This window comes from Oncorhynchus masou, chromosome 21 (assembly GCF_036934945.1).
Source record: "Oncorhynchus masou masou isolate Uvic2021 chromosome 21, UVic_Omas_1.1, whole genome shotgun sequence".
Taxonomy (NCBI): Eukaryota; Metazoa; Chordata; class Actinopteri; order Salmoniformes; family Salmonidae; genus Oncorhynchus; species Oncorhynchus masou.
Genome location: NC_088232.1, coordinates 33,528,348 through 33,672,526, shown reverse-complemented (window position 1 = coordinate 33,672,526; position 144,179 = coordinate 33,528,348). Strand labels below are relative to the sequence as shown.

The 144,179-nt window shown below is 43.7% G+C and overlaps 2 protein-coding genes, 1 long non-coding RNA gene and 2 pseudogenes across 5 annotated transcripts; 3 read left to right on the top strand and 2 right to left on the bottom strand.

Moving 5' to 3' along the window:
- Positions 1–3,759: 3,759 nt before the first annotated feature.
- On the bottom strand, positions 3,760–6,484 carry LOC135507385 (uncharacterized). Of its 2 annotated transcripts, none has more exons than XR_010450659.1 (3): positions 6,194–6,484; positions 5,187–5,711; positions 3,760–5,087 (listed from the first exon to the last, which is right to left on the bottom strand). It is a non-coding gene; the product is annotated as an uncharacterized LOC135507385 (long non-coding RNA). The 2 variants fall into 2 exon arrangements; XR_010450658.1 differs by having other exon boundaries at positions 5,198–5,711.
- A 20,170-nt stretch (positions 6,485–26,654) lies between these two features.
- LOC135507384 (solute carrier family 35 member F4-like) lies at positions 26,655–47,634 on the top strand. The gene is made up of 7 exons (XM_064926934.1): positions 26,655–26,909; positions 44,580–44,880; positions 45,430–45,649; positions 45,782–45,907; positions 46,018–46,210; positions 46,288–46,377; positions 47,393–47,634. The coding sequence occupies exons 1-7, from the start codon at positions 26,684–26,686 to the stop codon at positions 47,632–47,634; spliced, it is 1,398 nt and encodes a 465-aa protein (XP_064783006.1). The 5' UTR covers positions 26,655–26,683.
- A 23,699-nt stretch (positions 47,635–71,333) lies between these two features.
- Positions 71,334–77,564, top strand: LOC135507493 (zinc finger BED domain-containing protein 4-like; annotated as a pseudogene).
- A 5,472-nt stretch (positions 77,565–83,036) lies between these two features.
- On the bottom strand, positions 83,037–85,366 carry LOC135507492 (AP-5 complex subunit mu-1-like; annotated as a pseudogene).
- Positions 85,367–85,688: 322 nt separating this feature from the next.
- On the top strand, positions 85,689–104,073 carry LOC135508190 (exocyst complex component 5). 2 transcript variants are annotated; one of them, XR_010450772.1, is made up of 19 exons: positions 85,689–85,872; positions 87,554–87,648; positions 88,307–88,454; positions 88,599–88,793; positions 91,669–91,733; positions 92,002–92,030; positions 92,134–92,243; positions 92,455–92,499; positions 94,876–95,016; positions 95,130–95,212; positions 95,307–95,516; positions 95,730–95,877; positions 95,988–96,096; positions 96,248–96,368; positions 96,517–96,603; positions 96,717–96,825; positions 97,117–97,332; positions 98,149–99,669; positions 102,713–104,073. XR_010450772.1 is itself a non-coding variant. In XM_064928217.1 (18 exons), the coding sequence occupies exons 1-18, from the start codon at positions 85,846–85,848 to the stop codon at positions 98,335–98,337; spliced, it is 2,127 nt and encodes a 708-aa protein (XP_064784289.1). In that variant the 5' UTR covers positions 85,689–85,845; the 3' UTR covers positions 98,338–102,572. The 2 variants fall into 2 exon arrangements, 1 of the variants encoding a protein (XP_064784289.1); XM_064928217.1 differs by lacking the exon at positions 102,713–104,073 and having other exon boundaries at positions 98,149–102,572.
- The last annotated feature ends 40,106 nt before the right edge of the window (positions 104,074–144,179 follow it).

Below are 144,179 nucleotides of genomic sequence, written 5' to 3'. Positions count from 1 at the left end.
GATTTGTTCAAATCATATTGTTTGTTGCATGACTGATACTTATCCAAAAGAGTAAGGGGACCAGTTGCTGCAGGTGGGCAGGCCTGAGGTGAAGATTAGAGGGGTCATTGACAACTAGTGTCCACCTCAGCACCTATATGACCCCTAACACTTTCTATTCAGATAACTGATCAGGTTAGAAGAGGTCTAATGCTGAAAGCCACAGTCTAAAAGGCCCTGTGATGACAGACAGTCACATTGAGTACCCGAGAATAGGATTTCAATCCGTACAATGTAAACCATTTAAGTTCACCATCCCTTAAGTGAACACCAAAATATGTTTCAACAGACTCTACTGATTGTAATCTTAATGGTAAGTTTTATGTTTTAGATTGAGAGACGAGAGGAGTTCCTAATATTATCCACTTCTTCATCATATTTCAATAACATTTTCGAAATGATCTTGAGATAGAAACCATCCATAAAGTCAAGCATAACTTTCAAGCACATAAACCACGGCTGGCCTGTACAACAAACGTTTTGTTTACTTTGGCAGACTGCTGCAGTATGCAAACCTGGTTCTGGCAAAGCTGGATAATTTTTTTATGGAGTTCAATGGGAGTAAGACCCAAACTACAATCATTTGTTCCCACTGTTGAAGCCAGTTCAAGGCTAGCAGTGCATCAAGTTGCTACTGTTTCCACCATGCTGTTTGCAGTTTACACCATCCTAAGATACTTCCAAGCCATTGTATTCAGTCATAAAATAGTTTTTTAGAATCCATCTAACAAGCTGTGAGCAAGTGTTTAGAGTAGAGAGTGCAGGATCAGCACTTCTCAGTGGCAGCATTGAAATGGCCATTTACACTTTTTGACATGTTGAATGTCATACTACAGTACGTGTAGAGGATATCGGAGTTGGCCATCTCCAGACCACGACCCATTTCTGTATATTACTGAAATCTCCTAATGGGAGCTAAACAGAGGTAAATTAAACCTGTAGTTATGCTTAGTACAATCTATCCCCAAATTTTCACAATTCATAAACTAACAGGCCATTTAATTTTTTTCCCCAACTTGTACTGCATGTATGCTTCATACCATTAGAACTGATATTGATCATTCAGTACAGATTAGTCTCTCCAGTAAGGCCAAGTAATAGCCGTTGAAGTGACTTTATCTATGACAGATGTGAGCTTTGAGAAAGCTGACAAAGGGGTTGTGTTCTGCAAACTACTAGCAATTTCCAGGAAACGATTGGGCAATATTAGAATTGTATCAGACTCACAGTTGAGTTCCCAGTCAGTCATCATTGGGTAATTATTTCACATAATGAAGTTAGTTTTTCACAAGATGCCAATGAGATAACATTTGGCAAGGTCGAGCTTGGCCTGTTCTGACAGCACAGGGAGTAACAACAACCAGTGTTCAACATGTGTGTCTGCACTGACATTGATCATATACCAGCAGGTCATGGAATACTGAAGGATACTCAGATGCTTTGTGGAGAAGCCAATAATAAACATAAGGTTAACAGTATGATTGCCATCATCAGGCATGGATTGAGTGAGTCATGATATTCATTTCTTGTTGCATCTTGAGACAAAATGGGAAAGATCGATTTGCACGATTTAAATAACTTCCAAAGAAGTATGAGGAAAATCTATGGAGATTTAGGTCAAACTGGCCATCTTTAGCTACAGTGAAACTGTGTCATAAGTGCATGATGGTTTTTGCGACTGCACTTGAAGAAACTTTCAAAGTAATTTACATTTTCCGAATTGATTGACTTTCAAGTCTTAAAGTAATGATGGACTGTCATTTCTCTTTGCTTATTTGAGATGTTCTTGCCATAATATGAACTTGGTCTTTAACCAAATAGGGCTCTCTCCTGTATACCACCCCTACCTTGTCACAACACAACTGATTGGCTCAAACGCATTAAAAAGGAAAGAATTTCCACAAATTAACTTTTAACAAGGCACACCTGTTAATTCTCTCTCTGTATATATACAGTGCTGTGAAAAAGTATTTTCCCCCTTCCTGATTTCTTATTTTTTTGCACATTTGTCACACTTAAATGTTTCAGATCATCAAACAAATGTTCATATTACACAAAGATAACCCGAGTAAACACAAAATGCCGTTTTTAAGTGATAATTGTGCTTACTAAGGGAAAAAGGCTATCTGAACCTTCATGATCCTATGTGAAAAAGTAATTGCCCCCCCTTGTTTAATCATGAATTTACTGTGGTTAATCACATTTTTTGGAAAGCTGAGTTCAATTTCACTAGCAACACCCAGGCCTGATTACTGCCAGACCTGTTGAATCAAGAAATCACTTAAATAGAACCTGTCTGACAAAGTGAAGTAGGCCACAAGATCTCAAAAAGCAAGACATCATAACGCGATCCAAAGAAATTCAGGAACAGATGAGAAACAAAGCAATTGACATCTATCAGTCTGGAAAGGGTTACAAAGACATTGCTAAAGCTTTGGGACTCCAGCGAAACATGGTGAGAGCCATTATCCACAAATGGAGAAACTTTGGAACAGTTGTGAACCTTCCCAGGAGTGCCTACCAAAATTACCCCAAGAGCGCAGCGACGACTCATCCAAGAAGTCACAAAAGAACCCACAACAACTAAAGAACATCTAAAGAACTGCAGGCCTCACTTGCCTCAGTTAAGGTCAGTGTTCATGACTCAACCCTAAGAAAGAGACTGGGCAAAAATGGCATCCATGGCAGAGTTTCAAAGCGAAATCCACTGCTGACCAAAAAGAACATAGAGGCTCGTCTCACATTTGGAAAAAAAACAACTTGATGATCCCCAAGACTTTTGGGAAAATATTCTGTGGACTGACGAGACAAAAGTTGAACTTTTTGGAAGGTGTGCGTCCCGTTACAACTGGCGTGGAAGTAACACAAGCATTTCAGATAAAGAACATCATACCAACAGTCAAATATGGTGGTGGTCTGGGGCTGCTTTGCAGCTTCAGGACTTGGACGATTTGCTGTGATTGATGGAACCATGAAATTTGCTCTCTACCCAAAAATCCTGAAGGAGAATGTCCAACCATCAGTTCATGACCTCAAGCTGAAGTGCATTTGGGTTCTGCAGCAGGACAATGATCCAAAACACACCAGCAAGTCCATCAGTCCGTGACCTCAAGCTGAAGTGCATTTGGGTTCTGCAGCAGGACAATGATCCAAAACACACCAGCAAGTCCATCAGTTCGTGACCTCAAGCTGAAGTGCATTTGGGTTCTGCAGCAAGACAATGATCCAAAACACACCAAGTCCATGGCTTAAAAAATACCTAAATTAAGGTTTTTGAGTGGCCTAGTCAAAGTCCAGACTTGAATCCGATTGAGATGTTGTGGCATGACCTTTAAAAAGGTGGTTCATGCTCGGAAACACTCCAATGTGGCTGAATTAAAACAATTCTGCAAAGAAGAGTGGGCCAGAATTCCTCCACAGCGATGTGAAAGACTCATTGCCAGTTATCGCAAACGCTTGATTGCAGTTGTTGCTGCTGAGGGTGGCACAACCAGTTATTCGGTTTAGGGGGCAATTACTTTTTCACATAGGGCCATGAAGGTTTGGATAGCTTTTTTCCCGTAATAAATTAAATCATCACTTAAAAACTGCATTTTGTGTTTACTGGGGTTATCTTTGTGTAATATTTCAATTTGTTTGATGATGTGAAACATTTAAGTGTGACAAATGTGCAAAAGAAAATTGAAATCAGGAAGGGAGCAAATACTTTTTCACAGCACTGTATTTAATATAATTTAAACGTTTGAGGGGGTGGAACTGGTTCAGGGAACAGAACTAAAAAATGTAATATAGCAAACATTTTAGAGGAACAGAAACTGAACTGCGAACTAAAGTGATCTGTACCATTCCTGAACAGAACCAATATTTTAAAAATCATGGGAACTGTTTAATAATGTTATTTTACGTTCCAGGCATTTTTTTCTAGTCCCCACAAAGAAACGTAACAAGACGTCTATGCAAAGCCCTCCCTCTGTCACCCACCTTTGACAGTGTTTGCTCCTGTAGCCTACTGATGTTTCAAGAGTAATTTAAAAAAATCAAAGCATATACAAGATGGCGCCGGTAGAAATGGGAGCGCGGTTTCTAGCTCCAAAGATTCAGAAACTAGGAAGAGAGATTTTTATTAGAGAAAAATGTATTAACATTTTCAATGCTAGTTAAGGATACTATAGTTACTACAAAAAGGTAAGTGTTTTATTTAAATTCTGGTGCCACTCTGTACACACAAGCTTGTTCGCTTGCTAGCTTGCTCTGGACCAACGTTAAGCCAACTCTCAGAAGTTGAAAGACATTCAAAGTTCCATCATAGAGGCTGCTCCTCCATAGGTATATTTATGTGTGCCTAATTCAGATAATACATTTCATAACAAGATGCCCAGCACTTCAAGCCAAGCCTCCTCCTCCTCCTCCACTCTCTCTCACTCTCTCCCCACCCTTCAAAATGTCTGTTACATTAGACAGGCAAGTGTCGGACACGAAATGTATGCAAACAACTATAGTTTGCTCGCTCCATAGCAAGCTGCTCTATGTATGGAGTAAAAAGTACATTATTTTCTTTACAAAATGTAGTAAAGTAAAAGTTGCCAAAAATATAAATAGTAATGTACAGATACCACAAAAAACTACTTAATTAGTACTTTAGGGTATTTTTACATAAGTACTTTACACCACTGCCCAAATGCCTTCACACCAGTACATTAGCATACTTTATATACTGTTACACATGCACTTATCACATAGTATACCATACATAAGTTAAGGCCATGCCTGAGTTGAAACCTGAGTGAGGTGCACATGTACAGTATATAAACAGATGCATGTGCCATATATTTAAGTGGTGGACACGTGATACGAACACATGATATTGTTGTGTTATGTCACAAAATCATGTTATGACCACACATCAATATTCATTTTACATATTTATTTTATATATATCAATATATATATCAATATAGGAAGGATGTCAGCGTTGCGCAGCAGCTGAAACCTGGTCCCGACAGTCCGAACGCTCCTTGGCAACAACACCAGGGTCCAGAGCATCGAAGCTGTAAAACAGGGAATGACAAAAAAAATGAAGACATTACAACCCTGCACAACATCAAGTCACCTCCCAAGTTTAGATAAGAGTAACCTCATGCAAATACCTTTTATTTACCTGATGGGCTGGCACTGCTTGATCTGTGGCAGCGGCCTGAAGTAGGGAGTCAGGTGTTTTACCAGCCATGGCTTTCCACCAGCATCCTCCAGTCCGCAGCATCCTCCAGTCCAACCAGCTGTGGGATGTTGACCCCTGTCACAGTGCTGTCCTTCACAACCCCAGCAATCTCTAACAAAGTGTACACTCTGGTCTTTCTGAAGCGCTGCTTGATGAGGCCGAAGCAAAGTCAGGGGCAAACTTGGTGTGGCCTGTGATCAGGAAGTGAAGGTCCAGATTGTGGTGGAGCTTGTGCATGGTCCACCAGGCAAAATACCAGAGCACAAACTTGTTCTTGTTTTGACCACTGCAGTTATTACAATTCAGGTCAGCAGTGTTTTACCAACACCGTAGTTGGCGAAGAAACGGTGCATGTAGTTTATGGCTGCGCTTCTGCCTTCTTTTGCTTGGGCCAGCTCTCTTTTGATGACTGTATGACTGGTGGATTAGTCAGGCGTGTTCTACTGATTTAATGCTGAAAGACAAATTCCAGATACAAATATTTTAGCATTATTATACAATAGATGCGAAACGGTATTCTGATAACATCACTACACACAGTTCATAAAGGTAATACTAGCGACTGTAGCTAGCCAGCCATCTAACGTCAGCTGGCTAGCTAACAGCATGCTTTAACTAGCAATACAAACCGATTGTCAGCTAACATTAGGCTATAACTAGCAATGCGAAATGGCATTCTGAGGAAACATCACTAACGTTACACACACTTAAATTAATGTTAGCTAGCTAGCTAAAAAAGTAACTATAATCCCAATCCATAGAATAACGTTACTAGCAATACAAACCGATTGTTATAGCAAGCTAAAGTTAACCAAAAAAAGTTAGGTTCATTGTTCAATGGCTGGATGGCTAGCAGCAAGCTTTAGCTTGCAATGAAAACAATTTTCAGACAAAATTAGAAACGTATAATATCTGAATCTATAGCTCGATTTTTACCTGTATACATTAATGAAAGCTTAATGGCAGACTGCAACCCCTTTTATAAGAAATCCTGTGTTGTTTCTGTTTAGTTCACACAGCTTATTTGGTCCGTTGTGTTCCACTGATTTCAAAACGTGTTATGAAATCAGAGAGTCGGCATTTTGCAGAAAGTTGTCAATCACACCTTTTCCCCATGACCTTTGTCGATAACAGCTGATAAATTCATGCCAGCAATGTTATTGAGAGCAGTAACAACATATTTGCAGTTCTCCATGGCTAACATAATATCTTTCTAAAAAACTACAGTAGAAAGGATTATTAATGCATTATGAGCAGCTCATTTTAAAGACAAAAGACACAACACCGCAGACAAATCCAAACTCATCTCTCGGCATGTCCCGCCCACTCATCATCGCAGCCAATCATGGCTAGCGGGAAGGTTGCCGACTTTTTCTGTGGCTAAACCAACTAGGCTCGTAATTTAATAATTGTATTGGTATTTACAGATGATATACACGTTTGATATTAAGGCACATGAAAGTTCACATGTTCGAGAAGGCATCTCTGCCAAAAAACACATTTTGATAAAAATATTATTTTTACATTCAAAAGGCTCTCTCTCCTGTGAAGTCGTGACTTGCGACATATGCCTAGTTTCCTGAATCGGGTCACATTTGCAAAAAAAGAAAACGGTTTTCTCTTTGTCATTATAGGGTATTGTGTGTGTCGATTGGTAAGACAAAATGTTTTATTTAATCCATTTTAGAATAAGGCTGTAATATAACAAAATGTGGAAAAAGTCAAGAGGTCTGAATACTTTCCAAATGCACTGTTGTCACGCCTTGGTCTTAGTATTTTGTGTTTTAGTTTATTAGTTGGTCAGGCCAGGGTGTGACATGGGTTTATTGTTTGTTGTAATTCTTAGTGGGGTTTTTTAGTTATTGGGATTGTAGCTGATTAGGGGTGTGTGTTACATAGGTTTGGCTGCCTGAGGCGGTTCTCAATCAGAGTCAGGTGATTCTCGTTGTCTCTGATTGGGAACCGTATTTAGGTAGCCTGGGTTTCACTTTGTATTTCGTGGGTGAATGTTCCTGTCTCTGTGTTAGTGTTCACCAGACAGGCTGTATAGGTTTTTCACGTTCCGTTTGTTGTTTTTGTTTTTTCATGTATCGTCGTTTGTTCAATTAATAAACATGAGTAACCAACACGCTGCATTTCGGTCCGACTCTCTTTCGACAAACGAAGAACGTCGTTACAACTGTACACATTTTTGCATATTCATTATTATTTAAGTATACTTTCCGAAATGCACTGTATAAATCATTGGGTGGAAGCGCACTGGAAGCTTTAAAGTTGTGTAACCTCAGAAGGCTGGTGGGAGTTTTTCTGAGCCCCAGGCGCCGTGACCCGTCTTGACGTCATACATACCCAACACACAAACACCTGCTTAGACATAGGAACTAACTAGGCAATGTAGGAGTGCGAAGCCTTATACAGAGTATTTCCTGTCTAGACATGCTTCCTTTTCAATTGTTCATCTTGTTTCAATTGTTCAAGGTGGAAACCGTAACACGTTTCAATGCACAGTATGAAATTGTATCACTTGATGTAATCGGCTGTATAATAAAGCTGTGATTTACTATCCTTGCTTGGAACTGGTTTCAACATGATTATTATGTGGTTGCAAAGGAACACCATTATTGATTTCACACGTTTTCCAAGGGATTTACCCTTTCTGCCTACTGTGCCCATTTATAGTGGCAGGGCCGGAACTGGAGTCGGAGGCCTGGGTTGTCTGTCCAACCTGAATATAGTCTGAACACTGCCTGAATTCAACAGGACCAGAGTTGTTTGCACTTCCCAACTCCATGGCAACCCTGTGGAAATAGGGGGATAAGCGTTCTGCAATCTGGCCTGGTGAGGCAGCTGGGCTTGCCCACTGACTTGGGTGCCTTACACACACTCCAAGAGTGTTTGGTTAATGCTTCCATGGCTCTTGAGGAAAGGTCTTTGTGGGAAAGAAGAGGCTTTTGGGGATTATTGAGAGCATACACAGACTTAAAGCTAACCTCACAACTTAATCCTACTGGAACACTCTCTACGAATATTGCAGCTCATCCCTTAACTCCTCAAGTCCATCAATCTATTTGTGTTTTGCAGCTCTATCTACATTGCAATTTACTACAATTGTTTAACTGTCTAAACAATTCTTAAAAGAGTGGCAGTATGATGATTGCAGACTAAGGTATGAACACATGGCCTTGTAAGAAATTTCTGTCTTACTAACACCAGTTTAAGAAAATAAGCGACAAGGCCCGTCTATACCTGAGTTTGACATGCCCATCTCCGTAGACACAATTGCGTCCCCTAGTGCATTTACTGTGTATTACCTCAATAAACAAATACCTCTGTTCTCTACTGTCTTGTTCATGCGTTTATTAAATAGGTCTGACTTGTTTGTTGAAATATTTGATGAAGTAAAGAGATATCTGCACCTGTAAATAAGAAAATACTATAGATCATATGGATAAATGCAAAGACCTAATCTAACGGCAGTTTGTACTGCACAAATACTGAGATGATGAATGAGAATAATCCTTGTTAAATGTAGTGAGGTTACACACATTGTGTTGTATACTGGTTGAACACAGGGTGGCAGTCTAGTCATATCCCTAAAATGGATGTCAATGGGCAATGAAAAGAAGGCAAAATATATACTACTGTATACTCTCTCTATATATATACTATACTACAATTAAGACTTAAAATGTGAAATATACTATAGCCTAAGACAGAATGCATTTCTGTCAGATACAGGAGGCTGATGAGGGCACAGTAACAGTTCAGCTCACTCAGACCAACAAAAACAATCAGATCTTGTTGTCTGGGGCAGCAGCATTGTTGAGAGTGGTTCTATTATAGAAGAAGCCACCTCCAGCTCATGAAACTCATGTTCCAACCATAAATAGCCCAGAGTCAGTCTGGGGAGTACCTTGTCTATCTCTGTACTGGAGTAGACTGAGAACAGCCCAACTCCATCCAGACCTCAACAGCAGCAGAGCCCGATTTTATTTACCTCCACAGAGGTAATCCATCCTATCAGCCTAATACACCATAATACAGATTCCTTAGCAAATGAATGAATAACACAAAGAGGCTGATGCCCTGGACAAGTTGTGTCATGTGTTAAGGTCTGGAAAGCAATGCATACTGTGTTGAGTTACAGCTCGATCAATGTCCACTAACTCATACCGCGGCCCAGAAGAGATATTATGAATGATCCATCAATAATCCTATCTCGCTGCCAATACCAGGCAGGACTGGTCAGTTGTTGGCCACAGAGGAAATTCTCTGGGCCATTTCCACCCTAGGTAACACCCTTGGGGTCGGGAGGCATTTATCAGAAGGTATTGATTCCCTGTTAAGTTGTCCCTGGGTAGACAGTGATCATGGGAGAGAGAGCTCAGCCTTTTGCCTTAAGCGTCAGCCTGGACAAATTGGTTTAATTAGGCTTGTCCTCTTTGGAGGATAGAGGGGCATTGTGGGTTATATACAAGCATAAGTTGTGTCGTTTGTGGTAAGTCGGATCAATATGTGAAACAGGGGAACTGTCAGACTGAGGTGGAGGGTCAGCGTGGTGCTGCAAGCAAGGGTAGGGAGATGGCTGACAGGTTTCTTCAATGGAGTGCTTAGCAGTTATCCTCCGTGTTAGTGGATAAATACCAAGCACAAGAAAGATTTGGTCTCTGATCATGGGTGTTAATGATTACACAAGTAAGATATAAGCTTAGAGAATTATAACCCATGGAAATCTCCACAGGTGGTAGGGAATCCCAATAGGGATGTAGTATAACAGGGGCCAGTATGGCAATCTTAAAGATGAGGACTCATGGACCTGGACAGTCTTTGAGGAGTCGAGGGCTCAGTGCTCGGTTCCATTATAAAGACATGAGGCCATACCACACTATGACCTTTTTATTACACAACAACACAGGCATTACTTTCTCAGTGACACATGACCGTGGCTTCATTGTGGTCACTTTGAACAGCAGGCCAGAGGAGAGTCATCAAAGCCAATGTAGAAACCTTCCCTCTATGTGTTTTATCTACCATGTGACGTTAACTGTTCTCCCTCTAGTTGCATGATAACAAATGGCTGCTATTGGCATGTTATGTAGACACCATTTAATGAGTGGTCAAGTAGGAGATACTCATGACAACACTTATTCACTTGGTCAGGCATTCTACATGCGTGAGGAAATGGGCCAACAATAAATACCCAGAGTTTAATGAGAATGTTGAGCCAGTAGAGGAGGACTGTGAGAGGCTGATTTAAAGCGACATTAGTCCTGACCTGGGAGGGCAACGTGCTCGGCCAACCATCTCCATACTGCTCTGGGCACCAGCTAGAGGAGAAATCCTAGCTCTAAGATTGCCAATCTCCCAAATCATTATTCTCATTAAGGACAAATGACAGAGGCTTTTACAGAGGGCTCCTTTGAGGCTTCCCAAATCCCTCCCCTGATCTCTCACTCTCTGGTTGTAATGGCGTTCTTCATTTGTCGAAATAGATTCGGACCGAAATGCAGCGTATTGGTTACTCATGTTTTTAATAGAACAAATGACGATACATGAAATAACAAAAACAACAAACGGAACGTGAAAAACCTATACAGCCTGTCTGGTGAACACTAACACAGAGACAGGAACAATCACCCACGAAATACAAAGTGAAACCCAGGCTACCTAAATACGGTTCCCAATCAGAGACAACAAGAATCACCTGACTCTGATTGAGAACCGCCTCAGGCAGCCAAACCTAAACAACACCCCTACTCAGCCGCAATCCCAAATACTACAAACCCCAATACGAAAATACAATATATAAACCCATGTCACACTCTGGCCTGACCAAATATATAACGAAAACACAAAATACAATGACCAAGGCGTGACAGAACCCCCCCCCCCTAAGGTGCGGACTCCCGGACGCACCTCAAAACCATAGGGCGGGTCCAGGTGGGCGTCTGTCCATGGTGGCGGTTCCGGCTCGGGACGTGGACCCCACTCCATAAATGTCATAGTTCCTCCCCTTCGCATCCTCGGATGATCCACCCTCGCCACCGACCATGGCCGAATAGTCCTCACCCAGAACCCCACTGGACTGAGGAGCAGATCGGGACTGAAGGACAGCTCGGGACTGAGGCAGATCGGGACTGAAAGAAAGCTTGGGAGTGAGAGAAAGCTCGGGAGTGAGAGGAAGCTCGGGAGTGAGAGGAAGCTCGGGAGTGAGAGGAAGCTCGGGAGTGAGAGGAAGCTCGGGAGTGAGAGGAAGCTCAGGCACGTTGATGGATCTACCAGATCCTGGCTTGCTGGTGGTTCCGGCAGATCCTGGTTGACTAGCGGATCCTGGCTGACTATCAGATCTGGCAGATCCAGGCTGACTGGCGGATCCTGGCTGACTGGTGGATCCTGGCTGACTGGCGGATCTTGGCTGACTGGCGGATCCTGGCTGACTGGCGGATCCTGGCCGACTGGCGGATCCTGGCTGACTAGCAGATCTTGCAGATCCTGGCTGACTGGCGGATCCTGGCTGACTGGCAGATCCTGGCCGACTGGCGGATCCTGGCTGACTGACGGATCTGGAAGAGTCTGGTTGACTAGCAGATCTGGAAGAGTCTGGTTGACTGGCAGATCTGGAAGAGTCTGGCTGAATAGCAGATCTGGAAGAGTCTGGCTGACTGGCAGATCTGGAAGTGTCTGGCTGACTGGCAGATCTGGAAGAGTCTGGCTGACTGGCAGATCTGGAAGAGTCTGGCTGACTGGCAGATCTGGAAGAGTCTGGTTGACTGGCAGATATTGGAAGAGTTTGGCTGAATAGCAGATCTGGAAGAGTCTGGCTGACTGTCAGATCTGGAAGAGTCTGGCTGACTGGCAGATCTGGAAGAGTCTGGCTGACTGGCAGATCTGGAAGAATCTGGCTGACTGGCAGATCTGGGAGAGTCTGGCTGACTGGCAGATCTGGAAGAGTCTGGCTGACTGGCAGATCTGGAAGATTCTGGCTGACTGGAAGAGTCTGGCTGACTGGCAGATCTGGAAGAGTCTGGCTGACTGGCAGATCTGGAAGAGTCTGACAGTCTGGCAGATCTGGAAGAGTCTGATTGACTGGCAGATCTAGAAGAGTCTGGCTGACTGTCAGATCTGGAAGAATCTGGCTGACTGGCAGATCTGGAAGAGTCTGGCTGACTGGCAGGTCTGGAAGAGTCTGGCTGACTGGCAGATCTGGAAGAGTCTGGCTGTCTGGCAGATCTGGAAGAGTCTGGCTGACTGGCAGATCTGGAAGAGTCTGATTGACTGGCAGATCTGGAAGAGTCTGGCTGACTGGCAGATCTGGAAGAATCTGGCTGACTGGCAGATCTGGAAGAGTCTGGCTGACTGGCAGGTCTGGAAGAGTCTGGCTGACTGGCAGATCTGGAAGAGTCTGGCTGTCTGGCAGATCTGGAAGAGTCTGATTGACTGGCAGATCTGGAAGAGTCTGGCAGACTGACGGCTCTGGCTGCTCCATGCTGACTGGCGGCTCTGGCTGCTCCATGCTGACTGGCGGCTCTGGCTGCTCCATGCTGACTGGCGGCTCTGGCTGCTCCATGCAGATTGACAGCTCTGGCGGCTTCTTGCAGACTGACAGCTCTGACTGTTCCATGCAGACTAACAGCTTTGTCAGCTCCTTGCCGACTGGCAACTCCTTGCAGACTGGCAGCTCCTTGCAGACTGGCAGCTCCTTGCAGACTGGCAGCTCCTTGCAGACTGGCAGCTCCTTGCAGACTGGCAACTCCATGCAGACTGGCAACTCTGGCTGCTCCAAGCAGACTGACAGCTCTGGCTGCCCCATGCAGACTGGCAGCTCTAGCTGCTCCATGCAGACTGACAACTCTGGCTGCTCCATGCAGACTGGCAGCTCTAGCTGCTCCATGCAGACTGACAGTTCTGGCTACTCCATGCAGACTGGCAGTTCTAGCTGCTCCATGCAGACTGGCAGCTCTAGCTGCTCCATGCAGACTGGAAGCTCTAGCTGCTCCAAGCAGACTGACAGCTCTGGCTGCCCCATGCAGACTGGCAGCTCTAGCTGCTCCATGCATACTGGCAGCTCTAGCTGCTCCATGCAGACTGGCAGCTCTAGCTGCTCCATGCAGACTGACAGCTCAGGCTGCTCCGAACAGGCAGGAGGCTCCGGCAGCGCTGTAGAGGAGGAAGGCTCTAGAAACGCTGAACAGGCGGGAGACTCCGACAGCGCAGGAGAGGGAGAAAGCGCTGGCTGCGCTGAACAGGCGAGGCGCACTGAAGGCCTGGTGCGTGGTACTGGAACTGGTGGTACTGGATCGAGGACACGCACAGGAAGCCTGGTCGGGGAGCTACCATTGGAGGACTGGTGTGTGAAGGTGGCACAGGATGGACTGGACCGCGAAGGTGTACTGGAGAGCCTGAGAGCAGGACTGGCACAGGACGTGCAAGGCTAGGTAGGTACACAGGAGGCCTAGTGCGTGAGGCTGGCACATTTTTCACCAGCCGACTAACACGCACCTCAGGACTAGTATGGAGCGCTGAACCAGGTGCCATTAAATCCCCGACACGCTCCGTCGGACGAATCTTATACCTAAAGCACCAAACTAGCAACTCCCTCATTACTCTCTCCTCCAATTTCCCCATTAACTCCTTCACAGTCTCTGCTTCGCTCACCTCCAACACTGGTTCTGGTCTCCTCCTTGGCTCCTCACGATAAACAGGGAGAGTTGGCTCAGGTCTGTCTCCTGACTCAGCCACTCTCCCTCTGAGCCCCCCCCCCAAGAAATTTTTGGGGCTGATCTTCGGGTTTCGATCTGCGCCGCCGTATCTTTCTTTTCGACTCCATTCTCCTATAGCCCTCTTCGCACTGCTCCAGCGAATCCCAGGCGGGCTCCGGCACTCTCTCTGGGTCGGCCGCCCACCTGTCTATTTCTTCCCACGTCGTATACTCCAATCCTCTGCTGTCCATAACGTCCTCCCTTCGCTGCTCCAGCTGCCTGTTAACACGCTGCTCGTTCCGTGTGTGGTGGGTGATTCTGTAACGGCGTTCTTCGTTTGTCGAAAGAGATTCGGACCGAAATGCAGCGTGTTGGTTACTCATGTTTTTAATAGAACAAATGACGATACATGAAATAACAAAAACAAAAAACGGAACGTGAAAAACCTATACAGCCTGTCTGGTGAACACTAACACAGAGACAGGAACAATCACCCACGAAATACAAAGTGAAACCCAGGCTACCTAAATACGGTTCCCATTCAGAGACAACGAGAATCACCTGACTCTGATTGAGAACCGCCTCAGGCAGCCAAACCTAAACAACACCCCTACTCAGCCGCAATCCCAAATACTACAAACCCCAATACGAAAATACAATATATAAACCCATGTCACACCCTGGCCTAACCAAATATATAACGAAAACACAAAATACAATGACCAAGGCGTGACACTGGTGACTTCGACCTTGAATCGCCAGAGTGAGTGTGTCACGCCCTGGCCATAGAGAGGCTTTTTATTCTCTATTTTAGTTAGGCCAGGGTGTGACTAGAGTGGGCATTCTATTTTTGTTTTTCTATGTTTTTGTATTTCTTTGTTTTTGGCCGGGTATGGTTCTCAATCAGGGACAGCTGTCTGTCGTTGTCTCTGATTGAGAACCATACTTAGGTAGCTCTTGCCCACATGAGTTTTGTGAGTAGTTGTTTTCTGTCTCTGTGTCTACACCAGACAGAACTGTTTTGTTTTTGGTCTCTTGTTATTTTGTGTTCAGTTTAAATAAATTATTAACATGGACACGTACCACGCTGCATATTGGTCCGATCCTTCTTATTCCTCATCAGAAGAGGAAGACAATCGTTACAGAGTGTTGCCTTTCCTACCATCAGATTTCAGTGGGTTTTGGTTTGAGGAATGAACTCTGTTGATTTCCCTTCCATAGATCCCCTTTAATGACCCTTGGGGAGAGTGGCCGTAGGCTGCGGGGTCAATGTTGCGCTCAGAAATCTTGCGTGGGAGTAGAGTAGAGACACCTGCCACTATACTGACTCCACAGTAGTGTAGGCCTATATCATAATGCTGGTGTATTTCAGGGAGAAAACTGCAGCTTAACCAGAAACCTCCAAAATGACTGTAAACAGATAATATAACTGGTGGGTTGTCTGTGGATACTGCATAGTAGATTGAGTTTTCGCAGCGCTGCTGGGACCTGCTCATAAAATGTGTGTTGAGAGAAGACACTTGAAAGAATTCTATAGCTTTAACATGTAGCCTATCCATCCACCTCTATTTTATCTGGGAGCTGAGAGAGGTGAATGAGAAAAGGTGGTTCTATGAATTTCATCTTGTACATGTAGGTCTCAGTTTTTACAGTGAAGATTAATGGTGGAGGTGGTCAGTGAAGAATGGCTCGATCATTCTGTGCTTTTCTTTTTTGCCCTTTGCCTACATTTTACTCTCACTTAACTCCTGCTTTCTTCAAAGAGGACAGCTCAAATTTTCTCCTTTTATTGTATCACTCCTCTTATTTCCCCTCCTTATCCTTGTCTTCATTTAAGCTGGGAGAGTTATGTAAATCAATGCAGGCTTATCTCTCACAGCTACTTTGGAGATTTTTGTTGTTGTGCCAAATGTGACTGTTTTAGATTGTATTAGAAGAATGGGATCAGAATCAATAAGCAGCAGACAAAAAGTAGTAACTGAGTGGCACTGGTTATTGACCTTTTTATGATATGGCGCTTTTAAAAGGAGTATTGAGGCAGCTTTACAGTTAGCTGTAAACTGTATTTATTTTGATTTTGGCCCTATCTTCGGAGGGGGAACTGCAGCCAACAGTCTCTTACCAACTTGATCACTATCTATGCATGGACAACCTGTCTGATTTCCTGAAATAGCAAATTATTCACTTGTTTATTTGTGTGAGCTGGCAAGTTACCCTGGTCTGTATCCCCTAAAACTGGTTTGGAGAGATAAGAGGAGTATGAGGAGACAGGCAGGCACCGCAGTAACACAGTAGTATCCAGGCTGAACTGCATGTATCTGAGAATGGCACATAACACCCAGATAAGGAAACTTGATCATGATTGCTCTATACTATAATGCATTTGGGGTGGCAATGTAGCCTAGTGGTTAGAGCGTTGGACTAGTGACGGGAAGGTTGCAAGTTCAAATCCCTGAGCTGACATGGTACAAATCTGTCGTTCTGCTCCTGAATAGACAGTTAACCCACTGTTCCTAGGCTGTCATTGAAAATAAGAATTTGTTCTTAACTGACTGACTTGTTCTTAATGGACTTGCCTAGTTAAATAAAATAAAAATAACTGTATGTAAATTAATTAAGACACTAATTGGTGTAATTAAAATGTCATTATCCATCTGGAGGAAGGTGCATTCCCATCATACACTGTAAATAAAACATTCCTTCTTTTCCTCACTGTTATTGACATGGTTATACAGTGTTACTTGTCAGGCTACTCTGCTGCAATCATGTTAACATGGATGACCACATTTAGCCACTCTGGAGACCTTGACCACCATAGGAATTTCATGGGAAAGTGAGCAATTGGCTCTTTCTTTGAACCAGGCAGAAGACCAGTTGAGATGGTACTTGAGCGTGGCACCAAGGCTGATACCACGAGGGTTCCATATTAACATGTGGTGGCAATGTGGTGGAATGAGAGACGACAACACCATCAACACCACAGACTTACTAGTGTACTGGTCTCTGTAGTGAGTAGTGTATTGATCTAACTGTCCTTCACGAAAAGTGTGATCAAACGTGTGAAACCAAACAGGGCGGAACTTAGCATGTTAGAGAAGCTCAGCGTTGTACATCCTCTATTTTAACTATGTTTTATTCATATAGAGACTGGCTTAGGCCTCCTTACAGCAGAGTGAGTAGAAGACTTATTCGGCAATGGTCTTTTCTAGAGGCAAAACCAACCATTAAAAGTCAATGGTAAGGAAAAATAAATGTCATGGGCCGACTAGTCCACAACAAGACCACGCTACCTAAACAGCTGACTGCACTGTATGTTTGTGTTCGCAGATCAAAACAACAAAGAAAGGTCTTCATCAAAGGACATCTAGAGCCATGACTACATGGAACTCTATTCCACATCAGGTAACTGTGGGTGGTTAGAGTGTTGGGCTAGTAACCGAAAGGTTGCTGGATCGAATCCCTAAGCTGACAAGGTAAAAATCTGTTGTTCTTCCCCTGAACAAGGCAGTTAACCCACTGTTCCCTGGTAGGCCGTCATTGTAAATAAGAATTTATTCTTCACTGATTTGCCTTGTTAAATAAAGGTTAAATAACAATTGGTAGAATCAGATTTAAAGGCCATTTTCCATGGATGTAGAGGCCATGTTATATACAATGCATCATTGTTTTATGGTGTGTGTAAGAATGGCACTAAGTGGAAAAATATTACAGCCTCAAAGATTACTCTGGGGAACAATTCAGTGAGCAAAACATGTTAAGACTCAGACTGCATGCTCCATTGCTTCTGTATTAGATGTTTTATCACACACAACTCATTGGGTCAATAAGTCTTCTATAGCTGCCTACCATCCAGCCCAGTATGTACTGACTCTATGCTATATGGTTCCTGCCCCTCCTCCACTCAGTCTAATTAAAGATATACATTGCTACAGTGGCATGCTGATCAAAGGCATCAAATATTTAGCAGCCTTTTAAACCTGACCTTTTAGCAGGCCAACACGGTAGGCAGCCACCGCTGGCCTTGCTGTATTCTAATGAGAAAACCTCTTCTACAACAGACCTCTTTCTCCACCACCACGGCACATCAATGTTATCTTTAGTGCACATTGAATATTTATAAGGGAAAGAGGCTGGGAGTGCCGTCACTGATCTGTAAGGTGACTTGTGGTGTCTTTGCAGTGGGTGCTGGTGCAGTGCCAACCAAGTCACATGGTACATGATGTCTCATAAAAGTTACCTTTATTCTTTTTAGGGGAAGGATTATGTTTCATTCTTAATAGCTGTACCTATTAGCTTTGGATTTCTCCGGAGTATTTCATGAACATTAGAATCATTACCGGAATATATAGCTGTGTCAATCCACACAAGCGGCAGGTAGCCTAGCAATTAAGAACATTGGGCCAGTAACCAAAAGGTTGCGGGTTCAAATCCCTGAGCCAGCTGGGTGAAAACTCTGACGATGTGGCCCTGAGCAAGGCACTTAACCCTAATTACTCCTGTAAGTCGCTCTGCATAAGAGTGTCTGCTAATAATGCAATTATACAACAGGTCTGACTGCCGCATCAAATCCAGCCTAGTACTGAAGCTAAAATCAGAAGCTTAACAGCCTAATTGGTCTAAATATAGGCATTTGCTGTTCAACTGCCTGAAAAACATGTTACTGATAATAAGCATCAACAAACACTGCTGGCATGTAATCTCCTCCAGACTCATGTGGCCACATGACACCTCATTAGAAAAGAGTGGAGGATATAGGGTCAGAATGCTAATGACATCCATTGATCGTAGGGCTAAAACACTCACAGAATTCACCTTCTTATATCTGACGGAGACTTGAGGAGGGGAGGAGCGGAGAGGAAAAAAGAAGAGGACAAACTAATAAGACCAGACCCCAAGTGGGTTAGCTGTGCCAGTTAGCCACAGTCATCTTTACAGAGACAAGACGTGAGGCTGAGAATGGTTTGTATACTGAGCAGGAGGATGTGGAAGTGTCATTGGAACAGCATGCATCTTTGTCCTCGTGTTCTCCTTATTACTGAGGGGATGTCACATCACAGAAGAAATAAATGATAGCATAATATTCTCTATGTTGTTATTATGGATGACTGAGGCAAGAAATTATTTAGAAGTTACATTTATTTTCTCTTGGATGATTCCAAACCAGTTGACTGTAATGTGACCCCTGGATTCTAATAGATAAACATCCGATCCGCCAGACAGACACAAGCTGCCTGCGATCATGCATACTGACTCGACTGATTGCTCATTGCTGACGACACGTGCTTGGAAGGCTTCATTGGAGACTAAAATGTACATCATACTTGCTAGCTTCCTCTCCAAAAAGCCATTAGAAAACAATCAGCCATCCCTCTAAATTGAATCCTCCTCTGTACTATACAGCAGGTAACTCAGGGAATATCAATGAGAAAGGCCTCCCAGGCTACTCATTTGCCAGAGACATACATCACCAAACTGCTGGGTAAAATGGCAAACAATCTTTAGAAACTTACTGGGCACAGATGTCAATTCAACGTCTATTCCACATTGGCTCAACATCATTTCATTAAAAAGACATGGAAACAACGTTGATTCAACCAGTGTGTGCCCAGTGGGAAACCACTAAGCCCTGAGCTTCAAAAGCAACAGACGGGGGACATTAAATATTGATGGGTAGAAATAAATAAACAGGCTAAGGACAACCAGAAGGACACTACATAAAATGGAGTCTTAGATGTAAACCAAAAGTGTTCAGATCACAAAAATATGATCTCTTCAGGATTTTGACATTCCAGAATTAAGGTTTCTAAATTCTGCCTGCTCCTCACATAAGGCCCACACTCACCACATGCCTACAACTTAGAGACACTAACTTTTTTGGCACAGTAGTTTGTGGAGACCAGACTCATGTGGCCAATAATAAAATCACAGAAACAAATCTCACAAAGCCTTTGGGGGAAAACACTTCTGGGCTCTGGCATTTCTATGTCGCTGCAGCTATAAAGCTATCACATCCCTGCCGGGTAGGGGAGAGATAACTGTTCTGGAGAAAAACAACCAGAGACAATGGAACATGAGGTGGAGATTGGTTTAGCAAGTAAGAGAGGGAGAGGAAACACTGCTGGCATCCAGGGGCATCGCCACAACTTAGCGGGTGTCTGCACAACAATGCCAACAGAGGTGCAAATTCTCCATACTCTAGAAATCAATTTCACACAAAGTGCTGAGGACTTGGACAGAGGCGTATCGGAAACACATTGAAATACTGCAGCTTGTGTTATTGGATTTGGAGCCCAATAGTCAGCCCTTTGGGCAATATCCACAAACTGGGGGGGATCCAGTCAAGAGTAGCTTCCCTTCCTTCCCTCGCCAGCCCTGGAACCTCTGGCTCTCCCTCTGCCAGCAGGGGAAAAGAGATTGTCATGGGATTTACTTCAGATTTAAAGTTCTGTCCTCAAATTTGGATACAAACTTTTTGGGTTGCTTATAGTACCCATACTGGAGAGTATGACAACTATCTCTGTTTCTACTCTGTTGTAAACTGCCTGCAGTAAAAACATTTCCGAAAGCTGTGAACCAATATGTATGGACACAGACCTGTTACACTCTCACTCACTCTTCAAGATTCATGCATGTTTCATTGAAAACAATAAATAGAAACATCTCCCAAGGGTACTTAAGTATTGAAGTACAGCATACTGTGGAAGACTAGTGAGCCTACAAGGAGCACTGAATGGATTCTACAAATGCAGTGCCTTGGAGGGAAAGGGGCATTATTGTTGATTTGTGACAGGATGAAGGTTATAGTAAGGGTATTAGGCCTACATTATGAGAAGGTATTTTAAATGAACGTACAGAGATTTAATATACATCTTAATTCCTTCTTCCCATAAAGACTCATCTTTCTCATACACTGTATGTTGCCGAGTGACTTAATGTGATGTATTGGTGTGGCAATCATATATTTTAGAAAAGCTGATGAGGTTAGGGTTAGGTTTAAAATCAGATTTCAAGAAGAGAAATTGTAGAAATAGGCGGGGTTTAGACATAATTATGACTGTGGTAACTAATGATAACCATAATCACATCAAATCAATTCAAATGTTATTGGTCGCATACACATATTTAGCAGATGTTATTGTGGGTGTAGCGAAATGCTTGTGTTCCTATCTCCATAGTGCAGTAACATCTAGCAATACACAACAACACACATCAATCTAAAAGTAAAATAATGGAATATAAAAATATATAAATATTATGACAAGCAATGTCAGAGTCCAGAGTATAAATATATATATAAAAAATAAAAATAAAATATATATATATATATATATAAAAAATTTAAAAAAATAAAATAAAAAAAATGATATATATATATATATATTTATATGTATATATATATATTTATTTATACACAGTTGAAGTCGGAAGTATACATACACTTAGGTTGGAGCCATTAAAACTAGTTTTTCAACCACTCCATAAATATCTTGCTAACAAACTATAGTTTTGGCAAGTCAGTTAGGTCATCTACTTTGTGAATGACACAAGTAATTTTTCCAACAATTGTTTACAGGCATATTATTTCACTTAATTCACTGTATCACTATTCCAGTGGGTCAGAAGTTTACATACACTAAGTTGACTGTGCATTTAAACAGCTTGGAAAATTCCAGAAAATTATGTCATGGCTTTAGAAGCTTCTGATAGGCTAATTGACATCATTTGAGTCAATTGGAGGTGTACCTGTGGATGTATTTCAAGGCCAACCTTCAAACTCAGTGCCTCTTTGCTTGACATCATGGGAAAATCTAAAGAAATCCACCAAGACCTCAGAAAAACAATTGTAGACCTCCACAAGTCTGGTTCATCCTTGGGAGCAATTTCCAAATGCCTGAAGGTACCACGTTCACCTGTACAAACAATAGTACTCAAGTATAAACACCATGGGACCACGCAGCCGTCATATCACCGCGTTCTGTCTCCTTGAGATTAACGTACTTTGGTGCGAAAAATGCAAATCAATCCCAGAACAACAGCAAAGGACCTTGTGAAGATGCTGGAGGAAACAGGTACAAAAGTATCATAACCTGAAACTTGAAAGGCCGCTCAGCAAGGAAGAAGCCACTGCTCCAAAACCACCATAAAAAAGCCAGACTACGGTTTGCAACTGCACATGGGGACAAAGATCGTACCTTTTGGAGAAATGTCCTCTGGTCGGATGAAACAAAAATAGAAGTGTTTGGCCACAATGACCATTGTTTTGTTTGGAGGAAAAAGGGGGAGGCAACCATGAAGCACGGGGGTGGCATCATCATGTTGTGGGGGTGCTTTGCTATAGGAGGGACTGGTGCACTTCACAAAATAGAGGAAGGAAAATTATGTAATATATTGAAGCAACATCTCAAGACATCAGTCAGGAAGTTAAAGCTTGGTCGCAAATGGGTCTTCCAAATGGACAATGACACCCAAGCTTACTTCCAAAGTTGTGGAAAAATGTCTTAAGGATAACAAAGTCAAGGTATTGGAGTGGTCATCACAAAGCCCTGACTACCATCCTATAGAAAATATGTGGGCAGAACTGAAAAAGGATGTGCGAGCAAGGAGGCCTTCAAACCGGACTCAGTTACACCAGCTCTGTCAGGAGGAATGGGCCAAAATTCACCCAACTTATTGTGGGAAGCTTGTGGAAGGCTCCCCAAACTGTTTGACCCAAGTTAAACAATGCAAAGGCAATGGAACCAAATAGTATTTGAGTGTATGTAAACTTCTGCCCCACTGGGAATGTGATGAAAGAAATAAAAGCTGAAATAAATCGTTCTCTACTATTATTTTGACATTTCACAATTTTTAAAATATTTTTTTTACCCCTTTTTCTCCCCAATTTCGTGGTATCCAAGTAGCTACTATCTTGTCTCATCGCTACAACTCCCATACGGACTCGGGAGAGACGAAGGTTGAAAGTCATGCGTCCTCCGATACACAACCCAACCAGCCGTACTGCTTCTTAACACAGCGCACATCCAACCCGGAAGCCAGCCGCACCAATGTGTCTGAGGAAACACCGTGCACCTGGCAACCTTGATTAGCGCGCACTGCGCCCGGCCCGCCACAGGAGTCGCTGGTGCGCGATGAGATAAGGACATCCCTACCGGCCAAGCCCTCCCTAACCCGAAAGATGCTAGGCCAATTGTGCGTCGCCCCGCGGACCTCCCGGTCGCGGTCGGTTACGACAGAGCCTGGGCACGAACCCAGGGACTCTGATGGCACAGCTGGCGCTGCAGTACAGCGCCCTTAACCACTGCGCCACATATTAAAATAACTACCTAAAATACCTAAAACAGGGAATGTTTACTCGGATTAAATGTCAAGAATTGTGAAAAACTGAGTTTAAATATATTTGGCTAAGGTGTATGTAAACTTCTGACTTCAACTGTACATAGGCGACAGAGGCCATTATCAGCAACCATCACTCCTGTGTTCCAATGGCACATTGTGTTTGCTAATCCAAGTTTATCATTTTAAAAGGCTAATTGATCATTCGAAAACCTTTTTACAATTATGTTAGCACAGCTGAAAACTGTTGTTCTTATTAAAGAATCAATAAAACTGGCCTTCTTTAGACTAGTTGAGTATCTGGATTTGTGGGTTCGATTAAAGGCTCAAAATGGCCAGAAACAAAGCTCTTTCTTCTGAAACTTTTCAGGCTATTCCATGCCAGAAATTGCCAAGAAACTGAAGATCTGATAAAATGCTGTGTACTTTTCCCTTCACAGAACAGCGTAAATTGGCTATAACCAGAATAGAAAGAGAAGTGGGAAGCCCCGGTGCACAACTGAGCAAAAGGACAAGTACATAAGAATGTCTAGTTTGAGAAACAGACGCCTCACAAGTCCTCAACTGGCAGCTTCATTAAATAGTACCTGCAAAACACCAGTCTCAATGTCAACAGTGAAGAGGCGACTCCAGGATGCTGGTCTCCTAGGCAGAGTTCCTCTGTCCAGTGTCTGTGTTCTTTTGCCCATCTTAATCGTTTCTTTTTATTGGCCAGTCGGAGATATGGCTTTTTCTTTGCAACTCTGCATATAAGGCCAGCATCCCGGTGTCGCTTCTTCACTGTTGACGTGACAAGTGTTCGATGTCTATATATATAGGGCAGCAGCCTCTTAGGTGCAGGGTTGAGAAACCGGGTGGTAACCGGCTAGTGAAAGTGACTAAATTTTAGTGCAGGGTACTGGGTGGATGCCGGCTAGTGGTGGCTATTTAACAGTCTGATGGCCTTGAGATAGAAGCTGTTTTTCAGTCTCTCGGTCCTAGCTTTAATATACCTGTACTGGCTGAGGTCCTTGATCAAACTAGGGTATAATAAACTTCCGGCTACTGTCTTTCGATTGTAAAAGAGATACTGAGGGCCAATCCCAAATCAACCACTACCCCCTATGCCAGGGGTACTTAAGTATTATTTGAGAAGCAGTAATAAACACCCAGCTCTCAGTCCATGCGATCCCAAACTTTACACATCCCTCTTTTTCGCTGAGATGAAATGTTTCTGTTTTAAAGCTAATTCCCTGCAATTCTACACATTTTGTCATGTATTATTTGTGTTAATATGATACCAGTGGTCGAAGTCTGACCTAGCTCCCCCAATTCAACAAAAGAAAGACCTGTGGTCCGTATTGACCCCGTTCTGGGTCCGGCCCTATGCGGAGATCTGAAAGGATTTGATTGGTATAACCAATATGGTGAAACTTACACAAAGCCTATCAAAGGGCAAGGTGGCGCTATTACCATATCGATTGGACCCAGAGGTTTCATACATTAGGGGGTACGTGCCCCCTCATATTTTGGGGGGTAATTAAATAAATATATATTTATACTGTATATTAAATATCTTATTTTTAAAGCCACCTTTTGATTATAATTATTTATAAAAAGAGGTATTTTGCGGAGGTGGCACAATGACTGGACCAGGCAAAGCGTACCCCCCCCCCCACCCACCCCCCTGCTCTATTCTCCCTACTAGTGGTTCCTTCCAAGGTGTACCATGGAGCAAAGATATGCTAGGCAGGACATTAGATACTCTGGTGTGTGAAAACAGTATTGTGAGTGTCGAGTGACACACAGCATTTTATTTTAGCTGCTGATGATGGGCAGGCCTTGTTTGTAAATGAATTTGAACAATCTATGTAGCCTATTGATTCCTTCTTGATGAATAAATATAATAAAAATGTTTTGTTGTTTCTCTATAAAACTAGCCACCTAGCAATTTTATGAAGTTGGCTTTAGCTAGCCAGCTAGATAGGTTCCCAAGTCTCCCAACCTCATAACTAGCTACCAAGCCATTTCAGGCTATCAAGTTAAAGTCGCTTGTCTAACTATCCTAGCTGGCAAGGTTGCTAGGCTTTAGAAAATACAAAACATGCTTTAATTCTTGGGTTATGGTATGTACCAGTGTGGCAGTTGTACTAAACATCTAAAGCCTAAAGGTTCTTAAATGCAGCCATTTCCATCTCAATATCAAATAATACCTTTAAAGGGATGGCTTGAGATAAATGTACTGAAAAATAAATTAATTGAAATCTGTTGGCCAGCAAGTGGGAGGGTTTTCAGCAGTTGGATTAAATATATTCAGAGCGGGAAAGGTAGCCACACCTGCAGAGTGCATTAAGCAACTGAATAAGGTAAGTCTGAATACCAAATACTGAGAAGTGCGTAGGTAAGGCGTAAAGTCCTAAGTCGGAATCAGGCCTTTAAGGCATAAATGTTCTTAAAGGTCCAATGCGGCTGTTTTCATCTCAATATCAAATAATTTCTGGGTAACAATTAAGTACCTTACTGTAATTGTTTTCAATTCAAATGGTCAAAAAGAAACAAATTACTTCTAAGAAAAATGCAATTTCTAAAAACAAGAAATTTCCTAGGACTGTCTGAAAGTGGTATGAGAGAGGGGACCAATTGAAGGAGCCTAATGGGAGGATTTATAACCTGAAAACTAGCTCCTGTTGGAAGAGAGAAAGGCAAACGTTCTTAGTTATTGGTCTATTAACTTATACTGCCTGGTGATGTCACCAGGTGGTCCAAAAACCTTACCCAGCCAAACAAGCTGAAATTTCAGGCAGTCTTTTCAAACAGCTCTTACAGTAATAGTGCATTATCATTTTCACAATATTATTCCAACCAACATAGTGTGGAAGTATACATAAAATAAAATCATGTTTTTTACTGCACTGCCCTTTAAAGAATCATTGTGCATCATTAATTATAATGACAATTGAACAGGTAAAGAGGTATGCTTAGATGCAGAAAAAAAATATACTTTTTTTACATAGAATTAGGCATTATGATTATATGGCTCTTGATTGCAGGAAAAAGCTGTTTCCTTCATGTACTTCGTGCCCCCTCTAAAATAATAGGTGCATGACACCCCTGATTGCACCTGTCATACCCTCTCAGATCTCCACAAGTGCATAGGCCCCAACTTTAAGGTTTAGGTCCATTAGTAATTGGGCCCGAGACTACTAAAACTGAATTTAGATGCGATAGTGACACGCCCCCTGGTATACGATGTCTGTCACGCTCACCCCAAATTCAATAACCTCCGCGCCTTGCGAACAGTGTGGTGCAATGTGAATGCCCTTCCATAGCTGTTAGTTGATGCCTTTGATACTATATTTCGCATGGTGAGCGCGGAACACACGAAACATTCCCTTCTGACTGCGCGTTTGGATTTATGATGATCAGTACCGAGGGTGCTGAAGGTGGAGGAGACCAGCCCTGCTTTCGGCTGGAACCTTTGAACGCGCACCTATCAGGCAAAGCGGGTGAAACCCACCTTCTCTATGGGGACACGGACGCCACCTCTAAAGTGACCGCCAACGGTGTGCAAGACATTGAGGATAGAATTTTGCGGATCACTGGTTATTACGGCTATTATCCGGGCTACTCCAGTCACAGAAGTAAGTCATGAAAATAGAAAACAGTCAAATAAGTCAACTAATAAAGTAGAAGTCAACTAAACGTAAGCGTAAAACTGAAGGCCTTTGTCAATTTCACACTATTGCTCCTCGTCATCCAGGTAGAGACAATGGCACGGGTAGTAGCCTATATTGTATGTGACCAGCATATTACAGAGGGGGAGCTTTGCTTTCCCATATGAAATGAATGTTAACCATTTATACGGTGTTGCAGGAATAGGCTTAAACATGATATTCACTCACAAAATATAGTGATTGTTGGGGCATGTGATTTTCTATTGTTTATTCGACTGATATCTACTGTTTTTTTCAACCAATTCTGTCAATCACTGATTATTGTGTAATGTCAGAAGATGGCTTTTTAATTAAAAAAAAAATATATTCTCTACCTGAGAGCTAGAGGAATTGGTGCTGTATAGCCTACAATTCAATTTGTTTGTGGAATGAGCCATAATGGAACCACATTCTAAGGTGCCTGAAACAGCTGCTGCTATGGAGACGAAGTAATAGGTTCCTCTTCACATCCTTATTGACTTTTGGTCTGAGACACAAACAATGAACAGCAGTAGACATCCAGACGGACAGGCACAGACAGACAGGCACAGATAGACAAGCAGGCAGTCAGACAGACAGATGCAATACCATAATGTGACATGACATCTATACAAATGACATGTATGCAAACCATTGTTCCTGTTACCATGACTGTAAATCATTTGAACTGTAGTGTTTGTATGATCATTTAACTATCCTAATGAGGAGGAGACAACATACACTCTATTAGATGTTAGATGCATATTGAATTGTTTTTTGCTGGTCATGTTAATAGTTTTGCAGCTATTAAAATAATCAATATTTTACAGTAGACAAATACCCTCCTCACATGCAACTCTCCCATGCTTCTATTACTCTGATTCTGCAGGACTTTATATTTTACTGTCTGTGAAATGACAGAAACACAATGATCAAAAATAAATCCCACCACTGTGCATTGTACATGCATTGCAGCATACATTGGATATAATAATCATTGGGCTGCTTGCCACCTCGGTGCTAGAAGAAGCTGCAATGCAATCTGCCTGGGCTACCATTGATTGGATTTATTTTTTAATTTGCAATACATGTATGATTGCTGTGGTGAAATCATGGGTTGAGATGAAATGAGATTGATTATACACGGGTTGTTCACGGGGAACTCTATTTAAGCAATAACTATCAAATCAAAATCAAATCAAAATGTACTGTATAGAAGAAACATAGCAGTGCATTTGACTGGTTTATAGTGAAAATTATGTATTTAATATACAAAACTAAATCTAATGAGATCAAGGCCAGTATTCTGTAAGATGCTATACTGGTCAGAAATCCTGTAGGCTGTAGTGCCGTTTCATTTTACTATACAGTGTGTGGGGCAAATGTAAGGAAGACCATCACTGATTCAGTGTCCATGAGCCTGTTGTGATTCATACTCAGAAATACCCTAGCTGAACTGAAATATCCTTACTGAATTGAATTTGACTTGTCACGGACAAGCTTCGTAGCATTTCCAAGCGTTTATATAAAAGCTCATCTAAATGAATTACTTGCAAAGTTACTCAGACCTAAAGAACAATGGAAGTCAGTCACACACATTATCACTCTGGGTGAATAACAAGTCTTCACCAGGCTTTAGTGCATCAACCAAATTCAATCAAATGTATCTATGAAGCCATTTTTACATCAGCAGATGTCACAAAGTGATTATACAGAAATGTTCTAGTGCATCATGAATCAGGTTTCCAGGCAAAAGGGGAAATCACTTTCAGCAGAGCAAGAGAATGTCTGAATTGGTATTATTTTCTTTTATAGTGTTAAAGGCTCAATGCAGTCAAAAAAATAGATTTTCCCATGTTTTATATATATTTCCGCACTATGAAGTTGATGTCTGAGGATTGCCTGACACTTATTTGTGAGTTGGTTTTTGTTTAGATTTTGAAATTAGAATTAAATGTTTCTTGAAATGTTGCATATCATTTAAAAGAAGACTGCTGTTGGGTTGAAGCAAAAATAGCACAGATATAGAACATTAGTTTGATCTTGCCAACGCCATTGGGTAATTCTATTTTTTGCCATTTTCTGTTGGCGTTTTGCTATTTTTTTGCCATCTGCAGTGAGTTAAAATATGCCTCCAAGGAGGATCATGGACTACATTTTCAGAGAGGGTCTTGAATAAAGTTCACACAGTGTTTGTGATAACTTGTTAGGTAGTGATGTGACAAAAAATGTAAATGTTTTGCTCACATTAAGTGATAAAATAACTTTGAAATGGCAAAACTGACTCAAGTTGAAGTGTTGCTTTGAAATTGTACAAAATATATCTCCCCTTCTCTTACCCCAGCACCAGTCCTCGGCTCAATTCTGGGGACTCCTCATAGGCCCTGCTCAGCCAAGTTGCAGATCAGTGTCCCTTGAACAAACATTAGTTTAATTTATTATAATTTGTGGTGTATAGTATCATGCCTGTGAGGTGCTGAGATGTCCTGTTCAGTGGTCCAGAGGAACTGGCTGGGCTGGCACACCACTGGGAAGACTGGCAGAGGCGAGAGGAAGTGAAATGACAGGCCTTGGCAACGCCACTCAGCACCGAGCCAGGCAGGCAGCTCACATTAACATTGACATTAGATTAAGAACTCTCCTTGGAAACTAGTATGACAAGGCACACTATGATACCTATGGCTCTAAAAGTCTCCCCAGACACACAAACAATCACATTCATGTTTTAATTGAATCATTTAAGATTTCACTCAGACATGTAGGCCTATGTCTGCAATCACTTTCCCACTGAAGCCTCACTCTTTCGGCGTGCTATTTTTAACTAGTGTCTAATTGGATGTGGGCTTTCTCTTGAACCACCATAGAGAGCACTGTTAGCCCTTAGCTCTCTTGAGAATGGGTAAAAACCTGTACAAAGTAATGGGGGAAAAATGTATTCAAAATAGGTTAAGGACTCCTGTGTGTAGCAAACACACAAACACGCACCCTCTAGGTGCTTAGGGTAGGTAATTAAAGGTAACTCGGCATACACTGAATATTCTTGAAAGTGAGTTTGATCTCATTCTCAGTGTTGTTGAGACTTTAGCAACAGTATGGCACAGAATATGCAACTGATGGTAGAAATCACAGCTATTTACCACCTTGAATGTGCACCTGCAACCATCTGTTAAGACTAGATCTCTACTCCACTAATGGGCTGACTGTTAGAGGTGGTGGTTACCATGTGTTGCCCTTATCACCGCTAGCCAGCCTGTTCCTTAGCTCACTCCAAACAGCAGCATAGTACCTGTTCAGTACAGCCAGTCCCTCCAACAAAGAGATTTATATACACCTGAGTGTACAAAACATTATAAACACTGCTCTTTTCATGACATAGACTGACCAGGTGAATCCAGGTGAAAGCTATGATCCCTTATTGATGTCCCTTGTTAAATTCACTTCAACCAATGTAAATGAAGAGGAGGAGACAGGTTAAAGAATAATTTTTAAGCCTTGAGACAATTGAGAAATGGATTGTGTACGTGTGCCCTTCAGAGGGTGAATGGGGAAGACAAAACAAAGTGCCTTTGAACGGGGTATGGTAGTAGGTGCCTTGCTCACCGGTTTGTGTTAAGAACTGCAACACTGCTGGGTTTTTAACTCTCAACAGTTTCCCATGTGTATCAAGAATGGTCCACCACCCAAAGGACATCCAGCAAACTTGACACCACTGTGGGAAGCATTGGAATCCCTGTGGAACGCTTTCAACACCTTGTAGAGTCCATGCTCTCAACGAATTGAGGCTGTTCTGAGGGCAAAATATTTAAATACATGTAATTTTGTCCCATTTAATTGAAATACTGTAGCCTTATATTAATTCCTATGGAGGACTGCTTCTTCTGAGGAGTGAAACTATAGGCTGACCTGTGGCGTCAAAGCCACTCATTGGCCAATACATAGCGATCCAGGGTTTATATACATCATTGGTCTCCTAGTGCCCTCTTGTGGTCTATTAGGCTATCTAAACCTCAGTATGAAGTCTTCTTCTGTCCTCCAAAGGAATGATAACAGGTAAAAGGGGAGCCGTGACTGGAGGTCTACTAAGCCTAATTACTACCAGCATGTATAAGACAACATGGATAGCTCCTTAAATCACCCATATGCTGAAATCCATTATGTCACATTTTATTTGTAACATGCGCCGAATACAACATGCGCCGGCATTGCAAATAGTCTCGGTAGCCATTTGATTAGATGTTCTGGAGTCTTATGACTTGGGAGTAGAAGCTGTTTAGAAGCCTTTGGACCTAGACTTTTCTCTCCAATACCGCTTGCCATGCGGTAGCAGAGACAACAGTCAGACTGAGTTGGCTGCAATTTTTTGGGCCTTCCTCTGACACCACCTGGTATAGAGGTCCTGGATGGCAGGAAGCTTGACCCCAGCAGTTGCCGTACCAGGCAGTGATGCAACCAGTCAGAATGTTCTCGATGGTACAGCTGTAGAACTTTTGGGGGAACTGAGGACCCATGCCAAATATTTTCAGTGTCCTGAGGGGGAATAGGTTTTGTTGTGCCCTGTTCACGACTGTCTTGGTGTTTTTTTCACCTTTATTTAACCAGGTAGGCAAGTTGAGAACAAGTTCTTATTTACAATTGCGACCTGGCCAAGATAAAGCAAAGCAGTTTGACACATACAACGACACAGAGTTACACATGGAGTAAAACAAACATACAGTCAATAATACAGTATAAACAAGTCTATATACGATGTGAGCAAATGAGGTGAGATAAGGGAGGTAAAGGCAAAAAAAAGGCCATGGTGGCAAAGTAAATACAATATAGCAAGTAAAACACTGGAATGGTAGATTTGCAGTGGAAGAATGTGCAAAGTAGAAATAGAAATAATGGGGTGTAAAGGAGCAAAATAAATAAATAAAAGTGTGCTTGGACCATGTTAGTTTGTTAGTGATGTAGACACCAAGGAACTTGAAGCCCTCAACCTGCTCCACAGCAGCCCCATCGATGAGAATGGGGGAGTGCTCGGTACTCCTTTTCCTGTCGTCCACACTAATCTCCTTTCTCTTGATCACGTTGAGGTAGAAGTTGTTGTCCTGGCACCACACAGCCAGGTCTCTGACCCCCTCCCTATAGGCTGTCTCATCGTTGTCGGTGATCAGGCCTACCACTGTTGTGTCATTAGCAAACTTAATGATGCCTGGCCATGCAGTCATGAGTGAACAGGGAGTACAGGAGGTGACTGAGCACACACCCCTGAGGTGCCCCTGTGTTGAGGTGCCCCTTACCACCTCGTGGGGGGGGGGGGGGTCAGTCAGGAAGTCTAGGATCCAGTTGCAGAGGGAGGTGTTTAGTCCCAGGGTCCTTAGCTTAGTGATGAGCTTTGAGGGCACTATGGTGTTGAACGCTGAGCTGTAGTCAATGAATAGCATTCTCACATAGGTGTTCCTTTTGTCCAGGTGAGAAAGGGCAGTGTGGAGTGCAATAGAGATTGCATCATCTGTGGATTGGTTGGGGCGGTATGCAAATTGGAATGGGTCTAGAGTTTCTGGGATAATGGTGTTGTTGTGAGCCATGACCAGCCTTTCAAAGAACATCATGGCTACAGACGTGAGTGCGACGGGTCGGTAGTCATTTAGGCAGGTTACCTTAGTGTTCTTGGGTACAGGGACTATGGTGGTCTGCTTGAAACATGTTGGTGTTACAGACTCAGACAGGGAGAGGTTGAAAATGTCAGTGAATACACTTGCCAGTTGGTCAGCGCATGCTCGCAGTACACGTCTTGGTAATCCATCTGGCCCTGTGAATGCTGACCTGTTTAAAGGTCTTACTCACATCGGCTGCGGAGAGCGTGATCACACAGTCGTCCGGAACAATTGATGCTCTCGTGCGTATATTTCAATGTTACTTGCCTCGAAGCGAGAATACTAGTAATTTACCTTGTCTGGTAGGCTCATGTCACTGGGCCACTCACAGCTGTGCTTCCCTTTGTACTCTGTCATAGTTTGCAAGCCCTGCCACATAAGACGAGCGTCGGAGCCGGTATAGTACGATTCAATCTTAGTCCTGTATTGACGCTTTGCCTGTTTGATGGTTTATCAGAGGGCATAGCGGGATTTCTTATAAGCTTCCGGGAAGGTGGCAGCTCTACCCTTTAGCTAAGTGTGGATGTTGCCTGTAATCGATGGCTTCTGGTTGGGGTCTGTACATACTGTCACTGTGGGGACTATGTCATTGATGCACTTATTAATGAAGCCAGTGACTGATGTGGTGTACTCCTCAATGCTTAGCATCTGCTTCATCTGACCACTTTTTTATAGACCGAGTCACTGGTGCTTCCTGCTTTAATTTTTGCTTGTAAGCAGTAATCAGGAGGATAGAATTATGATCAGATTTGCCAAATGGAGGGCGAGGGAGAGCTTTGTATGTGTCTCTGTGTGTGGAGTAAAGATGGTCTAGAGTTTCCTTTTCCCCCTCTGGTTGCACATTTAACATGCTGGTAGAAATGAGGTAAATTGTTCTATGTCAATGGTTCTCATGCAGAGTGACTTGCACAGCCTCAGTGACCCTAGAGTAACCACTGAATGCACATAACATGGGTATATGTATGGCATATGTTGCTTTAGATGACAAGAGTTATATTTATACACAGTAGACGCTAACATCATACACAAAAATGTTGGTAAAGTTCTCAACTGATGCTCCTACTCTGCCAATCTCCCTAATGCCCACTAGATGTCTCCCTCTTAAAACTAGAGTCATCTTTGATTATAACCATGGGCAATGGTTTTAATCATCAATCTTAACTTCACAACTTCACACCATTTTGTATAGCCCTGGAATAATTCAATATGCTTAAGAAAAATATAGATGCAAAATGTATCATTTGTAATAATCATATGGGTTAGTCAGAATACTATTTCACTACCGCCTACTCTAATACATTATTTCAGTGGCTCTCTGTCCTCTCTCTCCTGTCTGTCCTCTCTCACCTCTCTGTCCTTTTTTTCCTGTTCCTGCTCATCTCTGAGACATACTGATTAACAGAGAGATGCATAAAGGCAAAGGGCTGTACGGTGGCAGAGGAACACGGGCTAATCTGAATGACAAAGGGCCTGAATGAGGCGACTGCGTCAGTGTTTCAGGCCAGAGCACACCGGAGCATCACCGTTGCTATGGACGAGTGCATGGTTTATTTTAGAATCTGTGCGCTGGTCCAAGATGCGACACAAGCATTGTGTTGTCTATGGTAAACTCTGGTCAGGAGTCTCTGGGGTTGTGATGAGAGGCTAGGGGGATATGGTTGGTCGGCAGTGAGGTGGAGTGTCGCCAGTGAAGTGTGGTCTGCAGTGAAGGTTGGTGAAGGTCGGCAGTGAAGTGTGTCATTGGGACATAGAGTGAGAGGGTTTGTCCCAGTCCTTATGGGCATCCCATCCCAGCACTAGGAATGAGGGACAGGGGGATAATAACCTTTTCAGCCTTTCATGATCTAGATGTACCTGAGTTTGGTCTCCATACAATATCCATGCTCTGTGTCATTATCTGTGCCCTATGTCAATATCCATGCTCTGTGTCATTATCTGTGCCCTATGTCAATATCCATGCTCTGTGTCATTATCTGTGCCCTATGTCAATATCGGTGCCCTATGTCATTATCCATGCTCTGTGTCATTATCTGTGCCCTATGTCAATATCCATGCTCTGTGTCATTATCTGTGCCCTATGTCAATATCGGTGCCCTATGTCATTATCCATGCTCTGTGTCATTATCTGTGCCCTATGTCAATATCCATGCTCTGTGTCATTATCTGTGCCCTATGTCAATATCCATGCTCTGTCAATATCCGTGCTCTGTGTCATTATCTGTGCCCTATGTCAATATCGGTGCCCTATGTCATTATCCATGCTCTGTCAATATCCGTGCTCTATGTCAATATCCGTGCCCTATTTCAATCCCCTAAGCTCTCAGTGATTAGCATCCTTGGGCCAAATGTGCTGACTAGCTGCCTTTCTTCTCCCTCCCTGTCTAGCTGCTGTCTCCACTGTGGTTAGGCAGGGCTATTTTTAAGTTTAGTGCCCCCTCCCCCCCTCCTAGCCCCTGCCTCAGGGAAGGGAACCATACAAGCACAAGGTGCAGCCAGAGCCAGCTCTCCAGACAGTCTCCACTGCCTTGCCCTGCCCCACTCACTTTCAGAATTTGAGGAACAGTGAAGCACTGTGATCTGCCATGCTCTGTAGCTTTGCCAGGATTCTGACTGAGAATGGGAGAGGAGAGACAGGAGAGTGGGAAGGGGGGGTCTGAGTGACATCGATATAGTGACAGAGAGAGGTTGGAGTACACATGATTGCAAAAAGGCAGTGACAGCTGGTTTCCTGTTAATTATAATCAGGGCTACCCAATAGGACGGTGCTGCAGCCCAGGTTCACTGTACTGTTGTTCATATCTCTGGTGAAATACTGCTGTCACTCCCTTGCGGGGGGTGCTGATAGAATTTGTTGTATTTAGGTCCACTCATATAGGAGTAATAAAGGCCCAGTGCGCTTCTTTTGTGAGAGAAAAAAAATATGTATGTATGTGTATGTATGTATGCTGCATCTCCCTCAGCACCCCTACTTCCCACGGCTATGTTCCCTAGCCGGCTTGCCTGAGATACATTTTTCTGGTGTGAGAGTAAGCAGGGTGGGGGATATACTAAGATTATATTACAGGGAGCTGAACCTCTGCTCTGTGTCTCACCGCATTGATGCTGTTCTATGCTATTGATGTATAGGCAGGATGCCGAGGACCATTAGAACCTTTGATTGTAAAAACCGCAGACAGAGGCAGGATGACCGGGAGCGAGGGCACTGTGAGATGAGAACTCTTGACCACACTCCCATGGGCCAGCTAGCACATAATGTTCTGAGAACCTTATGTTTCTTAGAGCTTGGTGAGAGTGTGGTTGTCCTATGGTTATTTTACATACAACCTTCCCACAACTTTCTGAGAATGGTGCTTCATAGTTGCTTGGCTTTGGAGTCAAGCATTTTCAACACATTTAAGGAACTTGACAAAAAAACATTATTTTCTTTGTATTACGCCTAACAGTTCAAACATGGTTACATTTGCTTTCAATTTTAGTAATGTTCTAGGAACATGGTTTGACATTGGGAATGTTCTCAAATAGTTCAGAGAATGTTAAGAAACAGCTTTCTTCTGTGGGAATTTCAGTACTTCAAGGATAAAGTTTCCTACAGGTCTCCTCATGGTTCTATTTAAAGTCACGTTAAATGTGATGTACATGCTCAGAAAACATGTGCATTCCGTTTTCGGGAAAACTCTCTCTATCCTCTATCTTGTTAAGTGTGTTCAGGTGTGTTGGCAGCACCCACTAATTGGCCACACCTGATCTTAATGAGTGCTTGTTTCTTTTGAAATGGGGTCTGTTTGAATAGACAAAATGAACATCTATGCATGCATAATAAAAACCTAAAACTTACGTTCCCAAGGGACACAATGTGCTAGCTGGTTATGCACTGAGCTCACCCCTCTGCTGGGGCCTCTTTGCTGACATCATGGGAAAATCAAAAGAAATCAGCCAAGACCTCAGAAAAACAATTCTAGGCCTCCACAAGTCTTGTTCATCCTTGGGATCAATTTCCAATCGCCTGAAGGTAGCACGCTCATCTCTACAAACAATAGTACGCAAGTATAAACACTATGGGACCACGCAGCCATCATACTGCTCAGGAAGGAGACGTGTTCAGGCTCCTAGAGTTTAATGTATTTTGGTGCGAAAAGTGCAAATCAATCCAAGAATGACCGCAAAGGACCTTGTGAAAATGATGGAGAAAACAGGTTCAAAAGTATCTATATCCACAGTAAAACGAGTCCTATATCGCCATAACCTGAAAGGCCGCTCAGCGAGGGATTGGCACTGCTCCAAAACCGCCATAAAAAGCCAGACTACGGTTGGCAACTGCACATGGGGACAAAGATCGTACCTTTTGTAGAAATGTCCACTGGTCTGATGAAACAAAAATATAACTGTTTGGCCATAATGACCATCGTTATGTTTGGAGGAAAAAGGGAGAGGCTTGCAAGCCGAAGAACACCATCCCAACCGTGAAGCGCGGGGGTGGCAGCTTCGTGTTGTGGGGGTGCTTTGCTGCAGGAGGGGTTGGTGCACTTCACAAAATAGATGGCTTCATGAAGAAGGAAAATTATGTGGATATATTGATGCAGCATCTCAAGACATCAGTCAGGAAGGTAAATGGGTCTTCCAAATGGACAATGACCCCAAGCATACTTCCAAAGTTGTGGCAAAATGGCTTAAGGACAACAAAGTCAAGGTATTGGAGTGGTCATCACAAAGCCCTGACCTCCATCCTTTTGAAAATATGTGGGCAGAACTGAAAAAGCGTGTGCGAGCAAGGAGGCCTACATACCTGACTCAGTTACACCAGCTCTGTCAGGAGGAATGGGCCAAAATTCACCCAACTTATTGTGGGACGCTTGTGGAAGGCTACCCAAAACATTTGGCCCAAGTTAAACAATTTAAAGGCAATGCTACTAAATACTAATTGAGTGTATGTAAACTTCTGACCCACTGGGAATGTGATGAAAGAAATAAAAGTTGAAATAAATCATTCTCTCTACTATTATTCTGACATTTCACATTCTTAAAATATAGTGATGATTCTAACTGACCTATAAGACAGGGAATTTTTACTAGGATTAAATGTCAGGAATTGTGAAAAACGGAGTTTAAATGTATTTGGCTAAGGTGTATGTAAACTTCCGACGTCAACTCTACATTTGATGTGTCTGGTCCATGCTCTCTCCAGCCCCCTTTCTGCTGGCATGACAGAGCACCATGAAGTGGGCTGGATGTGTGGGTGTTGGAGAGAGCATGTGCAGCCAGGCTTGATTCTCTTTCTTATTCTGTGAGCTCCTACTGCATTAGGACTCCGTGTCGTGAGGTGTAATGGGGAGTTAGGTGTGGTGTGGGACTTAGGTAAGTCTCTTCCCTGTCTCAGTTCAATTAATTTGTGTTGCAATGGCACAGACAACAGGACAGGGCCACTATAAATATTATAAGACTGAATGAGTAGTGAAGTAGGGGATAAGTGCCAGCAGAGGAGAGAGAGAGAGAGAGAGAGAGAGAGAGAGAGAGAGAGAGAACAGCAGCTAACACAGCATAATTAGCTGGGGCTGCTTGGTTACCTTCCAAACAAAGCAGCTGATTTGCGGATCAAACGAAGAGGAGGGGAATGCAAGGGAGGAGGAGGGAGAACGAAAGGAAAGCGATGAAGGGAGTGATTGCGCGGTGCCACACACTTGAATCTCAGTCTCCCTTGGAGACAGTGCATGACCATGCAACAGTAGTCTCCACTCCACAGCACTTCTACTGAGCTCCAGCACTATCCAGAGAGAAAGAGAGACAGCATCTGAGTAAGAGACAGTGAGGGAGTTAGCTCAACTGATTGTGAACGAGGGAGAAATAAATAAAGAAGGAGATATAAACATCAATAGACATTTAGATAGAAGAGACTGATAGAGAGCTATAGCAAGCTGCCTGTGGAGGAGCCAGGAGCCTGGGAATGCAGAGGGATTGCAGGAGGAGCTGCTGAGTGTAGCAGCAGTCCAGGCAGGCAGACAGACAACACACACACATCCCAGGGAGGGACTGTTGGCTCTGCCTCTAGTGGAGGATGAAGAAGCACTCGGCCAGAGTGGCTCCTCTCAGCTCCTACAGCTCCCAGGTCCTCACCTGCCCCATCTCGGAAGGTAAAGACTCCAGACTGGGGGTAGGGGACGGGGGAGTAGGGATGGAGTCTGGCCCTAGGCGCCATGTCTGGGACGTGTGTGTACGTTTGTGTGTTTTGCGTATGTGTGCGTATCTGTGTGTCTAAGATGGGCAGCATTGGAAACTCTTCTATAAGAGCAGGGATATGAGTGGAGAGATTACCATATCTTTGTGCACTGTTAATGCCTATGGCTAAACAGCTATGGCAGGTTTGCTGTTTTCCCATATTAATGTCTGTGTATAGGCCTTGGTGTAATGTGGTCATTACATTGTTCATTAAAATCAACCCCAAAGGGCAGAATATGAGGTTGAGAAAGAAAGAGAAGGGGGGGGCAGATAGTTAAGGTAGCTAAAACAAATTTGGATGTGTCCAGTCTTAGTATAATTTTATGCTCTGGGCTTTCTATGATTATGGAAAGAGCACATTATGTGCCCTCTACAGAATAGTGTATACTGGGCTCCTCATTAAGTCTATGAAATGTCACAAGGGCTTGAAAATATAGTTATCAAGTAGACTAAAATGTTCTTCATTATCTTGTGATTATTCAAGATCATACACAATCAGATTAATGCTTAAATTACAAATCAACTGTTATGATTATTTAAATACTTTCACTTGAATGACTGTATTACATGACTATGAGAAACATTCATGCCTTTGCTCTTCACCGTTCTTTGAGAGGGGATACAGAATTTATCAACAGGGAATCTTAGATCACAGCATATGTTTAGTTGTGTTCAAGTTGTACTTTGTGATTTACTGCTGATGTTTCCATGCCCAAACAGGCTGATGGTTTGGCTGTTTTCACATCTTTCCGTCTTACTTACTTGTCTTGCATGTGATTAGTTTTGAGAGAGACATGGGTACCAAGTCCTTTAAATGGTACAGTTCTCTCCACAGCCATACACTGTCCCATCTCTAAGGCTTTAAGGTCCATATCCATTGTCTTTCTATCTATTTTGCAGAGATGAACAAAATATACACTTAATATTAATCCTCAATTAAACCATGTATTTTATTCTCACCTGGTATGGACTAGACGCATTGTCTGACCTCTGTATACCCCTGCAGGCCATGTAGGAACATTAATGTGAACTACTAGTCATGTATTATATTCAGCACTGGTTTATCCATCACTGTCTCCTCCACCACCCTTCCTCTGTCATGGATTGGAATGTGAGGTCCACGCAGGGGCACTGCGTCACGTTGTCAGCATATCCTGTATATCTTCTCTTAATGGGAGTTTGTATTTCACACCTTTTTCTTATGAGTCAACTCAAATCATAGCTTGGGGCTTAATACAGTACAGGTAACTAGCTGTATATAGGTAGCAACTAGGTAAAGGCCTACTAAGCAGCAGTGCTTAGAGATATTCCTGTCCTTTGCAAGACCTCAGCCATATGATGCTCTCAGATGTCCGAACAACAGTGTGTGAGATACCTTAGTTTTTGTTATGCTATTATTTGCTGTGCCATACTGTATTGTAGTCTAACATTTTATAGCACCATCAGCAGGAAATATTGCAGTATGTTACAGGAGCTCAAATGTAGCGAATAATTCAGTATTAATGAGGTGGAATGTGGAATGATAGTTTTGTTTTAATATCCACATCCTGGCAATGGATCAGAGCGTGGTGCTTTTGCCTGGGGAAACAGGATGCTAACAAGCCTACAATTTGTCACTCTCTGCACCCAGCACCCACTACAGTACTGTACAGTGAATTATGTCCTCTCAGTATGGGCATGGTCTTTGAATGGACAATGGGAAAAGGACAAGACAATGCAGCTTAACGTACAATATCTACATCCTATGATGTTACTTCTGCTTTTAAACCATACAATTCTTGATAGACTTAAGTGGAGAAAGGGAGACTATCTGTCTGTCCCCATCTGGGACAAAGTGCGATAAAACACGTCATCAATCTTTAGTTTTAAGGCATACTAATTGATTTTTTTAAATGTTTTTTTTTAAGTTTTGCATTTCATGGATGTATTGGAGATGACATTTGCATCCAATATAAAACTCTGCACTGTACGCCTAGATCCCAAGCCAAATTGCCAGAGTTCCAAATGCCAGTGAAAGTTGTCACAGTAACCTCAGTGTGACAGAGATATAGTTTCCCTATCAAAATCCTTTTGAATAAATAAGTCAAACAACATAGACTGGAACTGATTCTCATGCACTGTCTGTCTTCATAATGTGTGGAACTGATTCTCATGCACTGTCTGTCTTCATAATGTGTGGAACTGATTATCATGCACTGTCTGTCTTCATATTGTGTGGAACTGATTATCATGCACTGTCTGTCTTCATAATGTGTGGAACTGATTATCATGCACTGTCTGTCTTCATATTGTGTGGAACTGATTATCATGCACTGTCTGTCTTCATAATGTGTGGAACTGATTATCATGCACTGTCTGTCTTCATATTGTGTGGAACTGATTATCATGCACTGTCTGTCTTCATATTGTGTGGAACTGATTATCATGCACTGTCTGTCTTCATATTGTGTGGAACTGATTATCATGCACTGTCTGTCTTCATAATGTGTGGAACTGATTATCATGCACTGTCTGTCTTCATAATGTGTGGAACTGATTATCATGCACTGTCTGTCTTCATAATGTGTGGAACTGATTCTCATGCACTGTCTGTCTTCATAATGTGTGGAACTGATTATCATGCACTGTCTGTCTTCATAATGTGTGGAACTTATTGTCTGTCTTCATATTGTGTGGAACTGATTCTCATGTACTGTCTGTCTTCATAATGTTTGGAACTGATTATCATGCACTGTCTGTCTTCATAATGTGTGGAACTGATTCTCATGCACTGTCTGTCTTCATAATGTGTGGAACTGATTCTCATGCACTGTCTGTCTTCATAATGTGTGGAACTGATTCTCATGCACTGTCTGTCTTCATATTGTGTGGAACTGATTATCATGCACTGTCTGTCTTCATAATGTGTGGAACTGATTCTCATGTACTGTCTGTCTTCATAATGTGTGGAACTGATTCTCATGCACTGTCTGTCTTCATAATATGTGGAACTGATTCTCATGCACTGTCTGTCTTCATAATGTGTGGAACTGATTCTCATGTACTGTCTGTCTTCATAATGTGTGGAACTGATTCTCATGCACTGTCTGTCTTCATAATGTGTGGAACTGATTCTCATGTACTGTCTGTCTTCATAATATGTGGAACTGATTCTCATGCACTGTCTGTCTTCATAATGTGTGGAACTTATTGTCTGTCTTCATAATGTGTGGAACTGATTCTCATGCACTGTCTGTCTTCATAATGTTTGGAACTGATTATCATGCACTGTCTGTCTTCATAATGTGTGGAACTGATTATCATGCACTGTCTGTCTTCATATTGTGTGGAACTGATTATCATGCACTGTCTGTCTTCATATTGTGTGGAACTGATTATCATGCACTGTCTGTCTTCATATTGTGTGGAACTGATTATCATGCACTGTCTGTCTTCATATTGTGTGGAACTGATTATCATGCACTGTCTGTCTTCATATTGTGTGGAACTGATTATCATGCACTGTCTGTCTTCATATTGTGTGGAACTGATTATCATGCACTGTCTGTCTTCATATTGTGTGGAACTGATTATCATGCACTGTCTGTCTTCATAATGTGTGGAACTGATTCTCATGCACTGTCTGTCTTCATAATGTGTGGAACTGATTCTCATGCACTGTCTGTCTTCATAATGTGTGGAACTGATTCTCATGTATGGTCTGTCTTCATAATGTGTGTTTGGCCAGCATTATCTTTTCCTTCCTATGGAAAAGCACTTTTCGGAGAGATGCAATGCTCACCTAATATAATGTAGGAACTGTAGGTGTATGAATGCTTTTCAATGCGGTTACTGTTAGGTTTGTCATCATGAAGTTTCTGCCAACACCTTAGCGTGGGTACTGAATAGCAGCATTATTATAAGTTTGGGTCAGAGAGCATGATGTGTCTTGGGTATCAAGGATATTATCATTCTGGATGTGCTGCTGAAGTCTTTTCTCTTACTTCTAAGGCGTTCAAGTTTTACAGAACCCAGCACACACACTCTTAAGCATCTATGACATTTTAAGCCAGCAATTAATGTTACCCTTGTTCTCTTTCAATCAAATGGATTTGAAAGAGTTCCATCTCATACATATTCCATTACACTCTGTTTTCTGTTTTAGAGAACCTAGGGGGAAGAGTCAAGGTATGAATCTTAGTGGCACTTTTATAGTTTTGATGAGATTTTTTTTTTGGGGGGGGGGGGACTGCTCTGAACCAACAGTTTGTTTTTTCTCTGGGAGCAGGGGGTCGATACCTAGTGGTGCACGTTAGGGGGTTTATTGGATAACTTTGAGGCACTGATTGTACTCATATTGCTTTGAGCACTGATAATGCTCCTCCTCAGAGAGCGAGAGAGGCTGCTGCTTCCTGCTCTTGTAATGTAATGTCTATAGCCATGGTGGAAATGGCTGGGCTGAGCCCATAGTGCTGAACCAGCAAGCTGAAAGCGAGCAGCAAACACCCAGCACATGTCATATTTTATTCCTGCCCTGGTGTAAATTGATCATGCTCTGGAGGGTTATATAACGGATCCTAGCTCTCTCCGGAAACACCCTCACATCATCTCAGTGACACACACACACACTACAGCAAGTAAGCAATGACCCATAAGGCATTCAGTCCCACAATCCATTAAGGCATTCAATATAATTCCTTACATTTCTGTTCTCAATTCCTGGTTGTCTGTTGTAGTGGGTGTGATGTGTGTGCTCACAGTTAGTTTTAGGGTTCTCCTTGCTCCCAGTCTCCCTGCGCACACTGCACCAGTCCAAAAACCACTCAGTCTGCACTGAAGCCACTGAACACATAAATGCACACTCAGAGCTTTGCTAATCTATTCTCTTTACAGTCGCAAGCAAAAACAAAAAGGCCAGTCTGCTAACCTTTTAACAATGTTTTCTTGCGGTTGTAAAGATGTCAGCAGCCTGCCTGTAGTTGTCCTGCTATGTCCACAAGGGAAAGTCCTAGTGGAAGATCTTGCTCAGTGCTGTAAAGGTGTTTTTGAAAAGTCTCATTCCTCAATAGTCAGACCTCTTGTAATCCTGTAGTTTCTTTAGAGAGGTGGATGGATGTCACGTGATTGGGCTGACACATACATATTGTGGATAGTTGTTTTGGGGCATCAGGTTTCTGTACGCATATGACTACATGACTATGTTAGGACTGTATCCACATGACTTCATGATGCTATTTCTGACATCGGCAACCAGCAACCACTATGCTAAGGTTATTCAATCTGGGGGATTTACTGCTCACTAAGGATGAATGATCAATTCTTGCTTACTTACCTAAGCAAGGCAGCCAGGATAGTGTCAAAGAATGGAGCATGGAACCCATTGAGAACAATGGAACAATCCACTTTAAATGTATTTGTGAAAACTATCCCACATCACCTGTATTCTGAAGTGCTAAGTGTTTTATTGTGAAAACTGAACATTCAAATTGATTGTCTGTTGATGGAGAGGGTCAGCCACAGCTGAATTACACACTTGCATGTCATTAATCTCTCATGCCAATGGCTACACAAGTGGTACACATGTACTAGTTGTGTACTGTCATCAACAACCACAAACTGTCCATAAAGCCATTCAACTGTTGTTGGTGCTGAAGCCAGTTCCACTGTCCGTTGTACTGAAGCCAGTTCCACTGTCCGTGGTGCTGAAGTGTTTACTCTTCAGACACACCTACGCCCATAGGTGTAACCCTATTCCCTACATAGTTCAACAGCATGTGCTTTCCCCCCACAGGAGAGGAGGGTTCTGAGTCTCGTGCAGACACCCCAGGCAGCGAGGCCAGTGGAGAGGGGACATCGTACCAGACGTGTGCTAACACAGTGCTGAAGGTGCTGGGGGGCCTCCTATTGGTCCTATGTGTGTCCTCCTCCTGGGTGGGCACCACTCAGCTGGTCCAGCTCACCTTCAAGTCCTTCTCCTGCCCCTTCTTCGTCTCCTGGTTCAGCACCAACTGGAACATCCTCCTCTTCCCTCTCTACTACGGAGGCCATGTGGTCACCACCCGGGACAAGCAAACGCCTATTCAGAAATTCAGGTGATTTCTTATGATAGCGGGGAAGGGATAATACATGTATTTCTCTTTGAGAAGCCATATGCTCCATAGACTATATGGAGTGTATTGAATCAGTGGTGACACCCGGAAGTGTTTACCGGAGCTACAGTAGTTATCAGATTTGTACGATGCTGTTTGTCCAGTATTCAGTGGCTTTAATCTCCTCCGGTGCTCAGTGAGACGCTGTTTATATGACACATCCCTCCTCTAATTACCATTGGCACTCAGGCGTGTGAATGGGAATATTGACCGCAACCAGGAGAAATGGCCATTGTAGTAATGGTGATGTCTGCATATTTCAATGAAGCGTTGCCTCAGCCGGAAAAACAAACAAAAATTATCAAATTTACCCGAACAGTTTTGACTTCCATCCAAAGTTTTTGGATTCCCACTCTTACATTTCCTCATGGGAATAGACCTAGAACTAATCCCTTTTGATAAGTGCTCTTACCAAAAACAACAATTTTGAGAAGTAAATAGCCTCTCCCATTCCTTTATCCCTCATTTCCTTTCTGTAATTCTATTCGTCAGAGAATGCAGCAGGCTTTTCGGGGAAGATGGGATGACACTCAAGCTGTTCCTGAAGAGGACAGCCCCCTTCTCCATCCTGTGGACCCTGACTAACTACCTGTACCTGCTGGCCCTGAGGAAGCTGACCGCCACTGACGTCTCAGCCCTCTACTGCTGCCACAAGGCCTTCGTCTTCCTGCTGTCATGGATCGTCCTGAAGGACCGCTTCATGGGTGTACGGGTCAGTACTCTACCACTACTATTACTTCCTTGGGCTTGGTCACACAGCTATCTAACAAATCATACCGGGGAGTGGGACAGTAGGCACAAGTATTAAGGTTGATTGGTTTACTTCCCTCATCCCTACCTGCAGATTGTGGCAGCCATAATGGCCATCACAGGCATTGTCATGATGGCATACGCAGATGGTTTCCATGGGGACTCCATCATAGGAGTGGCCTTGGCTGTGGGCTCTGCCTCCACATCGGCTCTCTACAAGGTTTGTTTAATAAGCATGTGTCTGTTTACTGAAATACGTAGTATTCTCAATTAGTTTTACAAAAAGTGCCATCAGTATAACATACCTGGACATTGTTTCCTCTGCTGCAGGTGCTGTTTAAGATGTTCCTGGGCAGTGCCAGCCTGGGTGAGGTGGCTCACTTCCTCTCCACCATGGGTGTCTTCAATCTCATCTTCATCTCCTTCATCCCCCTCATCCTCTACTTCACCAAAGTGGAGCACTGGGGCTCTCTGTCCTCACTGCCCTGGGGATACCTGTGTGGCCTGGCTGGGCTCTGGCTGGGTGAGTGGACACAACTATGGGACACACACACGCGTACAGGAAAGATATTTTGGTTAACATTCTCATTTGTCTTCCAGTGTTCAATATCCTGGTTAATGTTGGTGTGGTGCTTACCTACCCCATCCTCATCTCTATAGGGACACTGCTCAGTGTGCCCGGCAATGCAGGTATGTGTGTGTGTGTGTTTGTGTGTGTGTGTGTGTGTGTGTGTGTGTGTGTGTGTGTGTGTGTGTGTGTGTGTGTGTGTGTGTGTGTGTGTGTGTGTGTGTGTGTATGTGTGTGTGTGTGTGTGTGTGTGTGTGTGTGTGTGTGTCTGTGCGTGTGTACGTGCATCCGTGTGTGGGTGAAGTAAAGTTTAAACTGACATTGACTTTTGTTATTAAACAGACTGGCTCTTTTCTTCATCTTTATAATGTGCAAATGTTCAATGTCTGTATCATCTCTGAAATCTGTGTTTAGGCCTATTTATTCTAGTGCATGCAGAGGTATTGTATCCAGAGGTCAGCACTTTAGGCCCCCACAGCAAACAGATTACACAGCAAGTCTGACTCTCTCACCTCGGAAACCCAATCATCAATGTGCCTTCACACAGACGCAGCAACTATCCCTCACTAAGGTGGATTAGGTTTCTAAGGCAACAATAAATGCCTGCAGACTAGTTATTTTCCTCAACCACAGAGGCCTGTATGAAGGTCAGTGGGTTACGACAGCTATGCGGGGCAGGGGTCTACACTCTTAGAAAAAAAGGTTTCTGTGGCTGTACCCATAGGATAACCCTTTTTTGTTCCAGGTAGAACCCTTTTTGGTTTCAGGTAGAACTCTTTTGGGTTCCATTTAGAACCCTCTGTAGAAAGGGTTCTACATGGAACCCAAAAGAGTTCTATCAACAACTGATCCTACAGGGACAGCTGAAGAACCCTGTTTGGTTCTAGATAGCACATTTTTTTCTAAGACTGTAGGCCAATAGAGCAGAGAGGAAACATTTGCAATCTTGTGCTGATTGTAAGCCGCATTGTTAGCTACTTTTATCTCCCCCTGCACCTGTGTCCTATGGTTTCTGTTACTTTATGTAATTAATCAGAACATCTTCCTCTCGCTCTCTCTTCTTACTTCTACTTAATTAATCAAAACATCTCTCTCTCTGTACCCCCTACCTCCTTCCCCCCCCCCCCCCCTCTGTAGCGGTAGATGTGTTGAAACATGAGGTTATCTTCAGTGTGGTGCGTCTGGCTGCCACCTGCATCATCTGCCTGGGCTTCCTGCTGCTGCTGCTTCCTGAGGAGTGGGACTCCGTCACTCTGCGCTTCCTCGCCGCCTTCGCAGACAAGAAGTCTGAAGAGCATGGCGAGGAGCTGACCGAGGCCAGCATCCACACGCGCAGCCGCAGCCGAGCCAATGGCACAGTCACAATCCCTATGGCATGATCCCATGATCCTCCACTGCCCCGTCCCATCACCAACCCCCATTCTCACACGTTTCTACATGTCCCATCTGGGAAGCGTGGCGAGATGACTCTGGTGCTGACTTACAGACCAGGAAGTCCAAAATCAGGAGAACAGGATGTGTAACTAGGACTGAGAGAAACTATCACAGTTCTGTCACTTTCCCCAGGAACTACTGGGGAGTGAAAATAGAACATTTACTGCTGAGTTTGGTGAGCAGAAAGTTGGAAAGTGTTATTTACTTTCTTGAATTCCTTGCCACGCCCAGTCTTGCCCGTCACATGCCCCTAGACCAGTGTTTCTCGACTTTGGTCCTCCAATACCCCCACAGTACATATTTTTGTTGTGGCCCCGTACTAGCACATCTAATCATCTAGCACTTGCCAAATTGAATCAGTTGTTTTTATCCGAGGCTACAACAAAAATATGTGCTGTTGGGGGCACTGAAGGACCGGAGTTGGGAAACACTAGCCTAGACCACGTAAGCTCAACCTTGAACCTGCTACACGGACTGTATTCTGTGAATATAAATATTGAATGGGCCAGTTTGGCTCAATCTTATATGTATTTATTGAATTTACTCAGAGGTGTATCAGTATAGTATTTACATTTTACTTCTTATATAGTATTATGTACAGGAATGGGTTGGGAAATACAGTTCATTTAGAAAGTCTTTTTTTCCACATTTCGTGTTATACCCTGAATATAATTACATTTAGATGTTTTTCTCACTGGCCTACACACAATACTCCATAATGTCAAAATGGAATTATGTTTTTTTTTTTTTTTAATTTACAAATTAATTGAAAATGAAAAGAGTCAATAAGTATTCAACCCCTTTGTTATGGCAAGCCTAAATGAGTTCAGGAGTAAAAATGTGCTTAAACAAGTCACAAAATAAGTTGTATGGTCTCACTCTTTGTGCAATAATAGTGTTTAACATTATTTTTTTAAAGACTACCTATTCTCTGTACCTCACACATACAATTATCTGTAAGTTCCCTCTGTCGAACACTGAATTTCAAACACAGATTCAACCACAAAGACCAGGGAGGCTTTCCAATTGCTCGAAAAGAAGGTAGATGGGTGAATATCCCTTTGATAATGATGCAGTTATTAATTAGGCTTTGGATGGTGTATCAATACACCCAGCCACTATAAAGATACAGATGTCCTTCCTAACTCAGTTGTCAGAGAGGAAGGAAACAGCTTAGGGATTTCACCATGAGGCCAATAGTGACTTTAAAACCGTTACAAAGTTTAATGGCCGTGATAGGAGAACTGAGGAAGGATCAACAACGTTTTAGTTACTCCACAATACTAATCTAATTGACAGAGTTAAAATAATACAAATATTCCAAAACATGCATCCTGTTTGCAACAGGGCACTAAAGTAATACTGCAAACACATGTGTCAAAGCAATTCACTTTTTTTGTCCTGAATACAACGTGTTATGTTTGGAGCAAATCCAATGCAACACACAACGGAGTACCACGCTCCATATTTTCAAGTGGTGGCTGCATCATGTTATGGGTATGCTTGCAATCGTTAAGGAATGGGGAGTTTTCCAGGATAAAAAATAAATGGAATTGAGCAAAGCACAGGAGAATCCTAGAGGCACACCTGAATCCGTCTGCTTTTCACCAGACACTGGGAGATGATTCACCTTTCAGCAGGACAATGACCTAAACACAATGCCAAATCTACACTGCACTTGATTACCAAGAAGACAGTTCCTGAGTGGTCGAGTTACAGTTTTCACTAAAATCTACTTGGAAATCTATGACAAGACATGAAAATGGTTGTCAAGCAATGATCAATAACCAATTTGACAGAACTTGAAGAATTCTGAAAATAATAATGGGTGTGGAAAGTTCTTAGAGACTTACCCAGAAAGACTCACAGCTGTAATCACTTCCAAATGTGCTTCTACAAAGTATTGCCTCAGGGCTGTAAATACTTCTGTAAATAAGATATTTCTGTATTTCATTTTTAATACATTTTCAAACATTTCTAAAAATAGGTTTTCACTTTGTCATTATGGGGTATTGTGTGTAGATGGGTGAGAGAAAACATATATTTAATCCATTTTGAATTCAGGCTGAAACACAACAAAATGTGGAACAAGTCAAGGGGTATGAATACTTTCTGAGGGCACTGTATCCGCTTAATGTACAGGCTCTTTTTCTTTTTTAATAAAATATTATAAAAAGACCAATAGCTTCTTGTTATTGGTGCCTATCAGATCAGATTGTCTTATAAACTCATAAACACATGGTATGTTCAAAACATGAAAATGATTGAGATGGCTATAAATTGATATTTCAGATATCAATTGCCAGAGAAGTTGATCAGGTTCACATTGGACAGGGGCTCCTGGCAGAGCTTCTGAAGTCTCTCTCTCCATACAGGCTGGGCCTTCAAATCCTCCTATTACATCTCTTCTGGAAGCGGCACACAGACAGCAGGTTCATGTTTACATGTTTAACTAACTGCTCAGTAGATCTGCTCACACAGGCCTGAGAATATATTGCCTTCTTTAGATCAACTATACCAGTACTTTTTATTATGAGGTTTAGAAGGCTGTGAACCACACTTAATGCCATCTGTCACAACCAGTAAGGTTACTACCTTGTCTTCTGCCCTGATTCTTCTTAGTTTCAAACATATCCAGTGATATGGAGAGTGGGATTCATCCATTCTTAGTAATAATGTATTTAATGAATTGTGAGGAGATGACAGACTCTCCTGCATGCTCTGTGTGACAGGCTCTCCTGTATGCTCTCCATCTTTCCTCTCTCTGCTCCCCCTGCTCACTTTCATAGATATCTCTGGTAATTACAGGATAAAGGCTTTTATAGCCCAGCAGCAACCTAGCACTGATTCACGTGAAGGTAGCATCTCGCAGGTCCTCCACAACCAGACAGTGACAGAGGAGCAGTAAGAACAGCAGCCTTTCAGTGTGATAGAAATACAATGAAACCAATATGAAAGACGAAACTTAATCTTAAATTCATTTCAGGGCGCTTGAATTGCTTTATTCCTGGAGACGAAGTGGAGTGTGTTTGTTGGAGCTGTTCTCCTCTGAGGCTGATACACAGAGCTCAGTCCCCAGTCAGTGCTGTGATGGCTGGTGTACTGTCAGTGAGACATGCCCTCTAATGAAGCATTTGCTGAAGTGACAGATTCACAGACACAGACTGTTGTGGCTGCTGCCTCATTAAAGCAAACGAGCAAGAAAAGAGGAGTAGGAGGAATGTAGGAAGGGCTTTAAACCCCTCATCACTAATATATTTACATATTCATACACTGAGACGGGAGAGAAGGAAACATCTCCATGTTACGCAGGTTGTCTGAACTTCCTCATTTTTGGAAAATGCTCCAACTTTTACCCTTATTTCCTGCTGTGAATGAATTTCTTGTTGAAAACAGAATCCTGGGAAAGTAGTGTATGTTGATGAGGCAGCTCTGTCTCTGATTCTCTACCCATGCCTGGGCAGTTTGGAACGGGGAGGGGAGGAGGTATGGGGCTCGAAAAAAGAACAGGGTCTTTCAAGCATTAACTTGGAGTTACAAAGTAACCTGTAGGGAGAGTTTCCATAGAAACACAGCTCATTATAATGAAAAAGTATAAAGACAGGGGGGTTGCACACACCTTCCATGTTAACCACAACTAAAACTGGCTACTGCACTTGTACAGTTGCAACATACAGAGAGATGGTTTCAGAGGGGAAATGCTCATGTTTCCAATGGGAGGATATGAAGCCCACTTTGATTGATAGCTATAGATGACAAATGGATATCTGAGAGGTATGCCACCACAACAAGCAAATAAAGTTATAAAGTAATTAATGGTATCATACTAAAGGGCTATGCAAATTTATCAAGAAAGAAAAGTCAACTACAGTATATCAAGATCCGTAGCAGCCGTGGCGGAGCATGCCCACCACATACAGCCAATCGAATGAAAGAACCTGGACGGAGGACTCGAAAACAAGTGAGATGAGACAAGTTCCTCTGATTTCAACACAAAAGGTAATTTATTAACAAACCCAAATTCCTGCTTGGCTGACCAACAGACTAAAAGCAAAAGCCTAGCATAGCATAGCAGCCTGACGGCCATAGCAGTGGACTAGTGGTGGAGTATGGGCTCTACAGGCTCCAGGTCCAGGCTCAGTCAGGTGGCCCCGTGTCACAGTCAGATAGAGGGAGACCTGGACCAGCAGGCCAGTCATCCCACTTCACATTGGACCATCCCTGCCATACCAACCCCACTGGAGCAACAACATGAGCCGCTAGGACATAGGAGGACTACCCAGCTGCCCCCACTGAAACTGGAAAACCCTGCAACCTTCCCACCGCTATCTACAGGTTGGTATACAAGCAGAACATTATTCAAAATGTTGCTGTCATCCTCATGAAGGATGAACTGTATTGTGTGTATATGTGTGCATGTGCGTGTGTGTAAGTATCATCATATGTATCAAGCAGCCTCCCACAAAGTCAAATCAACATTTGGGGTCCAAGCATCATTCATCCTCAGCCACCACGGAGACTACAGGTCAGAACAGTAAGGTTTCACTAAAATTGTACTACAAACTATTACTAGCATTCTTGTTCAACTGTTACTAAATTCCTATTTTGTTATTTTCCTATCTCTGTGAGATAACTTGCATTTCAGTATAGTGTCAATTTTTAATCTGTTTAAATGGCCTTATGCTTCACTTAGATTTGTTCTCTATTGTCACAGGGCAGGGACCGGAGAGATGGGGGTGTCCTCCACTTTTCTACACCCAGCCAGGGGGCACACGGTGGCACCGGCCGCCAGCCGCAGGTGCAGATACTGTAATGGATTAAACATGCTTAAGTTACTCAGTTGTTATAAGAGGAAATGTACGTGTGTAGCAAGATAGCACTGTGCTTGGTCTGAGAGAGAGAGAGAGAGAGAGAGAGAGAGAGAGAGAGAGAGAGAGACCAGCCCGGGCTGTTCCAGTGGGCCTGACTGCAGTGCTGGTGGGGTGGGCCACAGCCATGACTGGCCCTCAATGGGATGCTCTTTCAGAGTACGGGGAACAGGAAAATCCCCACGACCAGGCAAACACACACAAGCATGTATGTGGACATACACTCATTGGGATGGCAGGGTAGTCTAGTGGTTAGAGTGTTGGACTAGCAACCGAGAGGTTGCAGGGGTGGCAGAGTAGCCTAGCGGTTAGAGTGTTGGACTAGCAACCAAGAGGTTGCAGGGGCGGCGGGGTAGCCTAGTGGTTAGAGTGTTGGACTAGCAACTGTCGAGGTTGTAAGTTCAAATCCCCAAGCTGACAAGATACAAATCTGTCATTCTGCACCTAAACAGGCAGTTAACCCACTGTTTCTAGGCCATCATTGAAAATAAGAATTTGTTCTTAACTGACTTGCCTAGTTAAATAAAGATTAAAAAAATATATATATTGCTTAGGGCATGATCTAGTGATCCATCGCATATTTTGGGTGAATTATCTGTAACATATCGTTGGTGCATTATGTGTATAACATGGCATGTGACTATATTATATTTCAAACAACCATTTGTTGCTGACCCATGAATGGTGTGGTCTTTCTGGCTGTATGGGTTGGGTTGTGCTGGATAGGGAGGTCTCCTGGAGGCACAGATGGTCCTCAGTCAACAGGCCCAGCAGAGACAGAGAGCCCACCGGAGACAAGTCAGAGAACAGCGGGAGCACGAGAGGATCTTCTATACAGATAATTGTGAGACTGGAGACATTTTGTACCACCCCCACCAACTTGAACATGTTCTAACTGACGCATACAGTCCATAGATAAATGGTGTACTTGTATTATTGTCTTTCTCTCTTGGCCTCTATAGTTGGAGCACCAAGCAGCAAAGGGATACAGACACTGCATCTGCTGAACAGGCCAATGCTAGGGGACATATTTTGGGATTGGATGACAGGAGAGAGCCTTGCCCTCAGAGAGCTCCTCCAACAAAGACCCCTTCCCCCAGAGCAAGGAGAGCGACAACAGTACCAGCCTGGACCACAACCACTGCACCTGTGTCGGGATGAGAAGCTGATCAACAGAGACTTGGCATGTGGAGGCCTCAGGAGTCCTCACCAGAAAACCAATACTCTCACCGACAGATGGATGGTGGACCGACTTTGAGGAAAACATTACCTTGGATGCTGGACTGGAAGACAGAGAAACAAGTGTAATATTTGTGTTGTGGAGAAATGACCAGGCAGGAGATGGGAGTACAGTTAGTTTACGTTCAGTCGAAACTCCTCGTGCTCTACAGTTCCCGGCACACCAGTGCGCATGTGCATTTCCTATTAGGTGTAGTAACGTAACACTGCCGTAATGCATTACTGCTTAGTAACAGCACAGTAACTAATATAAACAGATGTAGATCCCAGATACTACACTCCTCCCCCATAGTGTTTAACTCCCAGAGAACAAGGTATATATGTTAGGTAACTACTAATGCAATATCTGAACAATGCATTCTTAAACATTTTTCAACTACTGGGTTTGAATCAGACTTTTCAGAGCCCAGCACAAATCCAGGGGATTATTCTGCCCCGAAGATGGAGTTTGTGTCCTAATAACTAACCCAGGTAATGTCCTTTTTCTTTCCTTTTATCTAGGACATATTAAAGTGTTTGTTTTACTGTCTGTTACCTCCTTAACCAGCTCAACTCACAGGTCAAGCTTTTGAGGTGCCCTTCGCTGTCGAATAGGATATCTCCGCTCCTCCTGGGCTTCCTGTGGTGGGCCAGGTTCGGGTGGTAGGTCAGGCTCTGTATCTCCCGTATGTCCACAGTCAGGAGAATAGTCCTGGGGGTTGATATTGTTCTTGTTCTCTCGGCATGTCTCTGCTGGGGCGTTGGACCGTAGCAGATGATCCACATGAGCGTTGACCTGTCGATGACCAATTTGGACTTGGTAAGTCAAAGGTCCTCTGCGTTGCAAGATCACACCTGAGTTCCACAGGAGCTTAGGGTGTCTGAAATCACGTATCATCACCCTCTCTTCCTCTTTGAATTCTCGGACAGTCTTTGAGTGTCTGTCATGAGCTTTCTTCTGCTGTAGCTGGTGCTTTGCCACAGTGCTTGACAAGTCTGGTTTCAACAATGTCAGGCGGGTACGTGGTTGGCGTTTCAGAAACAGTTCAGCTGGTGTACATTCCGTTACTGTGTGTGGTGTGTTACGGTAAGTAAACAGGAACCGGGGAAGCTTTTGGTGGATGGGCACAGACTGAACCTCGAGTCTAGTCCAGGCCTTCTTAAAGGTTTGCACGGCTCTCTCCGCTGCTCCGTTTGATGCCGGATGGTAAGGTGGTGACAGGATGTGCCTTACTCCGTTGTTCTTGAAAAACATTTCAAAATCGTTTGACGTGAACGGAGGGCCATTGTCCGATACGAGCTCCTTGACTAGTCCAAAGGATGCAAACAGGTGTCTGAGAAGATTGATGGTCTTCTCAGCTGTGGTCAGTTGAGTAGGGAACACTTCCATCCACTTGGAATGGACATCGACGACAACAAGGAAATGTTGCTTGTCAATTTCGCCGTATTCCACATGGATGCGTTCCCAAGGTGTAGCAGCCCAGGACCATGGATGAAGAGGTGCAGCAGCAGGCTTGTTGCGAACAGCTTCACAAGGTGAGCAGTGGCCTACATGCTGTTGAATATCCTGATCCAGTCCAGGCCATCACAGATAACTGCGAGCGAGTGCTTTCATTCGAGTGATCCCTGGATGTCCCTCGTGCAGGTCAGATAGCAGTCTCCTCTGGAATTTGTGAGGTACCACCACCCTTGATCCCCACAGAACACACCCTTGATCAGTGGACAACTGGTCTTTCTTGTCGATGAATGGACAAAGGTTATCGTCATTTACGAAGGTTGGCCAACCACCTAATGTTAAGTCCAAGACTTTGGAAAGCACTGGGTCTTTCCTTGTTTCCTCTGCTATGTCAGAAGCAGATATGGGCAGTTCATCAATGAGAGAGATCTGGAAGACTGCTCTATCATCTTCACTGTCAGAGTCACTATTGCCCGGTAGTCTCGATAGTGCATTGGCATTTGCGTGATCACTGGATCGTCTGTACTCAATCTCGTAGTCGTAGGCTAACAATATCAGAGCCCAACGTTGCATTCGAAGTGCAGCAAGGGTTGGTATAGCTGATTTTGGTCCAAGGATGGCCAACAGAGGCTTGTGATCTGTCAGCAGTTGGAACTTCCTTCCGTATAGGTATTTGGGAAACTTCTTCACTCCGAATATTATGCTCAGGGCTTCCTTCTCAATTTGAGCATAATTTTTCCCACTTGGTGACAGAGTCCGTGATGCAAATGCAATAGGGTGTTCTTCACCTGACAGTAGAACATGTGAGATGACCGCTCCTACTCCGTATGGAGATGCATCACACGCGAGTCTCAGCTTCATCTCTGTGTTATAGTGGGCTGTCACTTGCTCTTTAGCAGACGCTGTTTGCAAGTCTTGAATGCTTCTTCGCATTGTGGGGACCAATTCCACTTTGTATCGGCCTGCAGCAGTTGGTGAAGCGGATGCAACAATGTGGACAAGTTTGCCACAAACTTTCCGTAATAGTTCAGGAGCCCTAAAAATGACCTCAGCTCTGAGATATGTGTGGGTGCTGGTGTGTTTACGATTGCTTCCACCTTGCTGTTGGTTGGGTGCAGGCCTTGTGCATCAATCTTGTATCCGAGATACTCCACTGAGTCCTGGAGGAACTCACACTTGCTGCGTTTCATTCTCACTCCGTATTTCTCCAGTCTTGACATCACTTTGTCCAGCACTACAAGGTGCTCTCCAATGGTTGGTGCTGACACGAGGATGTCGTCCATGAAGCACACAACATGGTCTATACCGTCCCAGATCTGATCCATTGTTTGTTGGAATAACGCTGGAGCTGTCGAGATTCCATAGGCCAACCAATTGAATCTGAATAGCCCCTTGTGTGTATTGATGGTCAGATACTGTTCTGACTCCGGATCCAGCTTCAGTTGCTGATAAGCGAATGCCAGGTCCAGCTTACTGAAAACCTTCCCACCAGCCAGAGTGGCAAACAGATCTTCAGCGTTTGGTAGTGGATATTCCTCTGGTAGTATGCAGCGATTTACTGTGACCTTGTAGTCACCGCACATTCTGACGGTCTTGTCTTTCTTTGGGACTACAACAATCGGAGCGGCCCAGTCGCTCCTCGCTACTTTCGTGATTATGTTATTCTTCTGTAGGCGGTCCAGTTCCTTCCCTACTGCTTCCTTAAGAGCATAGGGAACTGGACGTGGTTTGTGAAAGATAGGCTTGGTTCCTTCTTGCACTCTGACTTTTGCTGTGAAGTTTTGTATTTCACCGTAGCCATCTTTGAAAAGTTCTTTGTGCTTCTCCAGCATGTTATTGAGTGTAGCCTGACTCACTGGTTTGTCATTTCTCAGACTGAAGATTTCTCCCCAGTTCAATGTGATCTTCTGTAGCCAGTTTCTGCCGAGCAAGGCTGATTTTTCTCCTTTAACAATGACAAGCGGTAGTGTCCACTCCTTCCCCTCATACCGGACTGGTACCTGGATCTGCCCTAACACAGGAATAGTGTCACCAGTGTATGAAGAAAGGCGGATGGACGCGGGCTGAAGAGGGCACTCTTTCAGTTTTTCTTTGTAGAGTCTCTCTGGAACCAGAGATACAGACGCTCCAGCTGCATTTTTACTGGTTTTCCCGCTAACTCCATGTTGAGATAGATTCCATCTTTTAGTTGTTGAGCTGTGTACACTGAACAGTTCCACTACTGTTTCAGTTGTACCTTCCTCTTCTTGTGCTGCGTCTGACACTTTGTGCGCTCTTGCTGTGCGGTTTGAGGCCTTACACACTCTCTGTAAATGTCCTATCTTTCCACAATTGTGGCACTTTTCATTTTGGAATCGACATTCACTGTGCTGATGATTATCTCCCCCACATCTGTAGCAACTTGGCTTAGACCTTTGAGATGTGGGCTGCTTTGTTCTTGTGTAACCTTGAGGACGGGACTGAAAAAAGTGTGACTTTTGTGAGCTTTTTCCACCACGTGCATCACTGAGCTTGTGAACACCTTTCTGACGTTCTGCATGTCCCGATAGCTCAATAGTATCCCTGTGGGCAAGCTCGAGTCCAAGTGCTATATCACAGGCTTTCTTAAAGGTCAGGTCCTTCTCTGACAGGAGCCTTCTGTGATATGCTTCACCTGTGAGACCACATACAAACTTGTCTCGGAGAGCATCATCAAGAAATCGTGCAAACTCACATGTACTTGCCAGCCTTTTCAAAGCAAGGATGTAGTCAGCCACGGTTTCCCCTTGACTCTGGTGACGTTGGTAAAATCAGAAATGTTCTGCAATGAGAATTGGCTTAGGCTTGAAATACCTTGAAAGTGTTTCAGTCAGTTCTGCATAGTTCAACTCCACTGCTTTCATTGGTTCAATGAGACCTTTCAGCAATCCATACTCAGTTGGACCAAAAACACTGAGAAATACGTCTGCTTTCTTTCCATCTTTGATTTCATTTGCAGCCAGCCAACGCTCAAAACGCTCCAAATAGGAATCAAAATCCTCTTTTGTAGCCTCAAACTCTGGTACTCGACCAATGGTTGCCATTTTCACAGTTAATTGTTCAGTTTCCTTATTCCTTAATTTTCATCTAATTCTTCACTTCAGAAGTTTCTGCAATTACTTCATTCACTGCACTCATTTGTAATAATGTACACACCGTGTTACGTTCCTTCTTCCTTTTTTTTTCTTGCCAATATTTCTCCAGAGATCGCCTAATTTCAAATGGGTTCAATGAGTATTTATTTATTTATTTAACCACCAGAGGGCAGTGTCGCTATTCTGGACTCCAATAGTCTTGCTACTTGACAGCTCCTGAATACTGTGCTAGCAGTGCTAGCAGTGCTTAGCCTTCTCTACTGGCGAAAGAAAATAAAAAAAATAACTGACGAATTACATAATTATTTTGAGTTTCATTACTCCCTTCAAGCAATGTCCGTTTATGTAGTTTAATCACCTCGTCGCCACTGTAATATTTGTGTTGTGGAGAAATGACCAGGCAGGAGATGGGAGTACAGTTAGTTTACGTTTAGTCGAAACTCCTCGTGCTCTACAGTTCCCGGCACACCAGTGCGCATGTGCATTTCCTATTAGGTGTAGTAACGTAACACTGCCGTAATGCATTACTGCTTAGTAACAGCACAGTAACTAATATAAACAGATGTAGATCCCAGATACTACAAGGAGATCCAGTTCCTAAACACTTGAACTCTTTAGGGGATAGTGAGAGGGCTAGTAGGTGGGACATGAGGCCCAGGCCTCTGATAGACTGGCAGAGGTGGGACATTGGTTGAATCAACGTTGTTCCACATCATTTCAATAAAATTGAACCATCATGGAATAGACGTTGAGTTGACGTCTGTGCCCAGTGGGCTATATCATGTGGAGAGTGTGATTTGGGAACCTGAACTGGACTAGGAGCTGTTTGAGGTTTAGTAATCTGGATTAAACTGGATCTCCAATCTCATGTTGCAAAATGCTATTTAACTTTTCATGGACACTTTATTTAGAAAAAGCTGAAATTGTATCTAATTTATTTGGTAAAATGTTTGCATTTTACTGTATGATGGCATGGCAAAGTTAAATGTTGGTTTGTTATCAATTACAGTGGCAAGAAAATGTGAATCCTTTGGAATTACCAGGATTTCTGCATAAATTGTTCATAAAATTTGATCTGATCTTTAAAAAATAAACATGTAACCTTTATTTAACTTGGCAAGTCAGTTAAGAACAAATTCTTTTTTACAGTGACGGCCTACCGGGAACAGTGGGTTAACTGCCTTGTTCAAGGGCAGAACGACAGATTTTTACCTTGTCAGCTCGGAGATTCGATCCAGCAACCTTTCGATTACTGGCCCCATCTAAGTCACAACAATAAACAAACACAGTCTGCTTAAACTAATAATACACAAACAATTATATGTTTTCATGTCTTTATTGAACACAGAGCGTAAACATTCACAGAGTAGGGTGGGAAAAGTATGTGAACTATTGGATTTAATAACTGGTTGGCCCTCCTTTGGCAGCAATAAACTCAATCAAACGTTTTCTGTATTTGCGGATCAGACCTGCACAATGGTCAGGAGAAATTTTGAACCACTAATCTTAACAACACAACACCACTCTCGAGGTCTTGCAATAGCATTTTAAATCAGGGTAAGGTCAGGACTGACTGGGACACTCCAGAAGGTGTATTTTCTGCTGTTGTTGATTTACTTCTGTGTTTTGAGTTGTTGTCCTGAATCATCACCCAACATCTGTTGAGCTTCAATTGGCAGACAGATAGCCTAACATTCTATTGCAAAATGTCTTGATAAACTTGGGAATTCATTTTTCTGTCGATGATAGCAAGCTGTCCAGGCCCTGAGGCATCAAAGCAGCCCCAAACCACAATGCTCCCTCCACCATATTTTACAGTTGGGATGAAGTTTTGATGTTGTGGTACTGTGCCTTTTTTTCTCCTCACATAGTGATGTGTGTTCCTTCCAAACAACTGAACTTTAGTTTCATCTGTCCACAGAATATTTAGCCAGTAGAGCTGTGGAACATCCAGGTGCATTTTTTAAAACTTCAGACGTACAGCAATGTTTTTTTTTGGACAGCAGTGGCTTCTTCCATGGTGTCCTCCCATGAACACCATTTAGTGTTTTACGTAGTGTAGACTCGTCAACAGAGATGTTCGCATGTTCCAGAGATTTCTGTAAGTCTTTAGCTGACACTCTATGATTCTTCTTAACATTGAGCATTCTGCACTGTGCTTTTGCAGTCATCTTTGCAGGACGGCCACTCCTAGAGAGTAGCAACAGTGCTGAACTTTCTCTATTTATAGACAATTTGTCTTAACGTGGACTGATGAACATCAAGGCTTTTAGAGATACTTCTGTAACCCTTTCCAGCTTTATGCAACAAGTCTTAATCTTAGGTCTTCTGAGATCTCTTTTGGTCGAGGCATGGTTCACATCAGGTAATGCTGCTTGTGAATAGCATACTCAGATTCTGTGAGTATTTTTATAGGGCAGGGCAGCTCTAATCAACATCTCCAATCTCGTCTCACTGATTGGACTCAAGGTTAACTGACCTTTGACTCCAACTAGCTTTTGGAGAAGTCATTAGCCTAGGGGTTCACATACTTTTTTCAACCTACACTGTGAACGTTTAAATTATGTATTCAATACAGACAAGAAAAATTCAATAATTTGTGTGTTATTAGCTTAAACACACTGTGTTTGTCTATTGTTGTGACTAAGATGAAGATCAGATCCAATTTCATAACTAATTTATGCAGAATTCCAGGTAATTCCAAAGAGTTCACATACTTTTTCTTGCCACTGTATGTCATAACCAAAGTATTTCAGAAAATGTGTCCACCACCAGTGTTAAACGATCACCTGAATGTATTAATAGGATTGTGACTAGCAGCTGGCATCCTTACCATGATAAAATAGATGTTTTGCTGCTTCTGTGTAGAGCTGTTCTCTCTCACCAGATAATTGATCATTTTATCACTGTGGTTAAAATAAGTCTCATTGTGGGAACCATTCTGTTTTCCATAACAAATAAATGTGTTTGTGACAGTGCGTCAGTCTCTTATTCCAATATGTTTGAAGCCACAGCATGAGGCGCCCTCTAGGGATGATAGTGATAATCCAGGTGTAGAAAGGACTAACGTGCGTAATGCAACACCAGTGTAATGTTCACAAGGTGAGAAAACACATTCAAAATAATACATTTGTCTTGTGTCATCTTCAGAGAGAGATTGTTTTCTTTTCAATCTTAAATAAGTTTTAGGATTACATGGTATTGTGATTTAAGGGTGGCAGGTAGCCTAGTGGTTTGAGTGTTGGGCCAGTAACTGAAAGGTTGTGGGATCAAATCTCTGCATAGACAATGTAAAAATCTGTCATTCTACCCTTGAATAAAGCAGTTAGCCCACTGTCATTGTAAATAAGAATTGGTTGTTAACTGACTTGCCTAGTTAAAAAAAGACAATACTTTTCAAGGAACCAAAGTGGCTTTAATCGATTTGTTAGTTTTCAATCTTATTTCATTATTATGATTAATACCTCTCACTGGGCAAAAACTGGTTTAATCAACGTTGTTTCCATGTCATTTCAACCAACAAAATCAATGTGATGATGTTGAATCAACGTGGAAAACTGATTGAATTCACAAAGTCATCAAAATAACAACTTTTAACCTAAATCCAATGACATGGTGATATATATTAATGTTTTCAACCAAATGTAGGTCAAAGCTACACTTTGAACTGATGTCTGTGCCCAGTGGGATGGTATTTTTATATATTTTTTCAAGGACCCAAAGACTCAATTTCAATGCTTAATCTTAATGGAAAAATGTGTTCCCTCAATGGCCATTTGATCAAGCTTCAAAGAGAAATTTCAAAAAATATATTTTGTTTTGTGAGAAGCACACAGAAGATCTCTTATGTTCCCTAGTTCCCTTCAACATTGAAAAGATCTATTGCACTTCAGGTCTCCTTTTACCATAACAACAGGAAATTGCTTATTGCAACACTCCTCTCCACCTCAATGAAGCCCAGATTGAAGCTCTTAGCAGGACTAGAGAGACAGAAGCAAGCTGTTGTTTTGTTTGTAATAGCTCTAGTTTAGTACAGGCCAAGAGCTAGGGTGTGGTCATTTTCTGTTAATTTCCACTGGCCACTATAATGCCACAAGTACTTCCAATACACCAAAGAAAACTGTGGTACCTGTCTCATTTTCCTTCTTCCTAATCTTGCTGGCTTTTCTGTGGCTTTGATGTTTCCCCTCATAAGGAGAACATTTCTTCCTGAGACTGGGGGGGAAGAGGTCTCAGAGCCAGAGTCAGAGCCAATGACTACCAAAGCCAGTTTGAGCATGTAGAGCTCCATTTAAATACCCTATTTAAATAGTACCGTAAGAGCGTCTTGTCCCTCACAAAGCCCAGGTGCTCATACAGTTTCTGGGCTGATTGGTTGGTGATCTTAGTCTCTTGCACCACCTGTTGAAGTCAATAAAATCAAGTAATTTAGGATAGATCGGTACTGAATCTACGTAGTGAATACAATGCTGCTATGCAAATTAATCAAATCCAAGTTTATTTGTCACGTGTGCCGAATACAACAGGTATTACAGACCTTACAGTGAAATGCTTAGTTACAGGCTCTAACCAATGGTGCCAAAAAAAAGGTATGTGTCCGTGTGTATGTAGGTAAGTAAAGAAATAAAACAACAGTAGAAAGACATTTGAAAAAAGAGTAGCAAGGCTATATACAGACACCTGTTTGTCAGGCTTATTGAGGTAGTATGTACATGTAGGTATCGTTGAAGTGACTGTGCATATATGATGAACAGAGTAGCAGAAGCGTAAAAAGAGGGGTTTGCGGGTGGCGGGACACAATGCAGATAGCCCGTTTAGTCAATGTGAGGAGCGCTGGTTGGTCGGGCCAATTGAGGTAGTATGTACATGAATGTATAGTTTAAGTGACTATGCATATAAGATAAAAAGAGAGTAGCAGCAGCGTAAGAGAGGGGTTGAGGGGGGCACACAATGCAAATAGTCCGGGTAACCATTGGTTACCTGTTCAGGAGTATTATGGCTTGGGGGTAAAAACTGTTGAGAAGCCTTTTTGTCCTAGACTTGGCACTCCGGTACCGCTTGCCATGCGGTAGTAGAGAGAAGAGTCTATGACTGGGGTGGCTTTTTTTAGTGGTGTAGAGGTCCTGGATGGCAGGCAGCTCTGCCCCAGTGATGTACTGGGCCGTACGCACTACTCTCTGAAGTGCCTTGCGGTCGGAGGCTGAGCAATTGCTGTACCAGGCAGTGATGCAACCAGTCAGGATGCTCTCGATGTTGCAGCTGTAGAACCTTTTGAGGATCACAGGACCCATGCCAAATCGTTTTAGTTTCCTGAGGGGGAATAGGCTTTGTCGTGCCCTCTTCACAACTGTCTTGTTGTGTTTGGACAAATCTAGTTTGTTGTTGATGTGGACACCAAGGAATTTGAAGCTCTCAACCTGCTCCACTACAGCCCCGTCAATTTGAATGGGGACGTGCTCGGTGCTCCTTTTCCTGTAGTCCACGATCATCTCCTTAGTCTTGGTTACATTGAGGGATAGGTTGTTATTCTGGCACCACCCGGCCAGGTATCTGACCTCCTCCCTATAGGCTGTCTCGTCGTTGTCGGTGATCAGGCCTACCACTGTTGTGTCGTCAGCAAACTTAATGATGGTGTTGGAGTTGTGCCTGGCCATGCAGTTGTGGGTGAACAGGGAGTACAGGAGGGGACTGAGCACGCACCCCTGGGGAGCTCCAGTGTTGAGGATCAGCGTGGCAGATGTGTTGCTACCTACCCTCATCACCTGGGGGTGGCCTGTCAGGAAGTCCTGGATCCAGTTGCAGAAGGAGGTGTTTAGTCCCAGGATCCTTAGCTTAGTGATGAGCTTTGAGGGTACTATGGTGTTGAACGCTGAGCTGTAGTCAACGAACAGCATTCTCACATAGGTGTTCCTTTTGTCCGAGTCACTGGTGCTTCCTGCTTTAATTTTTGCTTGTACGCAGGAATCAGGAGGATAGAGTTGTGGTCGAATTAACAAAATGTAGGGCGAGAGAGAGCTTTGTACGCGTCTCTGTGTGTGGAGTACAGATGGTCTAAAGTGACTAGTGTTCCATTATTAAAATGACCAGTGATTCCATGTCTATGTATATGGGGCAGCATTCACTAAGGTGCAGGGTTGAGTAACCGGGTGGTAGCCAGCTAGTGATGGCTATTTAACAGTCTGACGGACTTAAGATAGAAGCTGTTTTTCAGTCTCTCGGTCCCAGCTTTGATGCAACTGTACTGACCTTACCTTCTGGATTGTAGCGGGGTGAAGAGGCCGTGGCTCGGGTGTTTGAGGTCCCTGATGATCTTTTTGGCCTTACTGTGACATCTGGTGCTGTCGGTGTCCTGGAGGGCAGGCAGTGTGCCCCTGGGGATGCGTTTGGCAGACCACACCACCCTCTGGAGTGCCCTGCAGATCCGGCGGTAGAGTTGCCTTACCAGGCGGTGATACAGCCCGACAGGATGCTCTCAATTGTGAATCTGTAAAGGTTTGTCAGGGTCTTAGGGGCTAAGCCAAATTTCTTCAGCCTGCTGAGGTTGAAGAGGTGCAGCTGCGCCTTCATCAACACACTGTCTGTGTCGGTGAACCATTTCAGATAGTCAGTGATGTGTACGCCGAGGAAGCTTTTCACCTTCTCCACTGCAGTCCCGTCGATGTAGAAAGGGGTGTGCTTTCTACATGAAGTCCATGATCCGCTTCTTCGTTTTGTTGACGTTGAGGGAGAGGTTATTTTCCTGGCAGCACTCCACCAAGGCCCTCACCTCCTCTCTGTAGGCTGTCTCGTCATTGTTGGTAATCAGGCCTACTACAGCTGTGTCGTCTGCAAACATGATGATTGATTTGGAGGCTTGCGTGGCCATGCAGTCATGGGTGAACAGGGAGTACAGGAGGGGGCTAAGCATGCACCCTTTGTGTTGAGGATCAGTGAAATGGAGGTGTTGTTTCCTACCTTCACCACCTGGGAGGCGGCCCGTCAGGAAGTCCAGGACCCAGTTGCACAGGGCGGGGTTCAGACCCAGGGCCTCGAGTCTAATGATGAGCTTGGAGGGCACTGTGGTGTTGAAGGTTGAGCTGTAGTCAATGAACAGCATTCTTACCTCTTGTCCAGGTGGGATAGGGCAGTGTGCAGTGCGATGGCAATTGCATCGTCTGTGGATCTATTGGAGTGGTATGCAAATTGAAGTGGGTCTAGGGCAGAGGTGAAATGATCCTTAACTAGCCTCTCAAAGCACTTCATGATGACAGAAGTGAATGCTATGGGGTATGGTAGAAAATTACAAGATTATGTTATAACACTGTTTTGTTTTATTTATTTTATTTCACCTTTATTTAACCAGGTAAGCCAGTTGAGAACAAGTTCTCATTTACAACTGCGACCTGGCCAAGACAAAGCAAAGCAGTGCGACACAAACAACAACACAGAGTTACACGTGGAATAAACAAATGTACAGTCGATAACACAATGGAAAAAGATCGATATACAGTGTGCAAATGAGGTAAGATTAGGGAGGTAAGGCAATAAATAGGCCATAGTGGCGAATTAATTACAATCTAGCAATTAAACACTGGAGTGATAGAATTGCAGAAGATGAATGTGCAAGTAGAGATATTAGGGTGAAACGGAGCAAATAAATAAATAACAATATGGGGATGAGGTAGTTGGATGGGCTATTTACAGATGGACTATGTACAGGTGCAGTGATCTGTGAGCTGCCCTGACAGCTGATGCTTAAGGTTAGTGAGGGAGATATGAGTCTCCAGCTTCAGTGATTTTTGCAATTCGTTCCAGTCATTGGCAGCAAAGAACTGGAAGGAAAGGCTGCCAAAGGAGGAATAGGCTTTGGGGCTGACCAGTGAAATATACCTGCTGAAGTGAGTGCTATCGGTGGATGCTGTTATGGTGACCAGTGAGCTGAGATAAGGCGGGGCTTTACCTAGCAAAGACTTATAGATAACCTGGAGCCAGTGGGTTTGGCGACGAATATCAAGTGAGGGCCAGCCAACGAGAGCATACATGTCGCAGTGGTGGGTAGTATATGGGGATTTGGTGACAAAACGGATGGCACTGTGATAAACTGCATCCAATTTGTGAGTAGCGTGTTGGAGACTATTTTATAAATGACATCGCCGAAGTCAAGGATCGGTATGATAGTCAGTTTTACGAGAGTATGTTTGGCAGCATGAGTGAAGGATGCTTTGTTGTGAAATAGGAAGCCGATTCTCGATTTAATTTTGGATTGGAGATGCTTAATGTGAGTCTGGAAGGAGAGTTTACAATCTAACCAGACGCCTAGGGATTTGTAATTGTCCACATATTCTAAGTCAGAACCGTCCAGAGTAGTGATGCTGGACGGGCAGGCAGGTGCGGGCAGCGATCGGTTGAAGATCATGCATTTAGTTTTACTTGCATTTAAGAGCAGTTGGAGAACATACAACAAGGAGAGTTGTATGGCATTGAAGCTCGTCTGGAGGTTAGTTAAAACAGTGTCCAAAGAAAGGCCAGAAGTATACAGAATGGTGTCGTCTGTGTAGAGGTGGATCAGAGAATCACCAGCTGCAAGAGCGACATCATTGATGTATATAGATAAAAGTGCCGGCCCGAGAATTGAACCCTGTGGCATCCCCATAGAGACTGCCAGAGGTACGGACAACAGGCTCTCCCGATTTGACACTGAACTCTGTCTGAGAAGTAGTTGGTGAACCAGGCGAGGCAGTCATTTGAGAAACCAAGGCTGTTGAGTCTGCCGATAAGAATGTGGTGATTGACAGAGTCGAAAGCCTTGGCCAGGTTGATGAAGACGGCTGCACAGTATTGTATTTTATTGATGGCAGTTATGGTATCGTTTAGGACCTTGAGCGTGGCTGAGGTGCACCCATGACCAGCTTGGAAACCAGATTGCATAGCAGAGAAGGTACGGTGGGATTCAAAATGATCGGTGATCTGTTTGTTAACTTGGCTTTCGAAGACCTTAGAAAGGCAGGGTAGGATAGATATAGGTCTGTAACCATTTGGGTCTATAGTGTCTCCCCCTTTGAAGAGGGGGATGACCATGGCAGCTGCAACAATACTGTTGGATAATTTTACAAAGAGAGGGTCCAGATTGTCTAGCCCAGCTGATTTGTAGGGGTCCAGATTTTGCAACTGTTTCAGAACATCATCTATCTGGATTTGGGTGAAGGAGAAATGGAGGAGGTTTGGGCAAGTTGCTGTGGGAGGTGCAGGGCTGTTGACAGGGGTAGGGGTAGCCAGGAGGAAAGCATGGCCAGTTGTAGTAAAATGCTTATTGAAATTCTCAATTATTGTGGATTTATCGGTGGTGACAGTGTTTCCTAGCCTCAGTGCAGTGGACAGCTGGGAGGAGGTGCTCTTATTCTCCATGGACTTTACAGTGTCCCAGAACCTTTTGGAGTTTGTGCTACAGGATGCAAATTTATGTTTGAAAAAGCTAGCCTTTGCTTTCATAACTGCCTGCGTATATAACTTCCCTGAAAAGTTGCATATCGCATCGAATAAGGTTTTTCTCAGAATAAGGTTTTTCTCAGTACTCTCTCATTTGCGTCTGAGTGGACTGAGTTGGGCCTCTGGGCCTTGGGCTGGCAATTGATTTATGATGGCTTGATGATTGAAAACCTACAGCCTGAATTTCATAGAATGAGTTGGTGTTTGAGTACTATGAGGTACCAGGGTGAAGATGGCTCTGGTATGGATAGCTAATAAGAAGAACCTTGTCTTAGGGACAAAACCTTGGTTTCTATACAATTGGAATAGTCTTCACAGCAAATGCTATCTGGCTGGGGGAAATTACTTTCTCACATACAAAACCTCACCTTGACCCATTCCACACATCTGTTGTTTGTCATGAAAATTCAGGAAGAAGTACTTTGCTATAAAGAGCTGCAACCAAAATCTGCTCGTGGGTACTCAGCGATCACCTCCGGGTAATTGTTTACCAGTTCCATTATTGCAATAATTAATAATAAAGTTTGACTGTTTTGAAGAAATAACACAGTCTCTCTAGAATTTCCACGACAGTGGAAGGTAACTTCTTTCTTGGGTACAGGAACAATGGTGGACATCTTGAAGCAAGTTGGGACAGCAGACTGGTACAGGGAGAGATTGAATATGTCCGTAAACACTCCATCCAGCTGGTCAGCGTATGCTCTGAGGATGCGGCTAGGGATGCCGTCTGGGCCGGCAGCCTTGTGAGGGTTACTCACATCGGCCATGGAGAAAGAGAGCCCACAGTCCTTGGGAGCGGGACGCGTTGGTGGCACTGTGTTATCTTCAAAGCGGGCGAAGAAGGTGTTTAGCTTGTCCAGGAGCAAGATGTTGGTGTCCACGACTTGGCTGGTTTTCTCTTTGTAATCCCTGAATGTCTGTAGACCCTGTCACACACGTCATGTGTCTGAGTCGTTGAATGCGACTCCACTTTGTCTCTGTACTGACGTTTTGCCTGTTTGATTGACTTACAGAGGGAATAACTACCATGTTTGTATTGAACCATATTCCCAGTCACCTTGCCATGGTTAAATGCTGTGGTTTGCGCTTTCAGTTTTGCGCAAATGCTGCCATCTAGCCACGGTTTCTGGTTTGGGTAGGTTTTAATAGTCACGGTGGGAACAACATCCCCTATACACTTCCTGATGAACTCAGTTACCATGTCCGTGTATACGTCAATATTATTCTCAGTGGCTACCCGGAACAACTACCCGTGTGATCAAAACAATCAAAAGCACCGATTACGGTTGGTCAGACAAGGGTTGAATAGACCTTAGCACGGGTACTTCCTGTTTGAGCAAAATGGAGTTGTGGTCTGATTTGTCGAAGAGAGGACGGGGGAGGGCCTTGTATCCCGGAAGGGGGTGTAACAGCGGTCGAGCTTTTTCCAGCGTGAGTACTACAGTCAATGTGTTGGTAGAGCTTCAGTATCGTTTTCCTCAAATTTGCTTTGTTAAAATCCCCAGCTACAATAAATGAGGCCTCAGGATATGTGGTTTCACGTTTGCACAAAGTTCAGTGTAATTTTTTGAGGGCAATCGTGATATCTGCTTGGGGGGAAATATACCACTGCCTTTCTTTTTCCCAGAAAGGTATTTATTCCTGTCTGCGCAATGTACTGAGAACCCAGCTGGCTGTATGGACGGGGACAATATATCTGGAGAGAGCCATGATTTTTACATCATTTTACATAATTATGACATAACATTGAAGGTTATGCAATGTAACAGCAATATTTAGACTTAGTGTTGCCACGATTCAATAAAACACGTAACGGTTCCGTATTTCACTGAAAGAAACGTTTTGTTTTAGAAATGATCATTTCTGGATTTGACCATCTTAACGACCAAAGGCTCGTATTTCTGTGTGTTTATTATATTATAATTAAGTCTATCATTTGATATTTGATAGAGCAGTCTGACTGAGAGGTGGTAGGCAGCACCAGGCTCGTAAGCATTCATACAAACGTTTGTCAACATATTTTCATAAATCTGTATCTGACCAAAACGTTATTTTTTTTCGTCCAATCATAATTTAAATTATGTTTTGCAAACTCGATGTGCTTGCGTCTGTGTCTTGGGGTCAGAAAGGTCTTTCTTCTGGCAACCCTCCCAAAGAGCCTGTGGTTGTGGAGGTGGTGTCTGATGGTGCTTTTTGAAACCTGGTGACCCCAAGACGCTACTAAGGCCTGCAATTCTTTCACAGTGATTCTTGGGGATTTTGTTGCTTCTCTCACGATCCTCCTCCCTATCCTGGGGGACAAAATGCATTTGCGTCCTCTACCTGTGAGGTTTTCGACTGTTCCATATCTTTTGAATGTTTTTATAATTGCCCTGACAGTGCTCAGTGGTATATTCAATCGTTTGTGGATCTTCTTGTAGCCATTACCAGATTTATAAAGGTTTACGACCATCTAGCCCTTTTGAACTGCCAGGTCTTTTCTTCATGGTATTGGATGACAAAGGGATATTGCATGCGTGTTAACTCATTTTTATATTCTAGTACTAGTGAAAAAGGAACTGATGTAATGGATCAATATAGTTCCTTAAACACTTAGATAAACTTAAATAAGTGGAATTTAATTCCTTGTCTAATTCTGGTAGATGTTATTTACAATAACATTTAAGGGTGCCAATAATTGTGAAACCTTGATTTGGAGGACATAGATTTTTAATTAAATCAATAAATTATTTTGGTGGGTTCCATTGAAACATAATAAAAGTACAGTATTTTTCACATGTTGATATTTTGAGTTTGTCTCTCTAATTATATTGTTTATATTTTTTTAAGTATTGTTTGTGCATTGCCAGTCAGGGGTGCCAGTAATTTTGGATCCCACTTTATTTGCTTATATTTATCTACACAGTTATCAAATTGGCAAGGTGGTGTAAGCCTACATGAAACACAGACCTTATTTGAAGTGAATCTAAAAATATCCTATGGAATAAATGAATGAAGGAACCGCTTTTCAGATTTTGCTGTAAGGTGTCATGGGAATTATGACTCACACTTTGGTAGTCAATTCTTACCATGCCCAGTATTAAAATAGGATTTCCTGCATATAGAAATGACAGTTTTTGTTTTGAACATTCATCACAGGAAACTTAAACTCTAGTTTTATTATTCAAACAGTTGAGAATATGTGTGTCTCCTAAGCAGACTCTTCAGTATCCTTGTCACTTCAGAGTGCTGTGCGTGTGTGTGTGTGTACGATTATATAAATTTTACAGATGGCAGAGAAAAGCACCAGTGTGGGACTATTACATTGAATTGGCACCAGGGAAAGCAAGGTGTCTTATTTGTGATAAAGATGTAAGCGTGGGGTCAGCAACCTGTGGATTCACCTTAAGAACACCTATCCAAAAGCCCATAAGGAAGCAATGATGAAAAAAGCTAAATGCAAATTCTTGGCCAGGAAAAAGTGATACAGACACGTCACAGACATCGCAGGCTACAATCTTAGAACTTTTTAATAAACAAGCAAAATGGCAGGACAAAGACCTAAGGAGATGGATAAAGAAATGATTAAGATGAACAAGCAGTCATTCACAGTGGTGTCTAACGTTGGTTTTCAGAGGCTGATTACTCTCGCTGAACCCCGGTACAGGATCAAAGATGAAAAATTATACCGCATAGAAATGCTACATAAAACACATGAAAGAGCTGTGATGAAAGTGAAGAAACTTTTGGCACCATTGAATGCTCCACACATGGCATTCACAACTGACTGCTGGTCAGGCACTACAGAGTCCCTGATGAGCCTTAACGGACATTTAATTTACAATGTCTGGACAAGAAAGCAGGTTGTGCTGAATGTCAAGACTATGACTGGATCACACACAGGAAACTATATCAGAGAGATGTTTTTAACCATGTTGGAATACTGGGAAATCCACACAGAACATGTAGTGCTGGTCCTCAGGGACAGTGGGGCAAACATGGTGAAAGTATGAGACTGGCAGAACTTCCAGACTTCAGCTACAGTGCACACACCCTACAGCTTGTAATCAATGATGGACTATCCAGTCAGAGAGCTGTGCTAGACATTATTGCCATGTTGAAGAGCTGTGCAACTCACTTTGACCACTCTGTACTGGCCAAACAGAGGCCGAGGGCCATTCAGGAAAAGCTTGGTCTTCCCAAACACAGCATCATCCAAACAGTTCAAACTCGCTGGAACTCAACACTACACATGTTGCAGAGGATGTTTGAATAGAGGCGTGCACTGAATGTGTATGCATGTGAATATGGACACATCAGCAGTTTGTCTGCTGCACAGTGGGACATTGTCTCTAACCTAATTGAGACTCTGGTATCTATGGAGGAGGTAACACTGGAGATGAGCCACTCCAACTCTACAGCAGCATGCATCATCCTCAGTGTGTCGGTGCTGAAGCTGATGCTGCAGCAGGAGGGTTCTTCTACTCACGGCATCAAAACTTTACGGAAGACCATGTTGGACAGTCTGACAAGGCGGTTCCCCAAGGCCGAGGAGACAAAGTGCCTAGTGCTGGCAACTGTCCTGGATCCACATTACAAGAGATATGCCTTCACCTCAGGGACAGCACTAGAGAAAGCTGAAGGTGGAATCTGACCTAAAGAAACCAAATCCCAGAGCCACAGCAGAAAGGAATAGTGTAGAGGGGGACTCAGATCCAGGTGCAAAGAGTCTGGATAGATCAGCCACCCAGTCTGGTGGAAAGCCTCTACGCTAGAATCCTTGGTGGAAAGCCTCTACGCTAGAATCCTTGAGTTGGAGCGTTACCTCACAGAGCCTGTCATTGACAGAAAGAGCAACTTGCCTTTGGAGCGGTGGAAGCAGAATGGGGACAGTCTTCAATCACTTGCTCCACTGGCAAAGAAGTTTCTCTGTCCCCCATCTTCTTCGGTCCCTAGTGAGAGAGTGTTCAGTGAGGGGGGATCATTTATGATAAGCAGAGGAGCAGACTGACGGGAACATACAGACAAGCTCTGCTTTCTGCACTACAACCTAAAACCTCTTAACTGGGAATATAATAGGAACTACAATCTTTCATATGTTCTCATGTTCTGAGCAAGGAACTTAAATATTAGCTTTTATACATATTATACACATATTGCACTTTTACTTTCTTCTCCAACACTGTGTTTTGCATTATTTAAACCAAATTGAACATGTCTCATTATTTATTTGAGACTAAATTGATTTTACTTATGTATTATATTAACTTAAAATAAAAGTGTTCATTGTTCATTCAGTATTAATTGTCGTTATTACAAATATATAGACATAAAAATCGTTAATCGGTATCGGCTTTTTTGGGTTCTCCAATAATCGGTATCGGCGTTAATAAATTACAATCGATCGACATCTAGCATGCACTGCGAAAAACGTATTCTAGTACTACTTCTTCTTCTTCTTCTATGGTAATATAGCGGTTCGCAAACAAACAGAGGTGCATGCCGCCACCTACTGTACTGGAGCGTGTAGTCAATCACCCCCCCAATCCTCATCCAACCTCAATAACTATACACATCAATCTTTCCCGCTCTTTCACATACCAGTACAGACAACAACACATCATCACATGCTCCAGTGTTTCATCAACCATACACTCGATACAAAAACCATTCACATGCTTGCCAACCAGATGTAATGATGAGTTCAATGTACAATGTCCAAGGCGCAACTGAGCAAACACCACCTCTTCCTTCCTAATATGACCTTTGAATCTTGGTCCACCGTCCTTTCTTTGGAGGGCATATAAATACCGGCCCTTGGGCTCACTGTCCCATGAAAAACAACTTTACGACACTCATAGAAGTCAATTTGCTGAGGAGTCGCATATAAATCTTTGGAACAGTGTACTATCAAGAAGTCTACACATTTTATGAAATAATTGAATGCAGAAATAAAATGACATATCTATAAATCTAAATTACGTTTTTTGTTTAGTGTGTCAAACAGACAGAGCTCAACAACATGTTCTCCATCCATACCACTGGATGTCATAGAAGGCTTGACAGTGTGAGGGTAGCACTTCGTCCGGACACTGTCGTTGCATTTTGGTACACCAGAATTACATTAATTTCCAATGAAACGCTGTGTTCGCCTTGCAGCATTGTGTTGCAGAGGCAGTTCGGTGTGGTGCACACATTGGATTTATCGACGTATGAGTCAAACTGTATGCATAAATGGCTTGACAAAAATTGTAGCAGAAGGTGAATGTTGATTGTTTGTTGCATACATATCCAGATGATGCTGCGTACTATTTTGTGCAATGATGCTGTCGGTGTGATCGAAGTGTAAGGAGATTAAAGGCATACTCAGCAATATGACGTAGACAAAGAAAGTAAACAGCATAGTGGGTCAATTGCCGCAACAACTAAGAGTATAGAAGCTCAAGGCTCAACATTTCAACTGTTTTGGTCCTGTGGCTCAGACGCTGTAAGAGCATGAAGCAAAACCGTGCACATGCACAGGTACTGTGTGTGACTGTGTGAGAATGAAGTCTTGTATCTCACCATAGCTGTGGGAAGTACAGGTGCTGGAGGTGCTGCAGCATCCACTGGTGGTGAAATGAACAAGATGGCACCAACAGACATGGTCGCCCTGTTCCTAGCACCTCGCTAACTTTGTAGTATTTTTTTGTGTATTTATTTCTTACATTATTTGCTCAGAACATTTCTTTTACCATTGGTTGCTCTAAGACTCCACTGACGGAGAAGAGAAATATGAAGTGGGATTTTAGTTTGACTCAGAAGGTGTGCATTCCATCCACTGCTTCCGAGCATATTACACGCTAATGTTCAGTCCCTGGACAATAAAGTAGACAGGTTCAGGGTGAAGATCTCCTTCTAGAGAGACATCAGGGACTGTAACATTCATGGAATCATGGCTTTCTTTGGATATCCATACAGCCACCAGGGTTCTCAGTACATCGTGCGGACAGGAATAAAATAGGTCTCCAGGAAAAAAGTGGAGGTATATGTTTCATGATTTAACTACTCATGGTGTGATTGTGGTAACGTACAGGAACTCAAGTCCTTTTGTTTTGCCGATCTGGAATACCTTACTATCAAATGTCGACCACATTACCTCCCAAGAAAATGTTCTTTGTTCGTCGTCACAGCCGTGTATATTTCCCCTCAAGCCCACACCACGACGGCTCTGGACTTCATGCAAACTTGAAACTGCCTATCCTGAGACTGCATTTATTGTAGCTGGGGACTTTAATAAAGCAAATCTGGGGGAAAAGCTAAAGAAGTTTTAACAGCTGCGCTACTCACTCATCAAGAATTCTTAACCATTGCTACTCCCCCTTCCGGGATGGTGGGGTGGCAGGTAGCCTAGTGGTTAGAGCATTGGACTAGTAACCGAAAGGTTGCAAGATTGAATCCCCAGGCTGACAAGGTAAACATATGTTGTTTTGCCCCTGAACAAGGCAGTTTACCCACTGTTCCTAGGCCGTCATTGAAAATAAGAATTTGTTCTTAATTCTTATGGCTTGTGGGCGCAATTTTCACGTCCGGATGAAAAGTGTGCCCAAAGTAAACTGCCTGCTACTCAGGCCCAGAATCTTGGATATGCATGTAATTGGTAGATTTGGAAGTTTCTAAAACTGTTTGAATAAAGTCTGTGAGTATAACAGAACTGATTTGGCAGGCGAAACCCCGAGCACAATCCATTCAAGGAATTTTTCTTTTGAGGTCAATCTGTTTTACATTTTCTATGGCAAGACCATTTTAATAGAAATATCCTTGCAGTTTGTATGGCTTCCACTAGATGTCAACAGTGTTTAGAAATTGGTTGATGTTTTTCTTTAGAGAAATTAAGAAGTAGCACTGTTATTTCCCTGTGTCACTCCAGGTGCACTCTATTGATTTGGTGCGCGCGACCTAGAACATGCTTTCTTTGTTTTCATCCGGTATTGAACGCTGTTATCCCGTCTTAAATTTGATTGAGTATTTACTTAAAAAAATACCTAACGTTGTATTACGAAAGTTGTTTGAAATGTTTGTACAACGATTACAGGTAACTTATTAGAGATTTGTAGTCATGTAGAGTGAGTTGGAACCGGTATTTTTCTGGATCAAACGTGCCAAATAAATGGACATTTTGGATACATAACGACGGAATTAATCAAACAAAAGGACCATTTGTGATGTTTATGGGACATATTGGTGTGCCAACAGAAGAAGCTCGTCAAAGGTAAGGCATGAATTATATCTTTATTTCTGAGTTTTGTGTCGCGGCTGGCTGGTTGAATTATGATTGCCTGTCTTTGTTTGCTGGGGTGCTGTCCTCAGATAATAGCACGGTTTGCTTTCGCCGTAAAGCATTTTTTTTAAATCTGACTCTGCGGCAGGATTAACAACAAGTGTAGCTTTAATTGGGTGTATTGTATGTGTGATTTCATGAAAGTTTAATATTTCTAGTAATTTAATTTGAATTTGGCGCTCTGCCATTTCACCGGATGTTGTCAAATCGATCCCACTAAAGGGATTTGATCCATAAGAAGTTGCTTGCCTAGTTAAATAAAGGTAAATAATGGCTACAAGGCCCTTCCTTGCCCCCCCCTTTAGCAAATCAGATCACGCCTCCATTCTGCTCCTCCCTTCCTATAGGCATAAACTTAAACAAGAAGTACCCGTGTTAAGGATTGTTGGTCTGACCAATCTATGCTTCAAGATCGCTTTGATCATGCGGACTGGGATAAGTTCTGGGTTGCCACTGAGAATAAGAGGAAGAGAATAGAGGATGTTGTTCCCACTGTGACGATTAGAACTTATCCAAACCAAAAACCAAAAACCATCCATTACGGGTTATAAAGGGAAAACCAGCGAAGTCACGGACACCGATTCCTTGCTCCGGACAAGCTAAACACCTTCTTTATCCACTTCAAGGAATCCCCAGTTCCGGTGCTGGGAGAGCAGCCTGTATCCCTAGCCGCTCGCTCAGAGCATGTGCAGACCAGCTGGCTAGAGTGTTTACGGACATATTCAATCTCTCCCATCCCAGTCTGTTGTCCCCACTTGCTTCAAGATGTCCACCATTGTTCCTGTACCCGAGAAAGCAAAGGTAACTGAACTAAATGACTATCACCCCGTAGCACTCACTTCTGTCATCATGAAGTGCTTTGAGAGTCTAGTTAAGGATCATATCACCTTCACCTTACCCGACACCCTAGACCCACTACAATTGCCATTGCCTCTGGACAAGAGGAATACCTATGTACGAATCCTGTTCATGAACTACAGCTCAGCTTTCAATACCATGGTACCCTCCAAGCTCATCACTAAGCTTAGGCCCCGAGTCTGAATCCCGCCCTGTGCAACTGGGTCCTGAACACAACAAAACAAAGGAGCTGATTGTGGACTTCAGGAGACAGCAGAGGGACTGTTTTTTTGCATGCACATCACTGAAAACCTGAAATTGTCCATCCACACAGACTGTGTGATGAAGAAAGCGCAACAGCGCTTGGCCCCTAAGATCCTCACAAACTTCTACAGATGCACCACTGAGAGTCATCCTGTCGGGCTGTGTCACCGCCTGGTACAGCAACTGCCCCATCCACAACCGCAGGGCTCTAGAGGGTGGTGCGGTCAGCCCAACGCATCACCAGGGCACATTGCTTGCATTCCAGGACATCTACAGCACCCATTTTCACAGGAAGGCGAAGAAGATCATCAAGGACCTCAGTCACCCAAGCCACAGTCTGTTCACCCCGCTATAAAAGGCAGAGATAGCACAGGTACATCAAAGCTGGGACCACCAAGACTGAAAAACAGCTTCCACCTGCAGGCCGTCAGTTTATTAAATAGTCACTACTAGCTGACCTCCGCCCAGTACCCTGCACTGAACTGGAACAATATCAAATAAGGAACATGGCATTCTCTCAATCTTGGCTTGCAGACCTGCTCCTGTCCATGTCAAACACATAGCTGTACTAGCCCACTAGTTTAGCAAGCACCTCAATTTCATGTCTCATTGAAAGGGTCTGAATATTTATGTAAATAAGGTATTTCTGTTTGAACTTTTTATACATTTGCAAAACATTCTAAAAACCTGTTTTCACTTTGACATTGTGGGGTATTGTGTGTAGATTTTATAATAAGGCTGTAATGTAACAAAATGTGGAAAAAAGTCAAGGGGTCTGAATACGCATAAGCCCTTATATGTATGAGTGGTTTAATTGATCATCACCTTAGAAAGTGCTGTCCATTTCGTTGTGTTAGGCTTTGAAACCACATCCACAATGACCATGTTTTCCACTCAGTTTCAAATTGATCAATCACAGTGAGGTGAGTTTTAAAAGCATGATACTGTTTTGATAAGTGTTTGATGTGATTTTCAATTACATTTGCATTGATGTCAGAGTGGATAGAGGGACAATAGAGCCATGAGTACCAGGCCATGAGCTACTTGATGATCATTAGTGAGTTGGGTTCTATTAACACATGTCCAGAGTACATAAGAGGAGATTACCATGACTCAATGGTCATGAAGGATTTTACTGCAGTCATGACTCATGACTGGTAACGCAACAGCTCTAGTCATGGTGAGTTAATAAGACAATCAGAAATCGGACATCCCCAAATGGGCACTTTCCTACATTTGTCCGCAGCAGGCCAGTAGTACTTCTCTGCGTGCTCAGGTGCCCACGCTCTATCAACATTAAGAAGACAGCGAAATCAGACACATGCTCGTTGCTCACATGGAGCGCTCCAAACAAAACACAATGAAAAAATTGGCAACACTCAGAAATGATGGTATGACAACTAAAACTTGTTTCTCACAAGTGGAGCAGGTTGTGAACTCTGCAAACAATGTTTCCACTGTGAGAATAAGTACAGTAAATGACTGTAGGCCTAATTAATCCATGCATGAACAGAAATGTACGTAACCAAATGATGGGGTTAACTATAAATGTACTACTGGTGAATTGATAAAAATAAAAGTGCAAACAATTAACAGGAGACAGCTCAGCATTTTCTGGAGAGAGGTGTACCAAATGTCTTTGTCACACACTCCTCCCCTTCTTGTCTCAACATTTCAAATTTTCCTCAAGACACATTATCTTCACACATATTTGAGATGCATTGCTTTCACTGACAGCCACATCTCAATAATCAGCGAGGCCTATTGCTACCTGCACTGCACAAATTGTGGGCTACCCAAATAGGCATATATGCCTACACGCTTATGATTTGAAACAATTCACAGCTTTAAAAAAAAAACTAATGGTCCAAATTAAGCAGTGCCCCCTTTGTGCTTTGTATAATATCATGTAGGTTCCACAGGTGAGAGCAAAGATGATGGAAAGAGAAAGGCCATGGGTATTCATTAACTTTATTACATGATCTTCTTAAAATGTAGATGCTTTTTATTCTCCATTAGGTCAAGTAGTTGACAAGTCAATGAATCAAAATACAGTGCCTTGCGAAAGTATTCGGCCCCTTGAACCTTTTGCCACATTTCAGGCTTCAAACATAAAAACTGTATTTTTTGTGAAGAATCAACAACAAGTGGGACACAATCATGAAGTGGAACGACATTTACTGGATATTTCAAACTTTTTTAACAAATCAAAAACTGAAAAATTGCGCGTGCAAAATTATTCAGCCCCCTTATGTTAATACTTTGTAGCGCCACCTTTTGCTGCGATTACAGCTGTAAGTCACTTGGGGTATGTCTCTATCAGTTTTGCACATCGAGAGACTGAATTTTTTTCCCATTCCTCCTTGCAAAACAGCTCGAGCTCAGTGAGGTTGGATGGAGAGCATTTGTGAACAGCAGTTTTCAGTTCTTTCCACAGATTCTCGATTGGATTCAGGTCTGGACTTTGACTTGGCCATTCTAACACCTGGATATGTTTATTTTTGAACCATTCCATTGTAGATTTTGCTTTATGTTTTGGATCATTGTCAGGTTTGAAGACAAATCTCCGTCCCAGTCTCAGGTCTTTTGCAGACTCCATCAGGTTTTCTTCCAGAATGGTCCTGTATTTGGCTCCATCCATCTTCCCATCAATTATAACCATCTTCCCTGTCCCTGCTGAAGAAAAGCAGGCCCAAACCATGATGCTGCCACCACCATGTTTGACAGTGGGGATGGTGTGGTCAGGGTGATGAGCTGTGTTGCTTTTACGCCAAACATAACGTTTTGCATTGTTGCCAAAAAGTTCAATTTTGGTTTCATCTGACCAGAGCACCTTCTTCCACATGTTTGGTGTGTCTCCCAGGTTGCTTGTGGCAAACTTTAAACAACACTTTTTATGGATATCTTTAAGAAATGGCTTTCTTCTTGCCACTCTTCCATAAAGGCCAGATTTGACTGATTGTTGTCCTATGGACAGAGTGTCCCACCTCAGCTGTAGATCTCTGCAGTTCATCCAGAGTGATCATGGGCCTCTTGGCTGCATCTCTGATCAGTCTTCTCCTTGTATGAGCTGAAAGTTTAGAGGGACGGCCAGGTCTTGGTAGATTTGCAGTGGTCTGATACTCCTTCCATTTCAATAGTATCGCTTGCACAGTGCTCCTTGGGATGTTTAAAGCTTGGGAAATCTTTTTGTATCCAAATCCGGCTTTAAACTTCTTCACAACAGTATCTCGGACCTGCCTGGTGTGTTCCTTGTTCTTCATGATGCTCTCTGCGCTTTTAACGGACCTCTGAAACTATCAAGGTGCAGGTGCATTTATACGGAGACTTGATTACACACAGGTGGATTGTATTTATCATCGTTAGTCATTTAGGTCAACATTGGATCATTCAAAGATCCTCACTGAACTTCTGGAGAGAGTTTGCTGCACTGAATGTAAAGGGGCTGAATCATTTTGCACGCCCAATTTTTCAGTTTTTTATTTGTTAAAAAAGTTTGAAATATCCAATAAATGTCGTTCCACTTCATGATTGTGTCCCACTTGTTGTTGATTCTTCACAAAAAAATACAGTTTTATATCTTTATGTTTGAAGCCTGAAATGTGGCAAAAGGTCGCAAAGTTCAAGGGGGCCAAATACTTTCGCAAGGCACTGTAAATTGCTTTTAAAAATCCCCCAGAATGCAGCGTCTCAATTTAGTTGAATGCCTATGGTATGGATTCAAGGCATTCTAACAGAGGCTTGTTATAATGAGCCCATTAATGTAGAAAGCCTTATTTAACCAACAATGCCATGTCTGCCGGTGGGAACCCAGTAACTGCACAGACCTCAGGAGTCAGGCTGACAACAGGATGGGATGCTCAAGAGCTTCGATCAGTCAGCAACTTTTTTTTTAAACATACCCTTTACCAGTTCACTACACACACACACACACACACACACACACACACACACACACACACACACACACACACACACACACACACACACACACACACACACACACACACACACACACACAGTCTTAAAGCCAAATCAATGTGGAGAAAGGGAAGGCTCAGAGGTCCTGGTGTCTGCCATACCATACTGCTACATAAAAAGGTGAAGGATGCCATGTTAGCAATTGGTTCCAATTGACAGAGGATTGGTCATGGTCAGTCTCCTGGGTGGAAATCCTGGTGAGAATGTGGCTATTGCACCAGCAAGAGGGCAAGAGAGGCCAGTGCTGGACAATAGAGCACTCAGAGGAATCTGGCTACAGTGGAACACACTCACAGTGGATCACAATCTCCCCCTGTTTTAACTCTTCAACTACCAGATGTGCATATACCTAGCAGTGTCTATATGACCATTATATATACACTGGACAAAAAAAATATATATGTTGAAAATGCACAAAAAGCCTATTTCTCTCAGATATTGTGCACAAATGTGTTTACATCCCAGTTAGTGAGCATTGCTCCTTTGCCAAGATAATCCATCTATCAAGAAGCTCATTAAACAGCATGATCGTTACACAGGTGCTCCGTGTGCTGGGGACAATAAAAGGCCACTCTAAAATGTGAAGTTTTGTCACAACACAATGCCACAGATGTCTCAAGTTGAGGGAGCATGCAATTGGCATGATGAATGCAGGAATGTCCACCAGAGCTCTTGCCAGAGAACTGAATGTTCATTTATCTCCCATACGCCACCTCCAACATCGTTTTAGAGAATTTGGCAGTACGTCCAACTGGCCTCACAAACGCAGACCACGTGTAACCATGACAACCCAGGACCTCCACATCTGGCTTCTTGACCTGCGTGATCATCTGAGACTAGCCACCCGGACATTTGATGAAACTGATGAGCATTTCTTTCTGTAACAAAGCTCTTTTGTGGGATAAAACGTATTCTTATAGGCTGGGCCTGGCTCCCCAGGGGGTGGACACTCCCAGGTGGGCCCTCCCAGGCCCAGTCATTTGAAATCCATAGATTAGGGCCAAATTAATTTGCGTTTATATTTTTGTTCAGTGTACCTTCCTTACTAAAAACCGAGTCTACATATAGTATGTCTTGGGAAACAGCTTCGTTCACTTTTTTGTTACATTTTGTAGACATGCCGATGCATTTTCTTATAATTTACAGTTTTTTTTATCATGGTCATGCATGGATGAGCTCTACTCTAATAAAATTGCAATTAAGACCTGAATCCGGACCCCTACGCTAAACCTATTTTTGTCATGTAATATTTAATGCCACCACACCCAGTTTCTCCAATTAGCCAGTCATCTGGCCAGCTGGGGCCTCAACTTTTTAGAGGGCGGTTCAGTGGAGAGGCTGGGTATTTGAAGAGACCACTGGCTGACAGGCAGGGCAGTCACAGGGAGGAACCAGTGAGTCCTGCCAGTTCTCCAGAGGGGCCCTTTGTGGCACAGACTCTGCCCAGATCAGCTTACCCTTTCACAGCCCAAGCCCAGTCTCCCACAGGCCCTCAGCTCCAGCTGACAACAAGGCCCCAGCTGCTAATTATCCGGCTGATGGAGGGGTGGGACTGAAGTAGGACTGTCAGAGCTTAGGGTGGCAACACTCTAAAGAGATGTGGAGTGGGATGGCCAAACAAGTTCCAAAAATGGCAGCATCAATACCATTTTTTACATTTCAATATCCGTATCCAGTAGTACTACTCTTTACTAGAATTCAGTTAAATAACCATTATCTCTATTTAATTAGGCACATTCTTTCACAAAAAAGGGATTGGTCTGTGTTCAGAACAGATGAGAAACAGCATTTTGCATCTTAGAAGAGACTGAGACTGTAAGAACAACAGCAGAAACAAACCATTCAGTTACAGTACTTTGACCATTGGGTTCATAACGTTGGATGCTGTCTGTTTCACAGATTCAAACCTGGTCACCAGAATCCTGTTGTCCAGTTGCTGCAGAGAGGAGAAAGAGAATGTGCATTCAGAATTCACACAAATACACCTATTTTCATACATAATAATGAAACCAGCATTAGAACCCAAATATGTGACTATGCAAGGTTTTGCAGAGGAATAGACCTGCACTGAATGCTGGGCTACACAACATCCAGACAGAGTAAAGTCTGGCACTCGAAAGTACAACTGAAAAACATAAATTAAAAGTTTCTGGTTTGTTTGGTTTTAGATGCATCTCCATTGTCTAGAAAGATTCTGACTTACTTTGATGTAGACTGTAAGGTCTGTGCAGAGAGGATCTGTAGGTCCTGGGAGCTGCCCTAAGAAACTCAGTGCTGTCTAGTGACACCTCACTGGACTTGGGGAACTTCTGGCCTAAAGAGTGGCAGGGCAGAATAGGCATGTTTGTCCATAAACAAAAGCTATTTGAACATGTAATATGGCTTAAACTGGGTCATTGCAAAGTGTAAATGTTTTCGCCAGACCAATGAGACATACAGAGGACCCAGACCAGCAGGTTCTCCTTGAACACCTCCAGCTGTCCTGAGCTCACCTTTACATCCACACTACTAACTTGAAGTCTAGATGTGTTTCTTAAAAAATAGCTGAAACACTATTTCAAGCGACAAAAAGTGATGATTATGTGTAATAAGCTACTATGTTGACATCAAGAATCCCGTCATCAATGTGAGATGTTATGTATTGTGTTTAGAGGAAGCGCTACCGGAAAGCCAAGTCTCGGTTCAAAAGGCTCATTAACAGCTTCTACCACAAGCCATAAGACTGCTGAACAATTAATCCCCCCCCCCCCCCCGTTTCTACACTGCTACTATTCGCTGTGTATTATCTATGCATGGTCACTTTACCCCTACTTACCTATGTACACATGACCTCGGCTAATCTGTACACCCGCACATTTACTCTGTAACGGTACCCCCTGTATATAGCCTTGTTATTGTCATTTTATTGTGTTACTTTCTTTTCTTTTTACTTTACTTAGTAAATATTTTCTTAAGTCTATTTATTGAACTGCATTGTTGGTTAAGGGCTTGTAAGTAAGCATTTCACTGTAAGTTCTACTACACCTGTTGTATTTGGTGCAGGTGACAAAAACAATGTGATTTGATATGTCCATAGGTTACCTGTTAAAGAACGGCAGATGTGCCTCACGGTACTCAAAGCTGTTCCTCACAGTCAAATGCAGCTGGTTGTCATACTCCTTCAGCTGATAGGGAGGATGGGTGGCACGGGGACCTGAGACAAGACAGCATTTAATTTGACATGAGACGAACATAGCAATGTATGACATTTTTTTATGTATGAAGGAGTGTTTAGCTATGTTTAGAAGCTGTGGACCTGAAAGACTTAATGGGAGAAGGGGAACTTGTAGGGGCCAGAGGCATCCAGTGAAGACACACAAGGATGGACCAGGACATCCAGCAGTGGTGAGCCATTGGGTCACAGCGAGAGAGTGACCGTCACATTGGGAAGGACCCCTTCCACGTCACACAGATTACACAAAGGGAAAAAGAACAAATAGGTTTGATAAAATTAGGAGACAGCAGAAGGCAACAAGAAGCTTTAGCATTACATTTACTGTACCATAGACTGTGCTCACCTTGCAATTCACCGTAGACACTGTGCAGTTTCCATACTGCATGGAGCGTACCATCTCCAATAGAGCTACATTCACCACAGCCCCACCATGCTGCAGCCGTTTTCTCGACTTGGTGTTTCTGGATCCTTGCAGGAGAGGGCATTGCTGATGCCGATGAGGCCCCTGGCTGAGGGATGTCCAGGGGGGTCCCAAAGGGGCAGACCTGCAGGAAGATAGAGGGTATCATGGCCAGGTGATAGGCCAGCCCTTCACTGTCAGGCTTACTCCCAGACCCACAGAGGAAAGCCCACAGGTCCAATGACAGTGTGAGGTCCTGTGCGACAGAGAACAGCCTGGCCAGAGGAGGAAGGGGCCATCCACCAGGCCGGCCAGACACTTAGCACGCTGCTCCACTGTTGGGTATTGCATGTGTTAGAGAAGAAGACAAAATACTGCACAATCACAAAGATGACATAGCCTGCTGACAGTGTTGAAAGTAGAATAATAAAAATGAGTACATGCACAGTACAATCAGGGAAAAGAAGAAAAAAAGCATTATAAATCTGGAAAAACGCACAACTACAGATTCCCCTTCTCGTATGTAACGTTACTGTATAATCCACAATGCCCTCACACTCATTTTGGCCAGGAATGACTATTATTGACTGTGATTGAGGTTATGAATAAATATGGTAACCAGGACTGTTCAGTGATACATCTATGAGTAAAATCCTAAAATTAAAAATTAAAAATAATACAATTTTGTTTCATTTTAAACTTGCATGGCTGATGTTCTACCAAATTAACATTGAGGTTCTGTTTCGTTCTATTTTCACTGCAAACTGTACTTCCTATTTTTATAATAATGTGACTGCCTGGACCAATCAAGAATCATTTGGTGCATGCGTTTTACGCAGTGTATTCTGGCAACGACCAGTCCCAACCCTTTTTTTTTTCTTCAGCACGGGAGTTGTATTGCTTTGGATACAGGAAGTAGAGCTGTGTAACTGTTGTCAATAAAGGGCAAAACATAAATCCAGTTGATCAATCAGTTGTCTGTCATACCCGACTGTTAGTTTGCCTGAATTGCAATTTTTACATTGCAAATCGAAGTAAAACATGTCAACGACTGCTCAACTATTCGAGGTAAATTGAACTGTATGTTCTAGTATTGTTGGGGTAGCTGTCTGCTAGTTCTAGGTAGCTAGCTAATGTTAGCTAGGTGGAGAAAGGAGAAGTCAGTGCTAGCTATCCATCCATATGACGAGAAGTCCGAGCTAGCAAGCTAGCCAGCCAGCCAGCCTATTGTTTAACCGATTAGGCTATAGCTAGCTGGCTAACGTTAGCTATAGCTAGCTAGCCAGATAACTATAATGAGTGCAAATCGCGTTTTTGAAAGGAAGCTGCCATCATCTAGCTAGCTACCACTCGCTATACAGTTGACAGTGCTGTGTTTTTCCAGGGATATGTTGATGTGATATTGTCAAACATGTAGCTAACGTTACCTACATATGTTGACCAACAGAGCCTTTCCAGCAGTGAATGTTAATTCTAGCTACTGTGTTTTTTGTTATTGTGTACAGTTGCATTTTCTAGTTTGTCACGCCCAGTGTTGGCCCAATAATGTACTGCTGTCTGTGAATGGGCTTTCCCAGCTACAAGCAGTGACTACGTTTACATGCGCATATTATTACGGATAGTAGTTCATATCCCGTTTAAGGTCTTATTCGGGAAAAGCTGTTTACATGCACCTTTGATATCCTACTCATGGGTATCCCTGTAAACATGAATAAACATCATATTCTTCATTTACGTTTATATTGGTTAGTCACTGAAATATGGACACTGAGTGTCGGCCTTTAACCTCTCACATGTAGCGTAATATAATAGTAACTCCTGGACAATTATTAATTTCTTGCAGTGTAATTAATAAACAAATGTTAATTTTGTCTCGAACAGCAGTGGAGAAATATTATGTTTTTCTTTCAGCATCTCTTTGAGAACATGCAAATGCGTGTGTAATCTTCGGCACTGTTATGCCATCAGACAGTATTTCAACCATATCAAATATGCACCCAAACTGAAGTCTTATCAGAAACGTGTTTGGTATTTTTCTCAGCTTTTCATTTCCTTAAAACTGGTCAAGCTGATGACATTTTACACAGGACTAATCTTTCCACTGTTTTCTCCCCGGTCACTAAACAAAACAGACAACTTTACCAGCGTTAACTAGATTACTAATGCATTCATTCCATCCATGTAAGACATTATTCTGGTGAGCACTACTTTATTTGGTCTTCTGGGGCAACAAGTTATGACAGAAGAGAAGCTGCATGTATCTAACTATAGTTGACATACAAATGGCCTACCAAATGTCGGAAATTAGAATATGGCCTACCAAATGTATTAAATTATAAGAAGATACTTATATTAATTATAGTAGGCAAAATTATTAAGGAATTATTATGGTGAATCGAACTGGCAGGTAGCTTACTTTTTGAAGGGATTTCAGTTTACGTAGAATTTCAGCACCCCGCAGAATGACGGCAGTTGTACAGGACAAAATTAGGTACAGGTAAGCGTTTGACTAATTAAATTTTTTACAGGAATCGAATGATGGTGACTCAAATCCTGCGACCCAGTTATAAAAACTCAACCCCGCCTCGATATAAGAGAACAGAGTTGAGCGTTCCTCAGCTAGGTCCAGTATTGCTCATGTCATGTAAGATACACACCATTTACACTGATTTACTGTGTGTGTGTGTGTGTGTGTGTGTGTGTGTGTGTGTGTGTGTGTGTGTGTGTGTGTGTGATATATGATTCACAGGAGCCCTTTGATGCAGACGAGTACATAGAGAGGTTGGCCTGGAGAACCCCTGGAGGAGGGTCCAAAGGAGGAGCAGAGGCATTCGACCCCAAAAGGTAGTCCTGTACTAAAGACATGGCTTTATTCAGACTCACTGTAATCATGGCTCTAGTCCCAACAATACAGCAAGCTTTATTTAAACCTCCATTGAAGATAACTCTGAGGCAGAGCATTATGGGAGGCCACTAAGTTCTGAGTCATACAGTAACTGACAGAGAGGGAATGTGTGCACGTTGGGAAGGGATGGGCAATGTGCCTAAGCTGTAGCCACCACCTAAGGAATTAGCCAAAAGATTATATACTCATCATTTTGGGATGTTTCCAACTCTGTTAAATATGGTGCTGACTTACAACATTTGCTCCACAGTCCTCACTTTAAATGCAGCTGACGAAGCTTCCAGTTTGTAGAGATTCTGAAATCTGGGGACCCAAGAATTAAGCCCCCAATGCTATTTATAAATATTAACAGAGAGAGTGTAAGGTTAGTAGGACAAATCTAACCCCATATTACTCAGTCACTCATGCTAGTAATATAGTAAAGCAGTTTTTCCCTACCCTTTGTTTGCTGTAAAACTCATGACTGTAGATCAATGAAGAGTGTTGAAGGCCAGCTTGTACTGTAAGTGGCCTTATGGCTATAGAGTGTTTACTCTAGACCAATGTGAGGTAGACCTGCAGTGTGTTAACAAAGCCCTTGTCCTGCTTCCCTTCCAGACTGCTGGAGGAGTTTGAGAACCACATAGAGGAGCTGAAGCATCTGGATGAGAAGATCCAGCGGCGGGTGGAGAAGCTGGAGCACCAGTGTCACAGAGAAGCCAAGGAGTTTGCCCACAAAGTGCAGGACTTACAGAGGAGCAACCAGGTCAGCTTCACGGCCCACCGGACCCTCAACCACCCACCACAACCCCAAATCCCCAGGAGTTTCTGTCGACTTTTCTGAAGAAAATGTTTTATCCACATTCATCAATCATGTCACTAAACATGTGACTTCTTTGTCTCCATACAGGTAGCCTTCCAGCACTTCCAGGAGTTGGACGAGCACATCAGCTATGTGGCCACCAAGGTGTGCCACCTTGGTGACCAGCTGGAGGGAGTGAACACGCCCAGGCAGAGGGCTGTGGAGGCCCAGCGTCTCATGACCTACTTTAATGAGTTCCTGGATGGGGAGCTTCGCAGTGATGTCTTCAACAACCCAGAAAAAGTCAGGATGCATACACTACCATCCACCCACATGTCATCCTAAAGAGATTGAGTTTGACCATTGAAAACAAACTAAAAACTACAGCAGTGAAAGATATTAAGAACTGAAATTAGTTAATGAACAGGATTATGAAGTAACCACCCATTTTAATTTGTGGAATTGATCCCTTTAATTGAAACCCTTAGCTAATTTGGATTAATATACTCGCATTTACTTCTTGACAATAGCTAACGGATTGACTGGTATGGATGTCAACATGCTCATGTCTGGCTTAATTGCCTGAAGTTGCGAGGTAGACTGGGCCTAATTAATCTATGTTTCCTAATGATGGGTTGGTTGTTTAGCAACAAACGATGCATGTGCAACTATGGGGCAAACCAGACAGAGTTGACTTAGATTGTTGACAACATGTAAACTATATTTCGTCTCTAATGTTTATTGAAAACAAATACATTTTCACAATTAGCATTTGTTGTTTCTCAAAGACATTTCTCCGGTTGTTGTTTAGCTAGCTTCCACATTTTAGCCATACTAGCATAGACGTGACATCAGTCAAACACCCCCCAAAAAAGAGACAGTATCAGTAACAAGATACTTTTGGTCATGTAGTGTATGTGGACACCTGCTCGTCAAACATCTCATTCCAAAATAATGGGCATTAATATGGAGTTGGTCCTACCTTTGCTGATATAACAGCCATCACACTTCTGGGAAGGCTTTGCACTAGATGTTGGAACATTGCTGTGGGGACTTGCTTCCATTCAGCCATGAGCATTAGTGAGGTCGGGCACTGATGTTGGGCAGTAGGTCTGGCTCGCAGTCAGTGTTCCAATTCATCCCAAAGGTGTTTGATGGAGTTGAGGTCAGGGCTCTGTGCAGGCCAATCAATTTCTTCCACATCGATCTCGACAAACCATTTCTGTATGGACCTCGCTTTATGCACGGGGGAATTGTCATGCTGAAACAGGAAAGGGCCTTCGCCAAACTGTTGCCACATTTGGAAGCACAGAATCGTCTAGAATGTCATTGTATGTTGTAGTGTTACGATTTCCCTTCATTGGAACTAAGGGGCCTAGCCCGAACCATGAAAAATAGCCCCAGACCATTATTCCTCCTCCAACAAACCTTAGTTGGCACTATGCATTGGGCCAGGTTGCGTTCTCCTGGCACCCGCCAAATCCAGATTTGTCCGTCGGACTGTCAGATGGTGAAGCGGGATTCATCACTCCAGAGAATATGTTTACACTGCTCCAGAGTCCAATGGCGGCGAGCTTTACACCACTCCAGCCGACACTTGGCATTGCGCACTGTGATCTTAGGCTTGTGTGCGGCTGCTCGGCCATGAAAACCCATTTCATGAAGCTCCCTACGAAGAGTTCTTGTGCTGACGTTGCTACCAGATGCAGTTTAGAACTTGGGAGTGAGTGTTGCAACTGAGGACAAACAATTTTTACACGCCACGCGCTTCAGCACTCGGCATTCCTGTTCTGTGAGCTTGTTTGGCCTACTGCTTCGTGGCTGAGCCATCGTTGCTCCTAGACGTTTCCACTTCACGATAACAGAACAGTTACAGTTGACCAGGGCAGCTCTAGCAGGGCAGAAATTTGACTACCTGAGTTGTTGGAAAGGTGGCATCCTATGACGGTGCCATGTTGAAAGTCACTGAGCTCTTCTGCACGGGCCATTCTGCCGATGTTTGTCTATGGAAAATGCATGGCTGTGTGCTTGATTTTATACACCTGTCAGCAACGGGTGTGGCTAAAATAGCCGAATTCACAAATTTGAAGGTGTCCACATACTTTTGTGTGTATATATAGTGTACAATGAGTTGAAATGAGCCACCTACGTTTCTCAATATGGCAGTTTCTTGTCCTTGTTGTTAGCTATCTGGCCATCCGGAATCACAGCAACACACCGAAGCCTTCTGCCCCATTGAAGCGTTCGCATTTGTTTTTTTGATGTTGTCAGCTAACCCGTCTATAGGGTTCAAAACTATCTGAGCGACCTCCCTATCAACCCTCAAAAATTTGATAGTGTATTATCAGAATATCATAGCTGTTTTTGAAGAGTTTGGGATTCTCTCAATGAATTCCTTTTAGTGGGAAAACAGTAATCAATCTCAGAGACGGGAGCTGGACATGGGATGAGAATGCTTCCAGAGAGGCATGATGTGGAAATTGGAGACAGATCCCTTTTTCTGAGCATACCTCCAGACGAGGAGGAAAGAGGAAAGCTGCGAGTGAATAGCTGAAGGGGGGATGGCTCTGCTAATCCTTCTGAAAGGGAGGGCTGGGCCGCCAGCGTGGAGACAAGTGCTGCTAAACCCTGACTGCAGAGAGACGGCTACATTACTTACATGGGATTTAGCTAATCTTAGCTGGGGGACAGATACTTAGAAAACCTTTGCCGAGCAGAAAGGCTGGATCCTCCTCACGGGAGCGGAGTAATAATGTTAGCTGAGGCAGGCATCTGCAGAAACCGGGGAGTTGCGGACGGCGGGCCTGTCCTAGGTCTGGGGTTTTCAGCCAAAGTGTGTATGTCGGGTGGGGGGAGTGGGCGGTTGACAGGGCCTCTCTTTAGAGAGATATCCCTGGCCGGACAGATTATTGAAGGCGATTTAGGCTCCTGTGGGATTACAGCCCTTTCAGAGGAGGCATAGCAATACAGAGTTGGATATGCTGCTAACTCAGGGCTGCTGTGGATGCCGTTAGCCAGGTGAGCAGCGGCTGCTTGTTATCATCTCCGTGGTGTACAGAGAGGAGGTGGAGGAGGGCTGGTTTAACATGATCCCCTAAGTGGAGATGCTGGTCTGCTCTCTGGATGTCCATTTCTTATGCTCCTCTGTCTCCCTCCCCGCTATTTCTCCCTCTCCCAGATTAAGGAAGCTGCTGATATCATTCAGAAGTTGCATCTCATAGCCCAGGAGCTGCCATTCGACAGGTAAGTAGTCCTGGAGGCAGCATTACACGATCTCTGTGGTATAATGTAAACAGTATAGGTGCTGCTACTCTGCCTCTAGCCCATCTCATAGATAAATCAGAAATATTTTTGTCAATGTTAGGTTGCATTAACTGTTGTTTCTGAGGGAGAGAATATATTCAACTCACTTCAAATTAGAGGGACTACACGTTATATAATTTTGTGTTCGAGTCTTTTTAAATGTCCGATATCTCTCTGATGAATGCCTCTATCCTTGTCCTCTTAACAGGTTTGCAGATGTTAAGGCCAAGATTGCAAGTGAGTGTTTGCGTTCAACATGCTCATTTGTTGCTGATTGATGAACAAGTGACAACACAGCCATGCTAAGAAAGGCAACTAAATCTGTTGAGTGTGTGCCTAGGTAAATACCACGACCTGGAGCGCCAGCTGATCCAGGAGTTCACGGCGGCCCAGCGTAGGGGCGAGATTGGCCGCATGCAGGAAGTCGCCGCGGTCCTCTTACACTTCAAGGTGACCCACAAACACTGGACACACTCTGATATGTCTCCATATTAAAGGAAGATGTGTGTTATTGTTTGAGTTGTGTTGTAACTTACAGATATGCTCTTGTGTCTCATTCAGCGTCTATGCAACCATGCATACAGTTTGTTGTCATTTTTTGGTGATGTTAGATTGTGGAAGTCATGCAGGTGTGATTGTGACATGTCTGTGTTTCCTGCAGGGCTATGCACACTGTGTGGATGTATATATCAAGCAGTGCCAGGAGGTGAGTGTGCAGTGTTAAGTTGAACATGAACCCTTTATAACAACTCAGTATAGAGTACCTGAGCGCTTCTGTCGTCTCACCACAGGTTAGTCTTGAGGTCTGGGTTCAACATAGCCCCTCTAGTAATTTAATAGGAAATCTATGTCATAAACCCTCAAAGTTCCAGAATGGGGTGAAAATGGTAGCCATTGTTAAAATACAAACCATTCTAATTGGAATGAATGGCAATAGAGGCATTAGTAAAGAAGTGATGCATTTCCTGCTTTTACTTAGGCAGAAACATGTGGGATATATCATAATTACTGTTATAGAATTATTGTTACCCTAAAATATTGTAATATAATTATAAATGTTACGTATAAATAGCCTAAAAAAATACACTGCTCAAAAAAATTAAGGGAACACTAAAATAACACATCCTAGATCTGAATGAATGAAATACTCTTATTAAATACTTTTTTCTTTACATAGTTGAATGTGCTGACAACAAAATCACACACAAATTATCAATGGAAATCAAATTTATCAACCCATGGAGGTCTGGATTTGGAGTCACACTCAAAAAAAGTGGAAAACCACACTACAGGCTGATCCAACTTTGATGTAATGTCCTTAAAACAAGTCAAAATGAGGCTCAGTAGTGTGTGTGGCCTCCACGTGCCTGTATGACCTCCCTACAACGCTTGGGCATGCTCCTGAGATGAGGTGGCGGATGGTCTCCTGAGGGATCTCCTCCCAGACCTGGACTAAAGCATCCACCAACTCCTGGACAGTCTGTGGTGCAACGTGGCGTTGGTGGATGGAGCGAGACATGATGTCCCAGGTGTGCTCAATTGGATTCAGGTCTGGGGAACGGGCGGCCCAGTCCTTAGCATCAATGCCTTCCTCTTGCAGGAACTGCTGACACACTCCAGCCACATGAGGTCCAGCATTGTCTTGCATTAGGAGGAACCCAGGGCCAACCACACCAGCATATGGTCTCACAAGGGGTCTGAGGATCTCTTCTCGGTACCTAATGGCAGTCAGACTACCTCTGGCGAGGACACAGAGGGCTGTGCGGCCCCCCCAAAGAAATGCCACCCCACACCATGACTGACCCACCACCAAACCGGTCATGCTGGAGGATGTTGCAGGCAGCAGAACTTTCTCCACGGCGTCTCCAGACTGTCACGTCTGTCACGTGCTCAGTGTGAACCTGTTTCATCTGTGAAGAGCACAGGGCGCCAGTGGCGAATTTGCCAATCTTGGTGTTCTCTGGCAAATGCCAAACGTCCTGCACGGTGTTGGGCTGTAAGCACAACCCCCACCTGTGGACGTCGGGCCCTCATAACATCCAGTCTGTTTCTGACCGTTTGAGCAGACACATGCACATGTGTAGCCTGCTGGAGGTCATTTTGCAGGGCTCTGGCAGTGCTCCTCCTTGCACAAAGGCGGAGGTAGCGGTCCTGCTGCTGGGTTGTTGCCCTCCTACGGCCTCCTCCACGTCTCCTGATGTACTGGCTTGTCTCCTGGTAGCGCTTCCATGCTCTGGACACTACGCTGACAGACACAGCAAACCTTCTTGCCACAGCTCGCATTGATGTGTCATCCTGGATGAGCTGCACTACCTGAACCAGTTGTGTGAGTTGTAGACTTCGTCTCATGCTACCACTAGAGTAAAAGCACCGCCAGCATTCAAAAGTGACCAAAACATCAGCCAGGAAGCATAGGAACTGAGAAGTGGTCTGTGGTCCCCACCTACAGAACCACTCCTTTATTGGGGGATGTCTTGCTAAATGCCTATAATTTCCACCTGTTGTCTATTCCATTTGCACAACAGCATGTGAAATTTATTGTCAATCAGTGTTGCTTCCTAAGTGGACAGTTTGATTTCACAGAAGTGTGATTGACTTGGAGTTACATTGTGTTGTTTATATGTTCCCTTTTATTTTTTTGAGCAGTGTATATGTAAACGGACAATAAATGTCTCAATGTTTGTTTCCCTGGAAAGCTGTGAGTGTTATAATACAAAATCAGTACTTTCGCATTTCTGACTTGTCGAAGTCCTATCATTAACTGATTTCAGCCAGTGTCTGGCTGTGGATTGACTGCATTTGCATGGAATATTGGCAGTTAAATTGAAAATATATGGAATCATTCCACTTAAACTAGCTGGTAAGTCAGCTAATAAACATACTGTGCAGATAATCTTCAAATTCATTGTTTTACACCATTGTATCACAGCACACTGGCTGACTAACTCCCTGACCAAAATGGCTGACCTTTTCTACTGGCATAATACTTTATCCATTCTAGTATTCTAATTCCTAATTCTATGGGGTTAACCCTCTCTCTCGCTCTTTCTCTTTCTCACTCTGTCTGACTGTCTGTGTTCAGGGGGCTTACATGCGTAGTGATGTGTTTGAAGACACTGCACTCCTCTGCCAGCGGGTCAACAAGCAGGTGGGAGAGGTCTTCCAGAGCCCAGAGACCGTCATGGCCAAACTCATCCAGAACATATTTGAGAACAAACTACAGGTACAGTGGACAGTCTCTCCTATTGACCAAATCTTCAGCTGCCACAAGGTTTAAAAATGTCTTAGTTCTCTGACCCAGTTCTGATGGACTGACTAAGCAGTTTTGTGTTCCAGGCCCACGTAAAAGAAAAACTGGATGAAACCCGCCGCTCTGATGTTGAACAATACCTCAAAAACCTCTATGACCTTTATACCAGGTAATACTGCTGTTCGCCCTTTGACCTCTCACTCTAAGCACCTCATACCATCTATTCTGACTTTTTTGAAACCGCGGCAACCCTGTGTCTCCAGGACAACGGCCTTGGCTTCCAAGCTGACCGAGTTCAACCTGGGCTCAGACAAACACACCTTCCTGTCCAAGCTCATTAAAAACATCTTCTCTAACTATCTGGAGAGCTACATTGAAATGGAGAAAGACTACCTCCGCACACGCAGTGCCATGATCCTGCAGCGCTACTACGACTCCAAGAACCACCAGAAACGTCCACAGGGTGGGGGCAGGTAGGAAGTGACTGACCACCTCTACCCCCTGACCCTCTCTTCCATCTCGTCTTCCTTTACCCAAAACTTCTTGTTCATCCTTGGGGTCAGATCTCAGTTGGATTAAATAGTTAAATGGATTTAAATAGTATGTTCCTCATCTCTCCACTCCTCATCATAGCAAGGTCTTTGAGTTCACTCTTCCCTTTTCCTTAATGCACCCCCCCTCCCCAGTATCCAGGAGCTGAAGGAGCGGATCAGGCAGCGCACCAACCTGCCCCTGGGGCCCAGCATTGATACCCACGGAGAGACCTTCCTCTCCCAGGAGGTGGTGGTCAACCTGCTGCAGGAAACGCGCCACGCTTTCGAGAGGTGCAACAGGGTAAGGCTGCTATGCTGCCACCTGCAGGAGAGACAATAACACTGCATGCAGTAAATCCCTGTAGAGTGCTGAGAGTAAGTCAGTTCCTGTCTCTGTGTGTTGTGAACCAGCTCTCAGATCCCTCGGACCTGCCTAAGAACGCCTTCTCCATCTTCCTGCTGCTGGTGGAACACCTGTGTATGGACCACATCGACTACGCACTGGAAATCGGCCTCTCCGGTACATCTAACTCTCACTAACACCTAAAGGCTGTGAAACCTTGAGCAGATACTTTTCATTTGTAGGTGTTGTATGTTCATCTTCCTATCCTTCTGTTGTTCTCTTTTGACTTTTTTTAAAAGAAAAGTGGTGTGTTTCTCTCTTTCTACAGCCATTCCCTCAGCTGATGCCAAGAATGCCAACCTGTACTTCCTGGATGTGGTCCAGCAGGCCAACACCATCTTCCACCTGTTTGATAAGCAGTTCAACGACCACCTAATGCCTCTTATCAGGTTAGCGTGGGGCCTGAACGGTCAATCACACATCCTCCCCCATTAATAGGTAGCAACTCTCTAGATAGCTTCATGCTGTCCAGATAAAGTTGTTCTGTGTTAGGTTTTTATTGCCTTTGACCTCTCATGGACCTTCTGTCTCCACCAGCTCATCTCCCAAACTGACAGAGTGCCTGCACAAGAAGAAGGAGGTGATTGAACAGATGGAGGTGAAACTGGACACCGGCATAGACAGGTCAGTAAACCACAAAGTGTTGTAAATGTTATCAACAGCATCATGGGAAATGAGTGAATGTATCCTATTAGTGTGTTAGGGGTGGTCGTCATGGTGTTGTCCTCTCTCTGCAGGACACTGAACTGCATGGTGGGACAGATGAAGCACATCCTGGCTACGGAACAGAAGAAGACAGACTTCAGGCCTGAAGATGAGAACAACGTCATGATCCAGTGCACCGCAGTAAGGGGTGAACTGCACCCAGCCTCCACTTCTGCTCTCATTTATGAAAAGCAAAGCGAGAATCAAACCATGTTAAACACGCTGCTCCTGGCAGTTCAGAATATGTTGTTGAATTTCAATGTATTTAAAAAAAAAACTGTATTTAACTTGAAAGTCATCTGTTTTATGCAAGTACCAGAGAATTCTTCATAGTTGTAGAAGTTGCAAATTCTTTTTATGCACATTGATTCACTTGACCTTTGACACCAGAACTACACAGTCCGACTCCTACTTCCTCCCTGTGCTCCCCAGGCCTGCTCCAAGGTGTGTGTGTATGTGAGTCGGCAGGTGGAGCGTGTGCGGAAGTCCATGGATGGTAAGAACGTGGACACAGTGCTGACGGAGCTGGGCGTGCGTTTCCACCGCCTCATCCACGAGCACCTGCAGCAGTACAGCTACAGCTCCATGGGAGGCATGCTGGCCATCTGCGACGTGGCCGAGTACCGCAAAAGTGCCAAGGACTTCCGGGTGAGAGGTCACACCAGAGTTAGCATCATTACGCATGTAGCAACAGTTGACATCATGTAGAGCTAGTAGTGATACTGAATAAATGCCTCTTGGCCTAGTTAAAGGTTTGGTTTATTCCTCCTAGCAGAACGCTAAAGGTTTGTCTGTCCCACAGGATCCTCTGGTTCCTAATGGTTTACTGTCTGTCCCCCAGGATCCTCTGGTTCCTGATAGTTTACTGTCTGTCCCCCAGGATCCTCTGGTTCCTGATAGTTTACTGTCTGTCCCCCAGGATCCTCTGGTTCCTGATGGTTTACTGTCTGTCCCCCAGGATCCTCTGGTTCCTGATAGTTTACTGTCTGTCCCCCAGGATCCTCTGGTTCCTAATGGTTTACTGTCTGTCCCCCAGGATCCTCTGGTTCCTAATGGTTTACTGTCTGTCCCCCAGGATCCTCTGGTTCCTAATGGTTTACTGTCTGTCCCCCAGGATCCTCTGGTTCCTAATGGTTTACTGTCTGTCCCCAGGATCCTCTGGTTCCTAATAATTTACTGTCTGTCCCCCAGGATCCTCTGGTTCCTAATGGTTCACTGTCTGTCCCCCAGGATCCTCTGGTTCCTAATGGTTTACTGTCTGTCCCCCAGGATCCTCTGGTTCCTAATGGTTTACTGTCTGTCCCCCAGGATCCTCTGGTTCCTAATGGTTTACTGTCTGTCCCCCAGGATCCTCTGGTTCCTAATGGTTCACTGTCTGTCCCCCAGGATCCTCTGGTTCCTAATGGTTTACTGCCTGTCCCCCAGGAACCTCTGGTTCCTAATGGTTCACTGTCTGTCCCCCAGGTTCCTCTTGTGCTGCAGCTCTTTGACACGCTCCACGCCCTGTGTAACCTCCTGGTGGTTGCCCCAGACAACCTCAAACAGGTCTGCTCCGGTGAGCAGCTCACCAACCTGGACCGGAACCTTCTGCACGCCTTCGTACAGCTGAGAGTGGACTACCGCCAGGCCAGACTGGGACGACACTTCAGCTAATGGCCCTGGCCAATGCGTCGCTGTCCAGCCATCGGTCCGTCCAATCACCACGGCCTATGATTTCACAAAACTCAACCATGGAAACGGAATTCAGCCAACCTGGATGGAGTTTTCTCATCTGCAGTAGCACCTTTTGCTTTGTCCATCCTAGAGGCCAAGAAAGACCACCGCCATTCACAGTTGGTCGACAGATAGCCTAGAGGTTAGAGCAGGGTTTCTTAAACTATGGGTCGGGACCCAAAGTGGGCCCTGAGTTTGTGGGAGGTGGGTCGCGAGTTATGAGAATACATATATAATCAAACACTATTTCTTCTTAATTTGGTTTGTTGGAGGACGATTTGGGTCACTGGAGGACGGTCAATTTCTCATTTGGATCTCGAGCTGATAAAGTTTAAGAAACCCTGGGTTAGAGCATTGGGCCAGTATCCGAGAGGTCGCTGGTTCGAATACTCGAGCCGACAAGGTGAATAATCTGTTTATGTGCCCTTAAGCATGGCACTTAACCCTAGTTTGCTCCAGGGATGCGATACTTTGATGACTGACCCTGTAAAACAGGGCTGTCAAACTCATTCCACGGAGGGCATAGTATCTGCTGGTTTTTGGTTTTCCTTTCAATTAAGACCTGGACAACCAGTTGTGAGGAGTTCCTTACTAATCAGTGTACTTGATTGATGAATTAAGGTCAAGGGAGGATGAACACCCGCGGACACTCAGCCCTCCGTAGAATGAGTTTGACACGTGCTATAAAATAACACATTTTCACTGCACCTTTCACCTAAAGTTTCCTGCATTTTGCCCTTGACTTCTGCAACACAAAGAATTTTAAATGTATATGACTCTTGTTTTGAAATACTAATCCACCAAAACATGATTGGGTCATATTACCGGTAATATCAACCTTGGATTTCCAAGCTTTCAACTTTAACATAGAGCGACATTTTGTTTTGATTGTGCCAAATGTATATTCTGTGGCTGCACTTGTACACAGGAACAGACTTTAAAGCTACTGCAAAGAGAAAGTTGAGCTCTTCATAGCTCAGGCCTGTCATGGCACTGACTGACTGCATACTGGAAACAGCCACCCCTCATACAGAACTCCCAGAGGAATCTACTCTCACCAACATCCTTCTCTCTCTCCTCCCGAACCAAGCCTGCTAAAGAGCTCCGCTGTGCCTGCCAGAGAGAGTCACATGACCACCTCTCTCCGACCCCTGACCTCAAGGGAGAGGTGAGGAGTCAACACACTGGCTGTGATCCCAGCCGTAATCATGTCTGAGAACCACTCGGGGGTCCTGGGTGGTCCGTCTGTGGCTAAGATGACAGGTCCGAGAGGTCAGTGAATGTGTCATTGTAATTGCATAGATCAACACCTGCTTATCCAATGAGGCTTACCATCCGTGCTCTCCATTGTGGACTTCTCTTCACCGCTTAAGGAGATAATGAGTGAAAGTTAAGTGGACTTCACGGGGCCTACAGGAGGCCAGGGAGGGTCAAGATCGCTGTGCCTCTGCGTTCTCTATGGTGGTAATTGTTTGTCTATCAGTGTCGGTGAGACCAAACCTGAAGTTATGTATTATGCTAAGCTATTCCCAGTATACTGCTGTTTACCTTTAATGAGTCATAAAAAAAAATGTGTTTAATTAGTCTCATTTTCATGAACAATAACCGTGAAGAAAGAGTTTGAAATGTAAGAACTCAGTGAGAGAGTAGGCTTCGTGCAGGAAGTGATAGGAATAGACTTATAACTCATTAGGTATTCTTAACATGCCAGACTCAGAGTAATTTCTCCCTAAAAGAGTAAAGTTCTCTAGACTACAGGAACAGAATCTGTTCGAGGGATTAGACATCTAGCGGTTCATGAAATGTGTGCAGTCGTCATGGACTGGAGAGATGGGGCGAGATGGAGATGGCTGAGCACTCAGCCACTGCTCCGGCTGGCTAGTGTTGTGTAGAAGGTACACAGAGTGCTGAGCAAAGTCAAACAACATCATTAATTAGGCTAATATTATTATCAATGCCACGGAAATTAAATTCTCCCAGCCCTAATCACAACTGGATAGCTTGTAAAAAATATTTTGTTAGGCCCTGGTGCAAACACTGGGCCTTCTACCAAACATTTGAAAACGATTTGTTTTAGCAGCGATTAATACATGCTGCCTGGGTAGGGGTGGGGGGAATGGGCCCCGGCTAGAGACTATAACTGGAGAGGAGGCTAAGGCACAGCCTGCCCCCAGGGACGCCCTGCATGGGTAAATGGGAGGGATGGTTTTTTTCGGGGGTGTTTGAGCAGCTGGAGGGGATTAGTAACACTGTCAATACTGGAGAGCTGGATAAGACTGTTCCGTCTTACTCGTCAGCCGCCACAGTCTGAGCAGCTCCTGCATCGACACACGTTTACACACACAAGCACACGCAGGGGCGTCTGTCTGGAGACGGAGACAAAACAACGGAAAACTGTTCTTGTTCTACATTCAATCAAACCCCTGGTTGAGGAAGATATACAGTGCATTTGGAAAGTATTCAGACCCCTTGACTTTTTCCACATTTTGTTACCGAACAGCCTTATTCTAAAATGCATTACGTTGTTTTTTCCCCCTCATCAATCTACACACAATACCCCATAATGACAAAACAGAAACACGTTTTTAGAAATGGTTGACAAATTATTAAAGAAACTGATCACATTTACATAAGTATTCAGACCCTTTACTCAGTACTTTGTTGAAGCGCCTTTATCAGCGATTACATTCTCAAGTCTTCATGGGTATGATGCTACAAGCTTGGCACACCTGCATTTGGGGAGCTTCTCCCATTCTTCTCTGCAGAGTTCTGTCAGGTTGGATGGGGAGCGTCGCTGCACAGCTATTTTCAGGTCTCTCCATAGATGTTCAAGTCCGGGCTCTGGCTGGGCCACTCAAGGACATTCAGAGACTTGTCCTGAAGCAACTCCTGTGTTGTCTTGGCTGTGTGCTTAGGGTCAATTGTCCTTTTGGAAGGTGAACCTTTGCCCCAGTCTGAGGTCCTGAGCGTTCTGGAGCAGGTTTTCATCAAGGATCTCTCTGTACTTTGATCTGTTCATCTTTGTATCGATCCTGACTAGTCTCCCAGTCCCTTCTGCTAAAATATCCCCACAGCATGATGCTGCGACCACCATTCTTCACCGTAGGGATGGTGCCAGGTTTCCTCCAGACGTGACGCTTGGAATTCAGGCCAAAGAATCAAGCCAGAGAATCTTGTTTCTCATCTGGTCTGAGTCTTTAGGTGCCTTTTGGCAAACTCCAAGCGAGCTGTCATGTGACTTCCGTCTGGCCACTTTACCATAAAGGCCTGTTTGGTGGAGTGCTGCAGATTAGGTTGACCTACTGGAAGGTTCTCTAATCTCTACAGCGGAACTCTCGACATCTGTCAGAGTGACCATTGGGTTCACCTTCCTGACCAAGGCCCTTCTCCCCCGATTGCTCAGTTTGTCTGGGCGACCAGCTCTAGAAAGAGTTTTGGTGGTTCAAAACTTCTTCCATTTAAGAATGATTGAGCCCACTGTGTCCTTTGGGACTTTCAATGCTCCATAAATATTTTGATACCCTTCCACAGATCTGTATTTATTTTGTATATTTTTGCCAAAATTTGATTGCTGGGGATTGTTGTTTCTAATTTAATACATTTTAGAATTAGGCCGTAAAGTAACAAAATGTGGAAAAGTCAAGGGGTCTGAATACTTTCCCGACGGCACTATTTCCTCATGCTTTTTCCTGTTCAGATTGAAAGGAAGTTCTGCAAGAATGCAAGCATCTGGATGTAGCCAAAGAACCTTATTCAACTTGTAAAAACATGCACAGTACACATTTGATATTTTTATCTATCAATCATTTCTGAACTTCCTAAACAAGGAAATGCAGAACATGCATCCAAACCCATTAATTCACTTTCCCTCCTCTCTCTCTTCCTCCACTCTCCCTGAGTTTTATCCTCACCCAGCAGGCTCAGGTAGAGCTCAGCCAGCAATTACACCTGTATTAGTGGCCAGATACGGAGTGCCCCTCTCTTAAGCTACCAAACCTGCCAACCTGCAGTGTCACCAGGCTAATTCTCTGTCACTCACACCCTCAGTAAGGAAGATGTCTCCTTGTCAAGAGTGATCTCCATGAGGCAATATGAAAAGTGGATGTATTGTTTTGTCATTTGTTCTTGGCGTGTGTTATTGTATTCAAATGAAAGACAAACTGTTTCAAACGCTAGACTCTTGAGTGTTCTACTTTAAGCTACATATTCAACAGCAACAACTCTTGAAACTCCATTTATTGTGTGTTCTGTTAAGAGGAAGTCTGATTCCTCCAGTCCTCTGCTCTGTCCGTCAATATCTTTGTTCTCTCCGCAGGTCATATTCTCCACCATCATCCCCACTCAACACCAGTCTTCCAGCAACCCCCTCTTCCACACTAAGATGTCATCGCACTTTCAGTTTGTCCACTCTCTACGCTACAAGCCCAGCTAGTCCTTCAGAATCCCACAAATCCCTGCTTTCGGCGTCTCCCTCCCATACATGCCGGTCCTCCCTCTGCCTCCTGGAGCACTGACAATAAAGCATTACAGCAGTCAATCCATGTCAACAACAGCTTTGCTTAATTCCTGCTAAACACGTTTAAGCTAAATCTTCACCTAATGATGCATAGTGATTAGCACTTGCTCTTTCGTCTGCCGGCGGCTTGTATCAATTTCACTTATGTATTTGATTTTCCTGCCATCATCAGAGAGATGACTCAGGTGTGGGAGCCGTAGCAGCCAGGCTGGGAGGGTGTTAAGGATCCCCCTTCAAATTAGACACCAAGTAATTAACACTTGTATTGTGGGCAGCTTTTGTATTCATACAACACCCCTCATCAGCCTCTTTGATGTGGGAATCAGATCAATGATGCCAGAGCCAGCAATAACTGGTGCTATTTAACTGCCTGTTGACCCCATCTACATTTCATATCAGACATTTGTCACTTGACATCTACAGTATGGCTTGGAAAGAGGGAGTCCAGATGCAAAAGGAGAGAGCATAATAGAGCATAATCAAAAGGCAGGTTGGATACAGCTATGATAGGGGTTGCAAACAGGGTGCTTTCCGACTGAATAGATAGAATGGGTTGTTGTTCATGTGCTGCCCCTTTTCAAAAGCCATTCTCCAGGCTGTCACTACGTCACTACAGGAGTCAGGAGATGGGCATCGTGCCAGACACTTACCCCGCCAGGCTCTCTTAATGTGTTGTAGATTTTGCCCTGGCCTTGACCCACTGCCCAGAGTGTGCCAGCCAGGCCCAACATGGCACAGGTGTCATGCCACCTTTAGTCTTGGGCATCCTGGAAATTCACTAGGCAGAATGAGACTGATGCCAATGCTCTCCTCCTTCGCTTCCCTCTTGTCATAGTGAATGCCTAGTCCACTGTGGCCCAATAGAGCCCTCCCTCGAATCATTTAATCATCCACCACCATCCTTTTGATAATATTAAACCAACGTGCGGTGGTGTGCTTTGTTCTCTCCCACTCCTTCCCTCTATGCCATAACTCTATTAATACTGTTCATCATTTTCCTGTTTCCTGGCTCCATGCCTGTGCTGTGCACGCTCTTGGCTGGGCTTTTCTGTTTGACTGCTCCACAGGAACAGACTGGCACTCTGACTGAGGGCTTCGGGGTCTGCACACAATCAGCGAAGCATGGATCTCTGTCTGTAATAAACAGGGTTGACTTCTCACAAGAAATCCCAATATAAATTGTCTCAATGCTACTTTTAGTTTCTAATCTGTATCACTTACCCACACACGCATGCACAGTGCGCAAACGCACACATACATACATACATACACACAAAACAACAGCTAGGTTCAATAGCACTCACCCAACCCTGGGATGTGAGCAGTTAGGTGTCTTGATCATGGGTTTGGGTTGTTTTCCAATAGAAACATCTGCAGCACCCCACTGAGCCACCATACTTGGCAGAGAGAAACAGAGCTCCCGCTCTCTCCTCAACTAAAGACGAAACACTACGTCAACACAACAACACATGCTTTTGTTTCATCAAGCATTTGCCTTGAGGGTAGATCAAATGTAAATGAATGTGTTCTGTGCTCTCCTCCCAAGTATTTTCCCATGTGGAATGAGTAGCCGTGCTGCTGTAGTAGAAATGGTTCAGTACCTCTAGTAGGCCAGCAGAGGGCAGTCGTGCTCTAGTATTGCTCTCCTCCCCTGAAGAACTCTTTCTTCCTCAGAGCTGCTCACAATGGGGATCTTCCTGAGGGGTGAAATGTAGCTTTTTTAGGTCTGTAAGCCCATATCCCTTAATCCCCAGCCATGATTGACAATCATGATTTAGGGTATATGGTGTCCCATTCTAATCCATGAGCAATGATTAATTTGCATACCTTCCGTGCGTGGCCTCATTTTGGAGGAGGAAACCGCTGCCTTTGTAAGTGACTCAGAGAGAGAGAGCTGAGGAGACATTGTATGACAGATAAAGAATAGAAAGAAGAGCGCATGGATGGGGGAATGCTTGTGAATTTTGCCAGAGGGGAGATGATTGCAGTCTCCATGCCTCACCAAACCTGCCCTTTGCCCGTCTTCTTCTCCAGCAAGACTTTCCTTTGACACATTCATACACACACACAACACACAGATACACAACACACACACACAGAGACAACCATCAAACATAAAACACAGATACCAGAGCATATACAGAAATAGAGACACAAGGGACACAGAGGAGAAACACAGAGATGCTCCCTCACACGTTGCAAAACTAAATTGGTATTTGCTCATTTTATATCCAAGTCAGGCTTAATTATAATAATGGGAGTTTGGGAGTTACCGTATAATCTCTGGAAGGTATTAAGAATTACCCAGAACACACCACAGCAAAAGAAACAAATACAAATACTTACAATTACTTTCCAGTCATAATACACAGGGGATTTAACATCAAATAATGCATGCTGTTTGGCATACCTTCAGAGAGCAGTCATCCACACTGTATCAATGAGAGCATTGTACAGAGGGGGATTGCCTGATGGAGGGGTTTTATGGTCAATGTCTGGGCTTACTGTACTACATATACATCTAAATCATTTGCACAACAATTTCTGTTTTGCTAAATATCCTGTGAGTGTATAGGATGAAATTAGGCCTTTATTTTCAATATTAAAATGTGAATATCTCAATGTCTCACACGTAACACACTGTTGTTACATGTTAATGATTAAAGGATAAATTTGGATAGATGTTGTATTTGATATAATTACTAATCTATAATTGTGTAATTACAGTGTTTTAAGGCTAGTTCAATATTATTGTAATTGTAGATAGGCCTATGTGGAAGCAATATTTGTTTGAGATATCAGTTCTACACTTGCAACAACTTACACATAACACAATTAGACATGGGGATATTACAACATAAATGTATATTCTAAAATAATTATTAATGTTATCATATTGTATTAGAAGATGTTTTATAGTGCATATGAAGCAAGTGTTTTCTTATCCAGGGGAAATTGTCCACTGCAGTTTAAACACATTTTTCAACACATGCTACTCATATTACAGTAATGTACATTACTGTTGAAAAGCATCCTATAAAGTGACCTTGAACATATCATTATCATACCTTCATAATGGTTGTATTATTCCTTCACTCAATCCCTGAGACCAAAGCTATCAAGGCCACGAGTTTATCAAGTCTATAAAAGGGTGAATAGAGGTTCAGGTATCTCTTTGCACTGAATATACCTTTACGAGACCACCACATTTCTGCAATTAACTTACTGACACTGTTGCCTGACTGAGCCTTCGTGACGGATCACTTCCCTTTGAGATGGCAACTGTGTGATAATCTGATTTGATCTCCGGTAGTGTATCGTCTGTCTGGTTCACAGGCTGTGGATGTGTCCCCACTGTCGTGTCAGTGTTAATACTAGCCTGGAGAAGACAACACTGGGACACACTGACTACAGCAGATAACCTGGACACCTCAGTTCACACAAATAACATGTATATTTTTGTAAGGTAAATCAAATCAAACCGAAGAAAAAAAAGTGTTTTTATGTTAATTATCTCTTTTCAGACTTGATATTCTCGGCAAAGTTATCAGTGGCTTGTTTTTTTATGTAAAAACAATAACATCAAAAACAAATGCAGTTACACACAGTCATTTACAATAGTCCTTATTAAATTTGCAACTATAACAACATTTTATTTTTCATTAAATGTCATTCACATCTCTTCCATAGACTCGGTGCTGGTACATATAGCTAATTTATCTTTGCTCAATGTATATTTATTATTACGCGTTTTACTTTTCTATTATTTCTCTTTTCTTTTTCTCTGCATTGGGAAAGGAGGATACCTAGTCAGTTGTACAGCTGAATGCCTTCACCTGAAATATATCTTCCACATTTAACCCAACCCCTCTGAATCATAGAGGTGCAGGGGGCCTTAATCGACATCCACGTCTTTGGAGCCCAGGGAACAGTGGGTTAACTGCCTTGCTCAGGGGCAGAACGACAGATTTAAACCTTGTCAGGTCGGGATTTGATCCAGCAAACTTTCGGTTACTGGCCCAGTGCTCTAACCACTAGGCTGCCTGCCGCCGCGTTGGGGCCAATAAGTAAGCATTTCACTGTTAATCTACACCTGTTGTTTACAAAACGTGATGAATACAATTTGATTTGATTTGACTGGCTTATTGCAGTGAACATTAGCAAACATGAACAGGCTTGTTCAGTCCTACAGACTGTATCCACTATGGGCATCCATCCTGAGTGCCTGCGGCTACCCAGCCACAACCTCAGCCGAGCCCTGAACTGGCCTGTCAATGTGGGAGGTGCAGTGTGAGTAGTGAGCCTGTGGCAGGGCTCTATCTACTTTAACACAGTGCCCCCATCCCACCGCCATGTGCCATCCTACTATCCCAACCCCTCTGCAATCAGCACTATTTACTGGCTCAATTGATTCCTTCTCTTTATCTCTCTAACTCCTACATTTTCAGTGAGTGAGGGGAAAAAGCTCTCATTTTTCCCATTTTGAGAAATTATACTCTTGTACTTGATCCAGCTAACAGGATTTTCTTAAATTACTTTATAAAAGACCATCTTTTAACTTTCCTCTTTCTCCTCTATCCATTCATTAGCAGGTCTGCCTCAAGGCCTGTTCACATCAATTGGTTGGGTTAAAGTTACAAAGTTAGGCAGCTCAGCTCAGCGCTCACGGTGGTTTGTGTGTGGGGGGGGGGCAGAATTATTAATTTCTGAAGTATTAGAAAAAATAAAGAGATTGAATTAAGAGTATTGGCCCTCTGTTATCCAGCACGGGGAGCCTCAGGGACCTACTGTGGTGGAGGACATTATGCTAATGCTCTCTCCCTTTCCTCAATATCTCTCTCTCTCTCTCTCTTTCACTCTCTCTATTCTCTCCCACTCACCCTGTCAATCTCCTGTCCCTCTCTCTAATCTCTTCCTCTGCCCCTCTCCTCTTTTCATCTCTCCCATCTCTGTCTCTCCCTCTTTCTCTCTCTCTCTCTCTCTCTCTATATATATATATATATATATATATATATATAGAGAGAGAGAGAGAGAGAAAGAGGGAGAGACAGAGATATATATATAATCTTCATCAGCCTACAGAGACAGAGAGCTGCCTGGGAAAAAGACAGCTGTCAGAGTGTCTCCCTCTCGTTGTCGCTCTCTCTATTTCACTCTCTCTTCATCTCTCTCTATTTCACTCTCTCTTCATCTCTCTCTATTTCTCTCTCTCTTCATCTCTCTCTTTCACTCTCTCTCTCCATCTCTCTCTATTCCATTCTCTCTTCATCTATCTCTATTTCACTCTCTCACTTCATCTCTCTCTATTTCACTCTCTCTTCATCTCTCTCTATTTCACTCTCTCTTCATCTCTCTCTTTTTCACTCTCTTCATCTCTCTCTATTTCACTCTCTCTTCATCTCTCTCTTTTTCACTCTCTTCATCTCTCTCTATTTCACTCTCTCTTCATCTCTCTCTATTTCACTCTCTTTCACTCTCTCTTCATCTCTCTCTATTTCATTCTCTCACTTCATCTCTCTCTATTTCACTCTCTCATCTCTCTCTATTTCACTCTCTCTATTTCACTCTCTCTTCATCTCTCTCTATTTCACTCTCTTGCCTCATCTCTCTCTATTTAACTCTATTTCACTCTCTCACTTCATCTCTCTCTATTTCACTCTCTCACTTCATCTCTCTCTATTTCACTTTCTCTTCATCTCTCTATTTCTCTCTCTCTTCATCTCTCTCTCTTCATCTCTCTCTATTTCACTCTCTCTCTCCATCTCTCTCTATTCCACTCTCTCTTCATCTCTCTCTATTTCACTCTCTCTTCATCTCTCTCTATTTCACTCCCTTGCCTCATCTCACTCTATTTCACTCTATTTCACTCTCTCACTTCATCTCTCTCTATTTCACTCTCTCACTTCATCTCTCTCTATTTCACTCTCTCTTCATCTCTCTCTATTTCACTCTCTATTTCACTCTCTCTTCATCTCTCTCTATTTCACTCTCTCTCTCTATTTCACTCTCTCTTCATCTCTCTCTATTTCACTCTCTTGCCTCATCTCTCTCTCTTTCACTCTCTCTTCATCTCTCTCTATTTCACTCTCTCTTCATCTCTCTCTATTTCACTCTCTCTCTTCATTTCTCTCTATTTCACTCTCTCTCCATCTCTCTCTATTTTACTCTCTCTCTTCATCTCTCTCTATTTCACTCTCTCTCTTCATCTCTCTCTATTTCACTCTCTCACTTCATCTCTCTGTATTTCACTCTCTCACTTCATCTCTCTCTATTTCACTCTCTCACTTCATCTCTCTCTATTTCACTCTCTCTTCATCTCTCTCTATTTCACTCTCTCACTTCATCTCTCTCTATTTCACTCTCTCTTCATCTCTCTCTCTCTCTCTCTTCATCTCTCTCTATTCCACTCTCTCTTCATCTCTCTCTATTTCACTCTCTCACCTCATCAGTCTCTATTTCACTCTCTCTCTCTTCATCAGTCTCTATTTCACTCTCTCTCTCTTCATCTCTCTCTATTTCACTCTCTCACCTCATCAGTCTCTTTCACTCTCTCTCTTCATCTCTCTCTATTTCACTCTCTCTCTTCATCTCTCTCTATTTCACTCTCTCACCTCATCAGTCTCTATTTCACTCTCTCTCTTCATCTCTCTCTATTTCACTCTCTCTCTTCATCTCTCTCTATTTCACTCTCTCACCTCATCAGTCTATTTCACTCTCTCTTCATCTCTCTCTATTTCACTCTCTCTTCATCTCTCTCTATTTCACTCTCTCTTCATCTCTCTCTATTTCACTCTCTCGCCTCATCTCTCTCTCTCATTAAGTGTTGATTGCGTTCCAAAGATTCCCAAGAGCAAACCAGAGAGAGGGAGGAGGATGTCTCTCTCTCTCTCTCTCTCTCCTCATCTCTCTCTATTCCACTCTCTCTTCATCTCTCTCTATTTCACTCTCTCACCTCATCAGTCTCTATTTCACTCTCTCTTCATCTCTCTCTATTTCACTCTCTCTTCATCTCTCTCTATTTCACTCTCTCTCTCTTCATCCTATTTCACTCTCTCTCTTCATCTCTCTCTATTTCACTCTCCTGCCTCATCTCTCTCTCTCTCATTAAGTGTTGATTGCGTTCCAAAGATTTCCAAGAGCAAACCAGAGGGGAGGGAGGAGGATGTCTCTCTCTCCCTCTCTCTCTCCCTCTCTCTCTCTCTCTCTCTCTCTCTCTCTCTCTCTCTCTCTCTCTCTCTCTCTCTCTCTCTGTGTGTGTGTCCCTGGATCTTGTCCTGTCTCTCTCTCTCTCTGTGTGTGTGTGTCCCTGGCTCTTGTTCTGTCTCTCTCTCTACCTTGTGACAGAGAAGAGGATATCGTTTTCTCTTCATTTCCTCATTCTGGGACATGTATGATAGTGTAGTCAGATGATGGAGATCTTCATTCAAGGGGATCTTCATTCATTTACAGTCACTGTTGGCACTCCTGTGATCCTTTTGACCTGATCATTCTGCCTACCAGGTCATAATATACTACAAATGCAAAAGCTATACAAAAAGAACACAGTTAGGCCCACGCCTTCACTGTCTCCTTTTCGGGGGTCAAACGTTGATAAATTGAAGAGTTTAATTCCAAAACGCTATATATCCATTTTCAGAAATATTGGTAAATGATGAAAGAGAGTGTTTTTTTCACATGGGGTTGTTCTAGGACAGACATGTATTTGTTTAAAATCTATTGCTTGATGGTTTCAGTTCACAGGGACAAATAATGCTGTATATCCACCTTTTACACAGTCAAGTTGAACAAATAGCTATGTTTTTTATTAAGAAATGTACAAATGACACATTTGTGACACGGTAAAAAAAATACAAAAAATTAAGTTTTCAGTATTAGATTTTACAGTTTAGTAATTTAGCAGATGCTCTTATCAATTCATCTTAAGATAGCTAGGTGAGAAAACCACCTTTCACATTTAAAATATACATGATACGAACATTCTATTCCAGCTACACAATGGATGTAGTATATAGCATTTTGCAAAAAGAAAAACATTTTCATACACATCAAAAATCATTAATTAAAAATCTGAGAACAGTAATAATTTACACACACATGAAGGTACCCATAAGCAATCATTTCTGATGAAAAAAACACAAATTAAAGAAATTGTTGATATAGTGTTTTCATTTTGAAAGGCAAGCGTTCCACAGTAATTACCACACTGATGAGCCCTGGTCCAGTTAATTAAGACTCCATTAGAAAATGATGGACCAGCATGGGCGATAAGGGGAGGATGGCCAATGGGGAAGAGAGGAAGAGGAGGAGGAGTAGGAGGGCAGTGAGGCGAGGAGTCAGTAACAGGGCCAGTAATCTTACCACTGGAGGGGGAGAGACTCACAGCAGCACCGGCAGCATCCCGCTCAAGCAACAACAGACAGGTTTGATGTTCACAAATATTAGCTTTGTGCAGGATGTAGGGTTTTCTCTTCCTTGACAAACTCATTGCATATTCAGAGGCAGATGTTGCAGTGGCAGTAGAGACGACGAGGAGGAAGAGGGCAGGCGGCCGAATGAAAGGCTGGGATGGCAGAGTTGCTGTCGGAGGAGCAAGTAATTGGCCCCTTGACGATGGCGGTGGCAGAGAGGCACTCGCACCCCCCCCCCGTTCTCTCATCTCTTTTCCTTCGCTCCCCTCCCCAGATCTGATAAAGGTAAACGTGGAGCAAATTTGTCATTTGATGAGGGAGGGTTGCCACAAACAGAGCTGACATGATGAGCCTGTGATCTGCCTGTATGAGTGTCAGCAGGGGCCCAGGCAGAGATCTCAATCCTCCCTCTCCCTCCTCTCTTTCTCCCTCCCTCCCTATCTTTCTTTTTCTCTCTCACTCTCACACACACACAGCTCTTTGCGCATGGAGCCTCAGTAATTGCTGCCTGCCATCCATATATTTCTCTCTCTCTCTCGCTCTCTCTCTCTCTCCCTGGCTCTTGTTCTCTCTATCTCTCCTCCTCAGAGATTTCCTCTCCTTTTCCACTCCTCTTTTCCCATCAAATAAAAACCTTCACTACTGCACCTCATTCAATGTCTGACTCTCACACTAATCTCAAGTCTCCATGTCTTGAGCAGAGCACTGTCTGTGAAATCTGTATAATGCACCTTGCTCACATTGAAGCATATCATCTTGAAATATTTCCTTGCCCTCAAGACCACAGACACACAGAACAGAGCACAGCGATAAAGTTACAACAAATGCAGAGAAATAAAAATGATAAATAACAACTTTAAAGAACAACATGGGCGGGAATCTGAAGGCCAGGGCTAGAATAATCCAAGACTGACTAAAGTGAAGGTTAACAACCTATATCAACATTTCCCAACCTGGGATTTCAACCTGCACCTCTTTGGTCTGGTCACCAGTTCATTTATCTCACCGCCAAGTCCAAAAGAGATCATCTTCTGAAGCATTCATCAATGAAAATTGATCTTGAGACTCTCTGACCATCAGGAAGAAACCCATCTTCCTCATTCTGCTCCACTTACAGTAATTTTGCGGCACTTATCTGTTAGACTGCGGCAGGCTTCATTCTATCAGGCAGTCTTTTCCTCTTCATCTGAGTGAGAGGGATGGGTTTGAGCTCCTTTACTCAGGGGTAATGGTTGCCTGAGGACTCACCCTGAATGTAATTCCCTTGATCTAGCTTTCGCTACATACATTCAGTATGAAACTGCCATCCTACAAGTTGTTTGTGTGACTTCAAAATGAGGGGCGTTGTACAAAACAAATGAATCAGCGATTGGATCGTCTCGAACAAATCTAACAAATCAGAGAATCAAAGTTGATCGTGTTGGTTTCTGGAACCAATCAGAATGTGTTTCTCTTTCTAGAAATCATTGGGGAGGGAGGCAAATCAAGACTCATGGTGGAGAAGAAATGTCAGTTGGCCGGTGTGATGTGGATGGGTAGCCAGGCAAGGGTAATGGTCCTGCCTGGTCCCATGACACTCTAATCCAGGAACTCAATGGCCGAGCTACTGCTCTGTGCTCTGTGCTGTTCAGAACCCCTCTGTCTCTGTGTATGGCCAATGATCTCTGTCCTTCTTTAAACCTGCAGCTGTTTATTTTATTGTAACCCCCCCCCAGTATTCATCGTAATCAGGACTGTAACTCCGGCCCTCTATTCACCACACTCAGATTGTCCCCAGCCTATATATTAAAGCACAGCTCCCTGGAACATCATTAGCAAGAACTGGGCTGCTGCGTTCAGTTGAGTAGCTAAAAGTCAGTAGATAATTACTTTGCTGCTTATGAGAAGGCTGGTGTGGAGGGAGAGGAGAGGAGAGGAAGGGTGCACTGAGGAAAGGAGAGGAGAGGGCTGGTGTGGAAGGAGAGGAGAGGGGGGGCTGTAAGGAAGGAGGAGGAAGGGGGCACTGAGGAGAGGAGAGGGCTGGTGTGGAAGGAGAGGAGAGGGGGGCTGTAAGGAAGGAGGAGGAAGGGGGTACTGAGGAAAGGAGAGGAGAAGGCTGGTGTGGAAGGAGAGGAGAGGGGGGGCTGTAAGGAAGGAGGAGGAAGGGGGTACTGAGGAAAGGAGAGGAGAGGGCTGGTGTGGAAGGAGAGGAGAGGGGGGGCTGTAAGGAAGGAGGAGGAAGGGGGCACTGAGGAGAGGGGGCTGTAAGGAAGGAGGAGGAAGGGGGCACCGAGGAGAGGTGAACTTTGTTAATGGACTGTTTCTGTGTGCGAGTCACCCAGCTTTGAAAGCCAAGCCCCCTGGGTGAGGGCTCTGAAGCGCCGGAATCCAACATGAACAATCAGTTCCACTCCTTAAATCTCCTTTAGAAGCATATCTATTTGAACAGCCTTTCCTTAATTTGTTTCTCTATCAGTTAGTGGGTTGTGATCTGGCGGAGTGCTTCGGCAATATGAGGCACAGCTGAATGGTGAAATGGAGATGGTTCTCTGTTCCTCTCTCTTTCCTGGTCTCTCTTTCTGATTCCCTCTCTCACATATATACTCACTCTCCCTTCCCCCCCCCCTCTGCCCTTACCATCCATTTAGGCAGCACTTCTGACTAATTTGTCCATCACGCTTCCTGTCTGCACTCTCGGCTGGCGCTGTCTCCATGGTGATTAGGAATATTTTAATAAAAAGTAAATGCAGACAGTCACCAAACGGGTGACTAGGGAAGGATGCTAACGTGTGTGCGTGTGTGTGTGTGTGTGTGTGTGTGTGTGTGTGTGTGTGTGTGCGTGCGTGCGTGCGTGCGTGCGTGCGTGCGTGCGTGCGTGCGTGTGTGTGTGTGCGTGTGTGCGTGCGTGTGTGTGCGTGCGCGTGCCTAGCCTTTTTGAGACCATGAATCAAGAAAGCAGGATGGCCATTGGTAGACATTTGATTAGTTTGTCCAACCCAGAGCCATATGTCACTAGGTGTAAAAGCTGAGAGGTACTTCTAAAATGTATTCCCAGACACACCTGTGGCATCCAGTAAACATTAGGCATCATGTGGACAAGGCCCCTGGGATAACTAACTAAGCCTGGCCCTGGAGCCATGCAGTGTGCCTTGGTCTGGCTAGGGCTAGCATGGCTGTAAGTTTGTGTGTGTCTCGTGCTGCATCCTTCCACGTGGCCTAGCTGGAAGCGGAACAGGAGCATTTAGTCGACGGCTCCGGCCATCCAGTGGCCCACTCTGGAGATCACCCTGTTTGACTTTTCCCACAATCCCCTGGAACAAAGGTGTCATTGACATGAGGAATGTGCCAGGCCACCACGTCAGCCCCCCGTACCCCTCCATCACCCCCAAAAATCTCCACCCACACTGGACTCACCAAGTGATTAGTAAGGGATTCAAATATTTGCTGTGTAAATATCTGTCTGACCCAACACCGTAGTTCAAAGACATGGGCTTAACCATCCCTTCTTCTAACTTCACAAACAACACTAGACAGCACCCTTAACATCTTCAAACTCACTGTCCTTATTAGCAGACAGAGTTGACTTTCTTGAAAGCCCAGGGGAGAAAAGATGATGGTAACAGTCTAAGGACAATATTTTGAGCAAATGAACGTCAGGGCCTACATGTGCAGTAGCGAGATGGCTTGTTCCAAGTGCATCATGTGAGGTGCTGACATGCTGCACCTGCTGATGAAGCACTGATGGGTTAGCTATGTGGCCCACTGACACTGGGGTTAGACATGGAAATCAGGGCCTCTTCAGTGTGAATGGCAAAAATGGCCCATACATGGAGGAATATCAACTGACCAATGAAAAAGAGGACACATGGAGGACCCATGCTCACTGTTAGAGGTCCATTCTGTCACCAACACACTAATCTGTTGTTTTTTAGATCCAATGCAGCTGTATTTATCTAAATATCAAATCATTTCTGGGTAACAATTAAGTACCTTACTGTGATTGTTTTCAATTAAAATTGTCAAAAAATAAATACAGTAGCATCTTAGCAAAGAGCAATTTCTCAATAAGTAAGTTTGCCAGGAATGTCTGGGAGTGATCTGATTGTGGGGTCTTATTGACTGAGCATAAAAAAAATGCTGTCTGTCATTGGTCTATTAGTTTATACTGCCTGGTGATTTCATCAGGTAGGCCAAAACTCCATCCCAAAACAGGCTGACGTTTCAGGTGGCCTTTTCAATCAGCTCGTACACTAAAAGGACATTTTCACAATGTCACAGTATTATTCCAACCTAAGTGTGAAAATGTATATAAAACACAGAAAATCACGTTTTTGAATGCGCTAGGCCTTTAAGGCTGGCTAATTTACCATCAAATCTGATTTCTCGGGCTAGATTCTATCAGATCCGTGCTAGCTGATATCTGCATAGTAGTTTTTTTTTTGCCAGTGTCGGAGGTGGAACAGTATTAGAGATGTTCATTGTTAACTTATAGACGTAGGAGATACCAGACCCGGTCTCAGGGATGACTATCTCCGGAGATCCCTTCTATCTCCACTGAGTTGGGTCAATTTGCCTTTAGTTTTTTTGCACCTTACTTGTGGATAATCTCCAAGGCTCTCTAAAATTCAAAGAATTGTTGCATCGAGGACAATTCAAAAGGCTGACTAAAGAATGTGTTAATGTTCTATGATTGTGTTTTGCTTTTCCTGTATTGATGTGAATTAATATTGATGTGTATATTGGTGTCTATAATTAATGTGTATTGGTGTGAAAGAGACCTTGGTCAATAAAGGTGTCCACATACATAGGTTCGGTTTGCTCCTAGCAGAATTTGTCTAGGCGAAGTGAACGTCTCTGCTCCCATTACCATTAAATACCTTTGCTTGAAAAAGCGACAATATTACTGATTGTCCCTCTTGAGATGCCGTAAACCAGTACACTAATAATAATTTGGACATTTTTGCAGAGGAGGACTTAGATGCACATTTTTACATCCAACTAAGATGTTTGATACAGTATTTCTCAAGTGAAAACATGTACATGAAAACTAGTCGTCGTTTGTTGAATGACAACAAACACTTAACTAAAGAATCCCTACTATTGACTAATCATCCACGACTGGGCGTAGACTTCGGCTACCGAACTTCAACTAGCTTCAAGGGAAAAATGTGTGCGCTTGAACAAGCCCCCCAAAAACTGACAAACACCAAAACTAACCAAAACATCACAAAGTCTCGTCATAATATGGTCAGTGGCAACCCGTTATTCCGGGCAGGTGTGGCAGAGCCCCACCTGTTTTGAGCCCCACATTTATAGCAAAAAAAAGAGTGCATTTATATTTTTTTGGGGGGGGGGGGTCCTATTTTGCATGTTATTTTGGCATTAATAGGTCTCACATATCAGTTTGCAAATAATGTAAAACATATATATATATATATATATATATATATATATCATTGAGTTAATAAAGCCATGTACAGACATGGTCTCTTTTTTGATTTCTTGAGTAAGGCAGCTCCAAAATGCAGGGGTTTCAGCCTAGCTCAGTGTTTTCTGTGGTAGTGGGGCAAGCCAGCAGAAAATAGGAGCATTGCGCCGTGATTGGCTCAGTGTTCTGTCACTCATGGGGACACTATGTGTCTAAGTCCCCTTTGGGCCCTGCCATAGAGTTACATTAGAAGAGCCCTTCCAAGAAGGCTCAAGGTCATTGGCCACAGATAAAATTATGTCAAATCACGTTATATGTACAGTAGCTTTGATTTGACTGATCATGTCAACATCTTACTTTCAAAATCTTAGCAAGCAGTCATCATCATGAATCAATCAACAATCTACTGGCAAATCCTTTTTAATCCTTGGAAGGAATCAGTGGCTAACTGCAAGCATTGCAAAGCAACCGCTAGCCTGCTATTCAGTGGAGTGGCTGTGTGGTTTTTTTCCGAGTTCACACCATAAATCCAGAGAATGCCAGACTTTGATGACAATGTCTTGTAACGTTATGCTGCTGCATAAATGATGTAATATGCAAGGGAGATATGTATACTGTAGCTAAGAAAGTAATACTAAGTGTATGTTGTGTCGTAAGCTGTAGCCCATGTGCCTTAATAATTTGTTCTATTTTCAATAACACGGTATTGGCCGGTGTGTGCTTGTTTGCAGACTTTTTTTGTACAGCTTTGACGTGCTACTGATAACAGTGGTGGCGCTTGGCTTGCACATGCAAATTCATTATATAATAGAATTGTGTTATTTGACGTGTCAAATTAAAAGCTTATTTAACATGTCAAATAGTGTTATTTGACATGTATCTTTTTTGACACGCAAAGCGTTCAATGTGCCTCACCCCAGTAATTTGGTCTATTTTCAAATCTTAATTTCACCTACTGTTCTAATTTGGTGGTGCCTATAACCTGTTTTAGAGAAATTTAATCATTGAATATTGTAAGAGCCCTTTATTTATCCTATGGTTCTGACTTGGTGTACAGGGAGAACACTGTAAGAACGGCCCATGTTCTGAATTCTGTCGCTGTACATTTCAAAAGTGCTGAACAAATAGTTATATTGACTACGTCCATCATCACTCGCTCGTTAATGCCTTAATCGAAATTACGGATTGCCTATTATCCGCTTGTCGTCCCCTTATGCCATAGTTGGTACATCTCAATTGTCAAGCAGTAAATGAGACTGAATGTTTCGCTGCCAGACAAGGCTCCGCTCATAGCCAGGTGTAGTAGTGGTAAGGTGTTGGGACTGCTGTTGGGACTGCTGTTGGGATAGCTTTATGTAGGCCCTAACAGTTTGTGGGCACCGTTTGTCGCCGTTATAGTGCAATTAATGTATTGTTTAGTGTTGTGTTGTGTAGTGTAGTGGCTTTGCTGGCATGCATACCACATTTAATTTTTTTGCCCCACCAAGATTTACATGCTAAAATCGCCACTGAATACAGTATATGCACAAACTGTTTAGACTGGGAAGCATACAGTAAGCTTCAAGCGGCTCCTTGCGTTACCTTATTGTGGACACTGCCATTGGATGCAACAAAATCACCCGACTTTATATCCTTCAAGTTCCAATGAAGCCTGTTAGAAGTTTGTGCAGCTGCGTTACAAGTTCCAATGAAGCCCGTTAGAAGTTTGTGCAGCTGCGTTACAAGTTCAAATGAAGCCCGTTAGAAGTTTGTGCAGCTGCGTTACAAGTTCCAATGAAGCCCGTTAGAAGTTTGTCCAGCTGCGTTACAAGTTCAAATGAAGCGATAGAAGTTTGTGCAGCTGCGTTACAAGTTCAAATGAAGCCCGTTAGAAGTTTGTGCAGCTGCGTTACAAGTTCCAATGAAGCCCGTTAGAAGTTTGTGCAGCTGCGTTACAAGTTCAAATGAAGCGATAGAAGTTTGTGCAGCTGCGTTACAAGTTCCAATGAAGCCCGTTAGAAGTTTGTGCAGCTGCGTTACAAGTTCAAATGCTCGAATGCGTGATGTTCTATTGTCTACACCTCGATTAGACTGACAGTCCCCATCCAAATGAACATAAAAATATGCATAAGCCTGTCAATATTTCTATCATCAATAGTGCCTATACTTTATTGCTCTTTTGAACCAACGCGTTAGGAATAATAGGTAGGGAGTGGTTTTTGCAGTTACACTTCCAACACCACCAAAATATCTGCTATGCGGATGTCGGCCACTTACTTCCTTGGGGAATGGCATGCTTCTGTTGAACGAAAAACAATAACAGGTTTTTAAAGGGGAAATTTCACCGCTGCTCTTTCACTGTATATGTCCATTAATGTGTTAGTAACATATAATATGTCATAAAAATCAAGAAAGTCCTCACTAAATCAAATCAAAATGGTCACATACACATATTTAGCAGATGTTATTGCGGGTGTAGCAAATTGCTTGTCTTCCAAGCTCCAACAGTACAGTAGTATCTAACAATTCACAACAATACACACAAATCTAAAAGTAAAAGTATAATAAATATATTGTCATGTATACTTCCTCTCTGGCCTCTAGGTCATCATCAAAAGTACAGTACCAGTCAAAAGTTGTTTTTTCTTTATTTTTACTATTGTCTACATTGTAAAATAATAGTGAAGATACCAAAACTATGATATACAGTAACACATGGAATCATGTAGCAACCAAAAAAGTGTCAAATCAAAATATATTTTAGATTTTAGATTTTTCAAAGTAGCCACCTTTTGCCTTGATGACTGCTTTGCACACTTGGCATTCTCTCAACCAGCTTCACCTGGAATGATTTTCCAACGGTCTTGAAGGAGTTCCCGAATATGCTGAGCCCTTGTTGGCTGCTTTTCCTTCACTCTGTGGTCCAACTCAATTGGAGTGAGGTCGGGTGATTGTGGAGGCCAGGTCATCTGATGCAGCACTCCATCACTCTCCTTCTTGGACAAATAGCCCTTACACAGCCTGGAGGTGTGTTGCGTCATTGTCCTGTTGAAAAACAAATGATGGTCCCATTAACCGCAAACCAGATGGGATGGTGTTTCACTGCAGAATGCAGTGGTAGCCATGCCGGTTAAGTGTACCTTGAATTCTAAATAAATCACTGACAGTGTCACCACCAAAGCAACCCCACACCATCACACCTCCTCCTCCATGATTCAATGTGGGAACCAAACATGCGGAGATCATTTGTTCACCTACTCTGCGTCTCACAAAGACATGGTGGTTGGAACCAAAAATCGCAAATTTGGACTATTCAGACCAAAGGACAGATTTCCACCGGTCTAATGTCCATTGCTTCTGTTTCTTGGCCCAAGCAAATCTCTTCTTATTATTGGTCCTTTAGTTGTGGTTTCTTTGCAGCAATTCGACCATGAAGGCCTGATTCCCACAGTCTCCTCTGAACAATTGATGATGAGATGTGTCTTTTACTTGATCTCTGTAAAGCATTTGTTTGGGCTGCAATGATGGCTATTTAACAGCTTGATGGCCTTCTCCAGAAGCTGTTTTTCAGTCTCTTGGTCCCAGCTTAGATGCACCTGTACTGACCTCGCCTTCTGGATGGTAGTGTTGTGAACAGGCCGTGGCTCGGATGGTTGATGTTCTTGATTAACTTTTTGGCCTTCCTGTGACATCGGGTGCTCTAGGTGTCCTGGAGGGCAGGCAGTGTGCCCCCATTGATGCGTTGGGTAGACCGCATCACCCTTTGGCCAGCCCTGCTGTTGCGGCGGTGCAGTTGTGATAGAGGCTGTGATAGAGCCCGACAGGATGCTCTCAATTGTGCATCTGTAAAAGTTTGTGAGTGTCTTAGGGGCCAAGCCGAATTTCTTTAGCCTCCTGAGTGTGCGCCTTCTTCACCACACTGTCTGTGTGGGTGGACCATTTCAGATTGGCAGCAATGTTTAAGCTTAGTCTACAAGCAAGCATGGCTGCTGGGGTAATATTTCATTGGTTACTTTACTAAGAAGTGGAGCAGAGCTAACTTGCTAGCGAACTACATTTGTTTATCTCAACCAAAATCTAAACCAATGTAATTGCAGGATACAGTGAAATTCTTATGCTCAGAGCTCCAACAGTGCAGGTCAAAAGAGAAGTGAGTGAGACAATAATAGCAAATAATAATAATATAGACACATTTACAACTGTAGCAATGATACATCTCCATTGGGTGGTGGGGTGGGAGCATGGTAAGTGTCAAAAGGGGCAGTAACAGGGTAGAATGTCCATAGAGGGGGGAGCAGCAGGGTCAGCGGTGGTGGAGTTGCCATACCAGGTTGTGATGCAGCCCGGCAGTAATCTCTCAATGGTGCTCCTGTGGAACACTGTAAGGGCCCTCGGGGACAAATTTCTTCAGCCTCCTGAGGTAGAATAGTCACTGCTGGGGCCTCCTGGATGGCGCAGTGGTCTAGGGCTGTGCCACCAGAGACTCTGGGTTCGCGCCCAGGCTCAGTCGCAGCCGGCCGCGACCGGGAGGTCCGTGGGGCGATGCACAATTGGCCTATCCGGCGCCGACAGAGATTGCCGCCTCGCTTCGCGTTCCTAGGAAACTCTGCAGTTTTTTGTTTTTTTACGTGTTATTTCTTACATTGGTACCCCACGTCATCTTAGGTTTCATTACATACAGTCGAGAAGAACTACTGAATATAAGAGCAGCGTCAACTCACCATCAGTACGACCAAGAATATGACTTTCCCGGAGCGGATCCTGTGTTCTGCCTTCCACCCAGGACAACGGAATGGATCCCAGCCTGCGACCCAAAACAACGACGTCGTAAAAGAGGCAAACGAAGCGGTCTTCTGGTCAGGATCCAGAGACGGGAACATCGCGCGCCACTCCCTAGCATTCTACTCGCCAATTTCCAGTCTCTTGACAACAAGGTTGATGAAATCCGAGCAAGGGTAGCATTCCAGAGGGACATCAGGGACTGTAACGTTCTTTGCTTCACGAAACATGGCTCACTGGAGAGACGCTATTGGAGTCGGTGCAGCCAGCTGGTTTCTCCACGCATCGCGCCGACAGAAACAAACATCTTTCTGGTAAGAAGAGGGACGGGGGCGTATGCTTTATGGTTAATGAGACGTGGTGTGGTCACAACAACATACAGGAACTCAAGTCCTTCTGTTCACCTGATTTAGAATTCCTCACAATCAAATGTCGACACATTATCTACCAAGGGAATTCTCTTCGATTATAATCACAGCCGTATGTATTCCCCCCCAAGCAGACACATGGATGGCTCTGTACCATCACTCATTCATATATCTTTATGTACATATTCTTTATCCCTTTACACTTATGTGTATAAGGTAGTAGTTTTGTAATTGTTAGCTACATTACTTGTTGGTTATTACTGCATTGTCGGAACTAGAAGCACAAGCATTTCGCTACACTCGCATTAACATCTGCTAACCATGTGTATGTGACAAATAAAATTTGATTTGATTTGATTTTGATTTATTGCCATCCGGGTTAGGGAGGGTTTGGCCGGTAGGGATATCCTTGTCTCATCGCACACCAGCGACTCCTGTGGCGGGCCGGGCGCAGTGCATGCTAACCAGGTCACCAGGTGCACGGTGTTTCCTCCGACACATTGGTGCGGCTGGCTTCCGGGTTGGATGCGCACTGTGTTAAAGAAGCAGTGCGACTTGGTTAGGTTGTGTTTCGGAGGACGCATGGCTTTCGACCTTCGTCTCTCCTGAGCCCGTACGGGAGTTGTAGCGATGAGGCAAGATAGTAACTACTAACAATTGCATACCACGAAATTGGGGAGAAAAGGGGGTAAAACATTTTTTTTTTTTTTTTAAGAAGAGTCACTGCCGTGCCTGCATTACCAATGTATCCGTGTGGTTTGACCATTTCAGCTTATTGGAGACATGTATGCAGAGGAAGTTTACGTTATTGATTGTCTCCACTGAGGCACCATTGATGACTATGGGGGTGTTCCCAACCTGATGACAGTTTTGCACACTCTTGGCATTCTCTCAACCAGCTTCATGAGGTAGTCACTTGAAATGAATGTCAATTAACAGGTCTTGTTATGTTAAAAGTGAATTTGTGGAATTTCTTTACTTCTTCATGAGCCAATCAGTTGTGTTGTGACAAGGTAGGGGTGTCGTGGTATAGGCTTGAGGGGGAATGTACACGGCTGTGACTATAACCAAAGAGAATTTGATTGGGAGGTAATATAATGGATATAATGGAGTTTGATATAAAATGTATATTTCATATTTTCTGCAGGTGTACTGACAACTGACTAAGTGATTCAAGCTGCATTAGAAACAATAAAGTGTTGACGTCAACTTTTGGATCAATTCATTGTGATATTCATTAAATAGATTTACTGCTAAAACAAATAATGCTGGTGTATCATTTCAACTTTCATTTGTTCGTCATCAACATCAAAATCTTTCTCCAGTTTTCTTCTAGTCTTAAAGAAATGCACCGAGGCTAAGTAGCCTAGCTATATAACGTTATCTATCTAGCATTAGGCTACAATACATTTTAGGTATAGCAAACAAAGCTAGCTAGCTCAACTTGGCTAGCTTAGCTTGTAGTGGTAATAGCGAGCCCTGTTATGTCCGAATCTATCACATAATTATACTGTACTGAATTACACTACCTTGTGTGAGAAGAGAGCTTAGCTATATTGCATGCTAGCTACCGACAGCAAAACAACTTACTTGTTTGACATTTGCCCTCCTGGTCCAGCTGGTCTAGGCTGCCGCCGCCAGTTGATCTTGGAGGTTCTGAAGAACGTCTCCAGCACATCTCTATCCATATGTGCATTGAAACTTCGATTGTCTGTCACACACACGTTCCATGGGATCTGCAGTGACCCTGTCCAGTAAGAACTCAAAGGAATAGGGCAGAGTGTCCCTATGTTAGTATGTCCAGCTCTTCTTGGAAAGAGGAATCACTAGAAGCAGCTGTTATAGTTATTGAGCTAGCCATCTCAGAAAGACAGTGCATGGTAACATAGCTCTTTTGAACCTGTACAAACTAGTACCGCCCCTGTTTTGAAAAGCCTGTCTTTGAGGGTGGGAACAGAATTGGACAAGGAAGTAGGGCTCCCATCAGACTCTAGTCTTTCCAAGGCCAGATAAAATGAGTCAACCTAGATATACTGCAATGTCGTGCCAAATAGGAACATCATTCAGACAAGTCCAATGTTTCTTTTGAACAATGACAACCCTATCGACTCGCTGCTGGAATGATCGTGCAATTGACAAAAAACAAAGGCCACAATAATTGTTACAATACATGACACCATTCATTTTTAGACAGCCGGCTCAATCAAATCAAATTCAAATCAAATTTATTTATAAAGCCCTTCTTACATCAGCTGATATCTCAAAGTGCTATACAGGAACCTAGCCTAAAACCCCAAACAGCAAGCAATGCAGGTGTAGAAGCACAGTGGCTAGGTAAAATTCCCTAGAAAGTCATTGGTTGAACTTTCCTGTCTCAAAAATGATGTCTGAAACACCTCTCATCACTCATAATTATGTAGAGAGACTGGAAGAACAGTCCAAATACAGTCTAGCGCTGAAGTTTCCCTTTAAGAGAACTGTATATTGTGAAGGAGAATAAAAAATTATTTTCAAAGTTTCCACAAAAGCTCCAAAGTGCTGACGAAAAACTGGAGGATAGGAGACGCTGCCAAGTGCATTACTGCCTCTCTGGCGAAAACAACATGCACCCCTGAGGCCTTACACCACTCAGCAAATTAAGAGCTGGGCTTGTGGCTGGGGCCTTCCACCTTAACAGCCTCTACCTCGCCACAGAACAATGAGACCCGTTGGCCGCCACAGTGCATTCATCTCAGCTCTCTGCCTGGTCTTGTTATTCCTTTATTATGAGCCCTGGCCCTTTGACTCAGGGGGCTTATATTGTTTTGCTTCCGACAGTCATTTGGCACAGTGTTCTTAATTTCTTGCGCCTGCCTCTCCATCATACCTTTCCTTTGTCGTGCGTGGGGGTGGGGGCAGACAAGGCACGTCGGTGGAAAGCAAAGGTTTAATTACATTCTGTTGAATTAATTAAGGGGAAAAACTTGTGGGTCCCAGGAACAAAAGTGGCTGGCTGGAGGTGGAGGCGGTGGTCTGGGATGGGTGCAGAGCGCGGGGAAAGTGCCATAGCTGGCTGCCAGTTTCTGAGGATTTAAATTAAAGTGGGTTCCCCGGTGGGCTCATCTCCCAGGGCCCAGGGCCCCATATGGACCTCTATATGGACCTTTCAGAGGGCCTTATTGGTACCAGGCTCACAGCCATCCATCATTGTCACGCCACCCTGCTTGTCCCAGCCGACAGGGCCACATTGGGGCTGGATACCTGACCTGGAGCTGGGGTGGACTGTACCAACACTAGTGGGTTTTGAAAATGAAATGAACATCACAGTATCTTGTTTCAGGAGACCAGCACCACTGCTTCTCTAGATTAATGAGGGAAGGAGCCTCATGGTCCTTCTTGTCTGAAAGTTTGGAGTGGAAAACAATGTTGCTAGTGGTAATAGGAGGAGGGGGTGGAGTGGAGGTTGGGGGGAAAGGGAAGTTGAGTCAGTGGCAGCGCCTGAAATGGGTGTGCTGCTTAATGCCTATTTCTGGTCCTGGTCCAAACCTTACAGGACTGCTATTTCCCTCGCTCTAATCTGGATCCATCTGTTTATACTGTGTTACCCCTTATTCTAATTCCTTCTTGAAGCTGCTATCTCTTTGTTTTCTTGTTTTGTTGTGCCCTGATGTAGTCTCCCTGGTCTCATTGGCTGCTTTTACACAGGCAGCCCAATTCCGATCTTTTTTTTTCTAACTTTTGACCAATCAAATAGGTTCTGAAAAATGTCTGATGTGAAAAGATGTGATGTGATTGGTCAAAAGACCAATTAGTGTAAAAATATCAGAAATGGGCTGCCTGTTTAAATGCAGCCTTTGTCCCTCACCATGCCATCATCAAATAGGATAGGTTTGTGTGTTAGTACTGGGGACCAGAATTGCTCTTGGCTCTACCGAACACATGCAAAATATGATCAGGGTGGCATTCAGGTTCATTAGTAGAGTGCGATGTGTGTTTTTGTGCGATTGTGTTTGTGTGCGCTGTGACGGAGGGGGAGGGGAATGTTGGTTGAATACAACATCTAAAGTGTGCAGGACTGTGATATCACCAAATTAGATGTCTCTAATCCCCCAGGAATTTGAATTAGATTGGAATGAATCAGTGCTGAAATGAGTAGGTGTTTTCAGAGGGGAGACATTGCTCTGATGTGCGCTCGAGCCAGTAAAATACAATTTAAAATGAAAACACAAACATAAAGGCAGGTACTTAAGTAAGCCAAGACTAAAAACCAACATGATCTGAGAGACATTGATTGGATTGTGACAACTTTTCTTATTTCTACTTACCTGTGGGTTTGTGTAAGAAACATCCTTTACCTGCATGTGAACTCAAAAACATCATGCTCACAACGCCTCTCCCCCATGTGACCTACTTGTTGTGTGTATGTCCTGACATGTATGTGTAACTGATACACACACACACACACACACACACACACACACACACACACACACACACACACACACACACACACACACACACACACACACACACACACACACACACACACACACACACGTTATTGTTTTTAAATGTATGTAAATTCATAAAGTCTTTTGTCTGTAATGTATTTTTCGTCATGTGTCGGACCCCAGTCGCCATTGGCATCGGCTAATGTGGATCCTAATAAATTAAATAATGGATTATGCTGATTAGACTCTAAATGACCTCTCCATAAGTATACACTGTAACACAAATGTAAATGATTTCCCTATCAAAGCTTTCTCTACAGCACCCAATGGCTTTACCTCTATCAGTGGAGCTGTGGCTGAACTAATGACTACCTTTGACTGGAGTGTAACGTAACAACTACTGGGTGGCTACATGTCCTACTGCTCTGCGTCTGCCTCATGCCCACCCACCGTATAGAGGTGTTCAAATCAGTGTTGGGTGGAATCTGCAATTCTGCATCTCTCTGCCCCATGGCACACACACACACACTGTACGCTCCGCTCCGGTTCACTTCTCCATCACGACACCTGCTAACGATGGAGGCAGTGGGAGACGTTTCTTGGGAAAACACAACACGGAGAAGCTTTCCTTACACACAGGCACAGGCACAGACACACAGCATTAAACACAGAGTGGTAGGTATCTGTGCTGAGGAGCAGAGAGAGACTCCCTGCCAAGACACTGCAGCCACGCTAATGGATTCCCAATTAAAATCCGTGTAGCGTGGTCTGTAATCTATAAGTGTGCACTGTTTTAAAGGCACCATCTCTCCCCCTTAATCACACTATCAAATTGTGAGATCAATAAAGCTTAGCGGTTAAGCTGTGTTATATTTTCGGAGGGAAAATGGAGGCAGTGTACTCTGTAAATGTTCTTACTGGCACATGTGAATTTCTTTGCACTCAAATTAAGCAGGATTAAGGCTTGGGGGGGCGGGGCAGAGGGGGACAGAGGGGAAGCAGTGGCCTCTCCAGGCTCTAGCTCATGTGACAATAGCTGAGTGGGGCTCAGTGTGGCCAGCCAGACTGTGTGTCCAGATCCAGGAACAGATCCAGGGACAGATCCAAGGGCAGCCCGGCCTGAGAGAGAGCCTGCCGAGCCCTCTGTCAGCACATTGGGCTCCCCTCTCACTCCACTAGGGGTTTCACATGGTCTGCAATACCTTTCCTATTGGGGGATTCTCCATTTTCTTTATAACCAACATTTATTTGAGTTGAGATGATTGTCTGTCCTTTCTTTTGGAGGATTCTCAGTTATCGGATAACTTGTATGAATGCTAATGTTATTGTATAGAAGGTACTGTGATGAGGGAACATCATATACAAGCCTCATTATGCCATTGTGATGGTGAAACCTTCAGGCTTTAGTTCAAAGTGACTGATGGATGCTGAGGCATTACCAGGGGAGGGCTGGAAGATGACCTGGAGCAAGACAGAGGCTGAGCAGCCATTGGACATCACTGCGGGGGCGTTTACAGTTTTTTACAATCACTTTGGCACTAATTTCGGAACCTTGATGTGATTTTTCAAAACTATGGACACAAAACTCACAACCAATGATCAAAATGCATTTTTTTAAACTCTTAACACTTTTTCCAATTGCTTGGATACAATACACATAAAGTTAAGATCATTTGTTCATTGAACTAAAATCACCGGTTCAAAATGACACAACTTAACATCAAAGTATTACCATTTCAAAATGCAATTCACACATTACATCATAGATGACTGTCTATTCATTTCATTACAATAATCTAACTATCAACTGATACAACTGCTCAAAATGATAAGTAACTGTTGCGTTACTCTTCATGCATAGTTTTACGGAAACTGACAAACAATATTCCATGTTTCAATCATGAAAGTTTCAGGATAACGAGATCCATTGACACCAATTACTGTGGAACATGAACCAATTGGACTTCATTATCTATGGATGTAATATTTCACCATAATTCTTTATCAGACACTGGTTCTATGGTCCCATGTACTACTTTTCCAGACCATGTTTTCAGATTTGATATTACTGTACACTCCCCGGCCACTTTATTAGGTACACCTATCTAGTACTGGGTAGGACCCCCTTTTGCCTCCACAACAGCCTGAATTATTCACGGTGTTGTACGGTAAGAGATGCCCTTCTGCACACCACTGTTTTAAACAGCTGTTATTTGAGCGTTTGTGGCCTTTCTGTTAGCTTGAATGAGTCTGGACATTCTCTTCTGACCTCTCTCATTAACAAGGTGGTTTTGCCCACAGAAATGCTGCTCACTGAATGTGTTTTGTTTATCGCACCATTCTCTGTAAACTCTAGAGGCTGTAGTGTGTAAAAATTCCAGGAAGCAGCTGTTTCTGAGATGCTGGATTTCACCATGTGTGGCATCAACAATCATACCACGGTCAAAGTTGCTTAGATTACTCATCTTGCCCGTTCTAATCTTTGGTCAAACAACATCTAAAGCTCTCTACTCTATATACTCTATATATTGAGTTGCAGGCAGCCATGTGATTTGCTGTTCGAATGTAACCGTCCTTAATGAGCTAAATCAGGTCTGTAGAGCTGATGGCATGACCTATGTCATTGTGTGGGATAACGTCAGGTTCCACCATGCTCAAATGGTGCAAGCATGGTTTCAGGCCTATCCACAATTTACCACCCTGTGCTTACCCCCATACTCTCCTTTCCTTAACCCGATTGAGTCATTTTTTTTCATGATAAATAAGTTATTTGAACCAATGATTCTGCAAGTGCAAGGTTTCTTTAAAGATATGAATGCACAATGCAATGTTTTGAACATGTTACAAGTGATGACCATTTTGAGTTTTGTGTCTAGAGTTGTCACGCCCTGGTCGAAATATATTGTGTTTGTCTTTATTTATTTGGTCAGGCCAGGGTGTGATATGGGTTTATTGTGGTGTGTTTTGTCTTGGGGTTTTGTTAGGTATCGGGTGTGTGGTTTAGTGGGGGTATCTAGCATAGTCTATGGCTGTCTGGAGTGGTTCTCAATCAGAGGCAGGTGTTTATCGTTGTCTCTGATTGGGAACCATATTTAGGCAGCCATATTTTTTGAGTATTTCGTAGGTGATTGTTCCTGTCTCTGTGTTTGTGTTCACCAGATAGGCTGTATAGGTTTTCACGTTCGTTCTTTGTTTTGGTCGTTATTTCATGTCTAGTTCATTTATTAAAGAACATGAATAACTACCACGCTGCATTTTGGTCCACTTCTCCTTCGACAGACGAGAACCGTTACAAGAGTTTAGAAAATGACCACAAGGTTCTGAAATTAATGCCAAAGTGATTGTTAAAAACTATAATCTGCAGGGAATACATTACAGTGCAATGCACACACGTACAGTATGCACACATTAGCTGAGATAAGTGATGACAGCGACTGACTAGTACAGTTCATACAATCAGGTTGACATATCTGATGCATCTATTTGTATGGAGCCCATGGTAATGTGTGTGTGTGTGTGTGTGCGTGCGTGCGTTTGTGTGTGTTTGTACACTACCGGTCAAAAGTTTTAGAACACATACTCATTTAAGGGTTTTTCTTCATTTTTACTATTTTCTACATTGTACTAGGAAATAACACATAGAATCATGCAGTAACCAAAAAAAGTGTTCAACAAATCTAAATATATTTAAGATTTGAGATTCTTCAAATGGTCACATTTTGCCTTGATGACAGATTTTCACATTCTTGGCATTCTCTCAAACAGCTTCATGAGGTAGTCACCTGGAATGCATTTCAATTAACAGGTGTACCTTCTTCGAAGTTAATTTGTGGAATTTATTTCCTTCTTAATGCATTTGAGCCAATCAGTTGTGTTGTGACAAGGTAGGGGTGGTATAAAGAAGAGAGCCCTATTTGGTAAAAGACCAAGTCCATATTGTCGCAAAAACCATCAAGCGCTATGATGAAGCTGGCTCTCATGAGGGCCGCCACAGGAATTGAAGACCCAGAGTCACCTCTGCTGCAGAGGATAAGTTCATTAGTTACCAGCTTCAGAAATTGCAGCCCAAATAAATGCTTCACAGAGTTCAAGTAACACACATCTCAACATCAACTGTTCAGAGGAGACTGTGTGAATCAGGCCTTCATAGTTGAATTGCTGAAAAGAAACCACTACTAAAGGACGCCAACAAGAAGAAGAGACTTGCTTGGACCAAGAAACACGAGCAATGGACATTAGTCCGGTGGAAATGTGTCCTTTGGTCTGGAGTCCAAATTTGAGATTTTTGGTTCCAACCGCCGTGTCTTTGTGAGACGCAGTGTGGGTGAACGGATGATCTCCGCATGTGTATTTCCCACCGTGAAGCCAGGCTGTGTAAGGGCTATTTTAGAGGTGACTCTGGGTCTTCCGTCTTCAAGAGAGCGAGAGTTGCACCCATTCTGAAAAAACCTACACTCGATCCCTCCGATGTCAACAACTACAGACCAGTATCCCTTCTTTCTTTTCTCTCCAAAACTCTTGAACGTGCCGTCCTTGGCCAGCTCTCCCGCTATCTCTCTCAGAATGACCTTCTTGATCCAAATCAGTCAGGTTTCAAGACTAGTCATTCAACTGAGACTGCTCTTCTCTGTATCACGGAGGCGCTCCGCACTGCTAAAGCTAACTCTCTCTCCTCTGCTCTCATCCTTCTAGACCTATCGGCTGCCTTCGACACTGTGAACCATCAGATCCTCCTCTCCACCCTCTCCGATTTGGGCATCTCCGGTGCGGCCCACGCTTGGATTGCGTCCTACCTGACAGGTCGCTCCTACCAGGTGGCGTGGCGAGAATCTGTCTCCTCGCCACGCGCTCTCACCACTGGTGTCCCCCAGGGCTCTGTTCTAGGCCCTCTCCTATTCTCGCTATACACCAAGTCACTTGGCTCTGTCATAACCTCACATGGTCTCTCCTATCATTGCTATGCAGACGACACACAATTAATCTTCTCCTTTCCCCCTTCTGATGACCAGGTGGCGAATCGCATCTCTGCATGTCTGGCAGACATATCAGTGTGGATGACGGATCACCACCTCAAGCTGAACCTCGGCAAGACGGAGCTGCTCTTCCTCCCGGGGAAGGACTGCCCGTTCCATGATCTCGCCATCACGGTTGACAACTCCATTGTGTCCTCCTCCCAGAGCGCTAAGAACCTTGGCGTGATCCTGGACAACACCCTGTCGTTCTCAACTAACATCAAGGCGGTGGCCCGTTCCTGTAGGTTCATGCTTTACAACATCCGCAGAGTACGACCCTGCCTCACACAGGAAGCGGCGCAGGTCCTAATCCAGGCACTTGTCATCTCCCGTCTGGATTACTGCAACTCGCTGTTGGCTGGGCTCCCTGCCTGTGCCATTGAACCCCTACAACTCATCCAGAACGCCGCAGCCCGTCTGGTGTTCAACCTTCCCAAGTTCTCTCACGTCACCCCGCTCCTCCGCTCTCTCCACTGGCTTCCAGTTGAAGCTCGCATCCGCTACAAGACCATGGTGCTTGCCTACGGAGCTGTGAGGGGAACGGCACCGCAGTACCTCCAGGCTCTGATCAGGCCCTACACCCAAACAAGGGCACTGCGTTCATCCACCTCTGGCCTGCTCGCCTCCCTACCACTGAGGAAGTACAGTTCCCACTCAGCCCAGTCAAAACTGTTCGCTGCTCTGGCCCCCCAATGGTGGAACAAACTCCCTCACGACGCCAGGACAGCGGAGTCAATCACCACCTTCCGGAGACACCTGAAACCCCACCTCTTCAAGGAATACCTAGGATAGGATAAAGCAATCCTTCTCACCCCCCCCCTTAAATGATTTAGATGCACTATTGTAAAGTGGCTGTTCCACTGATGTCAGAAGGTGAATTCACCAATTTGTAAGTCGCTCTGGATAAGAGCGTCTGCTAAATGACTTAAATGTAAATGTAAATTTTACCAAGAAGGAGAGTGAGGGAGTGCTGCCTCTGATGTCCTGGTATCCACAACCCCCTGATCTCAACCAAATTGAGATGGTTTGGGATGAGTCAGACCGCAGAGTGAAGGAAAAGCAGCCAACAAGTGCTCAGCATATGTGGGAACTCCTTCAAGACTGTTGGAAAAGCATTCCAGGTGAATCTGGTTAAGAGAATGCCAAGAGTGTGCAAAGCTATCATCAAGGCAAAGGGTAACTATTTGAAGAATCTCAAATATAAAGTATATTTTGATTTGTTTGACACTTTTTTGGTTACTACATGATTACATATGTTTTATTTCATAGTTTTGATGTCTTCACTACTATTCTACAATGTATAAAGTAGTAAAATAAAGAAAAACCCTTGAATGAGTAGGTGTTCTAAAACTTTTGACCTGTAGTGTATAGGCCTGTGGGTGGTTGTTAGGCCAGGCAGTCTAATCTGTTGTGCCTGACTTCCCCCCAAACAGGGATTATAATCCATAACCATGACTCATGATCACCCTCTGTTGTAGTACACCTGCGTGCACACACACACACACACACACACACACACACACACACACACACACACACACACACACACACACACACACACACACACACACACACACACACACACACACACACACACACACACACACACACACACACACACACACAATTTCCTTGATCACATTAACTGAAGGCAAATGAAAGCAGTGAGGCCCGGAGAATAGATGAGGCTGAGGCCATCCTTAGTGTGAAGAGGGAAAGGGCCCCAGCAAGCTGAAATAGATTAGGCACCCAAAGAAATGAAATCCAGGCACTTATTTGTCAGGGTGTCTGCCTGCTCTTTCCCTGTCTCTGCACTGTGTGAATATGCATGAGGATTTGAGAGGTATAAATAGCAGAGGTGTCCATATTGCCACTGCGTTTTCCATCAGAGCAGAGAAAGCCGTTAATGGGCTTATTATGAACTGCATTACATCACCAACAGCCTATTAAAAATAGTGAGAAGGACAAGGGGAAAGCTTACACTTGGGCAAAGTTTATACAGCTGACAAGTCACCTACCCCTCTGTCTGAGGGTGAGAATAATGCACTGGTTTATATGGTGATATTCATTCCCTTGATCTGAGGCAGGAAGTCATCAGGGTTGTTACTTCAACGTGCTATTGGTGAATAGGATGCCACTGTGTATTTCTGAGTAGTGTTTTTGCTTTCTGTGTCTATATCGCTATAGCAGCATGCACCCTGTCCCAGTTCCTCCCATAGTTCCCGGTGGGACCTCTTCCACCCAGTCAGTGGGTGTTCTGTTCCAGTTTCTCCTCCTCACAGCTCCAGTTTTGACCCAGTTTGATTCACTTCACAACACTGGCCCACTCTGAGATCCCCTTAGAGATTATATGGTCATTGTCTAAATGGGAAATTAAAGACGAGAAACACTTATGGAAGTATAGAAACCGATGGGTAACACTGTACAATGTCTATACTGGGTCAAATCACATCATAAGAGGACAGCAGCCTAAGGGTTAATAGGCAGGGCACGGTTAGGGGGCTCTCAGGGAGAGCAAAAATGGGAACAACAGGGGTACCTCCTGTATGGCAAGAGAGAATGACTACAGCTGTGGGAGATTGACAAGGTAGATAAGAGCAGGGTGACTGACTGTATGAGAGAAGGAGAGCGACAGAGAGATAAAGCAGGAGGGAGGGAGGGAGGGAGGGATGTGGGAGGAGGGAGGGAGCTGAAGCAGTGATCTCATGATAAGCCTGATAGAGAGAGAGAGGGGGCTCAGAGCACTCACAGACAGCAGAAGACAGAGGGAATCTGAAACAGCAGGCAGCACACTGGACACCCTCGCTATTAGTAGGACCCGCTCTAACAGGGTCCCGTGGCCTGGTGGGTGCCATTGCAGATGCAAACGGGCAGAGGAGAAGAGATAAACAATTGGGCAGGGGGCAGTAAACTGGGCGTAAGGGGAGGGAGATAGATAGAGAGAGGGAGAGGAGCGAGTACCATCCCGCCGCTCTTTATCGCAGCCATTGATCGTGGCGTGTGTGCATTGATCCAAGTCGACCATCTGCTAGAGTTAGATAAGCGTGCGAGGGCCTGGGCATTGTGCTGTCACTCACCGAGTGTGCACTGAGAGAGAGAGAGAAAGAGAGAGCGAGAAAGAGTGAGAGAGAGAGAGAGAGAGTGAGATAGAGAAGGGGGAGTGGTGATGTTGAGGAAGGAGAGCTGCATTTGGCTGCAGGGAATTATGGGGGCAGGATTAGCCTCTTCACTTGCAGGAAACAGAATTTTAAACAGCTGTCTCCTGGCACCCTCTCACACAGACACACACCACCCCCTCCACATGTTTAATCTACACCCTATACCCCTTCCTACCCTTTACCCCAATCATACCCTACCTTACCCTACCCAACCCCAATCTACCCTACCTCAACCCACCTACCCTACCAATCCTACACATCCCCATCCCAACCAAACCTACCCTACCCAACCCTACTCACCCTACCCTACCCTACCCTACCCTACCCTACCCTACCCTACCCTACAACACCCAAACCTACCCTTACCAACCCTACCCTACCCTATCCCCACCTACCCTCACCCTATCCAACCCTACCCCACCGTACCCAACCCAACCCTACCCCAATCCTACCCTACCCCAACCTTACCTTACCCTATCCCACCCTATCAACCATACCCAAACCAACCCCACCTTAACCTACCCAATATTACACTACCCAACCAGATCAAAACCTACCCTCACCCTATCTTTCCCTACCCTTCCCCACCCTACTCTACCCTACCCACCCCTACACCACCCTGCCCAAGTCTACCCTGCCCTGCCCCACCCCACCCTAAAATGCTGTCAGTTCCACTTTAACCTCCTTTTTCCATGTTCATGCTCCTCTCGAATCTATTAGTCCCCAAATCCTCATTCTGTTCACTCTATCTCCCTATCCCTCGCTCACCTCTCATCTCTTTAAATGTATAGCAGAACACTAGAACCAAGGAATAATTAAGGCCCATCCTTCCATATCCCATTACTGTTCAAACTTATTTTTTTTATTATTTAAAAAAATAACAAATAAAATTACACCTCGATTTTGATCTTGTCTCATCGCTGCAACTTCCCAATGGGCTCGAGAGGCGAAGGTAAAGTCATGCATCCTCCAAAACATGACCCGCCAAACCTCGCTTCTAAACACCCACCTGCTTAACCCGAAAGCCAGCTGCACCAATGTGTCGGAGGAAACACTGTTCAACTGACGACCGAGGTCAGCCTGCAGGTGCCCAGCCCACCACAAGGAGTCGCTAGAGTGCGATGAGCCAAGTAAAAGCCCTCCGGAGAAACCCTCCCGTAACACTGACAACGCTGGGCCTATTGTGTGCCACCCTATGGGACCTCCAATCACGGCCGGTTGTGATACAACCCGGGATCGAACCTGAGTTTGTAGTGACGCCTTTAGCACTGCAACGCAGTGCCTTAGACCTCTGTGCCACTCGGGAGGCCCCACTGTTCATACTTTAAGACACATTATAAACCAGCTAGTTTGGGTTGCTACCCTATGGGCACACACTGGTCAATGAAATTACATTGAACCGACGTGGAATAGACATTGAATTGACGTCTGTGCCCAGTGGGTAATTGGCTGAAACAGATATTATAGCAGAGGATATTTGCGTTGTCCATAAGAACAGCCCTTAGGCGTGGTATATTGGCCATTATAAACTGGGTGGTTTGGTATATCAGACCGTCTACCACGGGTATGACAAAACATTTATTTTTACTGCTCTAATTACGTTGGTAACCAGTTTATAACAGCAATAAGGCACCTCGGGAGTTTGTGGTATATGGCCAATATACCACGGCTAAGGGCTGTGTCCAGGCACTCCGTGATGCGTTGTGCCTAAGAACAGCCCTTAGCCGTGGTATATTGACGATTTACCACACCCCGTCGTGCCTTATTGCTTAAATATGCCACACCTACTCTGGCCTTATTGCTTACTCAGCCTCACTCTCTGTTGGGCTTGGAATCATCATCATTGTCGTCATTATCATTGTCATTGTCATTATCATTGTCGTTGCCACCATTGTCATTGCGTCATTGTCATCATTTATTCTATGCATACCCCATTAGTTCTAATTTATCCAAGCATTTCATGAAATAATAAATGGGACCTCACGTTTTGGCTTGCCTACATTACATGATGGATAAATGTGTGTATCCTCAATTAGACATGGTGTTCTGATAGACGATCCGCCCTCTGAAATGAGAAAGGAAAACCAAAGCAGCCTTGTAACAGCCATCTGTTAATAACAGTGTGAGACGATGACTTCCCGACGTTTGTGTCCAGTTTTAGAGGGCATTGGTAAGCCCATGTGGACTCGGCAGAGGTACCCGTCCCCTTTCCCTGTTTTGGGGTTTAATTCAGGAACATGATACAGAGGACCCAGGGAATATTTTGGTTACCAGGGAGGCCCACAAAAGAGCAACAGCAGCAGGGGCTTGACCTGGGGGGGTGAGTGGCAGGAGAGAGAGGGTGTTGAGGGGCCAGAGAACCTACCATGCCCCCACCCTACCCCACCATCGCCCCAAAGCTCTCCCTATCTTCTGTACAACTGTCTTTATGTCCATTCTACTCTGTTGTTGCAACTTTTTCTTTGCTCCATTTTCCTTTTTAGAATGTGCACATTGAGGTCCAAGTCTGGGGCCTGCTGCATTGTGGGATGGTGGGGGTGTTTTTGATGTGGCGGCGAGTGGGTATGGGGGATTAGTGGGGCCAGTTGGATCACTTTACAGCCGCCGACCCCCCAGAGTCCTGGACAATGGGGATTAAACTTCTCTTATTCTTCACCCTGAAACGGCAGGATGACAAAGACAGTATTCCTCCGGGTCTTTTAACACCGGGCCGCACAGCTGAAGCCGTGAACAGGGTGGGGGGTGGGGCATGAGCAGGCCTCTTACACAAAATGTATCCTATGGAATTTTCTCCCCATTGCAAACTGAGATTTGTAGCGTTTGCCTTGCTATGTTAGTTTTTACATCCGAGGAACCCAGGGGCGCTGTGGAAGGCAGTGTTCACTCAGAGAGCTGATACGGATCTACACAGCAGTGTTGCGGCTGCCTGCATCAAAGGAAAGGTGTCAGTAGCTCATTTGGAATTGATGTGATAGATTCATTATATTTCATTTACACCGGCCTCCCGCTGGACCTCCTCTCTGCCAATTACAAGGCCCAGGCAGCCAACAGCATCACTTCCCCACAATTTCACCTAACAGTGGAGGAGGGTAATTGTTAGATCAACAGTGGACTGTGAGTGCGTCTTTTCATCACAAATGGACTGTGCGTTGTTGTGATCATTTCAGTACACGTGCAATTTTCCTATTTACGGCTATGTGTTTTTGTATTCCTCCTAGGAGACATACATATTCAGTCATTTCATAATCCTCATTTTAGAATACTTGGAACACAATGGTTTACTTATTCATACAGACACTCACTACTCTATATGCACGCTTTCCTCCTAATCTCAAAGAATAATGTTTAAACCATCAGAGAGACTCCCAGGGTTCCATTGCAGTAGACCACTGGATAGGAGGGCATGGTGAAAATGCAGGCCTAACCCTCTAAATGAGGCTGCATGGTTTTTGTGTAGCAGTTATTGTTATTTGTAGCCTTACTGAGCAGGTGGACAATCTGTCTAATTATCTCCTTATTATTATTGATCAGGTACCTCATTAGAAAAAAATGAATCTTATTTTTGTTGCATTACTGAGAGAGAACCTGCAAGTAATGTAATGTACTGTGTACACCATGTGTTTCCTGAGCGTGTGACAAATAACCTTGACTTGACTTTAGTGTAACAACTTTGGTAATGACCCTTCTCTCAACCTCACACCTTTACCCCACCACATCATCACAAATACAAGTATAGAAACTCCATAAAGAGGCCGGAGCTGCAACCTGCCGCTACTGCAGCATATACTACTGCTCTTTAGGAAGTAGAGGTTGTCTTTAGACAGTGTTATTGGGTTTCTAACTCACCACTCTGTGTTGTGTGATTGTTGCTGTCGTTGTTGGTTTTATCCCATCAGAGGAACCTCACAATGTCATTCCGTTCTCTTTTAGAGATGAATGAAATGACAAATACAATGTTGTCTTTGGGGGTTGGCGCTAAGATATCTCCAACAACAAAATGGTAACTATACCCCCCGCTCTTCCTCCTTCCGAGTCTTTAGCTAAATCATTTCCCTAATAAAAATGCATCTTTTGATTGGGAGGGTGGGGCTATTTCCATAAATATATGCATATTATCTTTCTCTGGTACACCCTACCCTCGCTCAACCCTTCCCCCTCTCTCCTATTGCCCTTCCTCCTTCCCCATCACACACTCCCTCTTTTCCTCTCTGTCTTTTGCGCTCCCTCTCTCTCTCTGCAGTAAATAAAAGATTAAATGAATGTTCTAAAAACACAGACTGGTCACCAGAAGATAATTGTTTTAGCTTTGTTTACTATGCGTGAGTGTTTTCTCTCTTTTTAGTCCTTTTTTCTTTTTCATTGTGGCCATAATTAAAATTCCTTTATTTTCAAAGTAGTTCTTAAAGAGGGAGCTAAATTGCCTTTCTGTGTTTGTGTTGTCATTAGCCCACTGTTGTATTTCAGGAAGAGGAGAGGAGGGGAAGGGAGGGAGACAGCACCGATGTCCTTGGGCTGGATGGGAAGATCAACTTAATAGTGTGTGTGTGTGTGTGTGTGTGTGTGTGTGTGTGTGTGTGTGTGTGTGTGTGTGTGTGTGTGTGTGTGTGTGTGTGTGTGTGTGTGTGTGTGTGTGTGCGTGTGTGCGTGTGTGCGCGTGTGCGCGTGTGCGCGTGTGCGCGTGTGCGTGTGCGTGTGCGTGTGTGTGTGTGTGTGTGTGTGTGAGTAAGCGCATGCCTGCATGTGTTCCCTTCAATGTGATGAAAACAAATCAAAGAGTAATATTCTCCATGGAATAAATCAAGTTTCTAAATAAAAAAATAATTTCCATGTTGGTTGTTGGAGTAATCCAATATGTCCAAATTGATCATTATTTACAATTGAGGTGTTGATGTATCCAAACAACACAAAATATGTAAATGTAAATTAAAATTAAAATACCTATTCTAACACCTTATAATGAAAACCACATATTTTCAGAACACAACCACACAAACACAAAACTGAAACATGCTTATCTAGCAGCACACTAGAAATGAATTTCCGGGGATCCTGGTTTTTCACGCACATTGATGAAGTCAGTCCACATTGATACTCACATTGCAACCCCCAACACCTCCCCACTCAAACCCAAAGTCTACACCTCCTCTTGGGGCAATATCAGAATTGATAACACAGCTGACGATCAGGGACCTCATTAGAAAAAGGTGACAATGAGGTTTTGCAACTCTACCAGACAATCCTCCACATTTCCCTTTGCTACTCAGGGCACGACCATGGAGGTTGACGTGGGTGGGTTCTGAATAGACACGGGGACTCAGGGAAACATAGTGTGGAGAACCTCTCCCTGCCATTGGGGTCCTGGAACCTATGGCCATCCCATAAGCCTTCATATATCATTTTGTGGACTGAGCCCATCTCATGTCCAGCAAAGGTCATATTCACATGTGCACACACACAAGCGCACACACGCACGCACACAAACACTCCTCTCTCCATTGCATGCGATGCTATCCCCCTTGTGCTTATCCAGACGGCCATAATTGAATCTCAGGTTGGGATTAATTCTAGGAGCTGCACTTGACTCGGTCAAAAACAACAATTACAGGGAGCCAATGTTGTTGTTTTTTACACAGCAATTCACATTGATTAGGCAATGTGCAGCGATGAGAAATGCATTGGATTCTAGATGACTGTCATTTGCATTAAATGAGGAGTTTGGCGCTTCCAGGGGAGGGAGACCGCCTGCCTGACAGCCATCAAGTGGAATGGACCAAATAGCACTTTTTATATTGTATGGAGAGAATGAACACACACGGACAATAGAAGCATGCACAAATAAACACAGAAGAAAAGTGTGATGACTACTCACAAGATGTTGATGTGTTAAGATCAAAGTCGGAACAGTCTATCAATTTCAAAATTGGCAACAGCGGCCATTACTAACACACAGTAAAATGATAAATCATCCTTTGAAGAAAGACCAATGTTCTACGACAGAATAATCACTCAAGGTCAAGGAGAGGATCATCCAGGACTCAACCACATGATGTGGGCTCTGGAGATGGAGAGGGATGGGAAGAGAGGGAGAGAGAGACATGGTCACAAAGATTGAAGTTGACGATGAGGATGCTTCAGGTTTGGTGCTTAAGTGGAATGATATCAAGAGCATTTAAACCTGCTCATGGATGGGAGACCCAACTAAAATGGGGTTATTATTGGATGGAGGGGAAGTTGAGCTGAGACAGATGGAGAGAGAACGACAAAAAGACTGACAGAGAGTAATGTTGAGAGATGTAGAGTTGTGAAAGAGCAGGAGAAAGCGAGAGGGATACAGAGAGGAGAGAAAGATGGAGTTAGAGAAAAGGTCCTTTGCCCCAGTCTGGTCTCAGGGGAGCTGGTCCAGGGAAAGCCTGGGCCTATTTCATTTCAGGGTGAAAAGAAGAGGGGCAGGGTAAAGAAGGAGGGGGCTTTAAAAGGCCCTCTTTTGGGTTTTGAATGAAAGAAAGAAAACGTTTTCCTTGCCTCCTCCCGACGAGCTGTCAAACTTGATCAGGGATGAGGGCCAGTGACGCTGCTCGCCTCCCATACTCCCCCTCTGCACAATGGAGTCTGTGAGGACCCACCATGCATTTCACATTCAATTTATTCCCCGGGACATAGCTGTCAGGGTCAGCATTGGCTGGATGAGACCGGGCCACGGGGAAGGAGGGCAATGTCCTGGACTGGCTCAAGGCTTGATGGGTTTGGGCACGCAGGCCGGAAAGGGGGTGCTGCTGGTTTGGTGAGGTGGGTGGTTCATTGGGGACTGGGATTCAGGGAGAATGGACAGAAGATTTGGGGTGAAAACAGAGGTGATGGAGGGTGGCCTCTTCCCCATAATTAAGAAAAAGGTTGCACTGAAAGGTCTGGCTGGATCCTTTCTTCCACAGAGCTTATGCTGCTTTCCATGGGGTCCTCAATAGGAGCCAGAAGACCATTACGCCACTGAAGCCCATTAGCCAGCATTAGGAGCGTCCACACAAACACCCGCACAAGAAGATTTAATACAAACCCCAAAACAGACCACAATAACCGCGAGGTACAAGACTTGAGCCTTAAGACCTCGGCTCGCCCCAAAAAGGCCTTGAATAGACGCACCCCAAATCATGTTGTTGAACAAATCAGGTATTAAGGAGAGATGAGTTTGTCCGAATTTACTTTGCCTAAAGTCTTTAGTTAATCTAGTTACTGCGGGGCTTTAGTTAGGCATGGGCCACTTGTGTGTGTGTGTGAGCGTGTGTGAGCACAGACATCTACACTGTGCTCCCCTCGAATATAACCCCTCCATCCCTCGCCCCCATCACACAGAAACACACCCAGTCTGAAACCTGTGTTTACCCCTCCAAACAATAGGCTGCTATTGGCAATTAAATGGCTTTTGGCGATCCGGGTGAAAGTTAATGGTATTACTGTTGCATTTCATCTCCTGAATGGCGGAAAGGATTTTTCTCCTCAACAATAAAACACTAGTCACCGTCTTACCAGCATTACATAGCTTACCTTGGGCTTATGATTCATGGCTCTCCGATTACCATTTGAATATTTATTTTTCACGCAGCAGACGGATGTGCACTGAACAAAATCTAAAACGCAACATACAACCATTTAAGCGATTTGTACTGAGTTACAGTTCATAAAAGGAAATCAGTCAATTGAAATAAATTCATGAGGCCCAAATCTATGGATTTCACATGACTGGGAATATAGATAAGCATCTGTTGGTCACAGATACCTTTTTTTTAAGTAGGAGCGTGGATCAGAGAACCATTCAGTATCTGATGTGACCACCATTTGCCTCATGCAGCGCGATCTCCTTCACATAGAATTGATCAGGCTGTTGATTGTGTCCTGTGGAATGTTGTCTCACTCCTCTTCATTGGCTGTGCGAAGTTGGTTGATATTGGCGGGAACTGGAACATGCTGTTGTACACGTCGATCCAAAGCATACCAAGGTTGAAATGTCTGGTGAGTATACAGATCCTTGCTACATGGGGCATTGCATTATCATGCTGAAACATGAAGTGATAGTGATGGATGAATAGCACGACAAAACTGCACATTTTAGTGGCCTTTTATTGTCCCAAGCACAAGGTGCAACTGTGCAACGTTCATGCTGTTTAATCAGCTTCTTGATATGCCACACATGTCAGGTGGATGGATTATCTTGACTAAGGAGAAATGCTCACTAACAGGGATGTAAACACATTTGTGCACAATATCTGAGAGAAATAAGCTTTTTTGTGCGTGTGGAAAATGTCTGGGATCTTTTATTTCAGCTCATGGAACATGAGGATCTACAGTTTACATGTTGCGTTTATATTGTGATTCAGTATAGTTCAGGGTTGCCGGGATTCATTTGTTTCCTGATGCGTTTGTCTGGGCCCCAGCTCTCTGTGAATCAGCAGCCTGACAGTCTTCACTCGACCCAGGCCTGTCGGTCAACCCAACCTCCCCTAATCTATAGGCTCCATCCCTGGACCACCATACAGGTAGGCCCCAGCTCTCTGTGAATCAGCAGCCTGACAGTCTTCACTCGACCCAGGCCTGTCGGTCAACCCAACCTCCCCTAATCTATAGGCTCCATCCCTGGACCACCATACAGGTAGGCCCCAGCTCTCTGTGAATCAGCAGCCTGACAGTCTTCACTCGACCCAGGCCTGTCGGTCAACCCAACCTCCCCTAATCTATAGGCTCCATCCCTGGACCACCATACAGGTAGGCCCCAGCTCTCTGTGAATCAGCAGCCTGACAGTCTTCACTCGACCCAGGCCTGTCGGTCAACCCAAACTCCCCTAATCTATAGGCTCCATCCCTGGACCACCATACAGGTAGGTCACACTCTCTTTGCTCCCACTGCTGTCAGAGATTTGTCACTCAAAATGTATGAAACCAAACATTTCAAGCGCGGATCAGTGTCATGTCTTTTCAGTGCTGTTATAGTGTTGATGTAGCAATAACCTTCCAACACATTACTGATGGGTAGTATAGTACTGACAAAAGCTTGAGGAGTACAATGCAAATATAATACTAATGTATTAACTTATGTATTAGATCTTATCTTACTGAGACTGTAATTCTAAATACATAACTTTGAGTAAGGTCAGGCCATGAATACTAAACTGCCTAATGGCAGAAAAACAGTGCAGTCCTTCCTGCCAACTGGCTATTTTTCCTAAATTGCAAATCAAACTCTCTGTGGATACAGATAGAGGGAGAGAAAGAGCCAGAGAGAGATCAGAATAAAAGAGCAAGTTTTCTCCCCTCACGAATAGCTCAATAATGTGTCTTTAATAGTGTCCGAATCTCTTCCGCTCTCTCACTCGGCTCTTGTTTGTCCAGAGATCCAGTTCTCTGAGTGGCCTGTTCCATTGTCATGGAGCTTTGAGAGGAATATGAAAAGGCAGATTTAAAGGTGACGGGTGGTTAGATGGGAGGGAGAGACGGGCCCTTGTTAACAGAGCTATGTGGAAATCAAATCTACACCACCCCCCTTCTAGGATGTTGAATGTAACAAATGTCCAGCTCAGAAAGGTCTAATCCCATGGGAAGGTGGATAAAATGGTGAAAAACTGAAAATAAATGTATATATTTGTTTTAAATTCTGATCTCTATCTTGTTCATATTTCTATGAAACACCATGAAAAAATCTTGTTCAAAAGTGCATTTCCATCTGACCCAGAACTGTA

Excerpts from the sequence above, each read along its gene's own strand:
- LOC135508190 (XM_064928217.1), top strand. The coding sequence starts at position 85,846 with ATGTCAACGACTGCTCAACTATTCGAG. Across the intron at positions 92,500-94,875 it reads ATATCAAGCAGTGCCAGGAG|GGGGCTTACATGCGTAGTGA; the intron begins GTGAGTGTGCAG and ends GTCTGTGTTCAG. Across the intron at positions 96,826-97,116 it reads TCATGATCCAGTGCACCGCA|GCCTGCTCCAAGGTGTGTGT; the intron begins GTAAGGGGTGAA and ends TGTGCTCCCCAG.
- LOC135507384 (XM_064926934.1), top strand. The coding sequence starts at position 26,684 with ATGATGATCAGTACCGAGGGTGCTGAAGGTGGAGGAGACCAGCCCTGC. Across the intron at positions 45,908-46,017 it reads CCACATCGGCTCTCTACAAG|GTGCTGTTTAAGATGTTCCT; the intron begins GTTTGTTTAATA and ends CCTCTGCTGCAG. Across the intron at positions 46,378-47,392 it reads CAGTGTGCCCGGCAATGCAG|CGGTAGATGTGTTGAAACAT; the intron begins GTATGTGTGTGT and ends CCCCCTCTGTAG.